The sequence below is a fragment of the Phaenicophaeus curvirostris genome, chromosome 14 (assembly GCF_032191515.1).
Source record: "Phaenicophaeus curvirostris isolate KB17595 chromosome 14, BPBGC_Pcur_1.0, whole genome shotgun sequence".
Taxonomy (NCBI): Eukaryota; Metazoa; Chordata; class Aves; order Cuculiformes; family Cuculidae; genus Phaenicophaeus; species Phaenicophaeus curvirostris.
The window spans coordinates 18562261-18702731 of NC_091405.1; the positions used below are offsets into that span (position 1 = coordinate 18562261).

At 44.1% G+C, this 140471-nt stretch overlaps 2 protein-coding genes across 2 annotated transcripts; both read left to right on the forward strand.

The window, feature by feature from the left end:
- The first annotated feature begins 1106 nt into the window (after nt 1-1106).
- On the forward strand, nt 1107-17255 carry UBA2 (ubiquitin like modifier activating enzyme 2). Its single transcript, XM_069868219.1, has 17 exons — nt 1107-1331; nt 5771-5854; nt 6100-6170; nt 7293-7357; nt 7821-7921; nt 8082-8203; nt 8841-8908; nt 9344-9465; nt 9858-9957; nt 10430-10590; nt 11518-11611; nt 11710-11822; nt 12253-12408; nt 12932-13028; nt 13633-13738; nt 14498-14634; nt 16169-17255. The coding sequence occupies exons 1-17, from the start codon at nt 1182-1184 to the stop codon at nt 16348-16350; spliced, it is 1929 nt and encodes a 642-aa protein (XP_069724320.1). The 5' UTR covers nt 1107-1181; the 3' UTR covers nt 16351-17255.
- Nucleotides 17256-24498: 7243 nt separating this feature from the next.
- WTIP (WT1 interacting protein) lies at nt 24499-92813 on the forward strand. Its single transcript, XM_069868136.1, has 8 exons — nt 24499-25978; nt 50128-50229; nt 72484-72551; nt 83500-83562; nt 85978-86108; nt 87144-87195; nt 87787-87855; nt 88646-92813. The coding sequence occupies exons 1-8, from the start codon at nt 24625-24627 to the stop codon at nt 88796-88798; spliced, it is 1992 nt and encodes a 663-aa protein (XP_069724237.1). The 5' UTR covers nt 24499-24624; the 3' UTR covers nt 88799-92813.
- The last annotated feature ends 47658 nt before the right edge of the window (nt 92814-140471 follow it).

The following is a 140471-nucleotide window of genomic DNA, read 5'->3' on the forward strand; positions in this document are numbered from 1 at the left end:
AATTTAATGTAAACTTGATTTTCAAAACCAGATCCGCTTTGTTGTGAGTGCAGGCTGGAGACCCAGTGGGCAGTGGCTGAAAGGGCCTTGCTGCCCCTGCACTCTGCCTGGGATGAAGCTTTCCTGTGGCTTTCTGAGGAAGGATAAGTTCTGTTTGCAGGGTTAAATGAGCTCTGACAGTTGCGTTGCTTTGGATGGAGGAAAGGTGGAGGGTTTTGTTAGGGCTTTTGTTCTCAGAGTTGTAAGCGTGGGGGTGGCACGGCACCTGGCTTGTCCTTGAAGACTCATCCTGCTGCTTCAGTTGAAAACAGTCTGAATTCTCTGTGGAGTTCCCCAATGGTTTAGGCTAAATGGCAGTATTTTAATGGACTGAACAGAGGAGTGATTTAAGTGTCCTTAAAGCATTTTTGTATGGGTTTAATGCTGCAGTATGAATTAATGCATTGAAACTGGAGTTAAAAGGGGGAGGAGGGGAAGCTGAAATGACAGAATGTGTCTGCAAAAATGCTTTTTTTAAGGAAGATGTATAGCTAACTGCGTAAGCTCCTAGAGATGAGTCAATGACTCAGTTTTTCACAGAAAGGGTCGTCAGGCACTGGAACAAGCTGCCCAGGGAGGTGGTTGAGTCCCCATCCCTGGAGGTGTTTAAAAGAAGGGTAGATGAGGGGCTTGGGGACATGGTTTGGTGGCAGATAGGAATGGTTGGACTCGACAATCCAAGAGATCATAGAATAACCAGGTTGGAAGAGACCCACCGGATCATTGAGTCCAACCATTCTACTATTCTATGATTCAATTAATGTAGAGTAATTAAAAATCAGATTATATCGTAAATGCTGCCAGCACTCAGCGCTGGGCTTGTGCTTTACCCTTGATGTGGTTCCTGTCCCGCAGAGCCGTGGGGCCAGCAGGGGGGCGCGGGGCTCGAACCCGCGGCGAGCGCGGGGCCGCTCGGACCCACCGCAGCCTTTCCCGTGCGGCGCAGGGGGCGCCGCGGGCCCGGCTCCCTCCCCGGCGGCAGGGGGCGCTGCGGGCTGTGGCGGGGGCTCTGCGGGGCCGGCTCCCTCCCCGGCGGCAGGGGGCGCTGCGGGCGGTGGCGGCGCCGCTCTGTCCCGGCGCGGTGTCGGTGTCCGGAGCGCGGCCCGGGCTCGCAGCGCCGCGCGGAGCCGCCGCCGCCCGTCATGTCGGTGTCGGGGCCGGTGTCGGGGCCCCTGCGCAGCGAGCTGGCCGAGGCCGTGTCCCAGGCGCGGCTGCTGGTGGTGGGAGCCGGCGGGATCGGCTGCGAGCTCCTCAAGGACCTGGTGCTCACCGGCTTCAGCAACATCGACGTGGTGCGGGGCCGGGCGGGGCCGAGCGCGGGGCCGCGTTCTCCGCGGGGCGCGGGAGGGCGGGATCCCCGCTGCCCGGCGCGGGGGAGCCCGAGGGGGGAACCGGGCCCCGGGAAGGGACCTCGCGGCCCGCGCGGGGCCAACCCCGGCGTGGGACAGCGCGGTCTGGGCTGGAGGGGACCTCAAAGATCGTCCGGCTCCATCCCCCCTCCACGAGGGGATGGGATAGAGCGGGTTGGGTTGGGTTGGGAGGGACCTCGCAGCCCGTCCGGTTCCACTCCCTGGCGTGGGATGCAGAAGGATGGTTTGGGTTGGAAGGGATCGTAGAATTATAGAGTAGTTGGGGCTGGAAGGGATCTCAAAGATCATCCGGTTCCTCCCCCCCCCGCCATGGGACAGAATAGAGCGATTTGGGTTGGAAGGGATCATAGAATCGTTTGGGTTGGAAGGGGCCTCACAGCCCATCCAGCTCCACTCCCTGCCATGGAATGGAGTGGTTTGGGTTGGAATGGATCATAGAATCATAGAATAGTTTGGGTTGGAAGGGACCCTAAAGGCCACCCAGTTCCAACCCTCCTGCCATGGGCAGGGACGCCTTCCACTAGATCAGGTTGCTCCAAGCCCCATCCAGCCTGGCTCTGAACCCCTCCAGGGATGGGGCAGCCACCACTGCTCTGGGCAACCTGGGCCAGGGCCTCCCTGCCCTCATCATGAAGAAGTTTTGGTCCCCACTGCACAAAAAAAGATGCGGGCAGGCTGGAGGGTGTGCAGAGAAGGACACTGAGGTGATCAGAGGACTGGGAAAGCTACCGTGTGAAGTACGGCTGAGAGAGCTGAGCTTGTTCAGCCTTGACAGGAGAGGGCTTAGGGGAGCCCTTATCACCATGTACCAGTACATCGAGCATGTCAGCCAAGAGGATGGAGTCTCCCTTTTTACAAGGAGTCACATGGAGAAGACAAGGGGTAATGGGTATAAGTTGCCCCTGGGGAGATTCTGATTGGAATCCAGAAAGAAATTTTTCACCATGGAAACAGTTAAATGTTGGAATAATCCACCCAGGGAAGTGGTGGATTCCTCTATGCTGGACACTCTTAATGCTCAGCTTGACAGGGTGCTGGGCCATCTCATATAAACTATAGATCACCTAAAAGGGTTGAACCAGATGATTCCCGAGGTCCCTTCCAACGTGGCATTCTATGTTTCTATGTCCAAACTAAATCTTCCCCCTTCCAATTTCACAGCAGTGAAAAACAAAACATGTGGGAGGTGACCACCGTTTTGGATACCGAGTTGTAAAACTGTCAGTCTTGGGAGTTGAGTCCCAGTGGCTTCCAGGCTGTGCTTTTGCTTTTTCCTCCTGATACGGATTGCTGGATGTCTGTGGGAAGGGCAGAGTGGAGAGGGTGGTAATGGAAATGGGATAGAGAGAAACACAGTTGGCAAAACCCAGATTACCAGGTTCCCAGACCTTTATTAATTTCTTACTGTAGTTATGAAAAGTATGTGGTATTAAGAAATGCTGGGAGTACTAATCCAGCTGGGGCACAGGGCTGTTCCCTGGAACACGCCTTTCCTGGTGGGTGTCTGGCCAGCAGTCACACCTGAGAGTTTTGCAGGGAGCAAGGAGTTTGTTCTTACAGCCAGAATCATTGAGCAGAGCTGATTAGAAACAGCTTTTAGCTAAAACTGTATCAGCTCCTTGAGGAGTGCAGCTGCTGCTTTGCCTTCTTATTCATACAGCTCAGGCCTTCCTGAGATACTTTTCAAAACTCTTAGGCCGTGCTTACATGTGATTCCAAATGATCCCTTTTGTGTGAGTCTGCCGCTGCGAGCCTGTCCAATTTCAGCATTGTACTGGTGAAGTAAACGTGTGGAAGAATCAAAGCCTGCCTTTTCTGCACTGCATTTTCCCCTCTTATTTTACTTTCTATCTTACTGTGTGATTTGTATGCTCCTACAGTCCATTGTAACAGAAAGAGTTCAGTATCTCCTGATTTAAGGCACGGGTGGACGAGGTGCTAAGGGGCATGGTGTAGTGTTTGATAGGAATGGTTGGACTCGATGATCCAGTGGGTCTCTTCCAACCTGGTTATTTTATGATTCTGTGATTTGCCAGTCAGTCATTAGGCATAAATTTCATTGGGGCATGCTTATCACTACTGTAGTTTTGGGGTTTTGTGTGATCTTTCAAGGCCAGCTTGGTTGGACTCCATTAACTTCAGTGCATCTTGGATCAGGGCCATCTTCATTTAAAAATATCGTTGGCAGTGTTTTATGCAAGACATTAACGTTTTGATAACGTAGAGTAAGTAGGTAGAGGTGAGGGCAAAAAGAGAATCGTTACACAAAGAGGAAACTTGCTGTTAGGAGAGTACATGGTTTTCATCAACATTTGTGCTGTTGTTGAGGGTTTTCCTCTGTCATAAAACAAACTTGAACACCTGAAAATACTTTCTGTTTTTATAAATAAGTTGTGATATATTTTTTAAAACAAAATATTAATCCCAAAATAGTTCACAAATGTGTGATTTTAGCAAGTATACATTGTCAAAAGGCAGCGCCATCGTCCTCTTGAATGAAGAACAAGATCAAATCACTCAAAATCCAAGTCTGAATTAAGAACATGAATGTATATTCTTAGGAATATACATTCTTTCTCTTTAACTTGCTAAAATGGGACCAGTGTAAAAGTTACTTTAATAAGAGAACTGTTAAACTGTGATTATTCTTACCTAGATGGAAAGTTCTGTTGAAGCCTGGTGGTCTCGGGTACTCTGGAGGAAAACTTCCTTTACTGCTTCTGGTCTTGGCAGCACTGTTTTCAGTTGTAGCTTGTGTTGCTTGTTGCCGTCTCCAGGTAAAATGCTGAATGCTTTCTGGGTTGTGAAAGTTCTGATAGAATGATGCACTTAGTCGTGTTTGCTTGAGGTTCTCGAGCTGTTTGGCTTTGGATGAAGAAAGCTTCCTGAGTACGTCTGATGAGAAAGAAGAGGCGGAGGAGATGTGCTTTCACGCAAATGCTCTTTTCACGAAAAGGCACAAGACCCTGTGTAGTTACTGGTCCGCTATGGATAATGGAGATGAACAGTCTCTGCTTTGGAATACGTTTCTGTAATGTTGTCTATTTTCTCTTTGCTCTACACCTACAGGTGCTTTAATTTAACATTGAAATAGAACTCTTCAGCTATTACGGTTCTTAGGATATTAAAACTTAATCCTTAAATTAACAATAGTCCTTTCAGAAAATAGGAAGTTTAATCTTGGAGCTTAGTTCTCACATGCAGAGGATCCTTGATGAGATGTGTGTGACATGCTTTTCTTTGTTGCTCAAGTTTGGTTAATGAAATGAAGAGCATAGGAGAGCAACCTCGGTAGGTTGTGTTTAGGCTTCACACAGCACAGTTGGTCTGCCTGTGGGAACTAGGGAGAAACATCTCTGAGGGTCAGAAAAATGGTCTGGATTAAGGAAAGTTATGTACAGGAGAGGACTTCAAAAAAGAGGGGTTGATCAGAAAAATTGTGTCAATAAAGAAAAGTAGTGGCAACACCAGTGGGAATAACTTTTCTCAGAGTTGCAATTAAATCTTCTTAATTCTTGTGGTGGAGTAAAGACGTTTGCGATTCAGATGTTCGTGTGCATGTGATGATAAACAGAAACGCGGCTGTGAGGGGCACTGCAGGCACGGCATCCTTTGAGGTTGCACATCACGGTTCTGTGGGAGGTGGTTTTAAACGTCTCAATTGTGTGGCTGGATTTTTGTGTGTAAGTAGACCTCATAAATGTTTAATGAGGGCGTAAGCTGTTAGTCCTGGTGACCCAGAGTAAAAGCTTTTGCCCCTGCAGTGTGTGAATTAGGTGGCAATGGAGGCCTCGGTTTACTGATTCTGTTGCTTAAAGCCATGTTCAAATATAAAGCAGACGTACTAATTAGTTGGCTGAGTAGCCTTTTCTGGGCCTTGGGGAAGCACGGTGCAGAGCCAGCATCCAGCGTGGTGAGTCCTGGTAGAGCCTGGCTGGACCTGTCTAGGCTGATCTCTGCTGTGGCTCCTCTGAGGTCCCGCGCTGCGTTCCTGGTGAATTCTCACCAAAATCTTTAACCTGCAGTAAATCAAGCAGTCAACTACTGACTTCCAACTGAGTGCTGTGCTTACTTGTCTCCAAATTCACGTGTGTTTTCAGTTAGGGGCTCTTTCTTCAGACGGTTTGTTGTCATGTAGCCCTTAATTTTTGAGATACGGTTCTGTTGCTAGTAGCTATTTAAAGTGTATGCGTTCCTGAAGATCATTTGTGCCTCTACAGTTGCTGCAGTGCAGATGTAACACCTCTGCAGAGCTGAAAAATGATGCACTTTGGTCAATCGCGTTCGCTTCAAATTCTGTCAGTGATTTTGTTTCCATTGTTTCTGCAAAAGTGAAATGGCTCTCTCTTGTGTGTTTATAGATCGATTTGGATACTATTGATGTCAGCAATCTCAACAGGCAGTTTTTGTTTCAAAAGAAACATGTTGGAAGATCAAAATCACAGGTGAGGAAAAAGCCATCCTTCCGCAATGTTAAGTTATGTGTTAGAAACATGTTGCACTTGTCTGTGCTGTGAGGGGAAGGTGTTGGTTGGTTGATCGTTGCTATCCACAACATTTATTTTATTATAAAAGTATTTAAATCTCTTAAGGTAGCCAACTTACTCAATGTACAACTGGTATCGAGTCTGTCTTTAGAAGGAAGGACAAAATAATAAGTGTGGTTTTGTTTTTGTTTCTTTATTTCTAGGTTGCCAAGGAAAGCGTGTTACAGTTCTGTCCAGAAGCTAATATTATAGCTTACCACGATAGCATCATGAAGTATGTTTGTTTCTAAGCACTAATTACGCATTTTGATTTGCAAGTACTGCGTTATTTAAATGCTACAATGATGTGCTGCAAGATATTTTACAAAGCTACCGCAGTCAGAAGAAATAGCTGTAAATATGAGACTGCCACGTACCTGAGCAGGAGTGTGGATTTTGCATGAGTTGTTTTAAGCTTTGTAGTAAGCTGTAGTCATTTGCTCATGTCTATTTTCCATTTTATTAGCAATATTTACTATACAAGTTTCTCTGCTGTAAGGACGCCCTGATGTTTTGAGCAATAATTAGATTAAAATGTGAATGTTGCGTCTGTAATTAAAAAAATTAAGTCTTTTGTGTGTAGGTGACTGGGTATCATTTGTATATGCCTCCTACTGTTAAAAATTAGTCTTTATGATCCATAACCAATGAGTAGAGTACAAGATTATATATGTTTTTGTTAGCTATTTCCCATGCTTTAATTTATATTTGTCTGTTTTCTTAAAAATTGATATTCTGATATTAAGGTTTGGGCTCCGATGTTGCTGTTAGCCACTGAAACACTGATTCATTGCATCCTTCTTCTGAAACTGTGAAACCCTTAGTCCTGTTTCCTCTTTACTGTCTCTTCTTTAAACCAGAAAAATACGATATAAAGACACTTAAGTGTCACGATTTTAAAATCCTGTGTGCTGGCTCCTCAGGGTACGTAGGCACAATCAAAACCAATTGAGCTATCGCAGATTAATGAATTATCAACAGTCTGATGAGCTGTGGTAATTACAGCACGCACGTTTTAGCCTCAGCTGATGGTTTTTGAGGTCAGTTACCACAGCTCAGCCAATTTACTCATTAGGTCAGAGCAGTATAATCACTTTTTTGTTGTCTGCCTATTTTATTGGTCAAGTTAGTACTAATCGCAATAGTTTCCTTCCAGCAGCATAAAATTCATGCTTTCACCCAGCATTAGAATGGGCAGAAGACAAATGGGGCAGTTAAAGACTAGCAGTAAACTTATAATATGCGTAATTTATCACCTGAACATCAGCCTTCCCTTTGCATGCGTGTGGTTTCTGTTGTGGCACAATAACCATCAACGTTGATATGCCATTTTGAGTGTTGTTTTTCTTTCCTGTAGCCCTGACTATAACGTAGAGTTCTTCCGCCAGTTTACGTTGGTTATGAATGCTCTGGATAACAGAGGTGAAGTTTTCGCTATGATTTTGTATTGGAGATAAAAATACTGTTGTTTATTCATAGAAACAGAACTTTAATGTGTTCTGCTCCTAGTACATCAGCAGTGTCAGTTAAATAATGAGTATCCTCTTGTAGCTTGTTGTTCGACTAACACTCATGTGCTTCACTACAAACTTGAAAAGGTAGTTAGTGCTTTTACTGGTGTTTTGAAAGCAAACATTGAATGCTTTGTCCCTGCTTTTTGAGAACCGATAAGCCTTGTATTTACGTACTTCGGTTTGTGCTATTTAATATTGCCAATGTATTTTGTATTAATTGGAAAACTGACTGTGAAAAATCCATAGTGTCCTGTAATTAAATAAGACAGATTAAGGGTAAATTTTGCATAGGAGAATAGTTTGAATTTGGAGAAGTAAAACTTTTTTTTTCTGATTATTCAAATTTTTCTTTAAAACCTCTTGATTTGCAGCTGCCCGTAACCATGTGAACAGGATGTGTCTGGCTGCTGATGTTCCTCTTATAGAGAGTGGAACTGCAGGCTACCTTGGACAAGTGACAGTTATTAAAAAGGTCAGGCTGTGTATGTCTCTTGTTGCTGTAAGTTTAAATCATTGGCTATTTTAGACAGCAGGGAGCTGGGTGTTTGAGATATGGTTACATTTCATCTGGTGATAGCATTTACTATAGTCGCCTTCAGAGTGTGACAAGTAAATATTTCACTTTTCACCAGGGAGTGACAGAATGTTACGAATGTCATCCTAAACCAACTCAGAAGACTTTTCCAGGCTGCACAATCCGCAATACGCCATCAGAACCGATCCATTGCATTGTGTGGGCTAAGTATTTGTTCAAGTAAGTGATTTGTAAAAAAAGAAAATAGGTGCTGTGGCTCAGTCTTCTGATTTCTAAACCTACAGACAGAGAAATACAGGGGAGACACACTTTGTGGGGGTGGCGTCTTTTTTTTTTAAATGAATGTGTACGATAGTAAAAATCTCCAATTCTTTGACCTGGGTTTTTGAGGTGGTTTTTGGGATGTTTTTCAGTTTTTTAACATAAAGATAGAGGGTTGATTGTACTTCGGCCTTGCTCTAATGTCACGGAAGACTGCCAAAGTAGTTTGGCACCGCAGTGCAGGTTGAGGTTACTTTGTTCTTCACCTGTTTGTGAAGGTAACATGTTTTTCAGTTTAATGCATTTGTTAACATGTAAAGTTTGCTGAGATCTTGGAGGATTATAAGCAATGCATTCAATACTGCAATATGAGTCTGGGTGAACCATTGATGCATTGTACGTAACTGTTCGGCTAAATTCAGTTTTGTAAATTCAGCATTAAGTCCAGCATGATGAATCCCAACGATTCAAAAACCATTGTGTGACGTGGCGCCGATAGCAAGAATTCTAAAGTGGATATGTATCCATTAGCAAATATTTCAGTCTTTACCCAGATATGATGAAATTCTAGCGTTGTGTTTTTCTTATTATATAGTCAATTGTTTGGAGAAGAAGATGCTGATCAAGAAGTCTCTCCTGACAGAGCTGATCCTGAAGCTGCCTGTGAGTGTGATATAAGCTGCTACCAAAATGTTCTGTTTCAGAAATTTTGGCTTGATTCTATACATTTCTTAAGCTTAGAGAGTTCAGCTCTACTTTCTTTTAAGAGGTTTCTTTTTACTGTACCCTTGGACAGAAGTTTGGGGTGTGTTATTAGATTTGTGTGACCACAACGTTATGTGTAGAAAATCAACAGGAAACAAGTATTCACTGTTTCTGCCAATAAAGGAATTGGGTTACATCAAACTAAGTTAGTGAGTTGCAGTTGTAGAAGCAAAGAGGAGTTAGTGCTGGTGTGTCTAATTGAGCTTTTGCTGGGCACAATAGAGCCATTTTATGGTCCCTGCATAATTTTGGTTATTGACTCTAGGGGAAATACTTGGATGTGATTTTCCTCTTTCTTTTAATTCAAAAACTCGGTTAACACTTGATTCATAGGGGAGCCAGCAGAAGCAGAAGCCAGGGCACGAGCATCCAATGAAGATGGTGATATTAAACGTGTTTCGACTAAGGAGTGGGCTAAATCAACTGGATATGATCCAATTAAACTTTTTACTAAGGTACCATCTTTACCCCAATAAATGTCTTTATTTGAAGTGTATGAGGTGCTTTAAAGTTAAAAATGGCTGTAGTGATGGCTTCAGTAGGTGGATAGCCCACTGTTTTGGGCTACTGTTTCTTGATTTTCACTTTACTCCCTCCCAAATTAACCAGAGCTGTGTAAACTTTATGCTGTAAGTGTTAGAGAATGGGGAATAAGAAGTTTTTTGAACCTGTTTTCTTTCCCTGTGGATTCTGATTTTTATTTATGTAATTGAAAAAGTTTTCAAGAAGAAAAGCAAAACTTCATGAATCTAATGCTGATTTTTCAGTTTCTCAGCAGACATAAAGTATGTCTTTTTTTTCCCCCTTTCACTTTAATATTTGTTTTTTCTTTTAAAATGTTTCCTAGCTTTTTAAAGACGACATTAGATACCTGCTGACAATGGATAAGCTGTGGAGGAAAAGAAAGCCTCCAGTGCCACTGGACTGGGCTGAGGTACAGAATCAAGGTAATTGTCCCTCTTCCAGCTGTTAGTTAAGTATCTCTGTGATATGTACCGTTTTGCACTGTCACACCTACTACTGATAATGTACACGTTAATTCTTCACAATTCCAGAAGAATTCTAGTTTTTCTCTACATAGTAAACTTTTTTTTAATCCAATACTGTTTTGCCATTGTTTTAGATACTTAGTGTTGGCTGTCAAAAATTCGTATTCCACAGAATTATGTCAGCTACTTATCTCTGAAAGCTGAGTTTTGCTTATAGTTTACAGTTGCTGTAATTTGTGTGTATCTAGGTGATTGATAAGAGTATAACTGTAGTTGCAGTTTTAAATGCAGATTTGTTGTAAAATGTTTGGGCTGCTGTAGTTTAAGGATATTTAGTTTTACTGAAATTGGAAAATTCTTAGCTCTTTGAGAGAACTTCAGTAGGACTTGGAAGTATTCCTAATCTTATTATTTTTTTCTTTTCCCAAAGACAAAACCATATCTGACCAACAAAACGAATCCTCTGCGCTCCTGAAGGATCAGCAGGTTCTTGATGTCAAGAGCTACGCACACTTATTTTCAAAGAGTGTTGAAACCCTGAGACTTCACCTGGCTGAGAAGGGCGAGGGAGCTGAGCTTATATGGGATAAGGTTAGTTTACTCAGTACATAAGAACCATTGTACTTCACGTATGGAGCGCAAATAGTACTTGGATTCATTCACTTTCATTCCAAAATAGTACTACTTGGAACAAAAATGCCTGGCACCTCACTAAATGCGCTTCTCATATATAAGTAAATCTGTACTTTAAACATGCTGTATTGTGTAACTCATTGAGTGTGAGGAATAACTATTGAGATGTAAAATAACTTAATTCACCAATTTTAAAAGGCACAAATTCACAAGTATTTGCCATATTTTGATTTTTGAAAATATTTTAATAATGGAGCTTAATTTTTTCCTTTACTCTAGCTGTATCTAAAACATGTTCATATACAGTAGCTTGGAGCTAGAGCTCTGCTTAGTTGTACATTGTAGTTAGCTTTGATGATAGGTGTGTGATATTTTACATTTTGTGAAGATAAACAAGAAAAGAATTTTCTCTTTTAGCAGCAGACACCATGTAATTTTCCTGCAGTCAGTTGTCATTTGGCATAAGCTAAAAGCATAGTTTTAAATACAGTGGGGAGGAAGTAGTAAGTTAATATTACAACAGATAACAAAAATACTTCTTTCTGAAACACAGGTTTTGAAACTGAGCATAAGACGTTTTAAGATTTTTGGATTTGAGCGTTATTTTGAATATGCAAGGCATTTGATTTATACCAATTCTACTATACTACAATTCTATTACACTAATTCACAACAAAAATACCAAGGTGCAATTTCTGAACACATCTATTTGAAGTCTTAGTGCTCAAAGCAACCTGCTGCGAGAGGACGTAAATTGACTTTGAAATGGAAAATTGTACAGACTGTTTTTAAACTTTATGGGTTTAAGATTTTAGGAACCACGTGTGGCAAACTTTTTCTAATGAATAATCCAATTTCTAAATGCTTGCGTTAACTTTTTGCCAGGATGACCCTTCTGCAATGGATTTTGTCACTTCTGCTGCGAACCTCAGGATGCATGTTTTCAGTATGAATATGAAGAGCAGATTTGATATCAAGTGTAAGGATATGTTATAACATTGTTTTATTTAAATAATAATTTAAACTTCTCGTTTTCATGTACTGTTAAAAATCTGCATGTTTTTGCTTGTTTTGCAGCAATGGCAGGAAACATTATCCCAGCTATAGCTACTACTAATGCAGTAATAGCTGGTCTGATAGTGCTGGAGGGCTTGAAGATTTTATCAGGAAAAATAGATCAGTGTAGAACGGTAAGTGGAAATAAGATACTTATACTTTCTTGCTATTATTTGCTTAAAAGTCACATGTAACCTGCTACGACTATTGCGTAGTTTTACTGTCTGTCACTTGTCAGTAGATTCTGAATGTGTTGGGAACTTTCAGCCACAATGAAGAGAAGTGGGAGTCTCAAGGATTATTAAATTCCTCTGATTTAATGAAAAGTGGTGCTTGGATAGGAGAGAGAACCACACTGACATCACTTGAATAGTATTTGTTTCATGTGACAGATCTGTTTGGCAATATCAGGTCAGTCAGCAGAGGTGGCACTTCAGCTCAGGAGGCGTGTTTAGGATTAGGGAACAGGACAACCTGTGAGACTATGAGGATAAATCTGTAGGAAAATAGATTTTACAAGTGCTGTTACTTACAGAATAACTTTTTTTTTATTCTGTCCTCAAGATTTTTCTGAACAAGCAGCCAAATCCCAGAAAGAAGCTATTGGTTCCTTGTGCTTTGGATCCACCAAATCCGAACTGTTATGTATGTGCAAGTAAGCCAGAAGTGACTGTGAAACTTAACGTACACAAAGTTACTGTGTTAACACTCCAGGATAAGGTAAATCTTGAATACTATCTACAGCTTTCACTTTAATAAGGATAGGGGTTTGTTCAGTATGTTTAGATGGAACATCAGTTGTTTATATTTGCTGTATATTTTGCATTTCTCTAAGCTACAAGAGTTAGATTAGCAAATATGCTTCTTAGTCATGTCTGCTTGTATATCTTGTGAAAGAACATGTGTATTTTGTAACACTTTACTGTTTTTAAAGCCTATTCATACCTAGCAGCAAAAACCTAAATTTGTATTTCAGTTGAATAGTCCTGTAGCCACATTGCAACTGTGTAGTCACAACTGATTTGTAATTCTGTCATTTTATGAAGTTCATCAAAACCTGAAGGTTTCAGAAAGCAAAAATATGATTATTTTGTTCATGGTAGTAACAAAAAAAAAAAGCATAAGCTCTCAGCAGTTGCCTGGAAATAAACCAGGAAAAGAGAATCCACATAATTCAAGGTTCTTTGTTTTCGAAGTGGCTTTAAGTCAGATATTGATTAAAAAATTGTATTAATCTTTTCAGATAGTGAAAGAAAAGTTTGCTATGGTAGCACCAGATGTACAAATAGAAGATGGAAAGGGAACTATTCTTATATCTTCAGAAGAAGGAGAAACAGAAGGTAAGCACTGAAGCTTTGCAGATCAGAGTAGATAAAACTAGCAAGAAACCATGATATACAGAATGGAATTCCAGGAGGTGTTTTAGCATTCATTCTGTAGACTAATATTTGAAGAGAACTGGATTTGCAAGAATTCAAGTGGCTTGAGAATAGCTCGTGGCATTGTCTGCAAGCCTGCATGTCCAGTTTGGCTTTCCTACATAAAGTCCTTTTCACCTGGAGTGTCAGGATTCCTTTCAAGAGTCGGTATTCAGCTATGAAAGTGCACAGGTTGCTCTCCTCTGTTTGCAAGTCCTGTTCATTTCCTTGTTCTTAGATTGTGGCCTTTTTTATGATGCTTGTAGGCACTATCTCCAAAACATACTTAAATGTAATGATAGTGAAGTGCTTGAACATGATGTGTGAGGCTAAATAAGTCAAACATAAGTAGTTTTTACTCCTTGTACCCTTGAATATCAGCTTTTACTTTAAATATAGCTAATAACTGTTAATCTTTTGTTTCAACATAAAACTTCTGCAGTATTTGTTTCATCATATTTATTCAGTTGTAAGAGATCTTTACGTAAACAGCTGTATACACTGCCATGTTTCACTATTTTTCTAGCAAATAACCACAGGAAATTATCAGACTTTGGAATCCGAAACGGCACTCGACTACAGGCAGATGATTTCCTCCAGGACTACACGCTGTTAATCAATGTGCTTCACAGGTGAGGACTCTGAAATCATTGGTTTTGTGTGTATTTGTAGAACAGTTCCATGGGGAATTTCCAACTCAGAATTTTAAATTAATGAATAAAACTCAGACGTTAAGCTTCAGAAAGACAATACAGAAGTAAAAGAGGAATTTTTATTTTTCAGGAATATATAGAGGTTAGGTGGTTTTGGTAGATTGAGGGGTGTGGGTGGTTTGTTTTTTTCCAGTAAATGGACCTAGTTTATTTGAATAATTTGTCATTACACAGCATAAAAATACAGTGCAAAACCAAATCTACTTTGGGGGCAGCCAACAGTGAGAAACTACTATTTAAAAAATACAAAATCCCAAAATTTCAAAAGACAAAACCCACCCTGCGTGCTGGAGTAGTGGGTCCTCTGCTTGACTACCTGTGTTTGGACACAGCAACAGAAATAGAAGTCACTTTGAAAAAATTGGTTTCTGTATTTAACCCTGGATAAGTAATATACAGCTTATATACCACAAATTAACATGCTGCACTTTCAGTGAGACTGGGAATGTGACATAGAGGAAGAAGAGAGAGCTCCAGTAATGATTTTTCTCATTCCTAAGCATTTTAAGTCACAGCACTGGGTGGAACAGTGTTTCTGAACAGATTTTCCTCTTTTTTTTAACGTTTTTCTCATTTTGCCATACCTGCAGGGTGCTCTGATAGTTGAATGATGTGCTTTGTGAAAAAGACAGGGTTTTTTTTACCTGGTTGTTTAAAAGCATATGCGTTTTTCTGCAGTGAAGACCTAGAAAAAGATGTAGAATTTGAAGTTGTTGGTGATACCCCTGAAAAAGTTGGCCCTAAACCATCAGAACCAACATCCAAGAACATCACCAATGGCAGCGATGATGGAGCGCAACCCTCAACATCAAGAGGTAAATAACTGTCATTAATAGTAAATATAACAGAAGAGTCTTTTGGTAGTGCTGCCCAATTAAGACAGTTGTCTGTGGGTTTACAATTTAACTTTGCCAACGTGAAACAGAAGGCTTTTAGGTTGCCTCTGTGTATAAATATGGTACTAAATAGGAAAACACACCTCTTAAATGTGTACTTTGTAACAATTTTAAATTGTTAGAAAGGTTTACAGTAAATAAGCCTGGAAATGGATACTACGTAATATACAAGGGCTTGGTGGGATGTCAGCTTAAGTGCATCATTTGCACTGTGACTGAAGTGAAGTTGTACCCATTCTATCTGACAGTCACACTACTGCTTGACAAAAGAATCAACCAAATTTATTACTTTCATCTTATGGATTTAAAAATTACTTTGTGGATGTCTTTCATCATGTTTTATTTTGTTAATTTAAGATGATGTCTTTATTATCTGCTTACAAAGTAATTATTTCTCACAGTCAAGCAAAGCATGGCAAGAAAATAGTACTTGCCAGGCAGGAAGAAGTGCTATCACCTGCCCAATGTGAGGTGTTTCTTCGAACATACTCAGACTAGTTAAACTCCAGTGAATATTGAGATGCTTAATCACTGAATGTTGAGGTACTGGAAACATCAGACTGTTTTATAGGGATAGCGTATGAGCCAGAACACTTGTTGTGACATGTAAGTTCTGTCTTACACTTTTGGATGATGTTCATTTGTTTGTCAGGTGGTGCTGTTTAAGATAAGTGCACCAGTACATAGTCACTTCCACTCACCTCTTGTTTCAGGGGAGATTAAACGTTAGGGTTGTTGCTACAATTGATTTCGAACTATATAGAAAATCTAGCATAAAATTCATTTTTACAGGGAAGTTGTACTTCAAAACAAACCAAATTCACTAGATGCCTTGAAGGTTCATGTTTGGGTCTATTTTCCCTTTATACCATCCATTGTTGTCCTTTAGATCTTCAAGTCTGCCCACCCTTCCACTCTTCCCTTTCTTTGCACGTTCTCCCTCTGGTGAAGTGTGGCATCTGCTGGGAGTTCTATTGAATGCACTGGTTCAAGAGAGGCTAGAAAACAGCTCAAGGACTGCTGTAGATATTACAATTTTTTTTGCACGTACAAAAGAGAAGAATCACATCCTAACTAGTACATTTCCCTTATTTTTGGGTTATCGCATTATTTTCCATACCTCTGGTGAAAGGGGAGTAACCATGTGGAAAGGCTATGTCATACAAATTTCAGAGAAATTCAAAACATGGAGGTGTTTAAAAGATGGGTGGATGAGGTGCTGAGGAGCATGGTTTAGTGATTGATAGGAATGGTTGGACTCAATGATCCAGTGGGTCTTTTCCAACCTAGTGATTCTGTGGTTCTTGCAGCTGAACGGCAAAGAATATTGATAAAGAATGCTCCAAGATGTATTAGTTGTATTAGAGATGTTCTTGGTTTTATGTATGAAGCTTGGTTTGAGAGCAGACTATCTTTACAGTGCCCATTTGAATTAAACACGCGTCTTTTTCAGCTCCAGATGAAGACGATCTATTGATTGTCGATTCTGAAGATGAAGGTACTTCGAGCAACGTTGACGACGATATGGAAAACAAAAGCCGCAAGAGAAAACTAGAAGATAAAGAGTGCGTCGGTACAAAGAGAGTGCGTACTGAGCAGACAGATGAGCAAGATGAAATCATAGCGTTAGACTGAGCACGCAAATGCCCCTTGACAACACAAGTTCAATAATGTAATACAGTAACAGCATATTATGTTGGGGTGTGAAAAGTGCCTAGAACTAGACTAATTTTAAGGCCTTGTTCCAAGTGATACCAAACCACTGGCTTAAGTAATTTGTGTGTTTCTCTTGATGATAAAACTCTCATCTCAATAGAGTCTTTCAAAAGTTTTGCCATATTAATTCCATTATTAAATGTAGTAGGAACATAGTTGATAAATACTTACGGATAAGTATTTGCTTAAACAGTCATGAAAAAAAGCATGTTATTTTTGTGTATATACCTTTTAGGTATGATTCAATAGGACAAAAAAATAAACTACTCTCGTTTAGTAAAGGGTCATCATCCGATGCCCACGTTTTAAGTGACTACATTTCTATTTTTTTGCTTGAAGAAAAATACTTTTAGCCTAGTCCAAAACATTTTTCACACCCCGAACAAGTAAAGAAGAAAATTCAATAATGCAGATTAGTGCCGTGTTTTACCAGTATTCTTGAACTTCAGCCGGCACTATGTACATTACTGTAAAACTGTTAATTTACTCAAGTTTTTCAGCTCGTACTGCCTGGTATGTCAATGTAAGAATCAAATTTTTGTGTATTGTTACAGTTTCAGGTTATTTATATTTGATGTTTTGTAAACTCAGATACTACTACTATACTGTACATCTGATGGACCAAATAAATGACATCTGAAATACTTGCTATATTTGCTTGCATAGTCTGGGTCTATGCTGACCGATGGGATTTTACATTGTATAGCCTTCAAAAGTTACTGTATTATTTTCATTTTTCTAAACATAACCGAGTAGTACAGAATTTAAGCTTCACTTGTTTGAGGTGAAAGGGGAATTTTTTTAATAAAACTTTTGTGAATGTTTTTTTTTTCTTGGACAATCAATTATTGGCCTCTTCAGCTGGAGCATTTGCATCACCCCACGCGTGCTTTTACCCCCTCATGCCTGCAGAAAGAGGTGAGCACTGGTCTCTTACATATTACATGTTGCCTTCTTAGGTTTTGGTTCCTGCATCTGGTTCTGTCCAGTGCAAAGACCAGCTCTTCATCAGTGTTAAACTGCCAGGGCCGTGCACAATGATGCAATTATTGTTTTATCTCTTCTTCTAGGTAGTAATAGTCCTATGCAATGGCTTGTTTGGAGGCGTAATACTTCCCTGTGAAATTAAATGCTGTTGAGTTAGTTGCTTCTTGGCCAGCAGAGTGAAGACTGAGGTAAAGATGTAACTAAGGTGTTACAGAAAGCATTTCCAGTGCAATGGTTCTTACAGTTCTTGCCATAAAGAGTGGAAGCGCTAAATGTAATATGTCTGATTACATCTTCCAGAAGTTAAGGCTGACACTTTCTTCTTAAACTTTACTAAAAATAAAATTATTGGTTTATTAAGTTAGTTGTTAAATAGCCTGTTCTCTGGGAAATAAGATGTGCTCCTGGTGATGTGACAAATCTTTAAGCTGATCTCACTCTGCCTGAGAAACTTCCCTGCTTGCACGGGTCGGTATTCAGGAATACAGCTTTCTAACTTGATTATTTTAACTGTGGAGGCTGTAATTCTTCTGACTTTATTGCAGGAATTCTACTGAAGTTGAGAGTGTTGATGACTTAGAAATTGAGTGGTGTATTAGCTGAATCAAAATAACACTCAACACAGATTTTGGGTGAAAAGGGTAAGCGGGGGGGCTATTCAGTCTCACTGCTTCCTGCTCTTCATTATTGCTGTTAATAGTGTGAGGTGACAGTATTCAAATGATTTCTTATGACCAAGAAGGTACACACAGCAGCTTCTCGGGGCCGTGGACAACTGTCAGTAAGTTGTTCAGAGTTAACCAGGCTACAGAAGCTGCTTTTATTGAACGTAGTGTCAGCTGTTCTATCGAGTTCTTGTTACGTCTGGCAATACTGAGTGAACCACTAAAAATGCAAACTGCTGTGCTAAATGAAAACCTGCTTTTCAGAAAGCAGGTTTCATGTGTGTCCTTAACTGGCTACTAATCACCAACACTGCATTAACGCTGCATTTTCCAACTTAAACTCTCTTTTGCCCTTGAGACAAAATTATAAATTGAAGCATTTATTAAGCTTTCAAGTATTTTAAAAAAGAGATGAGTCCCTTTTCAGCTGACAATTCATTCAAGTACTAATAGCAGCAATATTGATATGAAAGTAAGCACAGTTGAAAGGCTGTTAAAATAGAGGACAAATTCTTCCCAGTGCCTTAGCTTGGCAACCCTGACGTAGGCTCTGTCTTCACTAACAATTTTGGAGCCAGGCTCATTAAATCAATCTACAAATTGCTGTTTGCAGCGATACAAATGGGCTTTTCTGTCACCCAGCATTCTCTATTTGTTTGTACTGGTGCAAATTTCTGTAACGCAGATAAGCTTTTCTGTCAGCTTTTTATAGTAACAATTCATTCTCAATGCTTATATGTTTTTGTTTAGTTAGTGAATTTGAGTACCATATATGACAAAGACAAAAATAACACAGTATTTTAGTGTAGCTGAATGCAGCCAAGAGTGTATGTCTGTGTACGCTGCTAGTCCAGTGTCCCTTTTCTGCAGCAGAAGATGGGAAGGAATATTGACCACAACTGACGTAAGAGTTAACTAGATGTTTGTTAAACTCTTCAGACTTACAGTGAGGAAATTTGTAACAAGTCTGTTGCTTTAAAAAAATAAAGGCAGAAGTGCAACCCAAAATACTCAGAGAATTACCATTTGGGGGCAACTGAGAACCATTCAGTAGAAAGACCTTGGGGTGGTGATGGCAGAGTGCCACATACCAGCCCATTTCCTACAGAGCAACACCAGCATGTAGATAAGCATTACATGTCTGTAGTAGTTCTATGTGATGTTTAATTTTATTCTGTGAACCGATTTCATTGCTGATCCACAGAAGGAGACGCACGCTTCCCTGGCTGTTGGCTCCGACAGCTGGCAAGGAGATCAATGTTCCATTTCAAGTTCTGACCTTTACGACAAAGACCCCTTGCTAACCATTTATTAGATCTCAGAAGAATAAACCAGGCTTGTGTACGGTTCGTATACACTATCAGTATTACCTTCAAGCCTTATCTCTGCTGCCCCAAAATTGTAAACTTGGATTAGAAGAATTAACAAATAAAGAATTAAGGAAAATAAATTTGTTTTTTCCCTGTGTTCTGTATCTGTGCCTATAGGTAGAGATACTTTCTTTCTTCACTATTCATCTATAAGGACAAGAAGCCTTCGGTTTTGTGCATCTAAAATACTGAACGTGCAAGAAAGCAGAAGCTAGGATTAAAGTCATACAAGGAATCTCACACAGGTCAGTCTTCTGCTTTTGCTTGCCTGAGATTATTTTTGTTCTAGTGTCTAAGCAGAATGATTACAGAGAGCACACGCCTACAGACGTCTTTTCTGGCGTGTGGTTTGCAGTATTATAATCAGGACTTCTTATCACATCAAGATAAATCTTAGCTCTGTAGAGTCCCAAGTTTGTTTTCGCATTCCCAAGTCTCCAAAATAAGAAGCTACGTAACCTAAGATATCCTTCAAAGTACTAAGTAGGTTCACTGCTCACTGAGCTGGCCAATTCAGTCATGTACTTAAGCAAAAATAGTGGTTGCTACTAAACTAACTGATTGTGTTTGAATATACAGCGATTCTGTCCTGGGGTTGCAAGGAGGTATGAGTATGGCCGTGTGCAGCCTCCAAAGTGTGAGCCAGTAAATTGCTTTAGCCAGAAATGTTATCTGAAATATGTAAGAGAAGTGGAAGATGAAACTATAAAAGAAATAAGATACATAAATCGTGTATTGGTCGTAAGTGCTTGGACGTACGTTGTCTGTCTAACACAGCACATTCACAAAGTGCCTGTTGTTACTGCAATTTTCCAGGGTCTGTCCCAAGCTGTATTTGTGCAGCACGCTCATTAGCTGCATTTGCAATGAATAAGAAGAATGTAAAAAATGTTAAATAGTGTTTTATTGCAGATTTAGAATGAGAAATTACCGGTAAGCCTGCAGAGCAGTGTTGGTCAAAAATACTTCACATAGTTGTGCCTGGCAGAGGCAGCCGTTCAGGCAGTGTGTTCTGTCTACCAGAAGATGGTGCCCTAAAACACAGCCAATAACTGCAATTTTTAAAAGCTGTGATCAGCTGCAAGTGAGTATTTTAAAAACATGTCAGAGCAAAGTGATCTGCAAACAAATCACCCGAGTCCAAGTACGTATCATTATCCAAACTTTATATTCCGGGAAGCTTGCTTACACTTCAGGTTATCACGATGCACATTAAACAGACAGGACCCCAAAAAGCAAAACAAAGCCATGTAAACCACAATACAGCTACCGCTTCAAAGAAAACAAAAACTTCAGTCCCTGATCCAGAAGAAAAACATTCGTCAGCATAGTTTTTGTATCATTTTCACAAGTTTTGGGTTTGTTTTTTTTAAACAGACCAGAGGAAGGAAAAAGAATAATTATTACAGTTCTGACCAAGAAACTGATCAGTTTTAAAGCTGGAAATCAGAACTGGAATTCCCTGAGTGCTAACAAGCCTTATTTACCTTGTAGATGTCAAGGTATGATTTTATTGTTTTCTTAATGTTGGAGACAAGGAGGGAAGTTGCAAATAATCAGGTAGCATGCAGTTCAATACGTAAATCTGTGGAGCAGCTTAAAATTGTTAAACTGATGGAGCAAGACAGAGAACTCCCTCCTGCATTGTGTCAGTAAACCCATGTCTGATAGAACTTCTACCACAACACCAGTCAGTGGGATTTTTGCCATTGTATTCAACAGGGCTAAAGTTTCACCAGTGAATTTCTTATATTTACAGATGCTCTGCTTTGTTGGTAATAAATTGTTTGTGTTTTAAGGGAGGTGAAATCTCCATCAGGTCTCCCTGCCTGGTGGCTTGAGCAGCGTTCCCTTGAAGGCTCTGGCAATTAGGAGAAACAGGAGCACACTGCCTGTGAGGCCCAGCCAGCTGATATTAACAGATCAATAACTCCACCTGGCCTTTTTGCTCCCTTTAAGTCTCAGACAAAGGAGTTTATTTAACAGCAGCAGCTGGCTTTCCTTACTATCTGATTTACTGATACAACTTAAAATCAGGTGTGAGGATTACCACACCAAATTAAGAAATTAAGCTCAGCTTTTATAATACTCTACGACGGCTCTTGTGCTCTTCATTGCACAAGTGTGAGTCTTTTTGCAATATACACCGTTTACTGTTGGTTATTACAATTAAGCAAATATATTTAAAATAAAGTGGGGAGAAAAATGTTTTAGGATTGTCAAGCTGTAATTGCCTGGTTTTTTGGCTTTTCTTGTATGTACCAGGAAGGAGAATGATGGGGGCACTCGTTACAGCAACAGCAGCTTTAACTCCGCTTTTATTGTTTGCGCAGCCCGGCACATATGGTCCTCTTTGAGAAACGCAGTGGTGGCTCGAGTGTGCTATGTACCACTGCAAACATATTTATTCCATCCATGTGGGCTACATCTGTGGCTGTAGCATGGATAAACGTTATGTTCATTATGTGTATGACAGAAGCACAATTTGCTGGTGAAGAGCAGGTCTGTGGTATCGCCCCTGCAGCAGGGCTGGGATCGCTGTGCAGGGATGCTCTGGCCAAGGGCTGCAGACGGCTGGGATGGGCCTGGATTTGAGGATCTACTTATGGAGCATAAGCTTTCAACAGTAAGTGATTTTTATAATTTGATCCATATTGTTTACTAAAGAGGGCTGTTTCCTTACATTCCCCGGATTCACTCAGTCCCTGGTATGTTTTTCCCATGAGCTCATACTCAACAAAGCCCGTGCTTTATCGGCTCGCGTACCAAGAGGCTGACTGAGAAACCTGCTACCTGCTGGCAGCAGAGGCCGTAAGGAACTGTGCTGCCTCGAAAGGTGAAACAAGGGCAGATTTTGTGGCTTGGAGGACAGAGCTACAGGACAACACACTCCTGCTGTAGCTTACACTCCTGACTTCACACAGCATCAGCTCTCCCGTTCCCACTGTAAGGGAGCTGCTCAAAATGCTTCCTTGTGTGAGCACACAGGCAGGGCCCCCAGGCACGTTCTACCCACTCTGCTAGATTACCAGTAAAGTTCTCTGATGCTGTGAAATTGTGAGGGTTTTTAGATAAAATAGAGTAAATTATTTTTTCTTTATATGTGTTCTTGACAGATGAAGTTCCCAGGTTGTCCGTGAGCCTCTCCCAGTTTCTCAGGAAGACAGACTTAAAAAAACTGGTAGTATGTAGCTCAAAGTCAGTGACTGGACAGACCACGCTAGGATGGCCCCCAGGAATGATTGAAGATGGAGCTCTGCACCTGTACCTTTGTACACCACTGTTCTGCAAGACCTAGGCTGCAGATGCATGCGGTAAGAGCTTATTTAGGGGGTCGGCAAGACACGTGGTGGGAGATGTGAACACATCATGGAAAAGAGCTCTTGGCTCCCAAGGCTGGTTGTGTTTGCACTGACAGAGGACCCTCTCTCCGTGTCCAGCACTGACCGAGGACCACCTCTCCTTGCCCAGCAGGTTGGTTTTCCAGGTTTTGCTCTACACATTAATGTAGTCTGCTGTTTTGGTTTTTTTTTTTTTTTGCTGGCTGCTCCTGTACCTGCAAACAAACCGATTGCCAATCAATTGCCCTCCACAGCTGGGGACATTTTTGAGTACACAGTTGCTTTTAATGTTTAATTAGGTATGATAACATGTTCTTGGCAGGGCAGGGTGCCTGCAACTCAAACTTGCTGCCTGTTTCTCCCCTCAGAGGATGCCCAGCCCGGGCACCGCTCAGGCGTCCCAAGGCTTTGTTAGCCTTTCTGCCATCGAGGCAAGCGCCCGGCAGGGAAATTGTGTTAAAAATTACCTCTAGGCTGGAGTTGGGAGGGGGAGGCTGCAGTTTGGGGCCGTTGGGGCAGGGTTTTCCCTCAGCCTAGCCCCGTGGAAGCAGCGCTGGGCGGGTAGAGCCCTTTCCCGTGCTCCTGTCAGCCCGTGAGTCGCTCCAGGCCACAGCGTGTCTCTCAGCTGCGTTAGCGCGGCTTTTTTTGTTTTAATTAAAAGACTAAATGAGTGGCGCTAACACCCGGGGGCCGCGCCGGGGCCACCCTGCCCAGTGACAGCGGAGCCGCCAGCCCGGGGAAGGGCTGAGGGAGAGGAGGGGAAGGAGGAGAAGCGTAAGGGCTCGGGGAAGAGGGGAGACAGCCAGCCCCCTGTGAGGGCTGCGGGAGGAGGAGAGCCGAGGGGGAGCCGCCGGTCCCGGGGAGCCGAGGGGGAGGTGGCAGCGCCGGGTAAGGGCTACGGGGTGCAGAGGGGGAGCCGCCGGGTGAGGGCTCGGGGAGCCGAGGGGGAGCCTGTAGCGGCGGGTGAGGGCTCGGGGAGCCGAGGGGGAGCCTGCAGCGCCGGCTGAGGGCTCGGGGAGCCGAGGGGGAGCCTGCAGCGCCGGCTGAGGGCTCGGGGAGCCGAGGGGGAGCCTGCAGCGCCGGCTGAGGGCTCGGGGAGCCGAGGGGGAGCCTGCAGCGCCGGCTGAGGGCTCGGGGAGCCGAGGGGGAGCCTGCAGCGCCGGCTGAGGGCTCGGGGAGCCGAGGGGGAGCCTGCAGCGCCGGCTGAGGGCTCGGGGAGCCGAGGGGGAGCCTGCAGCGCCGGCTGAGGGCTCGGGGAGCCGAGGGGGAGCCTGCAGCGCCGGCTGAGGGCTCGGGGAGCCGAGGGGGAGCCTGCAGCGCCGGCTGAGGGCTCGGGGAGCCGAGGGGGAGCCGTCGGTCCCGGCCAGGGCTCGGGGAGGCGATCGAGCGGCGCGGGGGAAGCCGCCGAGCCGTCCTCTCCCAGCCTGACTCGGTGCGAATCATTGTTTGGCTCCGGCATTAACTACATTCCAGCGGGACGCAGCGCCCAGTCTCCTTCCTCGCATTCCTGCCCCACACAAAGGAGTCCGCGCCTCGCCCCGCGCAGCACGCGCCGGGCGGGGGGCGCGGATCCCTCCGCGCGGCCGTTCACCGCGCCCGGAGCCCTATTTAAGGCGGCGAGTGACGCGCGGCCGGAGCCGCCGCGATGCCGCCGGGGTGACCGCTGCTGCCGGAGCCGCTGCCCCGCCGGGACCGGGCTCGCGTGAGGGGGTTTTAGGCCGATTTTTTGGTTTTGCCGTTATTTTTACTTTATTTTTTTTCTTTCGTATTTTTTTTTTGGCTTTCCCCGCCGCGGGCTGCGCGGAGTTCGCCTTCCCTCACCCGCCGGCCATGGAGAAGTACGAGGAGGACCTGGCGCTCAAGGCCACTAAGTTGATGGAGGACCTGTCGCTCTACGAGCCCTGCCCGGAGGGTCCGTACGGCCGGGGCGGCCGCCGGGACCCGCTCCCGGACCCCGAGGAGCCCAAGCGGGGCGTCCCGGGGCCGCGGCGGCTGAACGGCAGCGCCGAGCCGTGCGGCAGAGCCTGCTGCGAGGAGGGGCTCTGCACCCGCTCCGAGGTGGCCCTGCCCTGCTACAGCGGCTTCCCCGACAAGGGCAAGCGCTACCCGGCCGAGGGCTACCGCTACGCCGCGGGCAGCGCCTACGAGGGCGGCGGCTACGTGGCCAAAGGCGGCGGCGGGCGGGCTCCCGGCGGCGGGGACGGTAAACTGGGCGCCGCCAGCCCTCGCTCCAGCCTGGCCGCCGCCTGTCCCGGCCCCGCCGGCGAGCACGGCAAGTTCTCCGGCCTGGCCGCCTCCTCTCCCGGCCCCTCCGGGGAGCACGGCAAGTTCTCCAGCCCCCGCTCCAGCCTGGCCGCCTCCTCTCCCGGCCCCTCCGGCGAGCACGGCAAGTTCTCCAGCCCCCGCTCCAGCCTGGGCGGCGCGGCCGCCTTGCCCTACGAGAAGTTCTCCAGCCCCCGCTCCAGCCTGGTGGTGCCCGGGCAGGACAAATTCGGCAGCCCCCGCGCCAGCCTGGTGCAGTACGACGGCTCGGCCCTGAGCCCCCGCTCCAGCTACGCCAGCACGGCCAGCGACACCAGCAAGCACTCCAGCCCCCGCGCCAGCCTCACCGGCTACGACGGCAGCAAACCCAGCAGCAACCGCACCAGCGGCATCAGCATGGGCTACGACCAGCGCCACGCCAGCCCCCGCTCCAGCACCGCCAGCCAGTACTCGTGCACCACCAGCCCCCGCTCCAGCTACTCGGGCGGCGCGGAGCCCGAGGGCGGCTGCGCGGGCGCGGGGCTCGCCCTGGCCAGTCCCCGCTCCAGCCTGGGCGCCGCCCTGGTCAGCCCCCGCTCCAGCATCTCCAGCCAGAGCTCGCGCAGCTCCCGCGGCTCGGCCGGCGCCTACCCCGAGCTGCAGCTGCCCTCGCCGCGCTGCTCGCTGCAGGAGGACGGCGGCCTCCCCGAGCTGGGGGACGCCCACCCCAAGCCGCGGGCGCAGTCCCCGCCGCAGCCCCCCGAGCCGCCGCCCTTCGCCTACAGCCCCACCAAGGGCTCCGCGCCGGGACACAAGTTCAAGCTGCCCTACCAGGTGACGCCGTGCCGGGACAGCGGCCCCAGCCAGGCCGAGAGGCGGCTGGAGGCGCTGACGCTGGAGCTGGAGAAGGAGCTGGAGATGCACATGAAGAAGGAATACTTCGGTGAGTGAGCGAGTCCTTCCACCGCCCGTCCTGGGAGCTGACCCCCGGCAGCTGCTCCTGATGCCGAGTGCCGGGGCGCCCGCGGGAAAGCGGGAGAGGGGCGCGTTTAGCCTCGATAAAAGGAAGAATTTCCTCACCGTGAGGGTGGGGAGGCCCTGGCCCAGGTTGCCCCATCCCTGGAGGTGTTCAAGGCCAGGTTGGATGGGGCTTGGACGGCCTGGGCTAGCAGGAGGTGCCCCTGCCCCATCGCAGGGGGTCAGAACTGGATGATCTTTAAGATCCGGTGGGTCACTTCCAACCTGGTTATTCTATGATCCCTTCCACCCCAAACCCAGAACTCACAGCATCATAGAATAGTGATTCTATGACTCTTTGCGTGGCGCTTCCCCTTCCACGTGCGGATGGGAGGCAGGCTGAGGGCTTAGTAGAGAGGCTGTTTGTGCTGTTGGGCTGACAGCAATTATCTTTGCTTCCCTCTCTCTTGCTGGAACTTCACCGATAACCCCCAGCGTCCCTGAGGCTTCAGATCGTGCTCTCGGGCTGGCTATGATAACTTTTTTACAGGTGACATGTGTGGCTGGTGGAGCGATTCTTAGTACCTCGTTCAATAAAATGTTTGTGGTAGTTGGGGTGCCCGTGGGAGCCTGGCACCGTGTCTGCCCTCAAGGCCTTGCAGGGTCTGTTCTGCACGCAGGTTCCCGCACAGGTTGGTGTTGTCCCTGGGATGGGACAGAGGGGAGGTTTGGGCTGAGGAGAGCCCTGTGTCCTTGCCGAGGCTCCTGTTGGTCATCCTCTGAGTTTTTATTGCCTCTTCATAGAACAAAAGTAACTTGTTGAAAGCAGTGAGCACATTTTGTGGTTATGCTGAGCAGGATTTAAGCTTTCCTGGTTTTCTTACTTGGTACTGGGTGGAAGAGGACAAAATACCTTTGAAAGGTGATCCTAGAGTGGGCAGAAACTGGCTGGTTTCCTCTGTGCTGGGGACGGTGGGTGAGCTGGGAGGCTGCTGGACCTGTCCCCTGGTTGAATGAGGGTTGAGGGCAGGACTTTTGGGGGCTCCTTGCAAATGTCTGCGAGATGCCTGTAGTGAGACAGACCTGGGCTGGTCAGTAGAGGTAGCTGAGAGCCTCTCTTCTGAACTGCAGTGGCATAGTTTCCACAAGCTCTTGTGCCCACGCAAAAGCAGCTGAACGCAGTGCTTACTGCCTCCCTCCATCCCAGGTGGGGCTGATAAAGCTAAGGGTCATCAATCCCATCTTTTGTGGGTGTGGCACCTGGTGTGCCTCATCACCTGAGTGGCCACAGCTGAGGACGGTAACGGTTCACCTCAGAGTGGGCAGAAGATGGATGGGAGGGCGTGTTAACACACTGCAAGAAAAGTTGCCTTCAAAATTCCTGCTGTATACTGTGAGAGATGGAGAAATAAGATGTATTCAGAGTAAGAAATAAGTTACAGCTGTCCTGAGCCTTTGGGAGAGGTTTTCAGTGGCTGGGGAAGCTGGTGTGTGAGCAGAGACTCCAGGAGCAGCACTGTGGAATCTGTTGGGAGCAGGTTTCTCCTATAAAAATTTGCCTGTTGAGAGCGTCACTACTTGCAGGTATGTTCTGTAGCGACATGTCGTAGCATGACCTGAACCTTGGTGGATCTGTCCTCTGCAGGATAGGCAGTAAGCTTCGCCTTTGTGCCTAGTAAGCCTATGTAGTGGCTGCTTTGTGGGTATTCCTTGTAGCAGCACAAAGAGCTGCTGTGGCGTGTGCCCTGGAAGCAGAAGAAACCCAGAAAAGTGGGGTGCTTTAAAAGAGAAAGCAGATTTCTGTGAGTTGTTGAGGTTTTGATAAGTCCTGGTGGGATTGATCCCACATCTCAGGTTGCCATCACCTGTGGAGGTGAGCTTTGAGCAAACACATGAGGGATTGGCAGGAGTGACCGCAGGGTAAGAGATGAGGAGAGTGAGAATGGGATGTCTGCTATTTAGTTTGACTTGACCTGAGAGGGTCTTAAGCAATGTTAATGAAGGGAAGCAAGGAGAATTGCCTTTATTTCTATAGCAGCTCACACACGTTACAGCTGAAGTTTTTGCTTAAATGTTTGCTCCCTTAGCACTGGTGTCTGGCACACTGCAGAGACAGCCATGGGGTGTTCTTTGATGCCAAACCTGAACAGAAGTGTTGAGCCAATAATCTAACACAGGTAAAGGGAAGAGAGGAGGTGGTTTAATGCTCCTTAATTAGATGAGTTCAATTGTCTAATGACTAAATGCTTGTGTGAAGACGCTGGTAATTTTACTGTTTTATGCTCCACCCCCCAAAAAAAGAAAAATTTGAAAAATCAAGCAGTGTGTTGGTTTGAGACTGAGTCCTGATTGGAGGAGAAACAGCTCAACCCTGCTTTCCTTCTGTTCGTGGGTCAGTTTGAGTGTTCCACCAGCTATGATTCTGCTGTCAGTCCCTCCCTGCTCTCCTGCACCTCGCTGCTCCGCTTCAGGAGGAACCTGTAGTCTGGGGCCGATGAGTGCATGATGAGACATGTGCAGGGGCTGAGCATCGGAGAGGCTCTGGGGAGCCAAGCAGTGTGCAGCCTGGCAGGTCTACGGCACAGCCGTTCGCCCACCCTGCTGTGAGCGGCTGTGAGCAGTGCTGTGCTGGGAGCTTTGCTCTACTGCCTCACCTTCGCCATCGTCCCCTTTCTTCCAGCAGGCTTCAGTGCATCTCTGGAGAGAAAGAAAATGCCCTTCCGCAGTTGGTTTAATCTGACTGAAGACGACAGCGCTGCAAAAGGAGCGTTCTGCATCTGCCCTACCCACAGCTGTGCAGCTGAGAGGTAGCACTCCCTACTTCCAAGTGCTCCCAGCAGCGCGTTGCAGCCACGTGCGCTCACTGATCTGACGAGAAACAAAGTCTGCAGAGAAGAAAGAGGAGAGGGAGGCTTGCTTTGGGCTAGATAGACAAGCTGCTCCAGTGCATCTGTCGATGAGGTGGCTGGAGCTGACTCAAGGGAGAAAGTGTGGACAGAGGGCTCTGGGAGGCTGAGAGGGTTCCTTTGGCCACAGCTTGCAGCTGAATTGGGTAAAGCTGTGATGCTTCATACCCTTGTAGCTACTTCCAGCACAATCCCTGCCTAAACTGCTTCATCCTCAGCCCCCTGAGAACCCCTGTCTGTCCCATGTCTAAAGGCTCATTTTCTGTTTTATGATTTCCTGGAGCTTTCTCGGTGAAATGTTAGTTTTTTCCTGTTTACATCAAAATGGAGGTAGTGGCTGAAATATCATGCTGGTTTTTGAGAATAAGCAGAGATTTATTGTCGGGGAATTACTTTCTGGGATTTATCTTCCACCAGATTTTGTGTCTTTAGTAGGTAAATCACTGAACAGAATTAAACTTAACATGGTGTGATCTCCTGAAGCGCTCGAACAGCTCGTGTACTTCAGAAGCTGGTTTTGCTGATCTCCTTATTACTCTTGGAAAATAGATTGTTGAAGCGGATTTGAATTGTAGGCCTTTTTTAGCTGAAGTGCAAGAAAGGCCTCGAAAATGAGGTCAGAAGGTGTGTGTTTGCTGGGGAAGGTGCAAGAAGAGCTGCAGTGGGAGGTGCTGGGTTACTTGTGAGTTGGCAGGTATCCTGGTGGCTCCAGGAGCTCCTGTCCCTGTTCCTTTGCTGAGACCGCAGACAGTGCAGAGGGACTGTGCAGTGAATGGTGCTGCTGTGTGTGTGGGAGTAGAGGAGAGGGGAGGAGTGACCGAGTGGAGAAAATAATGATAAATAGTATAGGGAAAACCTGGAGCTGGAGGGTTGTCCGAAGGGAGGAGGAGTAGGAATGTGGAGGGAGAGAATGAAGGAGCATATCAAGACAATGAAGAGGATGCAAAAAGTAAATGTGATCACACAAGTTAACAGAGATGGGTGATGTCTTTTTTTTTTTTAATCTCTTTTTTGTCTGTGGTATGCAGTGCCCTGTGAGGTATGTGGGAGGGGTCTGAGATAGCCCCTTGCGGTCCCTGCTAGCCCTGCACATGTTTGTGAGGATCCCGGGAGTTGGAGAGTAATAAACCGTGTCACGTGTAATAACAGGAGAGGAGAGATGGGGAATATAAATGTGTTTATTTTTAAGTACTCGATGCATGCAACATGTGTGATTAATGTGAGTGATGTTGGTGCCTCTTGGTGTAAAATTTCCCTGAAGTGGTATTGCTTTGACATTTAAAATATGTAAAGGATCGAACTTTGTGTGCTCCCGCTGATGGCTTGGTGACAGCAGCAGAGATCTGATTTTTTATGCCCATCCTGGACTAAGTGCCTCCTCCCTGACAGGGCTGGGAATGTTTTATATAAAGCAAAAAGGAGGAAATGCAGGAGCGTGCATGGTGTCTGAGTTCTATTATGAGCTCAAAAAGGCTTGTTTTGGAGGGCTGCGCTCAACTGCATGAAAGGTTCAAGTCCTGACAGGACAGACGTCCCTGGGGCTGTGATGTGGCATAGCTTGGAGGTGCTCCAGGGGTGTGAAGGCTCCTGAGGGTGGCAGCAGGATTCCTGTTGGCTTATTTGAGAGTGGGACCAGCCTTCAGCTCTAGCCGGATGTACTAATGATCAACTGGTAAATGTCAGTGTTTGGCTGGATTTTCATTTGATTTTTCACTGTGCCTGTTTGGATACCATCTCTGGAAGTGTATTTTGTCCTTTTTCTCTACATTGGAGCAGATATTTCTGTTGTGTGGTATGTGTTATCGCTTTCTGTTAACCTCACTGTGCTGTTTTAACTTACTATCAGCATAGCTTTGTTTGTGACTGTGCTGTGAGACAGAGGAGCACAAGAAAATGGCCAAGCAAGTCATACTCTTGCAGCTGGAGTATTTCACATCGTCTGAAACTTCATTCCTTGCTTTTGGAGCAGTTTTACTAAGTCTCTAATGTCACATTTATGTGTTCCAGCAAACATAAGAAAAGACCTATGACTCATTAAGGAAAAAAACCCCAGCACCATGGAGCACAAACACTCGTTTAATGCTTTGCTGATAACTACTGTGCATATAAAACATGTTCAGGCTTACACAGGGGGACTCAGCTGGTGTCAGGATTTATTGCTAGTGACACCTATTTCCAAATTTCAGATGCTGGAAATGTTCCTCTTGGCAGGGTTTGCACAGAAACCCATGGGCAGTTGGATTTAAACGACTGTGTTCTCACATGGAGAAGGGGGCGCAACAAGAGCAGCTAGAGTGTGATTTGAAGAAGGGGCTTGTTGGGCTGATTCAGTTGTTGCCCATCACAGGGTTGGGCTGGTGTGGGGTCTGCCGATGGGTGCTGTGTGCTTCGGGTATGCTTGGTGTTTTCCCTGTGCTGAGTTTTTGTGAGCTGAGGTACCTGACAGAGCATCGAGTTCCTCTAAGTGCCAGGGATGAGAAGTCAAGTGACTTTGAAGAGGGATGTGATTGGATTGAAATAACAACATGAATATTTAGGGCTATATGTGGGGGAGATGGTCGATTCTGAAGTCTTTAATTGCAGGTGGCAGCACTGGAATGTGTCTGGCTCGCTATGGGGGTTAATGCTTGTATTTGTGGGTATCAGGAAAGGTGCAGAGGCAGTGTGCAACAATGCAGAATATTAATACCACATATTGTCATGAAGTAGCCAGGGAGTGGATCAAATGGACAACAAAGAGGCATTTAGTATGTTACAGAAGGTCGTGTCCAGCTACGTACCATTGCTCTCTTAAGAATCTGGCTGAACAAGGCTCACTTTGCTTCAGAACGTGTTTATAGCTTTTGGGAAAAGTAGATGGCTGTTGTGGAATAACTGCTGGGGACTCTCAAATGTTTTCCTGGCCATCCAAACATTTATTTAATTGGTGAACTGTTTCACTCTGTGACACCACAGAACTTCTGGAAAGTGAAAACAAGATGTTTTTTCCCTTTTCATGTGGCCGCTTGAAAAAATTACAGAATTTCAAAGTTGAAATGAAGAGAAACTAAAAGCCCTTCCTAAATGCAGTTTGACAGTTGTGTGTATTTAGATGCTCCAGCTCACTTAGATCGTATTTCCTGTGGTTCATGGAGATCCTGTGGCCTCTCCCAGGCATGGGAAATATCCTTTTGTTCAGGTGCTCATTGCATAAAACTTTCTCCTGTGCTACAAGCTCATCCTCGAGCACATGTGGTGCAGGAACTGGGATTCCACAAGTAAAGCTCTTGAGCTGGAGGTTGGGTAGTTCTGCTGTGCTTTCTCCATCTCCTTGAATGTTCCCTCCGTGCTGGCAGTCCCAGCTGCTGGGTTTCGGGGGGCATTGGGCACGGCCAGTCCTGAACGTGGGCCCCCTGGTTGGGTCAGCGAGGTGTGTTATTGGACTTTGGCACATAAGGCCAGGCAGAATGCTTGTTTGTCCCAAATTTAAATATGAGTAGTTGGAGGTTCATTTTTGTGCGTGGGCTTTGCGTGTGCAAAACTGCAGCGTGCATGCAGGGTGTAGTTGATTGAAAACCTTTGTTAGAACAGGATTTCTAGCGAGGTGGGGAGAAGTATGATTGTTTGTTACTGTAATAAATCAAGTGCTGACCTGACTGAATTGAGACAGCTGTGGTTTCTGCTGTGGCTCATTCTGTTTTCCCAGCCTTGTGAATATCACCTTCGGTAGTGTCAGAGTAGGATCTTGAATTTGTGTTCTGTCTTTGTCCCTGCTAGGGAATTCCTACTAAATCCATTTGTTTAAGCCAGATGCTGAATGATTGGGAAAGAATCACTTGGGAATGGTTGTGAGCAAGAGGATAGCGAATAGACTTTGCCACTTATCCTTTGTTTCCTCTGCTTGAAAGTGTGCGAACCTGGCCGTGCGCTGCTGTCAGCTGCCCTGCCTGTTCTTGTCATCAGCATGAAATGCACCTGGATGAGACCCATGGTCTCCATGGACTCTCTCATCTCTCGCTCTTCTTTCCATCTCTCCATAACTAAGTTAGTTTGAAGAAAATGTTGATTTTTGGTTTTGTTCAAAAAAAAAAAATTGAGAAGGTAGTAGAAGCCAAAGATACTGGAGCCCAGCATTGGCTGAGACAAAACAACTGTTTATACCAGGCAGTGGGAAGAGCTGTAGTTGGTAAAATGTTGGCACTTCTGATGTTTCTCTCTGTTGTTGCAGTTGCCATGCTATTAGCCTTGAGCATCCTGGTTCTCAGGTGTAGATGGGGGAAATGGGTAATTCCTCAGGGGATAAGGCAGCAGTTTTGATGAATGGCTACTGCTCTTCTTTTGCCAAGCAGTTATGTGAAAATTCCCTGCAGTTGGTGGGCTGCCCATTTTTAATCAAAGCCATGCTTCCCAGATCTAAACACTCAACAGAAAACAGAGCTGCACAACAATCAAGTGTGTTGGAGTCCAGATTTTGAGCTGGTTTGAAAAATAAGCATGTAATTTTCTGAAGTGTAGGTCAGTAGCTGGTCTTCTTGGAAAGTGTGTTGGCTTGTTGTACCTGTTCCTGGCTGGAGCAGGCTGAGCCGCTCGCTGTGCTGCAGCCCTGTGGGGTAGCAGTGGTTCACAGCAAGCGATGCACTTGCTCTGCTGGAAAACCCCTGCAGCTCCAGTGCAGACCTTAGTGGCTTTACTTGGAAAAAAAACCCCAAACTGAAGACATCTTAAAATCCATACAAGATAAATTCAATTTTTATTTAGAAAATGAGACCCTTAGTGATAAATCCAGACCTCCCTCATTTATGACAGTTGTGTTTAGGTCACAGGGGCGTGTTTCACTTGTTTCTGACAGCTTGGCATCATCTCTTATTTTTATTACACCACAGAGACCAGGGAATAATAAATTTGCATCAGTGTTCTACCCTTGCTGTGTTTCTCTGCTTGGCCTGCCCAGCTGCCTCTGTGCTTCTCGGAGTCTGTTATGGAGCTGTCGGGTATATGGCTGCTTTGTGCTTTGGTGTAAAGCGATGTGTGCTTTGCACAGGGGCTTGGTATCTTGACAGACAGACACCAATTTCCTGCAAATTATGATGTTAGTAACAAAGAGCAGGTGCAGTTCGTGGTGTGAAAGAGCTTTAATGCACTACTGAGATCCTGCTGACCAATTTCCGCTTGTACAAAGCCTTCTATCGGTGCACAGTTTCAAAGTCGCTCTGCTCACTTGCAGGAAATGGGTTTATGCACGTGAATCCTAGGAAAGCTCCTCATTGTGGAAGATGGGATCTCTCCGCCTTGGGACACTGAAGTGTCAGTGTGGAAGAGACTGAATCTGACTTTCCTGACATGTAGTTTCAGCTGAATAGGGTAGAGGTTGTGTCCAGAAGTGGAGCTCTGTATCCTTTACTTTTCTTCTTCTTGTCATCTTCTGCCCAGAGCAGATGTCACTTAAAGGTATTGAGACCTAAACCTGGAGAGGGCGTGCGGAGCAGAGGAACAGGCCTGGGTGATGCACGTGGCACCTGTTGCCTCTGATCTGTAGTTGGTTATAGAGCGCCCTGATGCCGTGCAAGCAGTGAATGATGTGCTGGGAGCAATGGGTATTGCTGCCACTTTTTTCCTTAGATTGCCTTTTTTTATTCTGCAAAATAACAGGTTCTATTTATTGGTGCTTAAGGGTTTTTTTTTTCCTGAAATGTTGGTGGCCATCAGTTGTCTCAGATGCTTTTTACAGAAAACTAGAAAGCAAGCTTGCCATCTCCCAGTCTTATTTCTTATGTTAGTTTCAAGGGAGATGTTCCTGTGCAAGGTTGGCGCGAGTGGCTGTGCCAGGAGGTGCTGTCTGGTCTTGGAGAGCTGTGCAGGGCTTCCTGGCAGCTGCACAAGCAAAGCAGGTCACTGCCCAATTCCGAGAGAGGAAGAAAAGTCAAATCCACGGCAGGTTTGGACCTGGAGCTTTGAACGTGGCACAGAGTAGGCGCAAGGCTTGCTCCTTGCTGTAGTTCCTGGCAGAGTGGAGGTGTGGCAGTTCATCAAATGCCACACTGCCCTACGGCTTCAGAGAGCCCTTTTGCCAGGGGGTGGAAGGATTTGAGAGCCAACCGCGGTCTGTTAAAAAAAAAAAAAAACAACAACAAAAAACCTTCCTGACCTATAGGAAAAGGGGAAAAGAGAAGGGGTAGCTTGGGTTGAGTTGAAACAGCCTTGTACGCTGTGTAAGAGCAAACAGAGGAATTTGGGCGGGTGGAGAACCAGCCCAGAAGGAGGTGATCCCTAGAGGCTGCTGTGCATTTATTTGCAAAGAAAACACTTTGAAGGTGCTCCAAGTGCAGACTTGCAAATCAGCTGCCTGATGTGCCAAGCTTGTGAAGCTCTGCCTTTCCCTGCTCCCCACCTTGCAAGGACTTTGCGGGGCTTCCCGAGGGGAGTGGGGAGCAGCACAGACCCGTTGGCCTGGCTCTGCCTTAGCAGCTCATCTCACTTGTGTCCGTCTCATTCATTTCTGAATCATAAGAGGAAAAACAACACAAAACACAACACGCTAGCTCCTGAGCTTATGGCCAAATCTTGGATTGCTTTGTGGACAGAACTTCCTTTGAAATTACAGGGTATTTGGCTTGGTTAAAGATTGGCACACTGGGAAAGCCAGTGTTGGATTATTGTAAGGTCAGAGAAGGGGTGCATAGCGAGGTCTAGGGGATGTACTTCCTTTTTGACAGATTACCATGTGAATAACGAGTATTGACTTAGAGCTTTCTCATTTCCACATAGGTTAGTCCGCACAGTGTGGCTGCCCAGGGAATTTCTAGCCCTACTCCACAGATGGGAGGACAAGCAGAGGGACTAGTGAAGGCTGCGGCACCTGGGTCAGAGCGGAGCAAGGCCTCTTGGCTGCCCAGTCCCCCAGTGGTGCTGTGTGTCGTGCCTGAGGGCTTTCAGCATGGAGCCGAATCCCACCCGTGGGAACAGAGTTCAGTGCAGCAGTGCTGGGGAGGTGAGGAGCGCTGAGGTGCAGCTGAGAGCACACGGTTTTGCACTGACATCAGCTGGACTTCATGCCACAGATGCTGGGATAACGAGGAACAGAAGAATTCTTCCCCTTTCAGCTATTACATCCAAGTGTCTCTTCCTCCAGCTCTCCCATCCTGTGTGGTTGAGTGAGGATGATTTGCACCAGCTGATCCCTGTAGGCTGAGTTCCTCTACTCTGATCTTTTGGGTGGGGGTTGTCCCTTCCTTAACTTACGTACGCTCTTAGCCCGCTAATATAGGAGGGCTTGTACAAAGACCATTGCGTCTGCAAGATGGTAGCTGCTCTGGCCTCTCATGGGTGCTGTGTTATTTAAAAGCGGAGAGGAAGAGGCGTGTGGTGGGGGAAAGGCTCTTCAGAGGGTGAGTCACTCTGGGAGCGCCCACCACAACTGGGCAGCTCACCAGCATCTCCCTTTGGGGAGCTTATAAATCCATGTTCTGAATCGATGTGTGAAATACACGAACTTTCATTCAAAAACCGATGGGGCTGCTGAGACCTCTGGCAAATATGTGGCAATATTTGTTTTTTTTTTTCAGAAACAGGTTATTTCACCTTTATTATGAAGCTTACACCTGTGCATCTGCTTCCTCCACACACCATTTTCTAGGCTTTTGCCTTATCAAGGCATTATTCGTTGGTCCAGAACTGCCATCACCGTGCCTTGAGTTCATAGTGGCTGTAAAATGACTTTGGTTTTATTTTGAGCACAGAACCAAATTATAGTGGCAGTGTGGGGAAATGTTAGGTCCAAAGTTTTATTTTGCTTATATGTATTTTAAATGGGATTAAAACTACAACCAAACAGCAGTGGGATCATGGGAGTCTTCCCTTCTCAAAGGACAAGAGCTACACAGCCAGGTGGTGATCACTTGTGAAAACATCTCTCTAAACAGCAGGCATTCCTTTTTGGAAAGAGGAGCAGGAGCCAGGATCTGGGCACGCTGCTGGGGCAGGCTCAGTTCTGCACACACCGTTCCCTCCTGTAACTCTGCTGTTCTGAAAAAAAAAAACCCAAAAAGCAGTTACCAGCTAGAAAAAGTACTTGATAAGCCTGCGAGCAAGCTCTTGTTGGAATTTTTTAGACTGTGCAGCTTGCAGTTTCTCACCGAGCAGTTGACTTAAGAGAACAGAGTAAGCGTTGTCTTGGGGTCTAAATTGGAGTAAGACTGACTCCAAGGTCAAGTGTGACCATTTCATAACAAATAGTCGCATGTTTGTTTTCATCCTGTGGCTCAGGGCCAGGGCACTAACTTTTAAGCCTGTGGGGGGGAAGGTAAGATAAGGTTGTTCTGTTCTGTGCATGTGATTGATCTTAAATAGGAATAAAATACTTCAAGTTTTCCTCTCTGAGAGCTCCAGGAATAGTAGCAAGCAGTGCACCTGGCAACTTAATACAGGGAAAGAAGAGATTGGAGTCTGGGGGACAATCCAGTATTTCAGGTTTGAGCTGAAAGTCCTTCTGCTGCAACCGATGCTTGAATGTTACCTCCTTCAGCAGAAGGACTGATGCCTGCCAGGATTTAAACCTAGAGCTGCAGAGGAACAGAGCACTTTTTTTCTAGGTAAGATATAGGTTGCTTGGCTAACTCTTACTTGATATCACACATTTTTACAGCATGTCTGTTGGTTCAGGGAAAGATAGGGAAAAGGATGCTTGCTCATCCTGTGTTCTCCTTGCCAGAGACTTACATGAGCCATTCCTGTCAGCCTGAGTCACCAACACCACTGCAAGATAAAAGCTGTGGTTCCCATCGGATGAAAACCAAAAAGGAACATTCTTTATATTGGTCACTTTGTCATTCTTGTGCTAGAAGAGACATCTCTCTCTGGCTGGGGTGGAAGGCAGCCAGAGAAGTCTTCTTGTGACTGGTACTAGGTTGGAACAGAATCCATTTCAACTGAGGAAAAACAATGATTCCTTCTCTAAAGTGGACAAATAGCTCCTCTCCAGAACTACTAAAACCCTTCATCTCTCAAAGGCACCAGTGGGAAAAGCAGGGGATGTGTAGACAGCAGCCTAGTACCAGTTCTGCACTTCACTCTGAACCTGACAGACAGCAAAATAGAGAGATTCTTCATAGATATAGTAAAAGCTACTAAATAGCACAAATAGATTTTTAACTCCCCCAATGAATACACTAATTATTTTAGCCAGTTTTCAAGGGAGAAGTTGCCTTTTTTTTTTTTTTAAAGGGAATGTTTGCAGACTTATTTCTTAGCAGATACAGTGAGAGGAGAGATTCCAAAGGGCTTTGCTGCAATTAAGGGAATGGTTGCATTAGGTTGTGCTGCAGTGATTTAGCGCGTGAGAAGGAAAATCCCAACTGAGTGGTTTACACACTGATCCTGAATGTTTTGATGAAAGGTCAGACTCAGCAATGCTTTTATTCTTATTTGGAAGTCTAAAGAGTCCACTGAGGCGTTATATCTCTTAAGTAGGGGTTGAATGTGTAAATATCCACAGGTAGCTCTTTACTTACCCCGTCATTTTGTTGTGAATTTAATTAGGGAAAGCTTTACTTGAAAGTTGGAAGTCCAATCTCTACTTGCAGTAGGAGGCAGCATTCCTGTAGTCTCTCCTGACTTAGGATATTGTGTATTTAAATTCTGTTCCTTACTGCCTTAAAGGACTTACAAAGTAGCTAGGAGGAAGACAATAAAGGCCTAGGAAAGCTGGTTGATTTTGCAAGGATTGCTGTCTCCAAGCTCAGGAGTGCTCCATCCTGATGTGCAGCAATTCAAGCAAGAGTGGCTGGATAAGCAAGGAGCTTCTAAGAAAGAAATGAAACATATAGTGTATAAGCGGTGGAAGGAGGGACATGTGACCTGGGAGAAATATCAAAACACTCTCTGAACATGCATTTTGGGGTCAGGAGAGCTAAGGCTTGCTTGGAGCTGAATCTGATGAGATGTGAAAGTCAAGAAGTGCTGCTGCAGCTGTATGAGCAAAAGGAAGACTAGGGAAAATGTGGAGCAGGGGTACTGGGGTGATGTTCTGTGATGAAAAACTTGATATCGGCTTTAGCAAAGCTTTTGGTACCGTTGCCCCTTAACATCCTTCTAGACAAGCTGATGAAGTACAGACTCAATAATGGGCTGTGAGGTGGACTGAAAAGTGATTAAGCTGCTAGACGTAGAGCTGTGAGCAGGATGAGGTCAATTTGGAGGCCAGTTGCTAGTGGTGAACCCCAGAAGTCAAAACTGGGGTCAGTACTGTTTAACATCTTCATTATGGCCTGGATGATTGAGCAGAGTCCACCTCAAGTAAGTTTGCGGATCGTACCACACTGAGCTGGGTGGGTGGCTGACAGGTGAGGTGGATGTGGTGTTGTTCAGCAAGACTTGACAGGAACCTCATGAAGATCAGCAAAGGGACATTGGAAGTCCTGCACCTGGAGAGCGGCAGCCTTGTACAGCGGTGTGAGCCGAGGGCCCACTGGCTGGAAAGCAGCTCTGCAGAAAGGTTGTCTGGGGTCCCGCTGGGCATGAGCCAGCAACGTGCCCCTGTGGCAAAGAAATCCAACAGCATCTTGAGCTGGTGATCAGACCTGACTGTCATGGGGATACCGGAGCAGAATGCACACCCTGGACATCTGCCTGGGAACTGGGAGACCGCACGCTCTGTCCATGTGTCTGGGCAGTTTGCTCACAAGAGCAATGTCTAAACAGGGAACTGCAGGGTCTGTGGAGGGTTTAGCTTCTGGTGTGGGTCGGTCTTGGGTGGGGGAGGCACCGGCTCCCACTCAGTGCCCAGGCGGAAGGTTCCACTGCTGTGTTGTGAGCCCTCCAGGCAGCTCAGGTCTCATCCGTTCTTCCTAATAGCAGCCCCTCTGGAGCCCGCTTCTCAAGTTGACCTTCTGAAACTTAGAAGCTTGTCACAAAACACCTACTGCATGTAGCATAATCAGATGCAAATTATCTTTTGTTACTTTTGTCATGATCCTGATCTGAAACACCCCTTTGTAGTAGGGGTGCATGTGGGGTTTCCACTGGGCTCTGTAGCACTGGATGAACAGACAGCTCAGCTGAGGTGGAAAGAGTTACTTCTCTTTATTGCTCCTCTGTGTTTTCCTGGGTATTTTAATTAAAACCAGATAGGGGAAAACTTTTCACACAGTTTCCAATCTTTAGTGATTTCACCTGCTGTTGAAATTTGCATCAAGAGGTAATGCTGAAGGGATGATGTAAAGAGGAATGAATGCTCCTTTTAGCCACTATGAATAGAGGCTTCTCATATCAGTTAAGTGTTGATTTTATAATTATGAGAAGATTACACATTTCTGTTATTTTTCAGCTGGTCCTCTTAAGACATAAATTAACTTAACATTTCACCACTTTGTGTAACGTTCCAAAATGGAGAAGGGAGGTTTGGCTGATAAATTCTATAAGATCATGTTTATTTGGATATGTTTACTATAAATAACAACGTGGAAAACTGCCTTCCTAACCCTTTGGTCTATTCTCTCTGCTCACCCTTTCCCTGATTTTGCAGTTCTTGAGTTTTCTTTTTGCTGCCTCTAGAAATACTTCTAACAAACAGTTGTTTTGGAGGTGTTTTCTCCACAACTCTTCTTGAGTTGTGTTTTTCATAAGTGTTGCTGAAAATCGAGCCACAGCTCCTTTGCTGCATGACTGTGGGTGGCGGAGGAGATGAGTTCCTCACTAAATAAGTGATGTCTGGGTGGTGCAGTGCTCCAGGGAGTGGTGAGGTGTCAGGACTGGGAGAAGAGGGGCATCTTGCCTCTTGTTCACCACTTCGACTTGAGTCCGTCATCCAGCTTCACAAGAAGTGGAATCCATCTTCCAACATTCCGCTTAAAAAGAGGATGCTTTCCCATCTTGGCATGTAGACGGTGAGTAGAGTGGGTGTAGGGAAGACACCAGTGCTGGTTCTGGGAACAGACTAGACCTCTGTGATGTGTGGTTGTGTCCTGCAGTGCTGGGGGCTGGCTGGCAGCTGCTGGCATCTGTTTTGTGAAGGCAAGACTCATTAGGCACTGGAGCACCAGTGGCAGTGCTGCCCACAGTGGTCATTTCAAAAGTTAAATCCTTTCTCCCCTCAAGCAAATGGCCTTCAACATTAGACACTGAGGCCAAAGTATATTTCAGTGTTTGCCTCTCAGTGCCAAGTGCTATCGCAGGACACGTGTTCTTTAATAGAAGTGGATTAGCGCTTCAGCTAAGTGGTTGCAGGTTTCTCAGTAGAGGTTGTGGGCCAAGTGTTGGGCTGCAGGTGCAGTGGACAGGTTGTGAAAAGAGCAGATGATGCCAAAACCCCATTGTAGCTGAGGTTTGCCTTTTTTCCAGGTCCTTTCTGAGATAACTCACTGGTCAGCATCTTGTACGTTTTTTCCTCTGCCCAGCCTTTGCAGAGGAGCCAGACACTTCTACCATGAGAGCATAAAACATGTGTGGTAAAAACCCAAGTGTTTCTAGGCACACAGTCTAACTCTGGATGACAGTTTATCACCAGCTGAGAAATAGTAACTGAGTGCATAAGCAGAGTCTACTACGTGTATAACCATGCCAGTTTCCCAGTGTTTTCATCTGAGAAAATTACCTCTAGTCTTTTTTTTTTTTTTTTTCTGGCCTTCTATACCTGCTTCACTCCCATCTTGTGTCAAGATGAGTGAGAGAGGGACAGTGCTGTGGGATATTTGTGCAATTCAGGATCATTCATCAATAGTAATTGGATGTGGATCAAGCGTATGTTCACGTTTCTGTCGAATTAGCCAGATGGATCACCAGCCCCAGAGTTCAAGCCAGCTGCTGGAGAGCAGACTGTTATCTGATTCAAAGCTGATGATACTCAATCCAGCAAAAAGTCAGAGCAGTCCAGATGGATGGTACCTGACCAGGCAGAAATCTTGCTAATATGGAGTTAACCACTGGTACTTTACATGGTGTGGCATCTTTTTATGCGATACTGAGGCTAATAACGCTGGATTTATTCAGTTGTTGGAACATGGCCTCGTGTGCTAGTGGTGGTGCCTGTCACAGTGGAAAGTTCACGATTGAGCAAAGAGAGATTTGCCTTCTCCTGTGAGTCTGGGCACTGGGCTGCCCTGGAGAGCAAGCCACTGAACGTGAAAATGGAGTTCTGGTCCTTTCGTGGTTACAAGACATTATCTATGCAAGAATCACTGCCCACAGGAATCTGACTACAGCCTGGAACAGTGTGTCTGCCATAGGTCTGGTCCTGCAGAGCAGCCAAACGCATCAAACTGCAGAGATTTGGAGAAGCTTCAGTTTGCTGTGGCACTTGACAGCGTGTTGACTTGGTTTTTACTTTTTTTTTTTTCCTTCCCCCAGTTGGATCCATAGGAAGGAAGTGAGCCTACATATATAGCTTGTAGTGTCAGTGCTTCCTGGAGGTGGAGGAGAGGCAAAATTAGAATATCCTGTTTACATGTCGTTAGTGCTGTATTTGACCAGCTGTCCCAAGGGCTTTTGGCTTGCTGGATCAGGACAGGCTTTTCTTATGGTCTGAGAGTCTTCCTGCCCTACTGGGTAGAGGAGTCTGGCTGTTTGCACTAGCACTGAGCACCTCCCTGCGCCGGGCTTGCCAGCTGCAGAGGAGACTGGGCTTTTTGCTGTAGCTGAGGCTGGGAAGGCGAGACCTGCCAGGACAGGTACTTCAGAGCTAAAAATCTTTCATGAGCTGAAGGTGGCAAATGACTTTCTGGAACAGTTGTTCCTGCAGGATGTCCTTGCAGGGAGGTATATTCCTACTCCCCGTGTTCTCAAAGCATCCTTGAGTCACATGCCTTGCTGGGACTGAAAAAAATAACTGGTTAAGAGGGTTGGTGAGAGAGGTTTTCAGTGATATCTGGCTTTTCTTAAGCAAATAATTCGGTCTGCGTGAGTAGCTTGGTATAATGCCTGTGTATATGCAAGCTTATGTTTAAGCAAACTAATTTGTGCTTCTGGAAATGCTGAAGAACCTCCATGTGACAGCGAGAACCAGTGAGCCGGTGTTGGTGGCACCTTTGTGGAGAGGGTGTTGGGAATGTAGGGCTGCTGTGGGCGCCCAGGGCTTGTGGAAGGAGCTGCGGAATGTATAACCCAATGTGATTACGTAATCCATGCCTTTTCCAAACTGTCATGCTCATTCTGGAAATAGACCGTTATCTAAGAAAATAGAACAGTGCACCTGGAAACTTTCAGACTAGTCTCCCTGTTTAATCATGAGCCCGTTTTATATACGTCAAGGAAGGCAGCTGTAATATATGACCTTTTTCTGCCGTATATTAGAGTGACTCATACGTAAATGTCAGGAGAGTGTAATGAAAGCTCTCTCCAACTTGATGTCTGTGCACACAATATTTTCAGGTCTGACGTGCTGTGGAGTTCAGGGTGTTTCAGCTGCGTTTTTGGTGCTTTTGGTATCACTGTTGTTACCTGGTTGCACAGATTTTTCTAAGCTGAAGGATTTAAGCAGATTCTGTTTCTTCAATGTCATCTTGGAAGGCTTTTCCTCTGAAGACCACGCAGGTGTCAATGGTTCCTACGTAAAAGAAAAGAGCTAAGACACAAAAACTAATTGGTTTGCTAAAGACAACTGATAAAGACAAAACTGGAGAAGGGGGCTGGTACAGTAGAGTTGCTGGCTGGTTCTGTACTGTGATCCCTGTCATTTATACAGGGAAATCTGCAATGTGTGGATAGACGGATTATTATCAATATGTGGTATCAGTAAGCACAAAGGAAAGGTGATGAAAACATGATCTTTATTTTCTTTTATTGTTTATTTACTGTAGTAAAACTGTCTCGATGTCTGTAAACCTGCTACTGGAAACAGCTTAAATAAAGCTTAGCAGGTCCACGTTCTGCCTTGTTGTTACGCCAGAGCAAGTCTAAAGTAATGGCATGGGGAAACATCTCATCCCAGAGCTCAGATGGTGCAACCAGCTAAATGAACTTGTAGAAGTTAAAGCACTGGTAGTAATTGCAGTATCCATGTTAAAAACCAAGTGTTCATGTGAGTGTCTTGACAACCTGAAGGAATGCCCATTATATGCGGCGTGAAGGTCTCTCTTCCTGAATCTGTGTGAGTGTACAGCTGAGCTGGATGCCCCATGTGCTCTACACCAGCTTCTGAACATGAAATATGCCCAGGAGTACTGGGGAGCTTTGGATATTGGTATTGGATCTTTCTGTACTGAAATGTGGACCTGCAGGAGCATCTCTCTTGCTGTCTGTGTGCCTGTGTGTGTCTCTGAGCTTGCCTGGTGACTCTGGATGTGGTGGTGTGTCCTCCTTTGCCAGCAGTTGTACCAGCTCACAGTTTTGCTGGCCCTAGCCTGTCTTCACCCAATGGCCGCTCCTGCTGTGCTAGAAATTTTGCACTCCTCGGGCTGAATTGGACATGTAGTCACACTTGCTGTGTTGCAGGCCAAGTAAGTGTGGTTTGAGCTGAAATGCCTTGTTGACCTGGTCTCTTCGGGCTCTAAGAGGATGCGTGTCCACAATGAGACATGGGGATGCTCAGCAGAAGTGGGGCAGTAGGACAGTGAAGGGGCTTTACAGACATGCTTTTCCCCTCATGCATTCCCAGTGGTGCTCTTCTTACACCCCTAGCTGTGTCTCTTTGCCAAGTCCAGTAATCGCGAGGTACTTTTAGAAGCAGGATTTTCTTCCATCTTTTATTTGTCAATAATTAGGCTGCTGAAGTTATTTGCAAGTCTCCTTGTGGTGTGGTTGTCAACCTGAGCATGAAGCCTGAGCGCTCAGCTGAGCTCTGAATCATAGACAAAGCAACCCAACGCGGCACAGACGACAGAGCAGCCACGAGAACTGCTCAGTCTTCCAGTTCATTGCCTCAGTAGCAAAAGATCTTTCTATAAATGACAAGAGAGAAGTATAAATCATCCTGGAGCTGCCACGCACTAAATCAAGAAGCAGAGAGATGAATGAATGTTTGTAAACCAAGTGTCAGTGTAACTAAAACACTGCACAGAACAATAGGCTTGTGATATGCCTTGTGCTGTCGGGAGGCTCTGGGCAGAGCTGAACATCCACACAAAGGGAAGTTTCGCGGAGGCACAGCAGCTGCAGCCGGGCAGGATGAACTCTGTGCAGATAGCATCAGTACCTTTGTGACTGAGAGCGGTAATTTCTCATACTGTATGAAGCAATAAGCATCTGCTGTGCTAGCTTTAGGTTTTCACTGCGTGACTGGGTGTATCTACTTTACAGTAACAAAAGCTTTCCACTTTCCAGCGGCTGCTAATCGGAGCTGATACCAGCTCCCATGACGTTCCCACTCCACAGTGCTGACCTGGAGTTGCCGTGGTTTAATTCAGCAGCACAGACTTGCCCTAGGCTCAGAGCTGCTAAAATATGGAGTTGGGGAGGGTGGTGTTTGAGAGCTGTTTCTACAGCCCTCTGTGTTCCCAGCCTCTCGCCCATCACCTCACCCTACCTCTGAAACTCTGGAAAGTTTCCGACAAAAACAAACAGCCTGTGTATTTACTGAAGCACGAAGTAATAGGCTGAGCCCTGCTGACAGTGCCAATCACTCAAGCAGGTAAAATTCAGCTCTATGTCCTTATCAGCACTGTCGTTCCTGGTCCCAGCACCTCCCTTGATGGCCATGACTTCTCCCAGCAGCTTTGTCCTACATGAGCCACAGCCTCATTGAGCCATAAGCAGAGTCGGGGTAATGAAAATTATTCCTGGAGCTGGAGAGAACCTGTAGCTTGCTTCTACAAAACTTCCCATGAGTGTGAACTTCACTGCGTTTGTAATCAAATCATAAATTAATCTCAAACTTCTATTTCTCTAAGTTCTAGATGTGTGTCCCTCCTGCCCTGAGTCTGTATATTAGTTAAGTTTCCTATAGGAGGCAGGCACTGAAGTGATGGAGATGGTTTTAAGTCAGCAGGTGTATATCTCAAAGGCTTAAGTAGTTTATTGGTGAAGTTTTCTACCCTCTTTCTTAGGGAGGAATGGAAGGTTGGGGTAGTCTCAGTGAGGTTGAACAGTGACAGTAAAATTCCCTGGTTCGTGGACTTTTTTTCTTGCTTTGCTTAAGCTGTGGTTTGTGTAAGGTGGTGTGGCCCATCTTCCTCTGTTTTGACCTTTTCCAGCCTCCAGCATGGTTGCTGCAGGGGTGCTTGGGTGCCAGAGTTGTGTTCCAGGATGGGGTTGGGTCCCTCTTGGTCATGGGGTGTTGTGTGCCGAGTGTGGATGGGCTGTAGCTTGGGAGGGGAACTTCAAAATGTTTACCTGAGCATTTCCCACTTGTTCTAGTCTGTCATTTTCAATCTTAATTCAAGTTGTGGTGACTTCTGATCTTCCTCTGGGGGAGAGGGCAGTGCTGGTAGCTTATCCAGAGAGTCTCTCCATGTCCATCACAAGACAACTTAGGCCAGGTCTTTCTGCAACTGTGTGATTACTGCGGAGCCTGTCCGGGATAAGTTATTTTACTTGTGCATACCAGACTTCATTTTATGTTGAGTTTTGAAGCCTTGGTACATTTGCCAGGTATCTGCTAGGTGGCAAATCAAAGCCCTCCAGCGAGAGCTACCTGTGGTATCGAGGGCTGGGGGGAATGTCCCAGGCTGCTTCCCTTGCTCCTGCCTGGCTGCTGGGAAGAGGCGCTGCCCCTGTGCCCTGTGTGGATGCCTTGTTTCTTCTGTCTGCCTCTGACTGGGAGATGACGTGTGCATCGGAAGATCCCTCCTCCTGTGGTGGTTGGAAGGAACGGAGCATTTTTCTTGCCTGAAGTCACCTCTCGGCATCTGAGCTGCCGCAGCCCAGGACGTCTGCACAGTAGCTGCTGTCAGCTTGGGCAGGTACTGCTGCAGCAGTGGCACGGCTGCCAGGCCTTGGGGCAGCTCTGGTGCTTCACTGTTTACCCAGCTCCTTGCCAGAGTATTGCTTTAAAGGTAGCAGCAACACCCTGTGTAAAACCTGCCCGGGCGTGAGATCAGTGGCTGCAGGCACGGCAGCCCGTGTGGGAGCACCTCCTGTGGCCAGGGACACGGGCCAGTGTCTGATGCAGCCCCTCCATGCTCCTCTCGCAGCTGGCTCCTGTTGTTGCAGTTTGATTTCTTGAGCTGTTAAGTCTTTCCTCCTCCTTTGTTCTTCCTGCCTCATGGCTGTAGGTTTTCATTCCTGTGCCCCTGCACCTTGGCTGGGCCACGAGTATGGAGAAGCTTACTGAGGACTTCTGTACAGATGTGTTTTTCCTGCCCGAGAGAAGAAAAGGGGATTTTGCAGTAGCCCAGTGTGATGTTCACCCACCCTTTTCCCAGCACTGCAGCCTGAACAGAACTGCAGAGGCAAGCAGGGAGTCATCTGTGCCATGTGTTAGTTGTTAATTTTAGCTTTACCATAACTCCTGACGACAGGGCTTGGCTGTTTCCTACTGTAGGCAGCGTGTAGCAGTTTATCCTGGAGATACGGTGTGGCTGTAAGGCAGTAAAGCTGCAGCTCATCCCTGGGCTGTGCTGTGCTGTAAAGAATGCTGTAGCCAGATTCCCCTCCTGACTCAGAGTCATATGGCCATATGGTACCATTTTTCTTGCATTTGTGCTAAACCCTTGACTTCAGGTTAAGTGAGGATGGCATTAGGCACAGGCTGTGTTCCACACGTGTCTGAGGACAAACCCTGCCCAAAAGGTGGTTATGTATCTGCTATTAGAAGTACTCTGTTTTGCCTTTGCCTACTGCGCTCTTCCCAGCTGGGTGCTGTATAGCTTCAATATCTTCTTTAGGTTGTTGCCGATACCTTTGCTTGTTCCGATGCAGTGCATTCAGTCTCTTGAGTCTGGAGCAAAAGAGTTGACTACATAAGGAAATACCTGTCTTATTTTCCATTGGTGCTGATATTAGCATTTTGCTAATGCATGAATTACCCAGAGGTTAAAGGTGTGGGAAGCACTGGCAGTGTGCTGTAGCTTACTCTAGCAGGGAGTCTCTAGAGTTCCTTCTGTTCCTAGTGTGGTTTTTTTTTTTCCTTGGTTGTCTTTTGCTGTGGTCCCTCAGAGTGTGTTATATTCTGTCTCTGCTCTCGTGCTTGGTGAAATGCCATGTGAGGATGCAAACATCTCTGTCATGCTGTGCTACCACTCAGCCAACTTTTATGCACACCTTGAGTATATGCAGTGTCTTAGAGCATCTCTTTTTGTGGCTAAAGAGAACACCAGATTTGTGGGAGAGCTGATGACCTGGGTGGAAATGCAGCAGCTGATGTGCTTAGGAGCTGGAGGCACGGTTGGGTGCTTAGAATGGAGGTGTTAGGAGGGGCAAGGAATTGTATAAAGGCTGAAACAGTTGATCCGAAGTCATGTTAAGTGAATTGAGAAGTGAAGAAGAAACAAGACGTGCTTGTTCTGTAACAGAACATTCTTCATAGGCGGTTTAACAAGCTTTAGTATTAAACCTGGAAAAAAAGTGATGTAGCTGTTATATCAAGGCTTTCACAAGCTTGCAGCCTGGGCTGTGACTGGTGGAAAACAGCCATGTAATCAGTGCTTTTCCTAGGAGCCATGAGCTCACACTATTCTCGCACCACAGCTGCATATATGTTTTCCAAAATATACTTTTGGAATTATACGTGTGCTTTTTTAGTATGCTGATCGTCTCTGTGGTCATTCATTCCTGGAGTTAATGACTAGTCTCAGAGAAAATGAGTTAACAAACTGACAGCTGCTCATAACAGATCACTTGCTGGAGAGGCCAATGTGAATTTAACATCCGCAATAAATCCTCCTTTTGCTTCTGATGGTTCAGTGGAGCAATGGCAAAGCAATGAGGCAATAGCTTCATTTATCAAAGCAGCTCATGGCTGCAGTAGATTTGTGCATGAGAGCTCATAGACAGAAATGCCAGAGAGTTACAGACTGTGGATTTATGCTCCTTTGAGTAATATTAAGTGTAAATAGGAAAAAGTAGATCTCTCAGTGTATAGACAGGCCATCAATAGCTGCCAGTGCCGGGTACATGGTTGGCATGAAAAGATGGGCAAGAAGGCTGCAGATGACTGGAAAGCTCGGAAAGGGCTCTTTTCTCACTCTGCTGCTGAGAGAACTGAAATATCACACCTAGACATGATATGGAGCAAAAGACTGCTCATTTTGGTGTGAGCCCATCACCTCTTCTGTGCATTAGCCTCCTGCCCTGGGACTGAAGTTATTGCAAGGCTTGTGGAATGTGAGGAGGCGGACAGCAGGTTTGTGGATGCTCTGCTGCTGGGAGTAATTCCTGATGGGATGCCTTTTCTGATCACACTGTCCACAGTAATCAATAACAGTCTTTCATCAGCGGTTAACCATTAACTCATGGCAAATAGCATATCTTTTCCATAGCCTTTGATTTCAAATAAATAAATAGATGTAATAGCCTTGGATAAGGCAACAAATATTCTGAAATTCCTGTCTCCTGTGCTGGACCTGAGATAGTCTAAGGGCCAGCATTTTCTTAACATTTGTTTGCAATCACCTGATGGATCTAGCTGGCAGCTAGTTTATGTTTACAGGTTTAGCTGAGGATATGGGTATCTGACAATATTAAAAGTATAGTTCACTGAAATGCTGACATCAGGTTTAAGATTTTTTTAGAAAAGATTATTATTAATAGATTTATTGGGTTTTAAAATTTCCACTTGACAAATCTGCTCATGGTCCCAAAGGGCAGCATTGCACCAGGGTGTTGAGCTAGTTGAATGAAAGCTTAATCTCTCTTTGTGATTGGAAATCAGGGAGTTAAATTTATAAGCACAAAGAAACCTGTGGTCTTTCCATTTCAGTTTTGAATTAGTAGCGTAGGAAGATTGTTTTCTTTGAATATATATGGGGTTTTTTTAACTTGACAGGATCCCATTTAAACCAATAGCAGTACACAGCCCGTACAGGCCACTGTCTTAATGCAATGTGGTGGAGCACCGAGTTGTGAAGGTCTTGCTAAATTATTCCCTGGGCAAACGGAGTTATTTCCAGGGGTTGTGCAGTTTTTCTGTTCTCTCTCCTTTCACCAGCATCCTTTGGATTTCTGTCTCTAGCCAGTCTCGGTCTCCATACATTGAAACACCAGCAGAAGCTTCCCCTCACCTTCTGTTTTGGTTTGATTCCCATGTATTTGTTTCACTAAAGCCACCCGTTGTTGCCTTGGGTACTTGAATCTATTCAGGGTGAGGAACTCACTGATTTAGGGCCTGGTGGGGCTAGTTTTAGGAGCTGTGGGCAATTCTAACTTTCATTCTCTTTCTGCTTTGTAGGTATTTGTATAAAATGTGGAAAAGGTGTGTATGGAGCGAGCCAAGCTTGCCAAGCAATGGGTAACCTCTATCATACCAACTGCTTCACGTGCTGCTCTTGTGGTAAGTCAGACCTACCGTAGCCTTATTAAGTTGTTTCCTTCTGTTATGTTTATTCCTTTATCAACCGGCATACAGAGTGAAACCTCACCTTGCCTGCTTCCTGAGGCAAAATTCCCATGCAAGGCTCCAGCTTTAAAAGTTGTTTTTTATTTGCCATCTGTAAGTGTTCGATGGTGCGTTCTTAAGCAACAGCCCAGAAAAGCAGTACTTGGTTGTTTTAGAGGCTGCATGTACAGAATGGCTTCAACCTAGCAGTTTAAAGGGCTGTCTACTTTAAATCACTTGTATTTATGGAACTGTAATGTGCATTTATCATTGTTACAGAAAAACTTGTGCAGACAAAACCCTGTTTTACCTCACTTTCAGGTTGCAAATGCAGCTCCGGTGGCGCATGTTTATTTGTTATTTCTGTATATACGTAATGCTCAGAAATTGTTTTTTTATGCTCAAATGTGATAAGAACAAATAGAAACTGCGTGCTGAAACACCTTGACCTATTATGCTAGTTTATTTGTGTAGAGGAAAGCTTGCAGGTAAATCACTGTCTACTCCTTGCTGTTCTCCGGACGTTTTAGGGGTGTGTCTTTATCTGAAAGTGATACCTTGTGTGTGTGATCTGGGGAGATGGGACTTGGGAAATTCAGGGCAGCACTTTAGGAAGGGTTTGCCTTAAGTCAAACATTGTGAGCTTAAGTTGGAAACTTTGTCACTGTCTTGTCTGTAACTGCTGAGAGCTCACAAATTGCCACAGAGCTCAAGGGAAGTACGAGAGCTCAATTTTCAGGAATCAGGTAATTTTTCTTGATATACCCACACATCTATTTATGTTCCTAATATGTGAAAACATTTGCCTGGATGTTGAAGATCTTGTTACGATACATATATGCAGCAAAATATTTACTCTGAGCGTAATATGCCTAGCGTAAATTGTTTATAAAAAGGATTAATTAAGGATTAGAAAAAGAGTAAAAGGTTATTGGCGCTGAACCAAAGAAGTCAATAATGAAAAGACCTTTGTAAAGTTCACTTGTGAAAGGAGAAGTGTTGTCTTTTCTCCTGAGATGTGTACAGATAAATATTGGTTTAAAGAAACATACAACCCAAACGTAGAATTTGGTGACCTTTATAAATGACTCTGAGCCACAACCAGGAATAAACTCATCTCAGACCTTCAGGGATCACTCTCGACTTTGCTTGTCTGACAGTGAATGAGTAGCTATTTTGTTGGCTCCCAATGTGAACAGCATCCTGCTTAGCAGAGGATTACAAAATATGTTATCGGATAATATCTATCCACTCATCGCCAACATTAACCTAACCTAATTGCATGGGTGAGTTCCAGCTTCCTCTCTGGGGCAGGCGTGGGGGTTTTTTTAAGTAGTCAGGATGCATGTTTGTTACCACGGGGATCTGTACACGGGTCACTCCGTTCCTCAGAAGAATGTATAAGGGCTGAGGAATGTATTTTAACAGCAAAATACAAACACAGCTTAATTATTCAAAGACACAACAAGCTGTTCTCACTGTCCTAGTGAGGTGTGTGTGGCCAGTGTACGTCTACGATAGGGCAATTTGAGACATGTCTGTTTGAAGCGTGGTTTTGCCCTACCCTGCAGTGCCGGTGGAATTTTGTGATTCACGCAGCTTTCAGTGAGTCACGCACACGCACGAGGAAGCAGTGCTCCAGGTTATCTTCTGAGCTTCTTGCTGTGCTGCTCATGGGCTGGAGGTACTTATCCACCAGGTTGTTTTGCAGGCACGAAGGGCTTGGATTTCCTTCTATCTGCAACCTCTGATACAAGCCCATCAAAAGAGCAATGTCTGGTGACTTTGTTATTGTAGAATCGCGGAATGGTTTGGGTTGGAAGTATCTCTTAAAGCCCATCCAGTCAAATCCCTCGCACTAAGCAGCGACAGTTTCAACCAGACCAGGTTGCTCAGACCCCTGTCCAACCCTACCTTGAACATTTCCAGGGATGAGGTTCTACAATCTTTCAGATATCCATATCCCACCTATAGGAATTGCATCCTGGTGTGTGCTGCTGAAAAGCCTGACGGGACCTTGTACAAGCAACCAGACACAAACTTCTCATAGTACTGCAGTTTATGAACAGGGAGTTCATTTTATCATCAGTGTGTGATGTTGAGGGGGACCCAGGTGAGAATTCTGTGTCCTGGTTTGGTGCACACCATTAAAGAGATATAGAAAAAGTGGAGAGGGTCCAAAAGGATTTACATAGACAGTTAAAGGCTGGAGAAAAGCTAATCATGAGAGCCCACTGTATTTTGGGTATCAGAAATGATGGAGAGGACATGTGACTGGAGCTCATAAATACTTCTATAAAATAGCATTAGAAAATGGTCTCATATTTACTAGAGAAAAAAACAAGAGATCTGTTTTGGAGGGTGAAACTGCATGATTCAAGTAGGAAATCAAAAGACAGTTTTCATACAATTAGGAAGATGAATGGCTAGAATGAAATAGCAAGACAAGTTTTGTTTTCCCTTCCATTGAGTTGGCTTCATTCCCTTGCTGAGAACCAAGTAACTTTCAGATTTGCGATTAGGTATGAGGTTTCATAAGGTTAATATCTGGTATTTCTGTTCCCAAAATCTTTGTGCTATTGGTTTGTTTGACCAAATTGGTTTGTTTTATCTATAAAGAAGTGGTGTAAACATCGTCAAAGGAATGTGAAGGCCTGATTCTCTACCTGCTCAAAAAGAAGGAATGCCAAGGGAATGGCAGAAAGATGCTCCTGGAGAGGGTTAGGTTGGACATTGGGAAGCGGCTCTTCACCCAGGGGCTAGAGGAGCACTGGAGAAGCTCCCCAGGGAAGCAGTGACTGTGCCAAGCCTGACAATATCCAATAACCATTGGGACAGTGCGCTCGGACACATGGTGTGAATGTTGGGATTGTCCTGTGCACTGACAGGAGTTGCACTCGATGATCCTTGTGGGTCCCTTCCAGCTTGGGACATTTTCTTATTCTGTGAAATCCCTTCTCAGCCCTAACACAAGTGAAAATTCTTTTAGGCCTTGGTTCAGCAAAACATTGAGATGTGCTTAAATATGGTATATTATTCATATGTAAGCATGCTTTGCTGAATCTTAAATAATGGAGATGAATTCAGGCAACAGCACACACTGTCCCTTCTGTTCAGTGTAAAATTTTAGTTTTGGCAGGAGTTCAGCTGCAAATTTTGCTCATGGAAGACAAGAGATGAAAAATGTCTGCCTGAAAAGTTCATCATCTGATTCCTCTTGGTAATATTTCAGAGCATGACACGATTTCTTGAAGAATAATTGCAATAATGTCAGATTGCTTGTGTGCTGTAAGTGCAGGAATTAATGGGTTCTGTTTGATAGTTGTTGCAGAAGACAACTCATCAGGTGCCTCCAGTTTACAGATCGTAATGCCATCTGCATCATCTTTTCAGCATGGAAGTTTTAATCCAATGGCAACAAATGTAGAAACTGTAGTAAGATAAATCTTTACAATGAGGAATACTGGTTTGTTATTTGTTACTCTGAGGGTATAGGAGATGGGCAGGGAATGCTCTTGGCAGAGCTAAGGGCTTGAAGGCTCAGTGCTCTCAAAGCTGAGACATACTTCACGGTAAAAACCAGGAACACATTCTGCTCTCCTACATGAAGGCAAATGTTTGAGCATGTCTTTAATTTGCACTTTTGCCACTGGTTTTAAGGCACGGGAAATCACCACGAGATCAATCAGAAGCCTAGAGCAAACTGTATAATCCCATAGGTATGCAGCTCATTTCTTACCTGGTGACTATTGATCAGGCTGGAGCACTCACGGGGTTTTCATACAGCAGTTTAAGGGACAGCTGGTAAAAAGGTGTCACAGATGAGTTGGCCTCTTACAGAAGGATCACAGCGACAGCTGGCAGCACTGCTGTTTTAAAAGGCCCATGTGGGGCAACCATAGCAGAAGGTATCATTGCCCTGAAGATATAAAGAGCAGTTCTCAATTAGCCTGTGCCCTCTAGCTGCTGGGAAAGGGGAATTGGTTCATGGTTGTGGACGCCACCTGCCTTTTCACTTGTATTAGGTCTTGGAGACAGCAGCTTCATTCTGACCAAGGCTGCTCAGCGTTACTGTATGTAGAAGTCTATTCATAGGAGGTTCCTTGTGTCTTGGCTTGAAGGGAGAAGTTCCTTGTGACACTGAAAAATATTTTTTTTTTGCATGTTTGCTGCCCCAGGTTGAATATTTGTTTGCTCTTGGTGGTAGTAAGGCATAGGGGAGTTGTGTCCCATCAGTGTATGTTCATCAGCAGTTGGTGAGGTTTGAAAATACCCAAATTCCCAGTGGAAGTTTCATTTTTCAATTCATATTTGTTCATTCCCCACAGCATATTTGTAAGTTTGGCATGAGTCACTGCATCCAAATTACACGCGGCCAGTACTGGCTTTGTAGCCTTAAATTAAATTCTCTATGAATGTGATTTTCACATAGAATAAAACAAAATTTAGCGAGAAATCTGTGAGCTCCACACTGTGTGTTCACCAGTGTTAGAGGTGGTCATCGCAGTGATACAGATACGTGTGTGTCTCAGTGGTGTTTAACTCTTCAGAGCCTTGTTGCTGACTTTTAGGTGACTCGGGTGCAGGTAAAGCATCTTATTCATCTGACTGCCACCGCTTCATGCAACCATTCCAAGCACCAAGGGAGCACAGTGAGAACATTTAAGGGAGGGGAGCTAATGAGTATTGCTGCGAGGGGAACATTGTGCAGTGAAAGTCTGCTGGCAGCTAATGTCCTTGCATACTTTTCCCTGCCATACTCTGGCCACATACTGTTGGACCAGAGCAGACTGGAATATTGGGATTTTTGGTCTGTAATCTTGCCAGAGCCATTGGCTAATACCTGGTGCTCAGGGGAAGACGAGCCGGCGGGTGATTCAGTGCTGTGCATGTGGGAACATTCCTCCTCGACCCCCAAGGCCTGGCGTGTGAGAGCTGGGTGCCCTCAACTTGCATAACTGTGATTGTTACTCATCCCTGACTCAGACCCTGTGTTTGGATTGAGTTCACGGGCACCTGCATGCTTGGTGGTTTCTAAGCCATAACCGGATCCAGCAGTAGGTCCTGGTGCACTGCATATGGGGCAGTTACTTTGAGGTGTGATTCACAGGAAAAAGCCAAGCACTTTGGGGAGGTGTGTGAGTTTGGTTAGGAAACAGACTGAAGGATTTGCTGTACGTGCTGCTAAGACTGCGGTTTGCGTGGATGTGAAATTGAGATAACTCTCAGGGCTGCTGCGGGAGTGCAGAATTTGCCTGAGTCATTCCATGCCTCTGGGATAAGTTACAGCCTGTGCTTAGCCCTGCGCTTTCCATTTTAACACCTAGCAAGACAGATACTTAAAAGCTATTTCAGGTATGTCTGCAGCTGCAGTCCCAGACGAAGCCATTAATGCAAAGCTCACGGAAAGGGAGGTGCTTGCTTTAAAAAGAGGCAGTTGGGTGGTAGAGATATGACAGCTGGCTTCAGACAGTTCGGGTTCACCTTGCGCAAGACTCCAAACCATGAATGAGTCTCAGCAAAGGAATGTAATCTTGTCTTCTGGTAATTAAATGTCAAACTTGGATACTAGCCCACGTAAAAACCCAAGTACCTTCAGGTACCAATTGGTAGAAATATGTTCTTTTATCTTGATCCGTCATTAGTCTGATAATATTCCAGGCTTCAAAAAAAAGATAGGCTGGGAAAAGGTTAATCAGAAGTGTTTGAGATGGGATGGACACAGGAAACTCTCCTGTCTTTAGAATGTATTTAGTCGGCTTTATACTTTAGGAGGCATTTAGTAGTTTCTCTGTGTTGCTCTGTTCCCCAAGCAGGGAGCTGATCTGCATGCTTGATTTCAGATAAACAGGCCAGTCCATTGATTGTGTCCTTTGTACAGACGACACAACTAGATGCTATGTGGTGAAAGGGTTTAAGTTCTGTGACTGTTTTAAGTCAAGGTGGCTCAACTCTATGAGAAAACCTGTTGTTTAAGGGTGGCTGATCTGTTTGACCCAGTCCCTGGGCCTTTCTTCCAAGGGCACATCTGAGATGCTTGAAGATGCGTGTGCCTAAGTGGCTTTCTTTTTGATTGAGGGGGTATTAATACAGAGTGTTGCTCTTCTCTGAGGGCTGCTTTAGCAGCTAACGTTGTAGATTTGGAGGCTGACCCCGAGGGAGGGTGGTGTTGATCGGTGGCTTACCAATGGAGAAAGAGAAAATGTTTCCATTCCCCATTTCTGATTATCGGAGGGCATGCAATCAATAGTTGGCTAGTAGTTTCTTGGTCTCCTTGTAAGGTAGTAATTGCATTCTGCTATTAATTATTCCAGCATGAAATGCATGGCTTTGGATGGTTATTTTAATTGGTGGGTGTTGCCTGGCAACTAATGATGGAAACTTCTCTGTGTTGACTGACTGACCGTAGATCTATTCCTCCCACAATATTTTTGTATTCATAATGTGGAACCAATCACTGACAGCACCTGTGACCCTTTCAGGGGTTGGAAAACACAAAGTACAAAAAAAATATACTCTAATTAACAAGATTTCTGCCTCTTTTTGTCTGTAAAAACCGCAGAGAACCTAATCGCTTCCTCGCATAGTTTTGCGTGTTTGTAATGCCACCTATTGTTTAGTGGAACAAGATTTGCTCAAATTTCCCTGTCTCCTTATCAGCATCTTTTATCTGCAGGTCTTGATTGTCTTAGTCTGAAACACACCTCTCTTGTGCATGTTTTTTTAAGCTTTCCCTTCTACTCTTTTTCTTCTCTTTTTCCCCCTCTGCCTGTTTAAAATGTTTTCTTGGAATGCATCTCACTTACTCCCTCCAAGAGAAAAGATTCCCTTGGGCTGCTGTTGAGTTCATCTCTCAAAGGGGAAGAAATCCAGATAATCCAGAGCAGAGCGCCGGCAAAGTCACTGACATTATCAACAGATGTTTCTGTTTCCTATTTCCAGTTTTGTAATTAAGTATTACCTAAAAACAAAGGGAAAAACAGCTGGAAGGAAAAAAAGTGATGATAATGATGAATGAAAGGAGATACAGTTGGCTTCCTGCAATTTTAATGATGTAAGTTTCTCTTAGCAAAATATAGAGCAACAAATTGTAAGCGCTTAGTCAATGCTTTGGTGATGTCCTTGATCCTTCATTTGTCTGAAAACTATACTCCAGAATGAAACTGAAAGAGCACTCTGAAAGAATTTCTGATTTAATGTAGATCATCACTTCTTCAACAATAAATCTCCACATGCGCTTGTTAATTAGTTCTGTCCTTTATCACTTCAGCACTCAGTAAATCAGTTCTTCCTCCCACAACCGATGACTTCTTTTCCAGTGCCTGTCTCGGTGAATTTGGTCCTTGTGCACAAACATGTCCATGCTCTTGGGTTTAGCCTCCACTCTAATAATGTGCCGCCTGGACATACTCCTGTCCTTTGACAGACTCTTTTTCCTTTGTCCTACCTTTGGATGCATCCATCTCACCTTCATTGCTCTGGAGTGACCCAAACCATGGTCTGTGGGCCACCATGACCTGAGGGTTTTCCTGGTGTGTTGAAGGACTGAACTTCATTTTTTTGTCTCTGCATTTTCTGTGAAGGGAGAAAGCCAGTTTTCTATCTCCCCCAGTTTTCTTTTCTCGCATATTCCTGCCTATGTTTGTTCTGGCCTGTTCTACTGCTGAGGGATTCAGACTTTATTTCTGTGGGGGGCATCTTTTATTCTTAATTTCAAATGAGTACAATGGGTTTCTTTAGTCAAGATTTTAACTACATTTTCAGTACCTCCAGAAAATAGTGAGCTTAGCACTGTTTGAAATCATACTGTACCCTGTTCATCTTCTGGTTTGACTTGTAGGTATCTTAGGCTTTTCCTGGATCCCTGAGTTCCCAGGCTTTAAAGACTTCTAAGGCAGAAGTACTGGAGAAGCGGGAAGTTCAGTAAATTATTAAATAATTATTGTTATAGCACAAATAGATGCGTTTGTTGGAGGAAGCACTTGCAGATCTGGCAGCTGAGCTGTACAGCTGCTGCAGCCTGCTACTGACGATAATAACTTGCTCAAATAATGCATATTCACAGTTTATAGAGGACCATTCTGAGGATTATATGTCGTGAAACACACGGGCTAATGTAAGACTGTAAAAAGACTACTTTCCCAGCCCCGCTCCCCAGAGCCCTGAGTGCCTGGGCCACGTGAATAACGTTCCCATTCCTCTGTCCAACCCCAGTGTTGTGTTTTTAATTTATTTTAAGTATCCAAGGAATGCTGTCTCCAGTATTCAGAGGACTCTAAATCGGATGTGAGACACAAATGCACCAGAAAAGCTTATCACAGAAACAGGCTTGGCAGGAAGCCTTCATAAACAGCCATAAATTTTTCCTCATTTAACTGGCAGGACTGGAGAGGACTGGCTGGTTATAGTGGCTGTCCTTGGGCACCAAGGAGAGTGCTTGGGTGACCCCTGATATTTGACATCAGCTGAATGTTTTGCTTCCTTGTAAACTTACTGTTACAGAAAGAGCAGCTTAGTTCTGGTAAATGGACTTCTACAGGTCACTTTCTGGAGTTATTTACCACCAGTGAGTGTTTTTCTCCTATCCTTGGACTTCTCAGGAAATTGTAGCTTTGTTTTAACCCAGATAGGGAAGAGTTTTTGTTCCCAGCCACTCTTTTCTGCCTTTCTCCCTCAAAGAACAGCACAGGAAGAAACTCGGTAAATTTGATCTTGGCCAGAAAGCATTTTTTCCCTTCTTCCAATAAATATCTCATTTCCTGAAAATCCTGCCTTTGACCAGAACTTTTGCTGGGACTTCTTAGATTTATCATTGCTCATGGCCAAATCCCGTTTCAGTTAGTGTCAAAAGTATTCTTGACTTCATGGTAAGTGGCACGAGCTCTTAGCTCAGTGGCAGGAGTGTGCTCCCGTCACACCCATGTTAACGGTGGGGTTGTCTTAGGTGAGCCTGTTCCTTGAACTTGTATAAAAAGCAGGTAATTTTGCAATATACCATTAGCTGAGAACACCGTGACAGCAATAGTAAGGAATTGTTTTGTGGTTTTACTGTGTTTTGCCAGTGTGAAACCTATATGTATGTGCCCTCCATTGAACTAACAAAAATAGGAAATCTTCGTGCTTGCATATTTGATCTCACAGTCTTGATTTGGGTACAGTAAATGCTTTTCAAAAACAAACCTGCAGTAAAACCCCCACCGTGGCCTCCCTGATGGCCAACGTCCAGTCTGTGTTCCGTGCTCCTCCATTTATAGGATTATTGACTCCACTTGGCAATTCGCAGGACCGGTATCTGATTGAGCACAGGCAGGGAGCTTTGGCAGCCAGCAGAGAGAATGTGATACGCTGGAGTGCCGGTGCGTGTCTGCAAATCGATGCTGGTCTGTGGAGGGTGAAAGCAGTCTGGCTGAGCTCGTACCAGGTATGTGGACACCCTGTGCTGCCCCTTCAACAGTCGCTTTCTCTTGGTGATACACCTTCTCATTAGAGCTCACCAGCTCTCCTGGCTTAATGTGCAAATTAATGAGAATTGTATTCTTAAAGTGGTGGAGAAAGCAGGATTGTAATAACTTTGGATGTAGTTCTGTGTTCCTTGTCTACCCCAAGCGTCTCTGCAGGCTCAGGGTGTGAAAGGAATGAGGAGGAGTTCCTTGGGGAACGGCCTTGAGTGTTCGCTGGACGCTTGGTCCTCTCACTCTTCTCCTCATGGAAATTTAGTACTTGAAGAACGGGTCCATGTCCTGTGGTCCTGGGCCAGAATAAATTCCTACCATTGTTTTGGGGCAGTGGAGGCTCAGGTGCTTTGGCGTTTCACCCACACCACTGCTGTTCCTGGGTGATGCGACCACCACCCTGCAAGCTGAAATGGCAAAGAACATTTCATTCTCTGTGCCACATCCTGCAAAGCCAAGTGACAGGTAAATATGTAGCTCACGTGTTTACATTTGGGTTTTAATTTGTGTGATGTGACTAGAGAGACATGAAAGTCTCCTGGAAGCAGTTTGTGCTGACACTCTCAAAGCGTCTTTTGCTGAGAGATTTTCCAAGTGTTTCTGTGCAGTTTGGGAGGCGTGTTTTGGGACAGGAGGGTGCAGGACAGGCTGTCGACAGTTGTGGCCTCTGAGATGGAGTTCAAACCCAATGGTAAAGTCAGTTCTTCGTGAGGTTACCAGGGCCTTGTGAAGTCATTGCCAAAGTGCCCTGTGAGTGTTTGCTGCTTCGTGGTGTTAGGGGCAGGCTTGTTAGGTTTCAGGTCCTACAGTACAGCTAATACCTGCCAGCTCTTTTAACTGTACACATGCAGAGTGAAAGGTGTCCAATTTAATGCATAGTTAAAAGCAGGAATGGATTTGGGAATCACTTTTGGTTACTGACTGCTGTGTCTGAGTGGTTGTCTATCAGTGTGTTTAAAAGATAAGTGTGGGATGTCCTAATGTTAAATTGGATACAGTCATGGAACCTCAGATGCTTAACTCAGCTGGCTGCCTGGGCACTCCTCGCTGTTGCTTTTCCAACTGTGTTCCCTGTAAAATTTTTCCTGGAACTAATAACTTCATTGAGTGAGTCAGTGGATTACCAACCTTAGGAACCACAGCGTGTAAATTCAGACCTATGGAAACAATTTGCTGAATCAGTATTAACAATCCAGCAGTCTCCAAAGTGAGGTGCATGCACCATAGAGAGTGCTCAGGATGATCTGTTGGGATGTAGGGAGAAAAAGCTTCAGTAGGAGATACATGTAGCTTATTAAAAAAATGAATATGTGTACATGTATTGGGGTTGCGTGCCTAAACGTTCTTTACTGATAGAGGAGCACGATCAAAAATGCTTGGAGACCACTGTTCTAGAGGAAGAAATCTTGAAGAACAACAGCCACCAGGATTTGTTTGGCTGCTTCCACGAGTTATTTAACAAAGGAGAATGTATATGCTTGGGGAAATGAGGGTGGAAATCATCCACTTAAACTCTTCAGAAGGCACGTAGGTGAGAGCCAGAGTTCGTGTTTTCTAAGCTGTGGTTTTGAACAGATGTTATTTTTTATTATCCTGGTTAAATTGTAGTAGCAAATCATCCCCGTTGTTATGACTGTACTTTTTCAGGCAGTTCCGCATGAGGTTTGTTCAAGTAAAGGGGCCAGTGGCTAATATCTCCCACTACTATGGTGTTTAGATGATGATGGTTGTTGTTACACGCAGAGGAGGCACAGCACGGTTGCTGGCAGGTGCAGACAATACAGCACCTGCACGCTGAAACTTCGGGAAGGTTCTAGTTATATATGTGCAAAGGGGAAAGCCATCCTTTATTGGTGAAGTTCTGCAGCTGATTTTGTACAGTTTAGAATGAGTAACTTTGGGGTGTATGGTGCATCTAGGGGGTTGTGGTTTGCCGTATAGCTGCGTTTCCACCCAGCCCAAACGTTGGGCTAGTGAGCAGCGTGTGTGAGAACAGAGGATCAGGGAGAATCAAAAGAAGAAATAACCAACCGTGGTATGAGCATGGCTAGATGCAGAGGTTTTCATTGTCTTAGTCGCCACTGGCTGTAGTGGCGAGCTGATGTTTCATGCTGGGTAAGGGAAGAGAGGAAGGAAGCGGATTTAGTAGTGGAAAATTGATTGCATCTACTTGGGCTTTTTCCAGCTGAATCCTGAGTTAAGTAGATTCATCCTGAACTAATCGTTGAGGAGAATTGGCTGAAATCTCACATACTTCTTAAAAGGAAACCTAAGCATTAAAGGAACAATATCCTTATTGTACCTGAGTGCCAAAAGAAGCAAGTGTACTTATCGGGAGGCCTACCTATTCAGCTCTCCATCCTGGAAGCTGCTTGTGGTTTTAGCTCTGCTGTGACCTGGTGCAGGAAGCTGTGGTCAGTCCACCACAAAACATCAAAGACAATGTCTTGGAGGGCTGGTTTGTGATTCTATTTCAAACTGGTTGAGGAAGCCCCAGTTCCTTTCAGTAATTCAGTACAACGATAATTTTCAATTTTATTTACAGCAGAGTACACTGGAATATTGTCTAAAACACATACCTATGGTCCTAGCAAGGTTTTTTTTCAAAGTTACACAGTATAAATCTGAAGTAACATTATTAACATTAGTATGATTGTTCACAAGTGTAAAAGAGTTTTGTCTTTGTGCAGTTCTTCCAAACATACTGCTAAATGATCTAAACTCAAAGACCATGCTTCAAAACTGACAGATTGTTTTAATACTTTACCATCCTGAGGATATTTAGATTTTTTTTCCCCCCTACTACGTACTAACCTTTTTAAGCTTTCTTAGCACTTCTGGTCCCAAGGATCGTTCCCCAGTACATTCTTCCATTATCACATGAAGGAAAAAGGTATAGCTGTTGCTGAAGATGCCATCTCTAGGCACTGTGGATCTCAATAATCTCAGTTTATTGTAAAGATTCATCTCAAGATAATAAGAATTGAGCACTGTGAACTTGATTTCACAAACACATGGATGCCGTTGGTGCTGGCTGCTAAATGCTTCCAGGATGTGACTCAAAGCAAGCATTACTGGTGGGTTCAGGTTCATCAGCAGTGCCCTTCGATGCTGCTCACACTGACACATACGATGCTACTGGGAGGAAGAAAGTAAACTATTCCTGTGCAAATCCATTCTTGTTTTTCTGAGACAATGCAGAAGATGGTGGAGGGAAATTGCTCATCTCCCTCGAGGCTTTCTTGCATGTTACCGCAGGATTGGGCCGTGTCCACTCCTTTGTTCAATATATGTTTATATATAAAGTATTAGAAGGTGATGCTGCAGCTCACTCCATGCAGAGATGGCGTTCAGTAACCTGACTTGCTGGTACAGCTCTGTAGTGTCTGTAGGGACCAAACATTCTGGTCTTATAGTTGCTCATTAACTTCGGGCAGTGCGGGACTTGGTAGCTCGGTCATGTCTCATGCACAAAGTGTGAACTTTGAGTTGGGGGCGTTGAGTGCCCACTTGTGTTGTACAAGGACCCGAGCTCAGAAAGTTGCTGGATAAAAATGCCAGTTGTGCCTGTGGTCTGCATCCCTTTCCAGGTGCAGTTCAAGACTGAAGTTTCAGGCTTTGGCTTACAAAGCTCTTCTCTGGTGATGGTGACCGTAGAGGCTGCTTCATTCTTTGATGCAACAGAAGCTGGAGATCAGCAGAGATTTAAAACAAACAGAAGGGAACACTTCATAGAATGCATAATGAAATTGTGGAGCTTGCTGCCATAGGGACAGCACGGAGGCCAAAAGTATAAATGATCTCATAGAGGAATTAGACAAATTAAAGAAGGGTTGGTCCAGCGAGGCTATTAGACATAATAGTTATGATGCAACCCGCGGTGCAGGAAGGCTTAAGCACTGGCTGCTGGAAGCGGAGAGGTTATTCTTGGGAGCGCATCAGCCTGTGTGAGCCTTGTTTCTGATGCCCTTTCTCATTGCACTTCTGTTCTTGGCCAGAGCTGGAGACAGGATACGGCGCTAGATGGGTCCTTGTCGCTGCCATTGGGGTGGATCTTACTGGAGCTTGAATGAGAACCACCCACCGCGTGGCACGGGTAGCAGCCGGCAAGGCTTGGGAAGGTTGCATCCCCCAGAGCCGGCGAGACTTGGGCTGGAATAGGTGTTGGATTTATTTTACCATAGAATGGACTTGGCACTAGGACCCTGGGATAGGGTGATAAGACAAGTACTCTTTTAAATCCTGGCTTACAGGCAGTGGCTGGAAATGTGGAGTTTTTTTTGCTGATAACAAGAGGGGTCAGTGATGGAACCACGAAAGCTTCCCACAGCGCAAGCTGCCTTGGGGGAAAAGCCATACCCCTTTCCCCCCCAGCCTCCCGAGTGGTAGGGAGGCCTCTCATGATTTTGCCTACTGGTCTGTTTTGCTTCGCCCTTGTTTTTCACCTTTGCATTTGAAAACCTACCCCTGAAAAAAATTATCTTAATTGAAGTACATTTGGAGTTTGATTTTTTTATATTTCCCTGTTTGTGTGTCTGCTTGCTAGCTTATTAAGAAATATATTTTAAGATATCTGTTAATATATAGGCCTAAAATAGCTATTAGGCCAATGGAGGCTGCTGTATTTCTGTTTTTAAATACATGCTTGTGCTTTTACAGACCCCTTTACAACGTAAGTTCTGTTGAAGCTCCATGGAAATAATTTATGCCTTACCCCTGAAAATGATAGGTGGTATGGGATAGAGTAAATACCTAAGTGGGAGAGAAAGGAAACATCTGCCAATTTTAACTTCTCCAAATTATATGGAAGCCTGAAAGTATGGGCTAAGTTTATAATACAGTCTGCTCAGGAACGCTTTGCCCCAGTACCAGAGGTCAGAGATCTCCTTGTCCCTGCAGCATTAAGTAACCTTTTGGTTAAATAACCTGGTGGAAGAGTAGGAGGAGAGAGAAAGGAAGAGAGAATTCCACACTAGAGTAAACATGGCACGGAGATTATGGATGCCCTGCCAAGAAAGGTGGGGTTTTCCAGCAAGGTAACAAAAGATATTAGCTATCTATCTGCATAATCCTGCTGGAGACTGACAGCTGGAGCCGGGCAGCCCGGCTGGGCAGGAACGTACCCTCCGTGTCCTCTCCCCAGCGCTGCGCTTGCTGCCTTGGGTGGAGGCGAGTGCTGCGTTACCTGCCCCAGCACAGAGACGCGAGGGGCTTTGGCAGCGGAGGCGCGTGCTTGCTGGGTGGAAAGGTGCTTCCTCCGGTGCGGTGGCTGCCACAAGGCAAAAGCCTAGGGAGGATAATGAAGTTTTTCATTTTGACATCACGACGGGTTAAGGTGAACTGCAGAGGAGAGTCTAGGGTTACAAACATGTCAAAATGATAAACCGCCTTGTTTTCATCTGGGTTTTACCACACGGTAATGAGCGCGTAGCAAAGAGGCTTTTCTGGTGAAGATAGTACCTTGGGACAGGTCTACAGCTCCTATAAACCACAGTGAATTCAGTGATGCTGTCCCCATTTACAGCAGCTGAAACCCAGCTCAGCGCAGTCCTGGGTGATGGGAGCTGTGCGGCACCGCCACGGCCGCGGGCAGGAGGTGGCACGGAGCTCGCAGAGCCTGGATCGCAGCCCAGGGGTGGACGGGATGGCCGTATCGTGCAGCCAGCGTGCTTCTGTGAGAGCCCAAGGAAGAGCTGAGCAGCAGTATAGCTGCCGTCTGCCTCTCCGCGACAGGTCGACTTGAGGTGGGGAATGAGAGTAAATGCTGACTTCGCAGCCACAGTGAATTTGCGCTGAAAAGCTCTTTTTTTAGTGTACAAATATGAGTTAGTGTTGGACCTTAAACTATGGAGGAATTTTCAATTAAGAGTTAAAAAAATAATTTATTTTACATGATAATTGAAATTGCATTTTTAAACCATTTTTGTGCTTTCCCTACATCGATGTTTCTAAAAAGCAAATCCCAGCTTCTTAAAAGCGTTTGGTTCGTATCTCGGTGCGTCTGCCTACCTGATGATAATATTTGGATTAGAATCTGTTCACAGACTCTGAATGCTCTTCCCTGAAAGAATCCAAGTAAAGGGAGAAAACAATGCACATCCTGTACTCCACCTTCATAGGCCTCAAGCATACGATGCCACCTTTTGTTTGCAAGAGTTTAAATTTCAAATAAAATCCCAGCATTCTTTTGAAAAAAAGGAAAGGGCCTCTCCCCTGCTTAGATTGTCAAATCCCAGACTAGCCCGGAATTGAATAGGCCAAGTCAGTGACCTCAGGCAGAAAGAATGTTGGTTATTTACGTAGGGCTTCTGCTATTTTAGCAGCAAACCTTTTCTTCTGAAAGGACAATGTATACTGTTTTGTGTTTATGGCCGAGGGAAAAGCTTGTACATTTGAGATTTGCATCGTAATAGCCTCGTAACTCAATATACAGCATCCTCAAAAATAGCAGGGCAAGGCGCTGTTTTGTCTTAGCCGTGCAGGTCTCTAGAGGCTTTGACAAAAACCATCTGAAAGATTCAGCTGCTTTATATGTTTGCTTTGGTCCCCCCCCCCCCGCCCCGGAATTTCGCTTTTTTCCCCAAAACTAAAATTGCTGGGTTTATTTATGAGCTATCAGGCCAGTGCTCAAAATATTTTGATGCATCTCAAGCTAAGCTGTGCCTGCAGCTTGGATCCGGGGAAAATGCGTGTGTAATTCACACACCAAGGGCTTTCCTGAAATAATGGGAGATCTTTGCAGGCATTCTGGCCCGGTGGATGAGCCTGCAATTCCAAATGGTTTTTAAAGTGTGCCTTTCTCAATAGATCGTAACCATGAGGAGCTATTGTGTGAGGGAAGCACACATTTAGGATCCAATCCTGCATTCCTTAAAGTCAATGGGAGTCTGAGCGTGAAAGGAATGCAGGATTGGGTCCTGAAACAGGGGAGCAAAACTGTGTGCCAGATTGCTTTGAAAAGAAGAATACAGCACATCCACAGTAGCCACTTTTTTTAGTGTTTCGGATTTCAAACGGCTGGAGGCTGTGAACAGTGGCTTCTGCCAACAGGCAGTATCTGCTATTCAGAGGCATTTGGCATCGGTTGGGTTTTTTCTATCTTAACCCCCCTGAAAGCCCTAGAAGTGCCCCCTCCTTTCTCCACCGAGCGCTGGGGGATGGAGGCTTCGGCAAGGGCTGCAGTGCGGGGTCCCCTCCGTCACCCCTTCCTGCAGCCAAGGCAGGATCCCTCGGGAAGGGGCTGTGCTCGCCCGGCCTGGGGGAGAAGAAATGATGAAGAGTTACCCAGGGGCTGGGGCAGCCGCAGAAGCCCCGCGTGAAGAACATCTCTAAGGCAGAGGGAGGGATGGGGAACAGCGGGCCCAAGCTCATGAGTGAGGAAAGAAGCAGAAACAAATAAAGAACAAGTACTGGAAGCTTTTGTGTTCTTTTGGCACATCTTTAATTCCTGGGCAGGCGCACCTCCTCTACCAAGCAAAAGAAAACGGATCTCCTGGGTGAAACTCTGCGTCGGCTTTCTCTTGAGGCAGATGGGTAGAGGGGGTAGCAGAGTGCATTGTTATTACTTAATATTTTCAATTATTTATTCCGTGTTTGTGAAACTGGGCATAACTCTTGAAGTTTCAGCTCTGGGAATCATCTGGCAACTTAAACTTTTAGCTCCCAGTTTTCAGAAATCATAGTTGTCCAACCTGGGGGGTTTGAAGAAAACAGCTTGGATTCTGAATGCTTCATTTGCCCTTCAGCCTTTGAGTTATTTTGATCCTGGTTTAACACATCGAAACACCAGTACGCGTTAAAATGTGTGTTTAGAGAGCACAGAGGGCAGGTTGCACCTTGCAGGGCCAGGAAAGCTGCGGTGTCTCTGCCAGAGCTTAGTTTAAGGCTGGGGATAATGGACGTTATTAGTCATCTTGCATGTCGCTCCCTCTAACGCTAAAACTTTCCTGCGTGAAGTTACGAGAGGAGACACGTCTGTCACGAGAAAGGAGCTGCTGATGCTGAGGAGGCACGCTGGTGTATTTTTTACAGCAGTCCTGGACGCACCAGGCGTTCTCTGGGAGGCGAGGCTGGGGCTGCAGCATTCCCATTATGTCAGAGGGGAGCTGCAAGGTTTTAAGTAGCGTCAGGCACTGAGACAATGCAGGCTTCTCACATGAACTTGCTTGCACTACAATACTAGTAAATCATGATTGTTACCCAATGGTTGCATGTTTTTAATCATCAAAGTACTTAAAATATTATAATGATGCTTGGCACTTTTCAACTTCAAAGCACGTTGCAAACAGTAATTAGGTCTAATAACCATGCTGTGACAGCGAGACATCGCTATCTCTTGTCTCACAAAGGCGATGGGGGGTGGCCCCTGACACGGTTGCATCATCCCGTGTGAGGCTGCAGATCTACCACTGCAATTTGATAAACTTGCTCCCCTATAGGCAAATAGCCCCTCGCCAGCAGCAGCAGGGAGGGCTGTGAAAATGCTTTCTGTGTGAGTGGGGAGGGACAGGACGTTTTCAGTGCTCTTTGAGAGACCGTAAAACCTGGCCTGATTCACGTTTTGTTCCATGAGAGCCAAGAGCAACCTTTGAAACAGCATTGGGAAAAGTGTTACCCCATCTTGGCTCTCTGGCTGGTGTTTTCACCACGCCGGGAAGTGGTGCGGAGACGGGAGAATAGCTGCGGACAGCCTGTGTCAACCTCGGGTCCTTTTTCCTTTTGCAAGCCAGATCTTTGGGTCCTTTGCTAAAGCAACAGCTCTCCTGATCTTTCCTTTTAGTTTGCAGCACATAGCAGAGAATTATTGCGCAGGAAGTAATTGCTAGAGACTCATAAACTATTTGAATGTGAAAACTGGTGTTAAAAACCTAGGGCTGATACTGATTTTATATATTTTTATAAAGTTCTAAAAGCATGTTTTCTTTTGGACGTTTGTCATGGTGGCTGCAAACACCAGTTGCAATCGTTCCTTGGGACAGAGTAATTTCTAGCTTGCATTTCATTAACTGCTTGATTATCTGCGTGAAGCTTGGCACTCTCTGCTGGAGCACTTGGAGGTCTTTGCCTTCCACCTGAGATGGTGGAACCCCCTTATCCTGGTGCTTGCTACCCCTCGCGTGTGTGAGTGTCAGTCAAATGTAAGTTATTTGCAACAAGCATTTGTTGTCACCATAGGAGCATGAGCTTCTTTTTTTACAGTACAATAAGGTGCTGGAGAGCACTCAGAGCTTCCCTACAAGGGCTGGTGTTCCGTGCCTGCACGTGAGCTGCAGGCTGGGCACCTTCTGCCCTGTCCCGCGCTCCTCCCGACTTGCGGCTCTGCTGGTGTGAAAAAAGAGCCTCTTCCTCGCTGCGGCTGAGAACTGGTCTGACGGGGCGGATGTGCCAAGGTGGGGATCCAGCAGGAGGAGGAAAGTGAAACCCTGTACTTGTGAACTCTGTGCTAGGCTGCTCATTAGAACTGCTTGTTATTATTGTAACGAGCTATCAGCAAGTTACATCATGTTTTGTCAGAAGCTCTTGACTTTTTTTGTTTCAAGATTCTGAAAGCAAATAGTGACCCGGCTGGGCTGTAGTGGGTCACTCAGAGGGGAGTCGAGCAGCAGGTTGTGTGCGCGGGGGGCAGGATGGTGTTACCCCGGCAGGCTGGCCGGGTGCTTGGCTCGGCTGGATGCAGCAACGTTAGGGGCTTCCAACTTGTAATCTCTGCCTGATTGACGGTGATCGCTCATGGCTGCACAGAACGGGCTGCGGCCGTGCAGGCCCCCGAGTTCCATCAGGACCTTGAGAGGTCAAACCACCTCACCCTGTACCTCAGGCTCAGAGCAGGCACTTGGACCTCAGGGTGATGCACTCTGGGCTGGGAGAGACCAGCACCGCGTCTCCTCGGGCTCTGCCTCTCCCCGGCTGCGAGTCCCAGCATTTTCCTCCTCGCTGCAGCTCTCCCGTCATGCCCAAGTACTCGCAGAGTTCGGTGTTTGATGGTGCTCGGTGCCATCGTTTAGCAAACAGCTCTGGAGGGCGACTGGAACGCGGTTTTGCAGTCATGACTGTTTGTGTGATAACTTGCTGTTTCTTGTTTATGAGATAATTATTTACTATATGATCCCCAAATGAAGTTCTTCTAAGGTAGAAGACCTTTCAATCTTATTAAATATTTCTAATAATACTAATTATTATGTGAGCAAGCTGCTTCCCTGCTTTATGAGTTTAGGCAAGTCAGTTCCCTGGTAGGCGGCTTGGTTTTTTTCAGCTGTAGAGTGGGGAAGAGGCTGTTACATCTTCGTGAAAGGTGCACCCTGCGAGTGCTGTGTAAAGCAGAGCCGCGCGTACCACATCAGCTCTGTGTCAGGGGAGGTGGCCGTCTGCGTTTGGCAGAGGGGGGTGCAGTGAGCAGGTGCTCCCAAGTTGTGAGGGGGCCGAGTTGGAGACTCGCGGCTTCGCTGCGTTGGGGCGTGGTCAGTGGTTTCATAGCACAGAGCAATCGGCTGCCAAACACACCCGATAACGTAAGCATCTTTGAGAACCATTCCAAAACATCAGATTTGTCTTGTTTGATTTGGGTCATAGGCTTCCCACTCCTGCTCAGTCTGAGAAAGCTCTGATCTCATTGGCTTCTGCCAGGGCGGCTCTACTAGGGGAACAACAGGAGCAGAATCTGGGGTTTTTCTGTCAACCTGAGCACTGCCAGGCTGCACACACTGGGGTACAAGCAGTTTGTACAGGTCCTTGTGTGTCTCCTGCAGTACCTCCAGAGATGCTGATGCCTCCTGAATTCCTTTCCTGCAGAGATTCTTACAGCAACAGAGTTCAGGATTTGTCCCTAATTATCTCAGCTCCTTCTGACCATAATGGACGTGTGGTGAGGGTGGTGGCCAGCACTTCTCCACCTGAAACGGGTGCCCTGACTCTGCACCCTTGGTGCATGTGAGCAAGTAGAAGTGATGCAGGTCCCTGCTCTGGGTGCAGCCACTTCATTTCCACCACCTGAAGACCAAGGTATCAAGGCTGGGTCTGGTAGAGCCAACGTGTCCTTTAAAAAGCCGTTCTGGACTCTTTCCTTTTCTCTCCCTTCCATTCACCTTTCCTTTACCTTTCACTAGAAGAGGTTTAAAACGGCTTGGATAAGCAGGAAGGAAGATCTAAAGATGGTTGCTTCTGTACCAGTCAAGAGAGGCCCCTTGACTGCTGTCCCAGCCCTGAGCGTTGTTCATGTGATGTGTAGGATAGACTGGTTTTAGCTAAGAGTCTTGGAAACGATGGGACAGTCTCAGTGCGTTGCCCACACCACGAGGCTTCTGGTCCCCACCAGAGCTACCAGGCAGCTGGAAAGACAAACAAGAGCTGACTCCACCTCCCAGCAGTATGGAGACAGCAGCCCGTGAGATCGACAGCCCAAGAATGTGCACACAAAGAAGCATTTCCCTCAGCCACGACAGTAAAACCGCCAGACAACCACATGCAGCATGTGATTTCCCAAAAGCATCAGTCCAGATCCCAACTACTTTGTGCCACACAGGGTTTCCCAGGATCGGATCACAGTGGCAACGTGTAAAAGGCACTTTCAAACACTGAAAATTAATCATATTTTCCTCAATGTTGTTTATGGAAACCGTGGAGAGCACTCCTGCCCCTCTGTGCTTGGCTAACCGGCTCAGTTTGGAGTCAAATTCTCCACAAAGATCGGTGATGTTTATGGTGAAGCTGCTCTGCCCTGGTAGGAGACATCCAGGCTTATTCTGTGGAGTAAGAGCTTCGGCACGGGTCAGTTGTTGAGCAGTAAATGCAGAGCCTCTTGCCCTTGTCCCTGCTCTGTGTCAGTGCTGATGGCAGCTGGTAGGCACCGTGCCGCCTGCTCGCCGGGGCTGCAGCCGCCTCGTGAGAGCACCCAAACCTTTGGGAGCTTTGGCCAGGGGGACCCTGCACGGAGCAGAAATGAGGTGGGTCAGGATGAGCTCGCTTCCCTTCTCCCTTGCTGGTTTTATGCTGATACTGTGGCGTTGCTTTCAGTGGAGCAGCTCTGATCCTCTGTATCCGAAAACTGATAGGGCTCAGTGGTTTGTGAATTCCTGGTTTTAATTGTTTTCGGAGACTCTGGAGTCTGTTGTGCGTTTCCGAGCTGTGAAGGGAGCCGTCGGTTAACGATGATCACAGGCTTTGTCCGTAGAGTTCTGCAAGAGCTAATGAAATAGCAAACGTTCAAACCGGAAAAGGAAATGTCTCGTTTTCAGTGTGATTTTCTGTCCTTTCCTCTGTCGCGTATGTCTTGTACTGCTTTAATGTCTCAGGGAGCTGTGGGTGACAGTGCTGTGGTGTGTATTAATGTTTTTAAAGGTGATAGGGACTATGCAGTATCCCTTGTTTGGTCTTCTGGAGACATACGCATCCCTGATGTGGGTTGCAGTGGATGTACGCCTGCTGGGATTTCATCTGCTAAGGCAATTGCCTCCATTTACAATGAGCCTTTCCCCTAGAACAATCATTTTTGGGGCTAGATTCAAATTTTCCAGGAACATGTATCTGCTGGGTTCCATAACCTGCCCTTAGAAGTAACATACAGTCAATAAGGAATTTGTTAAGGTGGGATGAAGCTGAGCCCCTGACGCTCCCCTGTGGCTCCGGATGGACCCTCCAGGGAGGAGCGGGGCCGGGGGCTGATCGCGCAGATGGGAGCAGCAGGGGGGGCTTTGCACTTTGTACCCTGAACGAGGGGCCTGGGGACAGGGCACACAATTCTGACAGTACCGTATTTTAACAGGGAGAAGACTACGAGGGAAAGCGTTCTACAATGTCAATGGCAAGGTGTACTGCGAAGAAGACTTCCTAGTAAGTAAGATTTCAGGCATTTTTGTTTTATTGTTTTCAAACCAAATTGTTCTTTTATATTGGCTTGTTTGCTCTGAGAGGTGTTTTAGTCATCTGGGGCCTCCTGCCAGTGCTGGAATTGGGAAGCATTTATCCCTGACTCCATAAAGGCAGGATCAGGGCCTGGGTTTGAAGTGGTGGCTATGAGACCAAGTACATAACTGTCCATAAGCCATCACAAAGCGTAAATTATGAGAATAAACACTGGAGCTGCTTGAGCCTGGGACTTGAATTGCAGCCACAAAGCCTCGCCTGCCAAGCTGGAGCTTAAAGTCAAACATCTGGGGAATACCAATCATAACAAGAGGGGAGACGTTTTTGACTGGAGCACGTCATCGCCGTGTACAATGTCGCTTTGTTGCAGGCACAGTTTAATCGCTGCCCTGCTCGAAAGTGATGTGGGGCTGTATTGTGATCAGCTAGAAACTGTTAGCCACGGAGGAGCAACTAGTTTGCTCTCCATGTGCCCAGAGCTTTTATAAATGCTTTACTTTAATAGAGACTGAGTCATGAAAAGAAAAATTATGCTTGTTGCTGAGCTGTGTTGTACTAAAAATAAAATATTTGTGCAATTAGTGGTGAGGATTGTGCAGTACAGGGAATTATTTGATAAGTGGCAGATCATTTATAATGAAGATTAAAAGAACGGCATGGCTGGGGTTTAAAATTAGAGAGGAATGATATATTTTAGCTTAGAGGATGATGAATTGGAGAATCGGTATGTTGAATGTATGCCGCCTTGATTTATTGAAACATCATTGAGAAGCTTGGGTCTTTCAGAACAACTTTCCATTTCTTATGAGTACACGGCCATGCCTTTTGCAAAGGAATTATTCAAAGTATATTCCACAACAAAAATGTTACTGGCAGTTCAGAGCGTACAAATGCATTTCTCATCAATGCAATCCATAAAAACCATGGAAATTCCTAACATATAAGCCATCTTTGCCTTCGTGTGTTACACCTTTACTCTCAGCCTTCCACAGCTGGAGCCTGTGGAAAAGAACAAATTGTGTTTTGTGCAGAAAATAACTTTCTTGTTGTAATTGAAACATGTTACCGTTTTGCTTGCACTTTGGGGAGAAAATTATTTTTTTCTCCCTTGCTTTTTTCAGCTCTTTCTTCCCTGTGTTTCACGGAAGAGGGAGCACAGGGAGAGGGAGAAAAGGTGGAGTGTGAGATGGAGGGGCTCAGACCTTTGAGATTTTTGTTTTGAACTGTGTTGGAATGTACTTTCCCCATGATCAAAACCTTTCATCCAGGCTTAATGACAGGACTGTTGTTATTAGCTTGTAATTTCAGCCTAAACATGAGAACTTGAAATCTAAAAATCTCAATCTTTTGGAGAACGTTCAGTTTTCAAGGGGTGGGGGGAAGCCTCTTTTGTTCTTGGCCATGTTCTGTAGCTGGCTGCTAAAGGAGATCCTTGCAGTGATTTTCACAAGAAAACTGAGGCTAAGAACCTGAGAGGAATAAACTTTCTGCAAGTTAGGGAACTGTTGAGACACCTAAGGCACCAGTTTAAAACCCCAAACCTCCCCAGGGTGTGTCTTGGCAGATTCCCAGTAGCACAGAGGGGTGGGAGAGAAGCAGAGCAAGGGACTCAAGGCTGGATAAGTCAGCAAAAGGAATTGAATTCCGAGAGTGTCCCTGTTGAGGCTGAGCACAGCGCTGGTGCCAGCCACCCCAGGAGTGCCTCACCACCCCAGCACCAGTCGCACTTTTACAGTGAAATGCTGTGGGTGCTGTTTTTTAAGAGTCCTTGGTTGTCACTTAAAGCATAGCAAGTGCCAGAAAGCTGTGGCTACTGAGTTGTTTCAAAAAAATTGGTCTGTAAAAGCGTGACATGAGGAACTGCTGGCATCAAAGATTCAAAATCTGGCCCTTTCTTTGAAAAGTGCTGTTGATTTCTGGACAAAAGGTGTTAGAGAAAGGTAGATGTTATCATTCATGATGAGCAATTTCCACTGCGCAGCCATAAAGCTATCCAGAGCGCAGATACACCCAGCCAGACCTTTGGCAATAGCCGCAAGGTACATTCTTCTAGCAAATAGTTTTCCCACATGTTTGCTTTTACTGAGGGCACTGATTATCTTTCTCTGAATCAGGTGGCTTATTTTGCCCATTCTTTCCAGGGAAGAAGCACTAGAAGTTTTTAGACCCATTTGTGGAGTTGTAGGTGAGGAGGGGATGCTGCATGCTGCATTCTCATGAGAACAGGGGCAGCTTTCTGTGTGGGGCTGCAGATCAATGGTGAGGGCCCACCTGGAGGGCTTGGAGGTACCTCTTCCATCTTTATCTTTGTCAGCCTCCCATGTCCAGCCCTGATTAGCTGCAAACACTCTCAGTGCTTAAACTCAAGTCCAAGGTAGTGAGTGAATCAGATTTTAAAAAATCCATGGATAATTTCACTTCTGTGTTAGAATCATAGAATGATTTGGATTCGAAGGGATCTTAAAGCCTGGCCAGTTCCAACCCCCTACTGTGAACAATGATACCTCACTGGACCAGGGGCTGCAAGCCCCATCCAACCTGGCCACGAACACCTCCAGTGATGGGGCAGCCACCACTGCTCTGGGCAACCTGCGCCAGGGCCTCCCCGCCCTCATAGTAACAAATTTCTTCTTAATCTCCTCTATATCTCTCCCCTCTTTCAGCTTAAAACCATTCTATCTCATCCTATCCCTGTGCTCCCTGATCAAGAGCCCCTCCCCAGCTTTCCTGGAGCCCCTTTCAGTACTAGAAGCTGCTCTAAGGTCTCCCTGGAGACTTCTCCAGGCTGAACAACCCCAGCTCTCTCAAGCGTGATGCAGAGATTGCCTCACCTATGCAATTGCCTGTAAGGGGTGAAAAGAACAAAACCAACCCCCCAAGCTTTTCCCTGCTTTGCTGTAGCTCCAGGGAGGATCCAGGGACTTCTTCACGCCACCATAAAGTAGCCAGTCCAGCAATGTCCAGTTCTTGCCCCAGCCCTGATAGTTGTTTCATGAAATAAAGCAAATGATAGTTGAATCCCTCCGTGCAAGCTCTCAGGGTGCAGACGGCTGACTGGCCCTAACAGGAAGGCTGCTCCTGGTGAAGTGAACGAAAAGCAAATGCCTCACTATATAATAAATAACCCCAGTCTGCTGTTCTTGTTCTATGTTGTTGATAAATTGCTGCATAATCATGGGTGAAGGAAAAATGGCTCAATAATTTTAATTTGTCTTTTCTTTTCAATGCTTAAACATCACATACAGAAATTTAAAAGAAATCACTGTTTTTCTTGGCAAAAAAAGACTTTAAAAATGTCACCAAAGGAGCCTGAATCTTAGATCTATTACAGTGCTCTATTCTTTCTTTCTTTCTTTTTGATGGGCTTTTCCTTTTTCTCTTGAGGTGATGAACATTATTGAGCGGGGGTCCAGTGGAGGGTAAGAAACGAGAGAATTTCCCTCCAGGGAGGAGATGAGAGGGAAAATGAACCCTGTGACAGATGTTACTTACATTGCTTAATGCACTACTGGAAGACACTCAGATGCTGGGGAAATAACCTATTACAGACACCGCAAGCTGCAGTGCATAGCATTAAGGTCATCCAAAACTTCCCCTTTTAAGATTATCTCTTTCACTGTCTTATAACTTTGCCAAATTTAATCATTTAGGCTGAACTTCTTCACTCCAGGTTTTTGCCTCTGGCTAACCTTGCTGTCATTTGTTGTTGAAAGTTTCATCTAAAGCTGTTCATCCATTTCAGTGAGTGAGACTGGAGGCAGATCTGTCACTTTGCCCATAAATCCTCAAAGAGAAAGGCTCGAAAAACTTCATTTCGCACATGCCAGACTTAGAGAGACTTGGTGTGTTGCAAGCCTGAAGGAAGCCTTTGGGTGTTCTTTTCTGCCCCTCCCAGCCCTGTGGTGGCTGCGGCTTGTGCCTCTGCGGCTCCTTGTCCCCTCCTGCCAGGGAGAGCCAAGGACTGAGGCTGTGGCCAGAGCACCAGCAGCCCACAGCCCCTCAGGCTGCCTCTCACGTCTTCCTTCTCCACCTGTCCAGTGTGCTGGGGTTTCTGATCCTTCTCTTGCTCACACCAGTGGTGGGTACTTGCTTGGGATGCTCTCCTTCTTGCTCCAGCTGTAGCCTCCTTGCTCCCCAGCTGGCCACTGCAACGCAAACGGGCACAGAGAACACATAGGGCTTCATCTTATACGCACAACAGGAGAACTCACAATGATTTTAAAAATGCAAGAGGATCAGGGTGTGCAAGGCTGGGAGGGAGGTGGCAAGTGGAAATGACCAGACTTCCATGGGGAAAGGGATAGGACATCAAGAGAGGACTAGCTGGGTGATGGGCAGTTCGTGAGAGCAGGGCTTGCAGCTCCCTCTCCTGTAGCACCAAACACAAGACCTGCACCCTAACTGAGGCTCCTCGACGTGGCTGCAAGGTAGATGTTAACACTAACAAGTCTGCTCTTCCCAGTTTGCACGTATGCTGTTTTCTAGACCTGGCAGTGTGGGAAATGGCCCGTCCTGCTTGCTGGGGCCCTCGGAAGATAGGGGTGTTTTTTTAGTGAAAGGGAAGCTGGTGTCAGCTGGAGTCAGAGTTTTGATTTTCTGTCTTGGTGAGTATTAACGTTAGGAGATCCCCCATGGGAGGTGAGCGCTGGGACTAGTGCATTCGTCAGAGAGCCTGTTGCTGCTAAGCAAAACTCCCTTAGGAAAAGCAGACTCAGTTGAAAAGATAAGTGGGTAAAGTTGCAGCTTGATTCCCATTAGACATGAAAGAGACACACAGCAAATGGACCTTGAGGTAACTGTGAGGACGTTGCATTTAGGAGATTTACTATTAAAGCGTGCACTGATAGAGCAGACAGGCACGAATGGTTATTGAGGTGTTTAACCACATGATGGAATCAAAGCTTGGAAAGGGATTTGCTACCATATTCCCAACGCACGGTGTCTGTGAGCATTTTCAAGGTGCTGACATCTCACATTGGGTCAGGAGGTGCTTCCAAGTTCCAGAGGCATCCTGAACGCTGAGCGTTGCTCCCAAATACTGTCACTGAAAACAAAGGCAAACTGATTATAGCATGTTACTGTGCTCGGTGCATGAGGGAGTGAATTCATGTTGTTACTTGTGTGTGTCTTGCTCCAACCCCTCCCTGCCAAAAGGATTTGAATACTTTCCTTCCTTAGTTTTTCATAAGTTTGTAGCATGCCAGTGGGCCTGGTTTTATTTTATAAATTAATTTGTCGGTATGATTATTCGGGGTATTCTGAATTAACCGTTGCATCAAACCTACAGGTGGGCTTAAAATTCAAATATCAAAATATTTAGGGGTAGTCAAATATTGGTTGGCCTCTGCACGTTGGATTTGAATGTGAATCAGCATTAAGAGTGCATAGAGCTCTGTGAAAGTGCTGAGGCCCTGGCCCAGGTTGCCCAGAGCAGGGGTGGCTGCCCCATCCCTGGAGGGGTTCAAGGCCAGGCTGGATGGGGCTTGGAGCCCCTGATCCAGTGGGAGGGGTCCCTGCCCAGGGCAGGGAGGTGGAACTGGCCAGGCTTTAAGATCCTCAAACCCAAACCATTCTACAATAACTGTTTTGAATAAAAAGCAGATTTTTTTTTTTCCAGGAAGCTATGTTTTAAAGTAGACAGTTTCTTTAGCACTGTACTTAATAGATGGTGGCAGTGATGATTAATAACCTACAGCAAGGGCATAGCGCTCTGCAATATGAGGTGCTGTACAATGGGAGCCAAGTTAATGGATTTTGGGCTTTGTGATAGATATGATGCGGAGTTAAAGTTGTTGCTTCAGGCTTTTGTCTTGATCATTGCCACTGCAAAGCTTCCACAGGACTTTGTTTAAGGGCTACCTAGGTAAGAAAATCATTATTGTCTCTTAATTAATCAGACAGAAAGTAGCTGCGGTGAGTGCTGCACACAGGTCTCTGTAGGAGGTAAATGGCTATTCCCTTCTGGAAGGTTATGAAATGCCCGACTGCGAAGCTGAATTCCTGATTTCTGGCAGTTTGTGCGTGGCCAGCCCAACTGTGACATCTGTGCAGAATGTCAAGTCCCCCTGTGCCCTGCCCACATCCTTCAAACATAACAAAGGGCAAATGGAAGCAAGAAGGTAGCAGCCGTGGCAGTTTCCTCGCTGGCAGCAAGACAGGGTGAAGCAACAGGATACCCGAAAGGGTTTCAGCGAGATGAAGAGTAAAGTTCTGGACTGTTTTCCTTCAGTTTAATCTCTGCCACCTGCCATGAGGCTCCCCTGTCTTTGAGCCTGGGAAGGCCCCATTTTGTTCAGTTCAATTTAATCACTGCATTTAAATTTGTGTGTAAAAACCAACAACAACAAAACCCCATCTGCATGAAACCAAATTTGATATTCTCTCCCTCTCTTAGCGTGATCCCATGAATTTCTTGCATTGTTGTGTCCCATGTACTAAGGGTCCCATGCAGAGAGCAAACAATAAAGCAGCGAGAAGACAGATGCTCTGCTAATGGGAAACCAAGGAGAAGAGAGTCTGTGAGGGATTACAGGCAGCCTGGGGTTGGAATACATTATTAGCATAGCACCCAATTCAGAAATTAGTTTTCAGAATTAAATGCCTGAAGCATTTTGGCAAAAACTCCTGATCGTCCTGCTCAAAAGCCCTTAAAGCATAAAAGAGTAGGAATCTCGAGTTGGGGCTGAGCAGTCACGTTCGGTGACTTTGCAGTGCTCTGTGAACTGTAGTTTTTTTTACGGCTTCGTACCATTACCGGGGCAGCAACTGCCCCACCTGCTGAAATGTCACCCACTTGATCTGCTTGCACAAACCTTTAGCAGGTTTTGAACATCCTCATCAAAGAAGCAAATGGGCCTGAATGAGATTCCAGGGTCTGTTTCCAGGAGGAAGGTTTTGTTTAGTTGAGTGCCTAACAGCAGGGAAGGGCCTCAGCTTCTCCTTGGGCACGGTTAGGCATGCGAAGGAGAAGCAGCAACATGTCTTCTCAGAGATCTGACGCTGCCTAAGGTAGAGACTTTGGGTCCTGAAGCCTTTTTCAGGCATGCTATTTTCTGAGTGTTTTTGCTTTTGAAAGCATCGATGAGAACGTCAAACTGTAAAAGACCCTGGGTAGACAACCAAGGTCGGATACAGGACTGAGGGCAGACAGGAGAAATTGTTTCTCATAGTACTTGGTGGGATTATCCTCCATGCATAATTGTTCATTATATGCTCAAAATTCATTGTTAATTTCTTTTGGATATATTGCACATTAGACAGAAGAGTTATAAACCCCAAGATTATCACAGGAGGACACTAACAGGCCTAAATATTCAGGACAGAAGGGGACTTGTTTTCCTCTCACATTGAAACAAAGACTCTTGGACAGAATCATTAGAGACTTTTTTGCCTGTTTGATAATCAAAGTATGGTGGAGAGCAAACAAAAGAAAAGTTCAGCCAGCCAAGCCTTCTACTTTATTTTTACTCTTCTCTTCTAACTTAATTAACATATTTCTTGAGGTTTATTTAGTTTCCCAGAGTCTTATTTTAATAAGTATCATTGAAGAGGTTGATTACAAAGTCTTGATTCATGCACATAAAGTGAGATTTTTATTCTCCTGGGAGAGAAGTCAAGGACAAGGTAAATATGGGAGAAAACAGTTGGGACCAAACTAAGAAATTGGGAAAAATAATATAGCAGCTCTTCAACGTGCACTTGTTTTCTTCGCATCCTGGTAAGCAGCATCTTATTTCTCAGTCACAGAAATGAGAGTAAAGGGTAACACTTCATTTTCAGCTTTGAATTTCAGAGCTGTTCTTTTCCAAACAACCTCTTTCAATGTTTTTATGAGTGCTTAGCAAGCATCTGAATGAATGAATATTTGGGAAAGTTCATAATTATGCTTGTATTTGGCCTGGGTACGGACTGTAGACTTGTGAACATTACAGACCAATCTCAAACTAGGCAGTAGTTATTTACATTGTCTTACTGGTCTGCCAAGAGAATATTTATAACAAACCAAACTGGCACATAAGAAGCCCTTTTAGAGAAAGGCTCGAATTGCACCTAGTTGTGCTCCCATCCCAAATGAAACTGTGTTTACAAAGCACAATGTGTGCAGGAAGCAGAGCTCTGATTTAGCTTCTCCACCAAGGGCTTTCGTATCAGCCTGTGCTAATTCACTGTTTCACCTCAAGTCGGTTTTTCATGTCTCCAGATTGTGAGTGAGAAGCTGGTGTGGGGAAAAGCTCTTTCCCTTCCCAGCTATGCAAGTAATAAAAGAGTCTGCAAGTCTGTAGAGCTTGCAGACTCTCCTCTCGTGCAGTTTCCCAGATCACAAGCTGTGTTGGACCAGTGCTGCTTCCACCCAGCCACGCTGGGAACCCACCGTTGGGGGAGGCTCTTGGGTGTGCTGAGAGATAACAGAGGCCGTTCTGCCTTGTCTGCAGCCTGGAGCAAGTCACAACTCCTCCCTTGTTGCACACACCATATTTGTGAAGGTTAATAATAATCAAGTGCTTCAAAGACAGAGGTTGCCAGTTTTAATTAGTATTTTAAGGCTTCATTTGTAAGCTCTGCTTGTAAACTTGAACCCTTGGCACAACAGCCCTGCTAAGAACTAACACTGCAAAGCAGGAGCTGCCAGGTGGGCTACAAAAATGCAGAGAAAATCATTTATTGCTCACCTTTAAACAGCAACGTCCACAGCATGACCGTCACATCAAGAGCAATGCTGCTGGGTTCTGAGCCTGTTATTCTTTTCTGGTCCAAATAGATTTAAAGCACAAGCAGAGCTGAATCCAGAACTTCAGTCTCACTGAATCTGGTCTCCAGTTCATCTGGGTTCAATGCTGTGATCAGAATAGAGCGTGGTGGTGAAGGACAGCGTCTGGATCTGTCTGACAAATAACAATTCTTCTGTTATAAACAAATCATGTTTTTAATTTACTAGGGTTTGTCATATAAAGAGTGATTTTGTGTCAGCAAAACCTTTCTTTCTGACAGTGTAATTGATTACAATCTAGTTAGCAATAAACAACACTCATCTGACCACTCTGCCGTTCTGTTCCTGGGGGGTACTGTTCCCTCTTAATCAATAGCTGGGTAAATACTCCTTTGCATTCCTTATCAAATGACAGCCAGATGGTATTGGTAAATTCATTCCAGCAGGATTTTAGAATTAGATGGGTTTGTACTATTGTTAATCCTCGGCTGTCTGAGCCGCCAGGACCTACCCACCTGTTTCCAGTAGCCCTGGAGTTCGCAACCTTGGGTAACAGTTGAGCCAGATGGTTACTCAGCTGTACTGTAGCCAAGAAGCTCCCCCAGCAGTGAGGCCTTTTTTCTGCATCAGTAAGAAGAAGAAAAAAAGAAAAAAACAATATCTTGCAGAAATAGCCAGGTGGAACTGCCCGCCTGTGTATTTGTTCCTCAGCACCCTGGTCTCTTTTGATGACATTGCAAAGTTTCTTAAGATTGCCTGAGCTGTGTTCCTAACTGTGTAGTAAATTTGGAGCTGTGACAGCTGCTGTACCATCATTTACCAACTTTCTGGGGCCATCAAAGTCTCTGTGAGACTTTTTCCTTCATAATCACTTTGTTGCGTAGCAACAGTAATTTTTTCTCCAACCTGTTGATCTGAAATAACATGTAATCCCCTCACACCAATAAAAAGGAAAACATATGGCAGCTCTAGGCTAGGAACTACTGGCTTTTGAAGTGAGGGGACAGTTAATCCCCACTAATTCAAGGGGGGAAATGGAGCAAGCTGAGAGCTGAGGCTCTGAGGATGCCTTAGATGCCAGAGCCAATTAACCTGCACTCTGGGAGAAGAGTCCAGTTTACAGTCATCCTCCTTGTTCACCATCTTTTATTTTGTGCAACTGAAGTGCATTTCAGGTGAGCTTTTCTGCAACCTTGGTTGCTGCAATAAGCATCACTATGCAATGCCACACGAATACCTGGGCACCCCTTGCCTCTGGCAGGAGAGTGCACACGACTGCAGTGGTCAAGGGTAAAGTTCAGCCACTGCAAATACCAGTTTCAAAATTGGGTGGCTGGAGTCCTTCAGGCAAATACCTCTTGCCTGTAACGTTGTTGTTCGGTAGGTCAGGTGCCTGGCCTGATAAACTTGCTATTTTTTTTTATACCTCTAAACATGGGGCTACAGGCAGACTTTGGCATCTGAAACAGGATCTGCTTTAAGGGACACAAGTACAAAAAGTTATGGTCAAAAACACTCAGGCAGGAAGCACCGAGCTTTGGTCCCAAGTGGGCAAAGCATCTCCCTGCTGCCGTGCCTCCAGCACCAAACCCAAGGAGGCTCCAGGCCTCCCCGCCTTCTCATTTCCCCTGCAGGCAGTCTGCGCTGGTGCCATCTCTCTGAGGTACTTACTGTCGCCCACACTGTGCAAAGAGCCCAGGCTCCTACAACTGGGCTTGCAGATTCTTCCCTGGATAAATAGCTTGGTACCCAGGAGACAGTTAAATCCTTCTTGGGCCTTAGAGCACTGTGTGAAATTAGGTGCAAAATCTGAGGTTAATATGCATCTGATCACTAATTTGAGCAGGAGGTAAGTCTGATTTTATTTACTTCCCCAGCAACAACAACCAAAAGAGTAAATTCAAGCTAGTTCCAGCACACCAAGTGCAAACTTGCCAAATAGGCTTCAAATATAAAAATCAAGTTTGAAATAATATTGTTACATTAGAAACCTCAATGGAAATCGTATGGTGGATCAGAAGGCCAAGCTGGTATTTGAGCTTGCTGTAAGAGTGGAGTGAAGGCTCCTGAGTCAGTCTCCCAAACCAATTTATGGTTTGCTGCCATGTACAGCATAGGCTGGAAAGTAGGGCGGCATTCACTTAGAAGATATTTCTGCTGCTAGAGGAGTGGCTGCTAACAATCCTTTCTTTTCTGTCATTTGAACAGTATTCAGGTTTTCAGCAAACGGCGGACAAGTGCTTTGTTTGTGGACACCTCATAATGGAAATGGTAAGAGACCTAAATTCCTAACCACAGGGTAGCTTGCTTTGCCTGGGCTTTGGGTAGCACCCTGTGAGGCGTTGTGCTTTTCCCTAGTCACACTGTCATTGTGTCTTCCTTGCAGTCTAGGTAATTTCTGAAACTGAGACAAACAAAAATACCTTAACGTTCTATCACTATTAAGTGTAATAAGTTGGGCTTCTTTTCTACGTGAGACCACAAGATGTTTTTCTGCCACATGCCAGTTTAAAAATAAAAAGAGAAATAAAATTTTAATAATAAAGGGGAAAGTACAGCACAGTTTTGTGTGAGAATGTGGTAAAGGAAAACAGAGACATTGCTCGGTAGGACGGTAGAGTAGCAAGAGCTCTGTCAAAGGGGTGGAATCTGGGCCCGAGAAGAGGGATATTATCAGTAGCCCTGAGGTTTGTTGCCTGCTCTGTGACTTGCTTTATTTACCTTCTGCCACTTGTTCCACATCAGTTAAAATGCATTATTGCCACTGGGATTTGTAGGGAGCCAGTAGTCAGAGTTCCTTTCGTAATAAAAACATGAAAGGGCTGTGGATGGGGCCAGAAACTGCTGGCATTATTTCAGTGGGTGAAAGTAGGAAGAATTTTGTCTGTTCTTCATAAGCAGAAATTCCCAAACAAAATGAAGCAGCGTGCACTTTAAAGAAGTGCAGATCATGTAGCATATCTATTTTCCTCTTGCTTTAAAATGTATACAAACCTCAGGATGCCTAACAGAAGTAGCTGTTGCGAACACAGAGGTTCAGTAGGAGCTGGAACAGACTTCACTGATGAGAATCCTGGCTCGTATCCTGGCACCACTGGTTGGACGAGGATATTGTTCAGTTTAGCCCAAGAGCAAATTTCTAGAGTTGTGTCATGCTGGGAGGGGGAAGGAAGATCCCGACTTGCATGCTTCGAGCTGGCCCTTAGTTGCAGAATCCCCGGTATCTTGTTGGTAGAGCTCGGTAGCTAGAAGCTTGGCAGGTGCTTGTCTGCCTTTCTCCCTTCAGCAAGCGTGCTCTAACAAAAGGAAACATCTCTGGGAGCTCTAGGAATGAAGCACTCTCGTTTGGCTCATGCCCTGGTGTTCCTCCTACTCCACGAAGGCGCCTGCCCAGCAGCAGGGCCGTTGGCAGCTACGCAGCAGAGGAGCTGCAGCCCCACAGGCCTGGGCACGACTGAGGCTGTTTGAGGCTGGAGATGCAGCTGAATTAGGAGTCGCTCTGCAAAGCGGTGGCTGCACAACAATGTTGGGCTAACAGCCCGTGTTACGTGGCGGCCTAGGTAGAAGCACATGCACAGAGATGAGTTGTTTCTGGCTAGGGACGGGCTTGCAAACCAAATGGAGTCTGCTGCTGCTCACTGAGTGAAGAGCTATAGGGCTTCATTAGAGGGGGAAAAAGGTTAAATTAACTAGACTGCACATTTTTCCCATGCACTGTTTCTTATTTCATGTTGATTTGATCTTTGTACAGGGTGCTGAGAGCTTGGCTTCTGGAGATATTTCATCTCCAGTTTATTAGCAGCTCCAAGCTTGAGCACTGCTGCTAGCAGATAGTTTTTGCATTTACTTTCCAAAGGTATTTCTTATACTTGAAATGTATGCAATTGGTGCTAAAACCTGTTGAGAGCTGCCTGGAGATGATGCCGCATCTCACTCTTCCCAGGGGCCTGTTCGTGGGCTTTGTGCATCCTCTGTGATGTCCCAGTGCCACACTGAGTATTACATACAAAGATGCTGGGTGGGAGGGGGCCTGTTCTGTATTAGTGTAGCTGAGGCTGCATCAGGACTTTCCTTGGAACTTTTAAAATGCAATAGGGAAGGTCAGCATTGGAAAAGCCAGAGCACGTGGCCAGAACTGTATCTAAACACATGGGTACAGATGGAATTGTAACCGAAGACAATGGGCCCCTGTGACTGAGCAATAACTGGTCAGTAACTTGTGGTGGATTAGGTTCCTTAATTAATAAGGGGGCACCTCTTTACTTGCTTGTTTTGTCATTTTACTTTTTAAGTTTGAGTAATGGCTGGTTTGGATTCTGTCTGTCGCAGCCTGTTAAGTTTTGTGAATTAAATCTGCATCCCACTAACTTGAATTTGGCTGCAACACATTTTCCAAGAAGTGGTCTCTGTGGCCGTTTTTAATTTCTGTTGGCAGTGTTGGCCCTGCAGAGCTCAGGCTCATGGGCGTTAGCCTGATTTTCACAGTTCTCTCTCTTTATTGGGAGCCTACTGAAACCCACTGAAATAAGCAAGTTGATTGTTTTAAAAGGCCCCTTGCTGACAGATCTGCAGAGTGGTAATTTCATCTTGAAGTGCTTTTCTCCATGCCAGAATTGTACACAGCAGTATATGAGGGGGAATCTCCTGTAATCATGCATCCATTTCTTTTGCTGTTTGCCCATTAAGATCTTGCAGGCCCTTGGAAAGTCGTACCATCCTGGCTGTTTCCGCTGCGTGGTGTGTAATGAGTGTTTGGATGGAGTCCCCTTCACTGTAGATGTGGAGAACAATATTTACTGTGTCAAAGACTACCATACGTAAGTATGCGAATCCATTGCATGCTTGAATAAATCATAGTAGATAAGTTATTGGTATAGTTATATGCTTTGTAGTAGATAAAAAAGGTCATTTCTGTTTGCTCAGAAGTCCCTCAAGTGCTGCTTTCGCATGTTGTTGCATTTGTAAAGTATTTTAAGGTTATTAACTGTCACTGCATAGGCCCAGCATGGCACAGTGAGGCTGAAAGTCAAGTATTGTCAGAGGATTTACTTCTCTGGTGGCCGTTTCTCTACTTCTTTCAGGACTTTCAATACTAATTACATCAGGCCAATCCTACAATTGGTGCTGGGTTTTCATCAAGGGTCAAGGTTTGGGTAGTGCATGCTGTTGGCAAATCTAAGTTAGGTTAACCTAGACTGGACAGTAGACTTGTAATTAGCAGCTACTGTTGGAACAAGTTTAGCCTCACCTGACAAAAAGTTTCATGGTTTAAGTGATTGTTTTTGAACTCCTTTCTGCTCCCGCTCAAAGGCAACTCGGTTTATGCAGAAAGAGTAAATCACTCTGAACTCAACCCTATTGGCACCAAATTGACTGCATTAAAGGACAGAGTGAATGTTGGCCCAGTAATTGTCATAAAATGCAGCCATGGGCAGTAAGACCAGTTGATGTATTTGGTTTAAGTAGATCCTAGCCATGATCAGCCTCTCTCCTGTTTAGCATGATTATGTCTTCCTGACATCAAGTGGTGACAGTTCCCATGACAGGGGCTCCTTTGCAGTCAAAGCAGGAATTCTCAAAGAATTTGTATGGCTTTAGGAGTCAAGGAAGGCATGAAAAAGTATATATGTGGGAAGAGGGAGGGATTCACTGTGCCTAGAGGTCAGGAAGATCTAAGTAATAAAGCTGGAGGAGATCAGCCTCTCCCAAATCTCCTTTTTTCTTAATATTTCAAGTCCTGTGGAAATAACATTTTGCAAAAAAAAAACAAGGCATGGTTAGAATAGCTGTATTGGTTTTACTTTTTTAAGAGGGCTTAAATGTGACTTGAACACTTTGTTCTTGCACCCTAGGGTTTTTGCACCAAAATGTGCGTCTTGTAACCAGCCGATCCTACCAGCACAGGTACGTGTTAACATGCACTGACTCTTTAGAGAAAACAGCTGTTGTCATATGAACATATTCTAAAAACACTTTAGATGCTTTTCCTCCCACTACGTCAGATACTAAATTAAATACAGTCAAGGAATAATGTCAGGCCCGAACATTCCCAGAGGTTGTAATAGTCATAATACTTGTGCAGCAGAGCACTTTGTATCTTTAGGGTGCTTTCCAGCTCTTAATTATACTGTTATAAATCTTATTTAATTGAAAGCCCTGACTGGGGCTCCAAGAACAACTCAAGTAGTAAAGCCCTGTTTATTTTTAGAATCTCGCATTAGTTCAAGTAGCAATTTTCCTTGTCTGCAAAAAGCTGGCTAAAAGGGGAGCCAGGTGACTGACCTGCTTGTAGCCTCAGCCTGTCCTGACAGTGTAATTAGTGTGATAGGACTTCTTCATCAAGACATCCTTTTTCTGCCTGCCTGTAATGGTGCAGCCTCACACTCTGGTGAGAGCAGGACTCTCAGAGTTCCAATTGCTGAGGTCACTGACCAACTTATTTGTAAGCAAGGGCTTCCAACACTTACTCTTACCTTCCCTCTGCTTCCCCAACAGGGCTCCGAGGAGACTATTCGGGTGGTGTCAATGGACAAAGACTACCATGTGGAGTGTTATCACTGCGAGGTAGGCACCACAAGGCTTTGCTAATAACTAGCAGCCTCTTGGCTGGTGCCCAACTTACACCCCAGGGTGCATTTGCTGGCTCTTGCTCTCCAGGGCAGGTAGGGCTCTGCCCCACAGCTCCTGGGGTTGAGTGCTAGCTGGGCTGTAGGTGGTGCTGCCATCTCCAGTACCAAATCCATTTCCTTTTTTTCTCATTGGGTTTGGTTGTTTGGGTTGAATTTTCTCAATACTTGGAGATGGGGAGATCTCTGTTCCTCCACTGTTGTTCTCACATGTCATCCCTGTAGTTATGTGCCCATCCCAGCGCTATTAAGGTGTTTGTTTCCACTAAAGATGGACCATTGGCCTTGAAGTCTGTACTTTTTATTAATTCCAAATTAGAGAAAGCATAGCCCTGTTTCATAAGTAGAACATCACATCTCCCCCTCTTCCCCACTCCTCTCATTCTGATTGATGCGCCCCCATTTCCTCCTCACTGTCTTGTTGCAGAATTAGCTCCTTCTGTTGTTCTAACTTCATCCAGGTTGTGTGTGCCAGAGTAAGTCCTTGGCCTGCTTCTGTCTGATTTGTATTTGTTAGGTGAAGAAAAGACCAGAATGGGGGCGGGGGAAGACTGTCCTGTTTGATTTGATCTCAGTATGTCATTTTGCATAGTATGAGATAGTACCAAGAAGTCTTGAGGCTGCTGGAAGCGTGGGAGGGAGCTCTCAGGTATATGCAGAATAGATCAGCATTGGTATGACCTACCTACCTGAATCACTCACTAATTTGGCACGTATGTTTCTTCTAGGATTGTGGCTTGCAGCTCAATGACGAGGAAGGCCATCGTTGTTACCCGTTAGAAGGCCACTTGCTCTGCCACAGCTGTCATATCAGGCGCCTTAATATTAAACTGCCATCGCATCCACCTCCGAGCTATCCGATGCACGTCACAGAACTCTGAAAGACATTTCCATTTCCAATAAGCCGTTTAGAAGAGAAGACAAAAATCTAAAAATGACTTTTCTGTTCCTTCAGAGACAAGATTCCAGTTAATAATGATCTAAACCAGCTATTTATTTTTTAAATCAGAGGTGAGGGGTCCTTTCCTGATCTTGTACATATGCATTCTTTTATCTAGGCATTTTCTGGGATACCGTCTACTTGAAAAATAATTCACCCCTAAACTGTAAATGGCAGCATTTCTAAACACAATGGTACAAAGGGCTGCTCTGCACTCCCTACTCACTCTCCTTCAGTGGAGATTTCACCCAAGTAAGGAGTGTAGAATTGATTTCCAAGTTAGCACCTTATCATACTGCAGCAAGCATGATAAGATAAACGCTAGCATTTTAGCTAGTTTTGTTGAATTCTGCTCTTAAGAATACAGTCTGACATTTTTTTTAAACTTAGACTCCCAGAAATAGTGAATAGGAAGCAAACAAGTGTGATTAGCAATTACAGTTTTCAGCATGGGTTCAAAATAACATCTGAAGAAAAGTCAAGCCAGCTTTCCATCCTACCACGGTTCCACAGCCATCCAAAGACTATTTACCTTGTTAAAGAAACATGGCAGAGACCTAAAAGCCACATTACAGAGGAATCTATCCAAAAGATTGACATGTGCAGGGTCGTTAACAGTTGACAAAGTTGCAGACCTCTGTAATTGCTTGTCACGTACAAGCGTAGACAGTTTCAAAATGCATTCATACCAACTCGATGATTTGGCACTTAATAAACAGTTTGTCCTTTAAACCTGTACTTTGTTTAATAGGGTTAGCAGCCCCTTTCTATGCAAAGGTACACCTGTCTTTCTACTACTTGTTTTACACAAGACATCATTTGTTACCAACTGCTTTATGATTGTATGCTGATACATTATTAAAAACAAGAGGGGGACTGTTTTTTGCATTCTCTTTTCAGCTTTGTGTTCTTTTGTAGATGTACTTTCAAACTGATTACGGTGATTGTCTTAATTGGAAAACAAAGTACAGTTTAGCAGAAATAATAATTAAGAGAGTTGGACCATTGAAGCTCTGATATTTTATAACAAGTATTAGATGTACAGAGAATGTACACACTTTCATATTTTGCATAAGCTTTTACAGTAACCTCAGAGCTCTGGGGAAATATATGTCTTCCATATAGGAAGTTAGATGAATCTTTTTTATGGTTTGTTTTCTACCATGTGTTGATGATTTAAATGCAAATCACACATCTGTATGTTTAAAAAAAATTCCTTGCATTCTCATGAGAATTGATGCAGCCTTCCTGAATTTATATTTTAAATAAATCCATCACTGCTGTCTTTAACTGTATCCAAAATCACAATAAAATAAAATTCTTCTGCTCCAGAGGAAGTGGAAATACCAGACCAGATTCTCTGCATGTGTAAACTGGGATGTTTCCATGCCAGTTCTCAAGATGCTGAGAATCTGACCAGTCCATTCAGAAATGATGCCATGTTAAAATCAGCATGGAAGCTGATGAAATGACTTATGTGGCAACACCATTGCAGTTTAGTTTCTTATGCTCCATTGAGTTTTTGAAAGCCATTTGTGGTGCTCTTGAAAAGTACAAAGAGCATCCAATGGACACTAATTCCTCAGTCGAATAATTAACTCCCTTAACAGAACTTTTTGGTAGTCTGGTATTTCCCTGTGTGGGGAGGGGAGAGGGGCAGGCAGAATTCCTGTGAGTTTTTTTTTTCTGTTAGTAAGGAACAAAAGGTATGGTTCCTGAACTTTTGCCAAACTTCCCTTGGCCTAGATTAACCTGTCCTACTGAATGCTCCTTGGCAAATCAGGTGCTCCTTTAAAATGTCATTTGCTAACTAATGCATGTCAGCTTATAGTTAACATATTTAAGGCAATAGCCTCGGTTTGAAGGAATTACAGTGCGACCGATGCCCGTTTCTGCAGTGGGACCGAAGAGGCCTGGCCCGCAGGAGAAAGGGCACTGGGTGCACACACACTTCTGCATTTGCAAACATTACCTCTGTGTCCATAGTCACCAGCCCAGCCTCAGAAGGAAGCAGCAAGACCTGTGCTTCTTGCCCAAAGGCCAAATGCTAGAACAGAGAAAAAAATGTCTTAAATTGGGTTGTATGAGTAGATCAATTTCTTAAGGTCATTACAACCATGATAAGGTTGTAAAAAGGATAAACTTTTAGCATCAGCTGCAATGAAATACTTCTGCCATTTAAGGAAGTTGCTTTGGACCACAGTTAGCCTTGAGGCATTTTTACTTGTTTGTCATTACAATATATGAACTAAAGGAATTCAAATTAAGAAAGCAGTCACTAAAATACACAGAGGAGGCTTGGGTCTGTTCCTGTGAGCAAGTTATCCCATAAGAGTAGTTGCTGTACTGGAAAAATGCTTTGCTATACCAGTACAGAAGCAGAACCTTCAATATCCTGGAGATGGCGGTGACTTGCTCTGGCTCTCAGCCTCCTGCCAGTGCCTTCCTTAGCACTTTGCCTCCTTCAGGGGCAAGGTGAAGTTTCCACATCAACATCATTCTTGAGGGCCAGCATGCTACATCCAACATGTACATACCATACCTTTTCTTCTTTCGTGAAACCGATCATACCTGTAGAACAGGATATTTAATTGCATTTCACATGGTAATTTGTCAGTCTCTTGTAGTTCTACTCAGCTCCAATGTGTTAAGTATCATCATGGTAATATTATCAAAAGGTAATATTCAATATAGAATACGCAATTTGCTTAAAACCAGAAAGCAGCAGTTGTTCCAGTATTTTCTAGGGGCAGGTGCATTCTATTACTGTCTAATGAAGTGCAGCTTTGCTTTTCCAGCATTTGGTATAAAAACTGGAACTTGGGTGAAATTTTCCAGTTTTTTTCAATCAAAGAGAAAAAGCAAAATCTAAACTAAAGATGTGCTGTGCTCCTTAATGCTGGTGACACTTTCTGCACATTTTACCTCCTGTCTGGGAAATTATGTAAATGAGAAAGCTTCCTAGAACGATTTTCTTAAGGATTATTCTTATGTTAAATCAGTTCAACACAGCTGTACACTTTCTAGCGTTGATGTTATGATGTGATTGTTAGTCAGTAGCCTTTGCCGTACTTCTTCCATAAAGTTAACCCAATAACGAGTTGTTCTCGTTTGCATCAGGACTACAACTTTCCATTTTGGTAAGGAATTGTACAGAGCCCCTACAGCCCAAAGCTGTGGTCGGCAACTCAGAGTCCCTCGTGCGCTGGAGAACACGTTCCAAAGAAAGGACCAAAATAAGAATTTGAAAACAAACCAAAAGAACACGCTTAGATAATTGAGCTTTCAAAAAGGGGTTGTTTGGGTTTCTTTCCTTTTCCTTTCACTTGTGTGCACGTGCGTGTGTATATATTTTGTAAGGTGGAGCTTCAAAAGGAAAACATGGTTAGAGGAGCTCTTTAAGACCAGAAATTCCAGAGTAGTTAAGTAAACCAAAGCTCTAAAGGAGACAAAAGCTGCTTTCTTGTGTTTCAAGAAAAGTTTAAAAGTTTGTGATTCATCCTGTAACTAATGCCGTAACTAGAGTATATAATTTGACTTAAATTAAGTTTTCATTTGAGAAATATTTTCATTTTCTTTAAAAGAATATAGTTTTCTTCCAAGAACTTGGACCAACTTTGATTTTTATTTTGTAGGAAATATATAAATTCCCAGTTTGTATATCATGTAACTAGTTTACATGCTGAAAATATACATTAGGTTAACTATTTTTGTACATATATCCTTGTAAAACCTTTCAATGTGCTTCTGTCTTTTAGTCTTTAGAATTACTTGTGGTTTTGTGTTTCAGTGTTTGATTCCCTTGATTGTTGAAGAAAAAATTGGGAAATGTAGATTTATTTATCTAAAGAAGAAGCTACTTGCTATCATCCTAAGTTATTTAATATTAAAAGTCAGAAAGTTTCATTTAACCTTAGATGCTATAATCTGCTTTTTTCAATAAAGACGTTTTGTAGTTATCTTTGATTTTGTAGTGTGTTGCATAGAAGTATTTTATCTTTTTTTCATGTAGGTGGGCACTAAAACAATTTTCAGGAGACCCTTGTATTGCTTATAGCAATGCCTAACATATGAATCGATTGCAGCCGCATTCATGAAAGATTTTGGTCCTTCAGTGCAAGTGTTACTAATTAAAGTCTAAAGTATGACCACAGCTAACGTTTTGCAGCTGCACTTAGAAAAGAATGTAGCCACTCTGGCAATGTTTAATTAAGCTTTAACCAGTCTGGCTAGTTATGTAGGACAGTCAGTATTGAGGAACACTTCCTTTTCCAGACTGCCATTATTTTTTGGAGTGCTGCAGAAGAGAAGTACTCACCTGGGCTATGAAATGTCATGGCTTTAAGCATTTGGACTTGGTTTGGGGAATTTTCTGAGTTTTCTTGTTAAGTCAAGTCAGTCATTCAGAAACTGTGGCCAGAGCTCTGATAGGATCAAGAAATTTTTTATATATTTTTTTAATATATTTTACCTTTTTGAAGTTCTTTGCCGCTTTCTTGTCTCCAGTTTCATGGCATAGATGGGAGCTTGGTCACATTTATCTTCGGCACACAGTGGTTCTGAAAGAGCAGCTGCGTCTCTCAGGCAAAAGGTGCATCAGCACTGGTGTCTTGTCTGCAGTGATGGCCACAAGTAGACACCTGGGGAAAGAGTACAAAAACCAGTTTCTTCCTGGTTTCCTCATATTCCATGGGTTTCCATTAAGCTGGTCAGGCTACCATCCTTGTAGATGCTAGAGTGACTCACAGAAGGCAATATTCACAAGCTGCTCCTTCGGCATGATGCCAGCCTCCCCTCCAAGGAGGAGCACTGCAGCTCTGCCCCCCCGGCTTTGCAAAGTACAAATCTGGAACTGAGACTTGCTGATAGTTTTCACACAATGGCTATTTTGGCATTTTTTTTTCTTTTGCACAGTCAGAACAGAAAGAGTTACAAATGCCACAGTGGTTTTAGGGATGCAGTCTGTGCTTCTGTGCTTCAAAACAGATGTACCACTCTTCCATAGGGCCTTCACATGCATGCTATTTTCTCACTTATAATTTTTTTAAATTCACTCAAAATGAGCAATTCTCACCCTCCTTGAAGGGGAGAAAAAAGCACAAACACTGGGAAACACAAAGCTCAAGTCCCTCACCACGTGGGTGACACAAACGTAGTCAATAAAATCTAGGACAAATTCTTAATGTAGCAAGAATTTATACTAAGCCATAACTACCCTGGATGAAAAGAACAGAGTACTTCAAAATATTAACCGCCCCTTGTAGGCCTCCTTGCAGGAAACACATACTGGAAAACAAACATACATTCACTGGTGGAAGGGTGTGAGAGGACCCGGCTCCCACAGGGGAGCACTGCAGAAGCTGGCAGTGTCGTGGGACTCCCTGGCACAGCATCAGCCACAGAACAGTGTGGAGCTGGAAGCTGATGCATGAGGCACGGTTGCTCCATCTGGGATGCAAATTATTCAGGATGGCTTTATTAGCCCTGCTCCTCACCTTACCAGGGTCTTACCTTGCAGCTATTGAGTAGAACAAGAATTTTTCCAAGTCATTCCAGGGCTGAACCACAGACACTTGGCTAGTGCTGGGAACCATCAGGAATACATGAACTGGGCTGGTGAGACTGCCTTGAGGTCACATCTGTGTTATCCAGCCTATAATCCCACTAATTCATAGACTCATGGAGTGATGTTGGACAATACTTCAAGAGGTGCCACACGCCACCACCAGCATCTCCCCTGCTCCCCACTCGAAGTAAACTGTATATGTGTATGGAGGGAGATAGAAAGAGAGTGAGCGTGCGCATGTGCACGCACCTTACCTATATGTAATACCTTAGATATTCCCTTGGGTGTGTCGTTGGCGAAGCTGGAATTGCAGTCTCATTCCTACTGCTACAGCATTTCCTAATTGGCACAGTCTGGCAGGTCGTAACAAAGCTGCTCAGTGTTCACGTTTGGCATTGCAGGTTTCTTTCATAGACCCCAGCTGGCTGGATCCCTGATGCCCATGCCTTCAGCTTCACACCAGCTAAGAGAACAAAATGGTGGCAAAGACAAGCAAATGAAGAAAGGCAAAGAACCAGGGCCCTGCCCAAAACAATGCAGACAACTTTAGATCAAGCATGAGCGCTGCAATTTGCAAGCATTTGTGGCTGGCACGATTTTTTGCAAAGGCAACAGCTGTGATATTTTTCTTTTCCTAAAACACCCTCATTTCAATCACCGATTTATTTACATTGAACATTGGAACATAGCACCAGACACCTTTACTTGTGAAATCTATTTACAGGCAAAGGACTGTAGTCTGCAATTACAGCCACTTTCTCACATCCAAGAACTCAGACCTCATTTCTCTGAATGCAGTCTGAGGCAACAACAACCTGCAAACTTCTTTCCTGCTTGCTGCCCCACTTACAAGCCTATGATTTCATGCAGCCTCAAAAAGCCCTGAATTTAGGTGAACTTGCTAGACATCGTATGATGCCTGTTGGTGCTACTACCTCATGCATGGTGTTCACTTACATGTAAGAAGCTTTGGAGGAGGAACTACTAAGCAAGGTCTGGAAGTAGAGAGCAAGAACTGGTGAACATTAAGCAGAACACATCAGTCTTCTCTGGATGCCTAAACTGGACATAAAAGCATCACCCATTCAGCAGAGGGCTCCAATTTCTGGAATGAATTGCAGGTCATCCCTCCGTCACGTATTTTAAAAGCTATGGAGTTAACCATGATTTTTAGTGAAGCTCTAGAAGACCAAAAATGTTTTTTTCCTGTTCAAAATTCACTTAAGATCCTGTCCTAGTGCTCAATGCTGTTCTCACCATCACCTCACTTAACAATGAGACAGCAAAAAATAAGTTGCCATTTTGTTTATTGAGCACACATAAGAATCAGTGCATTTCTACTGTACCTGCATCTTCCCTGTGCTCTCAGTTCCTGTCCTTAGGCAACATAAATGCCTGTGATCACACACAGAGCACAGAAGTACAAACTGAAAACTGCACAAAAAGTGAGAAACCACGTGGAAAGCTGGTTTGCCAGAAAGAAGAAAATAAGCATGTGTCCAGCAACACATTTAAGAACAAATTCTTAAAGGTTTGTGTCACGGCTGAAAAAAAAATCTGCAAACCTCCACATTTGTATGTACACGTCTGGGAAGTCATCGCCTGGAAGAACAAGTACTGCAGTGGGTAGTTACTGTCATTCAAGTGGTTAAATGAACTATCAAAAAAACCCTGCTCGTTAAAAATTTGGCACATTTAAACTATTGCAGGAATGTTAAAGCCAACTGATCGGTTAATTACTGGCTGCTCTGGTGAGGCAAATGAAAGCCAGAGGCACCCCTCAGTGCTTCCAGGCACAGTAACGAAGCAGTGACATGCGCAGTTCCCAGCTTGTGTGAACGGATCTTGCACTGCTAAAACTGAGGAAGCTCTGCTGGTTCACGCTAAATCAGTGTGTCTCTGTGAGACAGAACGTTTGGACAGTAAAGAAAAATTACTGTATCAAGCTGTGTCTTTTACCACCTAAATCCTGCACCCAAAAGCTTCAGGAGTTAAATGCAACAGGCTTACCAGAGAGGAAAAGAAGCAGCAATGCATTCTGCTCCGCAAAGGTCAGTTATTGCATGGCTCTGGTCTCACCTAAAGCACCTTTACCTGAAGTTTGCAAAGGTCACACACTGCATGTAAGGATGGATGCAGCAATGGAGTAGAGAAGAAAATAAAAATGGCATGCATGGCAGGGTGCAATGCTGGGGAGAGAGCAACCAGACTTATCTGTGACACCTGCAAGCCATGTGTTTAACCACACTTACCTCTACCAGTGGACATGGCTCTCAGAAATTATTTTCCACAGAGCTTCTTTAAAGCTGTGAGGAAGAAAAGGGTATTGGTGTTGTGCAGCTGGAACTGCTGACTGTCTCCCAACAGGATGGTGGTGGTACTCCTCTGCGCTCAGCTGTGCTCAGGCTCACCTGGGAGTTGATCCTTTTCCTCGCTTCTCCTTCCTGTGTCAGGAAAATAACAGAAAAGAAAATGAAAAACTTTCTGCATCATTTACATTTCCATTCCTTCTCAGGTCATTTCCCAGCAAGACAGAAGAGGAGGACGGCACCCTGCAGGCACAGGGCCGGGGAACCTCAGCGCAGGCTGTTCACCGGCAGTCACTGTCACACATGAAGCACTTCTATCAAAACAGCAAGTCCTGGCCCAGCAATCATTATTTTAAACACATCCCATTACTTCTAGCTATTTCTTATTTGGAATAGATCAGTTGCTACCTACATTCCCAACCCATAAAAGCTATACCGACAGTTTATTTGGCTCGTTGCTCTTTTATCAACCCAATATACCACACTTTATAGTATAAGTCACAAATATTCAGCTCTTCTAAGATCTGCCTTCTGTTGGCCATAAATATTATTTCATTCTTTATTTTAAAAAATGTTTGTAATCTTTTTTTAAAATAATTTACTTTCGTTATCATCAGCTGCTAGCAGCTCTCTTCTCACTGTGTAGTTTCTGAGGTCTGGATCAAATCCATATTTTTTTAATAACCATAGAAAGTTACTTTATAAAATAATAAGTTTGCTGCTAGTTAATATGTAATTGGCCAATTATTTTCCAGAAGTCCCTGCTAGAATGGGAAAAAAAGTAATAAAAATGTCTATATGGAAGAGCCCACAAATGCCTCTGAAATGGAGCAGAAATCCTTACGGAATGTGCTGTTGCATCTTCCAAACTGAATCAAAAAAGAAGGAAGGTGGAACAAAAAGAAGTTTTCTTTCAATATATCTTATTTTATCCTGCAACAGACAGCATAAAATCTGCTAGATCGGTGGCTCTGGCAGCCATCAGACAATGCTTTGATAAAGCATCCTGGATTTCATGATATAATTTAACTTTGACTTTTTTTCCATTAGTCATATCTTCAAAGCTGAAGTCTTTTCCTTTGTTGATGAGCCAAAAGATAACACAAATGTCGGCACCTACTGCACTGCTGTCAGTAATTTCCATAGTACCTTTCCCCAAAAAATTGTGGCTTTGTTGTTTGCACCCCAGGTTTGAGAATCTCCTGCAGCAGAAATTCACTTGCAGGCTCAGCAGGCGCAGTCAGGGAGTGCAAAGCAGGAGAAACCAAAGACTGCTGTTTTCTTTGAGCTGGATCTTCAATTGCAGCCTTCTATAGAAAAGCACAGTCTCAAAGAAAGCAGCAACACAGAGAGCATGATGCAGAGACTCAGCAACGCTTCCATACTAAACAGGAGTGAGGAGGTGAGCAGGACTGAACCCAACATGCCCACTGCCATCCCCAGTTGCCCAGGAACAGCAAAGCGAGCTGTTAGCTCTGGCTGTGGTGCAAGAGCAGCCACTTGACGCTTCATCCAAACTCTCTGCAGTGCTGCTACCTCTGGATGTGGTCCTTTGTATCCTCTCATGGAAGTAGCAAAGGCTTTGTTTGTCCTAACAGCACCTCCCGCCTCAAAAATCCCTGCCTACTTTATATAATATATTTATACATATATGATATCCACATTATATTCACATATATTTTTATGTTCACATATATTTTAATGTTCACATATATTTTAATGACTCTACATGTGGAGGTGTAAGTGGGCTGAAGGGCCGTTTTGTGCACAGATCATGTTTTACAGGGAACGGGACCACACGAGATTCACTGGGAAAGGGTTACAGAGCTTTTCAAACAGATCCAATATTATTCTTTGGAGGCAGGTGATAACACCACTTGCATGTACATAAGCACATTTTCTCACGCTATCTGGCAGCGCACATTATTCCTTACTCCCTCTCCAGCCAAAGTTTACTAAATATCCTATTTTACCAGGGAGGGAGTTCTCCCTCTCCCAGTTGCAGATATGTGCTCAAGGCCAGGCGGTGGAGGTGGCAGGACAGCACCTCTGAGCTCTGCCCGCTGCCGCCGTGGCCGGGCACGGGATGGGGCCAGGCTGGGGTAGAAGGCAGCTGCCAAAGGCCTGTGCACCTCTGGGTGACTCTTTCTGGATGTCACCCTGCAGCCTGCCATGGCAAAGCATGGGCTCATGAGCACAGCAAGAAGCACCCACCTGAGTTTTGTTGTGTTTGGGTCACGGATGAAAAAGTTGCAGTATGTTGAACTAAAATAAGGCCAAAAGGTGGGACAGCCGGAGGTGAACCACCCAGTTATTTGAGGAGCAGCCAGCCACCGCTGACAACCGTGCCCGCTTTGAAGGACATGGGAATGTCATCAGAGGACCTTTTCCAGTGGAAACATCAACTTTATTTCAAAACGGATACCCCTAAGGAGCATACTGTGTCCCGCCAGCGCCTTCCGGAGTGCACAGCAGAGCCAGCTACCAAGCATTAGAAACACAAGAGCAGCAGCACCAATCCCCTTCCTTCCTCCTCTTCCAAAACGGCTGTTTGGAGCTGGGAGCTGGCACAAAACCTTATTAAACCTGCTATTCTGTGCAACCCCAAGAGGCCTAACAACACCTCTGCCTGGAGGTCATCACCAATTATTATCTGGGAGGCTGTGGAGGAGACCCTCCTCTCATCCCTGCTGCTGTGATTGCAGTGAACCCCCCACAAGTTCCACCAAGTCCAGGTTCCACTGTGCAACTATCTCAACATATCCTTTTTTGTGGTAGAAACTTCTGGAATTCACTAAAAATAAGTTTGTTTGGGTTTTTAAACCTTCCAAACACATTTGTGCCGTCTTTCAAGATGGCACTTCCCCCTTGTCCCTACTTGACAACAGATTTTTCAGTCATTAAGAATGCTCTGCATGCACAGAAATATCTCGGGTTATTTTTCCCATAATCAAAAGAAAACAAATCCCAGAGCAGCCCTGGCAGCCGCTTCCGGCCCGTGCACTGCCCCCAGAGACCCGTCAGGCTTGGCTGCTGCCTCAGAGGGCAAACAGGAAAGTTTGCTTTTAATATAAAATTAGACACTGAACAAACTGACTTTTTTTCCCCCAAAAGCCCCTCAAACTCTTGCCTAACTTCTTTGCCATTAAACATTTTCCAAGACAGTAATTCAGATGTATATGAGTGGCTTGGATTGTACAAGCCAGTGTTTACGTTGTCTCCTGTCTTGCTGTCAGGGCCGTTTGATGAACTCCTGGCCAGTGCTGGCAGCTCACATCCCACTGCAGCCACTTTGCAAGCATTTATGATACAGCTCCAGCCACACTATCAGCTACCAGGATGCCCTCTGCTACTGTCTCCTTGCTTTCACGCACTTTCTCCTACAAGTCCCTTCCTGATTGCAGAGGATCAGCATTTAGAAAGAACTGCAGAGTTATTTACCTCATTATACTCCTTTAAATCCCTCCTTAATACTCTCATCTGCTGCAATAACTAAATTAATTTTGCCAATTAGAGCTGGTAAGACACTGTTGCCACCACCTGTATCCATCTTAAATTTGCCCAATAATTTTCTGAGGGCAAGAAGATATTTTTTAATTACAACAATGACATTCTTTCAACTTTAAAGCTACAAGTTTACAAATAGAGACCAACAAATCTTTCAATGTCGCCAAAATTTTCTTGGCCTAATGTAATTGCGGTTTTGCTACAGGAAGTGTTCCTATATTCTAGCGCTGAGAACTATCCTTACTAAAGAAAAATTTAAAATCTATCACAGCCACCCTCAGCAGAACCACTCCTGCAGTGAGTTTACGTTGCAATGTAGAAACTAGAAGAGGTTTCAGAAGAATTTAACCAATTAGTCCTTTGCTTTCCCTGCCTGTTATAAATAATATGGGGGAGAAAATTACTGGCCACTATCTGGAATTGTTGATGAAAACTTCTGAAATGCTTTGCATTCCTGTGACGGGGACCTCAGCAAGAGCCCGCTGTCGGCACGCTTAGCTTTGGGTCTGCAAGGTCAGATGAGTCACTGCAGCGTCTCCCTTTCACATCTGATCAAGTGTGCAAAAACCTGGGGACAAACAGTCCTGCACATTACTCTTATGTCCTGGGGATCCTCATTCAAGAGCACTCAGAGAAGGCAAGCCTGAAACAAGGCTGCAAAGTGACATCATTAAAAAAACGCAGCAGAGTTACAAAAAACATCTTGTGCTACCCACATACAGTACCCAGCACAACAGACATTATATATTATTGAGCCCCTGGACTTTCTGGTTTAATAAATATTTTCGTTTAGTGGATTCATTTGATGTGCAAACTTTTGCATTTAGAACACCCCAAGATCATCTAGGCTTCTTCCCTTAAAAACTCTATAGCATCATAATGGATGTGATGCCATGAGAATGCAAAAAAAAACGTTTGGCGTCGTTGCATTTTTCAGTATGGAGTTGTATGATCTACACTCCAGAGACCTCAGGAAAAGAGGAAAACTACAGTAGCTGTGATCACTATAAAATATTCAGAAGGTGAAGCTCAAACACAAAAAGGATCTCAGTTGCAAAATGTTCTTTTGCTGCTACTGACTGCAAAGAAATAACTGGAGGCACCACTGAGCATCACCAGACCCCTGCTGCACTGGGCTACATACGTGTAGGATTGTACAAGCCTCTATGGTAACATTTTCTATTCCCTTTTAAGCTGAAACTCTGTTCTTATTCTCATTCTTTGCTAATGAAAGGGATGTCCTGGGGAGGGAAATGCACAGCTGAGAGATGAGCAAGGAGAGAAGACAGTACTGCAATTAGGGAGGAAAAAAAACTACCTTTCCTTCATTTGGAGACAAATTGCTTCTAGGGGCTGGGCTTCATTAAAAAAAACCCAACAGCTAAGCATGGCTCCTAAGGAGCTTCATTGGCTTTGGCAAAGCCACTTGGCACAGTGGGAGGCACAGCCAGGTCTTAGGATAATTTAATCCTCTCCAACCTTGGTCCATCAGCAAGTCCTTCAGCAAAGCTTAGCTCCACATCCATCAGGGAACTTGAGAATCATCAGAAATCTGTAATCTCCCAACTGCCCTGTGTTCCCTGGTGGTGTGGACACCCTCCATCTAACCACTGTCATGTCCCATGTGGAGCACAAGTAGCCTCCAAGTGGCATGAGCATTTGGAAAGGTCAGGAGCAGATATGACACATAGACTCTCCCTTCAATGCTCAAATACAAGTCTCTAAGGAAAAAGCATTCCACTACCAGCAGCCGACTGCAGCAGATATAGTGCAGTCACCAGAGTCAGTTCTCTGGTGGGCTCTGTACGCACCTGGGCTCCACAGAAATTAAGCAGGCTGCAGCCAGTGAAAATCTTATAAAAATAAACTGTCTTTATTCTTTGATTTTCTAGCTTTTTTAAAAAAACCTCATACTGAAGAACAGGTATGAATAGGCAGAAACTTTTCCATTTCAGAATGGCCCATTCCCCAACTTTTTAAATATTTGTGCATAGGATTCTGTAGAACTCCATACAGCCACCTAGTGCTGGAAAAAAATCACTTCTCACTTCTGTGACTGTCCTCTGCAGTCCCATAAGTGTATTTGAGACTAAATGTCTGGCAAGGAGGACCATAAGCCAAGTCTCTGCAAAAGTCAAGACCATGCACTTTGAGTTACAGGCAGCAGCAAGGCTGAGAACAAAACGGCCGATGAACTGTGCACACAGGAAATGCACTTTCATCCCGATAAAGAAAAAAAGAAAGGCATGGCTACTAACTGTAGATTCTCCACTAAATCTGTGGCATCCCTCCTCTGTGCCGCTGGGCTGAGTAGCAAGATCTACTTATTTTTAAAGGTACCCAAGCTGCCCACCCCACTGCCAGCTCTCCAATCTCAACACATTGCTCTCTTCTTTTCCTAACAGGGAACTACCAAGATTTGGTTCAGCCAAATCGTCCTTATTTCTCAGCAACTCCTTGCCATCACAGAATGGAGGCTGCCTGTCCCCATACCTAATCATGGCTGTAAAATGAAAGCATTGTATAGTCCTTCCAAGTCACTTGCCCTACATTCACACTGCCTCCTCCCGTGTGGGGCACAGGCAATTGTGCAGTGGAGCAGATCAAGGAACCACACTGGGATAAAATTAATGAACAAAGAAAGAAAAAGAAGTTTGCATCCAGCCAGATCAGTTACCAGGTTCCCATTCACCGCATCGGTGACCAGCTGCTTGTGCCAGCAGGAGACAGGGCAGAGCACCAGCACAAGGTGGTGGCCTGATCCATTCAGCAAACTGCAGCCCAAGTCATCATCTCTGCCCACGCTACGGCCAGGAACAGCCAACAGGAGACTGCAACATACCCTGCAATGCCTTCATTAGGGCTTAACCTGGATTAAAAACAGGTGAGTTGCTCAATACCTTTCTTTAAAGTCATTATTTTCCCATAGCTTTTAGACCGGTTGCCTGGAAGGCGGCAGAGCTAACCCCTCTCAGGAAACACGCTGCTTGGATGCCAGCTTGGAACATCCAACTTTATTGGCTTTTCCCCACTAGAATTCAAAAATATTTTGCCATGCAGCTAGCTAGCCAGGTCTTAGAGGGACATAGTTTCTTGTTCTCTTGCTTATAAGGGAAACTTGAAACAAATTAAAATTATTCTGGCCTTATACTAAAGGTCAGCGTTGTGGGGAAAGATGACTTGTTTGGAATTCAGTCAGGAAGTTTAACACAAATAATCCAGCTTGAAGTTCTGTGAGAACAAGTCCCAGCCAAAAAAAAAAAAAAAAAGTGTGCTGATAGAACTAATTTAAGTACTAAATCTCTCATTTCCAAGCATTTTTTCCACTGATAAACCCAGAGGCTTTTAAAGCTGCCACATGAACAACTATTTAGCTGAGGTGTAAATGAAATGCTCTAGGTACCTTCTCAGATAAAACCAGGCTTTTATCAGGAGGCTTAAGCAGGAATGAGCAGGGGAAGGAACAAAAGGTATTGTTGTGATTCCTGTGAAGATGCACTGTACAGCAGCTCATCATCACTTGTTGTAAACCATTAGGCTGCCTCAAACTTTTCTAGCAAAATCTTGATGCCATAAAAAAGGGAGAACAGCTGATAAAATCCTACTTGCAAATAAATAACATTCTTTGTTAGTAAAGAAATGCCTTACAGGTGTACTTCTGTATCTGTAAAGCAAGATTTGCCGCTCTGAAGCTACATCATGAATTACATTTGGAAGCATTCATGACTTAGAGGAGTTCCTAAAAGAATTTCAGCGCATTTCCAGAGCTCCTGAGCTGGAATAATAAGTAATTTACTTTGAAAATCCACCAGTTAGCTGTAAATTCAGTATCTATACCTGAACCTAACAGGACAACATGCCAACAAATATTTGTCATAAAAAAGCCTTCGTGTTTCATGGACAAACATTTTGACAATTTTGATGGAACAGCTGCCGCAGTCTACGTACCACCAGCAAACATCTGCTTTGTGAATATTGGTGCAGTGGTTTTAGCACAATTCAACACTCAAGCCTTTCCAAGGAGGTTTCTGCTGTTACCTGCACATCCAGTTTCATCCCATCCGATCCTGCACAATCACGACTCACTGCTGCCCTCTTTATTCCAGTATTGGCTCAGATGCACGATAAATAGAGCAGAGCCAGGAATCCTTCTCCCACTCGGTGACTCAGTCTCCATTACTTGAGTATTTGTCCTCTTCTTAGCAAAAATAACATGGAGAAAGTTACAATTCATTCAGAAAAAAATACCCTTCTAGTCTGAGGGGAGAAACAACAAAAAGCACAACTGACTCACCCAGTGCTCACTTCTGACAAACAATGGGATGTTTTGCCACCCAAGGTGTTGTAATCAGACCATTAAAATGTGGCTGTTTCCTTTCAGCTCTAATGAAGCATCAGCAAATGGATAACACATCTATAGCCTCTCCCTTTCCATCTGTCTCTGGGAGGCAGGTGCAGCCTCAACTACGGTTCACAAAATGGATTCAGATGTGACCGATTTGTAAATTCCCAGGCAACTATCTGGAGAAAGCTTGCTGCTGCCAAAAATGTGCACTTTGGAACATCACTGAATGTCTTCTGTGCTTATAGTAATGGTTTCGCTTCATTCAGTTCCTTAAGATAAAGGATCAGAACAACATCAAAGAAATATTAAATGTTACAGTGTTTAAACGAAAATGCCAGCACCATTGCTCTTGCTCCAGCTGGTTAGCAGGGAGAGACACCCGCAAGTGCGCTAACAGGGCAACGACAGCATTTTCCTAATGCATGCTAAACAGTTATTTCAAGAGGAAAAACCCCAAATCTTAATTTCCTCTATAAGGTTACGTAATAAATCCTAACCAAGAGCAATCCAGCCCTGCCTGGAATAGGAGAGACACTTTAAAAACAGCTTGAGCGAGGTTAGTTCTCCTGTACCACATGAAGCGTCAGCTTTGTATTAGTAATATGGAAATACGAATTTGATTCATGGTAGACTTATTTTTTTGCCAGTAGACTTGTTTGGGATGTGTTTTTCAATTTGTCTGGTTTCTCAAACCAGCAAAAATGAAAGGATTCACTGAAGTGTCATTTTTAATGCTGAACATCAAAGACAACTGTTCCTCTTGGCCAAACGCAAAAAAGTTCTAACAACTCTGCCATTCACTTGTAATAAAGAGTCAGTCTGTTATTTATTCTGTTTCAGGATTTGGTCTACACAATGTGCTGAAAAATAAGAAACAGCAATGCTAACCCAAAGAGTAAAATTCATCCCACATCTGTTTGCACACGTAACACCAGCAAAGCCCTGTGACATGGCTGTAGCACAGCAGCAACCCCATTTTTGTACTCTGAAGAAAGAACATTTCTCCAACAAACCTGCTAAACTTCAGCCCAACTTACTAATAAGAGTACCTGTATGCTTTCTTGTTCTGTGTGTATGATAGTCACAAAGCAGAGAAATGTGTTATCAGAGATGTCTTAAACGGCACCTTCACAATGACAGTGAATCAGATGCAGTAGAGTATTGAGGGTTCCCCCCCCAAACCCTCTTATTCCAAAAAAGGTATCAGGCACAGTCATAAATGATCAGCTTAACTTTAAGGCTATAGATCATAGAATGGTTTGTGTTGGAAGGGACCTTAAAGCCCATCGAGTTTTCAACCCCTACCTTCCACTGCACCAGGTTGCTCCAAGCCCCATTCAACCTGGCCTTGAACACCTCCAGGGGTGGGGCAGCCACAGCTCCTCTGGGCAACCTGGGCCAGTGTTTCACCACCCTCACAGGAAAAAACATCTTCCTAATGTCTCAATCTCCCCTCTCTCATCTGAAAGCCATTCCTCCTCATCCTGTCCCCGCACTGCCTGGTGAAGAGTCCCTCCCCAGCCTTCCTGTAGGATCCTGTTCAATAACCTTGCCATAAGCAATCAGAATCATCACCATGTCTGACTGTCACCCTTTGAGCAGCAGAGAGGTTGGAAAGGTGATGGTGTTCAGAACAGCAAACAGTCAAGAGGCTTGGAGTTTTCCATTTTTAAGACAGTCCCGCAGCAGAGTACAGTAATGTGAAACAAGCAGAGTCCTGAATTAATGCATTAATACTTTGATCCCTGATTCCCTTTGCATTTGTCAAACTCTCCTTATTCACCAAACAAGGATGAAGCTCCCCGTACAACCAGCAGAGAACGGTTCTGTGCAGCATGGTCTCCCTCCTGTTACTGCTGCCTCCAGTTAAACAACAATGTGACAGCAGTGACGCAGAACAGCTGCCTCAAGCAAGTTTACTTTCCTGGGCCCATGAAAGCCTACCATCCGCGACTCCCTGCACAATGTCACATCTACCTTTCATGCTGCCTGGGGCTTTTAAAAACCTCCAGAGCAGCAGTGGTGGCATGCAAGGGGGAAACAGTAAACCTCCTACCTCCAGACTACTTTTGCAGTTTTAAGGGTGTAATTTTTGCCATCTTGAAGGAAGAAAATAGATCAGAAGGCCTTTTTGTGCTGTCCCCCCTCAATTATTAACAAAGTCTTTTTGTGGCTGTCAATGCTTCATAGAATTAATGAGGAACAGTAAATAAATAAACAAAGCCTAAAAAACACTCCCCCTTCACATTTCTTTTCTGTAGCCTCAAGCTCTGAAATAATTCAAAGAATAGAAAACGAATTCAAATGTATACAGAGGTCTATCTAGCTACAGCATAAATACTTGAAAATGCAATCCATAAGGACGCTCACTGCATGCTCAAGAAGCCAGTTGCATGCAAAAATATTCCAGTTTCTAAGTCAGACTCTAGATAAGGGTTTATGAGCCTCAGGAATTTGTGCTCAGGTGCCTGTCTACTTCATTTTCTAGGTATTCTGTTCATTACCAATTTGCCACAGACACTCGAGCCAAATCAAACAGCCTTGCACTAGCTGTAGATGCAGGACAAGATGACCTGTGATGGATGCCTATTGCAAAGGAAGCTTGCTTGTGCCCCTCCTAGCACATCTGACCATCCTCAGAAGGAGCTCACTCCTCTAACCACACCTGTGGCAGCAACGTACCACACTGGTGCCAAATACTGACAGTCAGAACAGCCAGCTGCTTGAACACCTGCCTTTTCCTGAAGCTGCCTGTTGACAATTGTCACCATCTGCTCCTATACAGGGATCCCCCACAATCCCAGTCTTTCTCTTCCCTTAGGATATTTGCATGTTGTCCCTCCTGCAGGTAATCAGGGAGGGCCACAGAAAGGTCAGTAATGATGAACCTTGTCTCCATCCAGCAGAGCCTCTCTATCCATACACAAACTTTTGCTGACCTGAACTATGTATTTACTGTTTTCTTGCTTTGTTTGAAGGACAATATGATAATATTGCCAAAACAGCGAATAGCTTATATCCTCTACTGTACTTTATGGAAGTGGGACATTTCTGGCAAAGCATCAGAATACTCTAGTTACATCCTGGGAAAAAAAAAAGGTCTTGGACGTCTCCTGCCTGGTTGTCTCTAAAGGGGCAGGTGCAAACTCTACGAGTACCTTCACGGTTTACTGGGTGCTAATCATTGGTGCACCCCTATCACAAGATGACTCAACACCCCATGACTAAGTAGAAAAGCCTGGAGGGAAAATGGAAAGGTACAATCATTAAAATCCAAATACACATCCCCATATTGTTTTTTGTTTGTTTCTGCATGCTTGACCTTCTGAAGTCTAACTCAAGAAACTGAAACTAGCGCAGATGTTTATATGAAGGGAAAAACAAAAGACGACTGTAAAAGAGAAGAGTCCAGGAGAAGTCACAAAGATATCCTGTTCACACACCAAAACATCACTTGGCAAGTAACTGAAAGTGGGTAAATAACTTCTGAGCAGAAGCATAGCTGCTAATTTCAACTACTTCTTGCAGAAGCTAAGCCTTTACATTTCCCACTGTAAAAACAAAGACTCGCTGGAACCCAGGCAGCAAAAAAGCTGTTGTGTCTATAGACTTATCCAGGTAACATTAAACACAGACCTCTCACAAACCAACCCAAACACAGCTAACTAGTGCTGTCATCAGAGAGAACCAACTCTCGCTGATACAGCATCATTTGTAATTACACTAGCATTCATCATAAGAAGCTGAACAGGCAAACAGCCTACAACCATGACCACAGTTACACCCAGAAAGTATGGGCAGCAGTTACACACAGAACCCAAAAAGCACTGCAGAACCACAACTAAGCATATAAAATTGATAATCTAAAAGAAATGAAATGGATGAAGTAGCTTCATTCCTAAGAATTGCTGATAAGTACTCTATGAAGCAACATCATCTCTCTCAGGGAAAAAGCACACACAATGTTACAGGACGCATTGCCAAGGCCTGCACACATACTGAAGGGAGTTCTCTGCGATCTTATTATGGCTGCATACAAACCAACACCAAACCTCAGAGCTGAAAAGTCAACAAAGTGACAAAAAAAGATGAGAACCACATTTTGCAACTTGAGCCTCTCTCTAATTCTGTGCAGAACAAGTTTCCAAAGTTGAGATTTCCAAAACAAGTAAGGCTCAAAGTGCAAAGAGGCATTTGTTTCCAAGTCTTTTTGTGGATACCATGGATGTCTGGCCTGCTGACATAGTTTAAAGTTTTGAAGGGAGACAGTGTCGTGCACAAGAGCGGATTCCTGCCAGTGGAATGGAAAGCTCATTTCTGCAGTGCTGCCTGAAAAGCGGGTGCAAGAACAATACTTAACACTTCTGCTCCTGCCTTCCCTCACTGTCTGCCTTTGAGCAATTTGCTTAATCCTCAGTAACCCATCCACAAAACTCAAATAGCAGTATCTATCTCCCAGCGGTATCACAAGAAATAATTTGTTGACGTCTGTAAGCTGTTTTGACTCTGCAATGATAGACACCAGAGAAAGATTTAGAAACAGATGTCTGTGGCGAGGGGAAAAAAAAATACTGTGAATGTGTAAACATATAATATTTAGTACTTATATAAATCCAACTCTGTCTAACAGAGACCTTCTACTTAGTAAACATAACTAAAGGATGGTTTCTGAATGAATTGAACTACAACACAAGGTCTGTGTGGTTCTTCCTTGCAGAAACCAAACACAAGGACTCTACTCTCTATGACAGTATCCCCAGCAATGCTTGCAAGATAACCGAGGCAATGTTTTGAACTGAACAATTCCTCCCTCTTAACATCTTCTGTGTTCTTAGGAGGAGAGAGCCAGTCGAGTTGACATAAGGACAGTACTTCAGCAAGCAAACTGTGTGTGAAGATTAACCAAGGTCAAGATCTTCTTCCCCGTTAGCAAAGACCCTCACGTACCATGTGTGAGAATCACACAGTTGATACTTACGGAAAAAGGATTTCTGATATAAATCAATACAGTTAGAATATTATCAGCAAGTGTTAGATGTGAGACCCACAAGAAGGTTCCCTGTGCAACAAAGCCTTGATCTAGGTTGCCACAGGACTGCTGGCGTTCAACACCAGTGTGTTCCTGCCGCTCCGGTCCTAAACCTCGGGATTCAGGGAGTGGGGCCTTGCTGAAGTCAAATGTCACCACAATAACCTGCAAGCTGGCTCTTCAACACCAGCAAAAAAATAATGTTACCCCACGTAAAGCTTAATCAAGACCTGAAAACTGGCTGGATGAGGTGCATTTACTGCAGCTCCCAAAGAAGGTACAATTTAAAGCATTACAAGTCATTCATCTCACTGAACCAAAAACTAAGCAAATATTAAAAGAGCGCCCGAGGCAAGCACTTCTGAGTTGCTTATCTGGGACAGGTTTTAGTTATGGTTAGTCATTAGTACATTCTTGTTATCATCCCACATCACTTTTTGCCTCGATGAAGGGCAGCTGACGATGTCTTGCAAGGCTTAGCTAAGACAAATCACCAAGTTTTGCACAGTACAAAATTTGTTGCTATTATTTCACATCTATTTTTCCTTACTGTTTTTCTTACATTAATTCTTGCCCCTTTCACAGCTTCAGGTCCACTCTTTGGGAAATCGGTCTGCTTGGAAACCAGTCAATCCCAATCTCACTCATTTCCCCAAACATGACAGCAAAAAGGAACAAAATCTCTTCCTTGATGTTCGCAGTGGTGGAGACAGGAAGGAACACAAGGCTTACAGGAGAGAAACGCACCTACACAGAGAGGGATGACCAAGGTGACTCCAACCAGAAGCTCCCAAAGAGCAGCTGAGCACTGTTCACTCCCACAGAAATCATGCTCAAAGAACATAATCAGCTCAAGATCTAATGAGTATAGTTTGACTCAATCCTAACCAGAACAGATCAAGGTCAACAAGTCTTTTCTGTGGCAACTATAAAGATCTGTATCTTGTACTCCTTCTGTATGTTTCTCTGATGCTGCGCAGCACAAGGAACACAGGTCCTACAAAGGGCAGTATTTTGACACAACTCCTCTCAACAAGTATGAATGGTCACTGAAACACACAAAAGAGTAGATGCGGTTTTCACTGGGTTGTGGGATCTTCCTCACATTAAAGATTCATCTTGCCAGACTCCAATGATCTGGAGCAAAAACCTGCTTTTTCTCATATACAGCAGGTACTTGTTTTCTCATGCCCGAGTACAAACAATCTTTCTTCTCCCAGTGCTTCCTCCCATCTCACTTGTCCCAGAGATGTTCCAGTAAAGCGGTACATTTTTGATTACATTTCATTCAGCACAAAATAGTCTGACAATCTCTAATCTTAGCATTTATCTTCTCTCCCTATTCCCTGTGGTCACATCTCTTCGAATTGTCCTGTATGAAAAGTTATTGTCTTGCATACAAAAGCCCAGAGCAGAATATTTATAACGCTTAGGAGACTAGCAAATTCATGAGTTGCTTAACATGGAGAATCACTAGATAAAATCCACATGCACAAGCCAAACTGGGGCAAAAAAAATCTTAGTTTTATGGACAGGAAGATCTTTTACCACGGATATCGAAATGATCTAGAGGTAACCTTTGGGTCAGTGCATTCCTTGCACGAGGGACACTGCCTAACACAGACCCACCATGCATATATAGTAAAAGAGTTTTATTCATTTAAAAAAGTACATTGTGCTTAAAAAACTGGTAAATACATCCCCTTCGTATTTTCCTAAAAAATACCTTTTTAAGATTACATGATTATCTTGCATCAAAAATAGGTGACACTAAGACTTCTATGCAAATTTCACATTCGGGAGGCCATTTCTCAGGTATTGATATGACTGAGCCAAAACACTGAAATCACCAGAACAGAAATATTACTAACTATTTCACATTTGGCAAACAGAAACATAAATTGTTACATTTACTTCAGGAGTGTTTGAATACAAGTTTTCCAAACAACAAAACATGAAAAATCTTGCATTCAAAATGCAGCTGTTCTGCTATTAAGTAAGAAATACATTTTTTAAACTAAAATCCTGTTAAACATGTAGGGAAAGTTTTGGCAAGACAGATTGTTTTCCATTATTAAATGAAATTTTGAAAGCTGTTTCCTAGCAGTACATTTCATTGCAAATATTTTGGACACATTTTCATCTGATTTTAAAGTCAACTGAGATCTGTGCTTGCATCTCTTATGGTTACAAGATAAATAGCAGATTTATGAAGATAAAAATAGCTTTCCTTTCCAAGGCAAAACCAGGTTCTCAAAGGGAAAAATGCTAAAATATTTCACAGGGCTAGATGCATCTTTTTATTTTCTATTAAAGAAATAAATACTTCACATTAAATCACTATGCAACTATAACAATGTCCAAGATCTCATTTAAATTAAAACCTAACTTCTAGAACATTAAGAGGGCCCACTGTCTATATGTTTAAGTGTCTGTTGGATGTGCAAGGTCCACTGACCAATTTAATTTCTACGAACCCGCGGTTAGGATTTCATTATCCTTGAATACCCAAAGAAATGCAGCACATTCCCTTCCCTGGGGACATACTGACGGTTCACAAAAAGCAGAGGATGTAACACGGTTATACTGAAATATAATTTATTTTCATACACTGGTGTGTTTCTTGCACAGCATTTGGGATGACTGCAGAGAAATCCTCTCTGCCCTTTAGAATCTGACCTCTCAGAAATGAGATTCACCTCCAAGCTGAGAGTATGCTACTCGCTGCAGACTGCTTTGATAAATGAGAAATCGAGAGCAGGCAATTGTAATGAAGGGCTCTGTCATCTCCATTGGAAACAAACAAACCAACCAAACCACCCACCCAAAACCCACTCAAACATGTTGTATTCGTATGACCTCAAGGCATGAGGCAAATACGCTCCCAGGATGGGAACCCCCATTTGCAAGGGGGAAAGCAGCAGCTATTTACTTGCTGACATTCAGGGTGCAACACAGGATTGTCCTCCCAGTCATGGGCTTTAACCACAAAAATCCACCTGAGTAACTTCAAAGCGAAAAACAGACTTAAAGCTTTCTGCAAAGCATTAGGGAATTGTCAAAAACATGAAATATATTGCTTGGTCAGAGCAATGAGAATATAGTCATCTTTCCAAAAACTTGACTAAATTTTCCAAAGACTTTCCTAGGATCACAGATAAATGCATGTTCAAATCTGAGATTTCCCTTGGAACTGTCTTTTCTACTAGTTATGCCCCATTCTAAAGTTAGGGGGAAGAAAGGTGATAAAAACTAGGCTGATCCAGAGAAAACAAAAAATAGGAAGAAAAAATCCAGCAATCATTTTATTCCTCTCATGTCTTAGAGTGCTTTTACCAGCCTTTCTAGTACAGATCTTGGAGAGTTTTGTTTCAGATCTCAGACACGCAATGTCACCGCTGCACTCTCTAAGCAAGAGCTGTGCTCAAATTACTGGGAGATCTCAGACAGTGACATTTTCTTGGTGTTTTGGGGAATGGGCAGCTCAGTCTCTCACTTTGGGAGAGAATACCCACATCTGGAACAATACCACTGGTAGCTGGAAGGCTTTCCAAGTGGCACATCAGAAAAGATAATACAAAAAACGCACATCGGAATAGTTCACAGACTGTTTGCTGGATTCAGCTGTACTGGATATTCCCAAAGTGCCCCAGGACATTCAGCTGGATTGTGAAGGGTGGCAAGGTTCAATCTAAGACTTCATAGGAAACAGGTGATGTGCCAGATGCCTCCAGCCAGGGGATGTGCCAAGGTGAGCGGAGCGGGATGCTTTGCCCAGAACGTGGATGAGATGAGGAAGGCGAAAAAGACAAGGAACTGGAGATGATGCTCTGTATGACACTGGGGGATCACATCACTGTGGATTTAGATAGCATAGTATCACAGCCTGCCCTCTCTCAAAGGTAAGCACCGGGGCCAGTTTTCAAACAAGATCATGTCTTTCGGGCCTCCCTCAGCAAAAGACCTTCTCATCCAGAAAATTAAACAGGGGAAGACTTTAGAGTTCTCTCTAAAGATCAGACTAAGAAGCGCATCACAGCCCAAATCATGCCTTTGAGAAGCACCCCAAGGTTATTCCAGCTTTTGTAGACATTACAGGGCCATGTGCTGCCAAATCAATGGAGCAGAGGAGCCTTTTTCCTGGTCTACATGACTCAGGCTGCTGAGAACGGCACACCACACCCCATGCTCTGCTGGCTGTGAAATGCATCTACTCAGACAGCAAGAGACGTTTCCACGACACCTCATCCTCCTGGCATGCTGCACATGGAATTAACAACAACAACAGAGGAGTGGGACATTTCTTTGTGGTCTACAAAACAAACAGGGAAAAATACCCCGCAGAAATCTATGACTAATATGATGTAGTGAAAAAGAAAAATCACACAAACATCTCTGTTTCCATGACAAGTTTTATATATGGCAAGACAGTAAATAAGAAGAGCTGCTGCTTTCAAAGTGGATCACACTGACTGTGGAAAGGCAGCTTTAATTTACAGTATCCTGATAAAAATGAAACCTGGTTTTAGCAATATAGAAGCATTATTGACAATCTCCATTGAATATTTTTCTCCATCTGTATCTCTAGGAGGCTAATTCAAGCCAAAAAGCATATGATATCCAGTATTCACCTTTATAATCACTGAAGGTGCTGAAGGGTTTTGAATTCCAAGAGTTCTTGGGATCAAAGTCACTTGAAGGAGATGGGAGAGAAACATCAGAGCACCCCCTGTCTTTTCCTCTACATGTGCTTTTCCAGATACCAGAGCTAATAATCACTGGAAAACAGATTTTAAGGCTCATATATTAGTGGTCACAACACTATGTGTGGCCACGGAGGACCTATTGGAGCCTAACAGGAATTGGGTCTAATTGTATGGTTTTGCTAATACTTGTGCTTATTCTAAACTACAACTCAAAGTGTAGAATTGCAGTCACAAGTTTGGGAGGTTCATGGGAAGACAATGATGGCACCATTCCCACTTGGTACTAGATGTGACTTCAGCATTCAAAATTGAAAATGTGTCCAGTGAAACAAACAAACAAAATACTCACTTAAACCCCACCACAAACACAGCGATGTTAGTCACTACCTCCTAATGCACTGAAAAAGGCCCCAAACATCAGCCATAACCACCTAAAAAAACTCCAACGCAACAATCCAGGAAAAAAGAAAGCACATTGATTAAAGTATTTGCTATCAATTATCCATGGTGGAAATATGATATAAAAAGATTACTCTCAACCCACTAGGTAACATAACTCATGTGCGCACAACTGTAACAAAAAGAAAGATAACCTTATTTGCAAGCTATTTGTAGATATATCAAAGATTTTCCAGGAAACCAACATAACCGTTTCCATAACTCAGTTAACATGTAGGTTTTGGGAGGCGGGAGAGCTTGGAGGGTGAGAAGAAAAAGACAAAGAGATCATGTTCCTTTCCAGCTATAGCTGGGTAGCCACACACTACTTCAAACAGTAATGAAGAAAAGGAGACTTACATGCACCTTGCAGTATTTATGGACAGCTGGGTCCAAATATGCTGCTTTATGCAAACTTGAGTATGTAGACCAGCACTTAAACAAACAGATCTCCATGTGTACAAACATTTCCCCACGAAAACTGCTCATTTCTTAAGCCAAATCTGCTCCCATTCAAAGCTGTGGCACAATTTCTTCTGACTGGAGAGGAAACGAGACTAGAAACTCAAGCTTTGCAAAAACATCCTCAAGGTTGTTGGGGTTCATTTTGTTTTAAAATCAGATGCACATATGGGACTGCCCGTCAGCTTGGAGACCATTCAGCAATCAGAATGGATTTATGGAAAGTTATTTCTACAACCTTTTCTCAGCCCAAGGTCAGTAAAACTTTTGCAAGTGGTTATTTCCTGTAGGCTGCAGACTTGCATTGCTGATGCACCCAAAGGCCCTAGGAGTTTTCCCTACAGATTCCAAAACCAGAGTCCTTTTCATTGAGATGCATTCACACTTTCTTTCTAGAGAACAGACTGTTATCTTTCACAGGAAGAAACATCAGATATTCAACTTCTATAAGGAGTCTGACAGAATTCTACTGTGCCAAACATCCTAGTGCCCAAGATGATAAAACCTCTGTATTATATCACAGCTGGCTTTGGTTCAGATCTGGACACTGAGAGCAACTTGATTCGTCATTTCTTTTCTTACCATTTTTCTTTACTATTTCAATCAACCAACATGGTTTTAATGGTGACTAAAAAGCATCCAGGAAAACTGATCCATAAAACACAACATTGCAGTGTGTTTCCCATGGCTGCTCAAGCTATTAAAAGGTTAGTTCAAGTCTGTAGGCAGTGAAATCATACCACCATTATCATTGCCTTGTGGGAGCAATAATTCTGGGTGGTCTGTAACACTACAACGCCTGGCCTCCAGATAGTATGACGATGTTGTCAAGAAGAGCCTATCTAGGAGTGTAACTAGGCTGAGGCTTTTTGACCTCATAGATAAATAGGTTTTGTTGAAAGCCGCTCTATTATTTTTCAGATTAGCTTGGACTTGGCATTTGCTTCATTCTCTGCCGTGGGGGTGGGGAAAGAGAGAGGCCTTGAGATATCCAATAAATGTTTATCCAGCTGCGGTAGCTTGATTCTTAAAGTGTAACTGTCAACATCTCCGCTCCCTCATGCAAATCTAAATTTGTAAACAATCCTAATAATTCCTCCTCGCTGTTGTTCGTTTTAGTCTTACATTCCTGACCAACCAGCTACAGCACTTGAGGCAGGGAGAGCAGTGCTGGTCAACCCAATGCTGACTGCGGTGGAAAAAAAAATGTACTAAACCCATGGGCTCCCAGAACAGACTGTTCAATGCTAATTTTAAATCTTAAAAAACAGTGCCACTGACATCAGAGAGGGTATTTTTTTTGTATTTTTAAAATAATCAAGAACAACTGTTTTGCTTTTTTTTTAACATTTGATTCAGCTCCCATTCCCCTGTGTAAATACCCCTAGAACATTTATCAATTTTTTTAAAACTATATAAACACAATGGCACTTTGCAGGCATTTTCCTACCACCATAATTCATAAAATAAAATTTCTTGATCTAATATTTCCAGAGTTTGTTTTCCCCAGCCATACTGTGCTGGAGCAGAGGGCCAGTAAGTCTTCTCACAGAAGGTATCCGCTCAGTTCTCTGTGTCACAAGCAAGCTGAATGTTACAGTTTTCTCCTTTTTAATTTAAAAAAAAACCAATAATCCTGGAAAACATGATACACGGTCACTGAAGATGTTTCATTCCAGCCACAGTAAAGAGCTCTTTTGAGCATTTATGTAGTTTCAGAAAAGGCCTGGTCTTGCAAGTATTTATGCACAGGCTTAATGGAGAATAACTTTAAAGAAATTAATGAACCTAACGATCTGCCAAGACTAGTCTCGCCCATAAAAACTGGTAGCACATGGGACTAAGAGCCTTAAAATTATAGAGGCAATTCTCTTTAAACGTAGCTTTTTAAAGATCTTGTTAAGACAAATAGTTCTTTCAGCAACAAAATAAAGTACTATTTCTCATACATTTTATGTCTCAAGATTGAGCTCCTCAGAGGATTCTCTACTGAATACAGCTTTTCCCCTCAGACAAAGTCAAAGTTTCTTTCCACTTTCTCCCCAACTATTTTCACATCTCTTTAAGAACAACCAAATTTGGTTAGATGTTGGCCCAAAACTCAGAAGTTATAAGGGGACTGATAAAGTAAACACATGAACCCTGTGTCTGGCATGATTTCTTTAGCAAAAGCCTTAATAATGCCATGGGAATCTAAAAATATCCACCTAATACCTGTGCTATACTTTGTCAAACCCACAGATGTAAAAAAGGTGTCTGGTGCATATATATTGAAATGGCAGATTATATACTGAAATGAACATACAAGCCCAGGGAGTCAATCCAAATTTAATTCTGTGTTTCCTATCTACAGTTTTAGCTCTCAGCCTGGACACAAGCCTTTCTATTGCTTCCTAAATGCAAAGGCTGAACTGTGCATTTCTTCAGCCTTGTTCAGCTTGCCAGCAACTGAAATTAATGCCACACACAACCCCCAGCTTTGATATTATTCCACATTTCATGTGGAGCCTGCATTCAAACAGGCATTTGAATGAAGAGTTCTGCTGCACGTCAGGCTACCTTCAGTTTCTGGACATAAGTAGATGCCTGAAACAAAGATCTGTATCATTTCCCCCACCATTTCTTTCTCTTTTCTGGGATGTGTCAATGAGGCAGTTTTATTAATTTAACTTCCTCCTTTTATCATCACAGCTTAAAGTCTTCAACTTTCTCTGGAGAAAACACACATTTTGGTTGGATCAGCTGCCAACCACCTCTAGAGCCCTGGAGGTCCCACACCTTCATGTGGTTTCTCATACCTCATCCCTTAACAGACTCAATGACATCTTACAGCCACAATGTTTTCTACGTATTGGTATTCCCTAAATTTGCCATCTGACTAAAACTGCACAATCTTAACAGTGTTCACAAAGATGCCAGAGTTAGCGTACATCACTACCGAGGCCAGCATCTCTTTCCCTTGTAAATGACTAAGAAGCTATTGTGCACCAGGCACAGAAACTCAGTCCGGATCCTCTAGATGTGTGGAGATAAGGTATTAGAAATAAATCTTTTGGGAAACAGAGGAAGGGTGTTCCTCCTGGACTCTATGGGCATGTCTACATGCATGTCTGAGGGTCAGTTTGAGCACAGAGATGTTGCCCTTGTTATCTCACCCCTTTGTCTTTGCAGAACGTGAAGCCCCACAGAGCAGCTGCTGAAGGACTGGCTCCACTGGAGAAGAAGGGATGGAGTTAGAGAGATCATAGCTTCAGCCAATTCCAAGTCTTTCAGAAAAGAGCCTGATCTGTCTATTCACACATACAAACCTGGACCATGCATTCTGCTAAGAAGTATTTTAATCTCTCATCCTTGCCCCTGAATTTCCAATATAAACATGAAAAGGAATTTAAATGAGTTCTACTGTGTGAAGCTTTCAAAAGGCTATGGCCTGTTGTATCTTCATACTCTGTTGCTCGGGTCTGTATCTGTCCCTGTTAATCTGACAAAACTCACTCATTGCACACCATTTAAGTCATTTTTACAAAACCTCATCAGTGACGCCGCACCGTCGGTCTTTGGCCGCACTTCGTAAATGCAAGGGAGCACATACAGATTAATAAAAACAGATAAAAAAAGGCAGAGTCTTGAAACACAAATTAAGCACATTATTTTCAGACCCACTTTGGCAAGCATTAGGTGCCGTCTTTATAGCTTGTCCCTCACATCTCCTGAGCAGTAATATCTTCAAAGAATTCCATCAAGGCAGTGAGCCGTGACCTCCACTTCCTGACGCCGTGTCAGCCTGCTGTAATCAAGCTGGGCTTTTCTGAGTAGTCTTCCATTTGATCTCAGAAAAAATGAAGTCTAGGACTTTCCAGCCAACAGATGTCAATCGTGGTGGGCTGGTGCACACAGGAGCTTCCCTGGGTGTGTCGACACACTCAAGGCTGCATGCAGCTGCTCCAAACTGAACCACTGTAGCAAAAACCTTTTTGAAGATGCCTCCATCCCCTCCTTGCTCTTGGGCAGGAGTGGATGTTTCCCAAATACTGAGAGGGAGGAAGAGCTCAGCCCCTGCTTAGAGCGTGTGCCTGGTACCCAGCAGGGTTAATTAAATGAGTGGGGAACAGCAGCAACCTAATAAATCTTCATGAGCTTGAATGTGCATCCTGCTCTGCATCCCATTAGTGACTGCGCTGCTTATTAAAAATAAATAAATAACTCAAAATAACATATCTCAGTGACACCTGGACACCAGCCAGCTCTCATTTTCTACTCCAAAAGGCTGATCCCTTAGTCAAAAAATTTTCACGTATGAAAGGTAAAGCCAAAATAAGGGTTGTAGATCTCAAGGAAAACTCATTCTAGTTTCCAAAAGTAATTCTTAGAATGGTAAGAGTGGTTTGGGGTGGAAAGGACCTTTAAAGCCCATCCAGTCCAATCCCTGCAGCGAGCAGGAACAGCTTTAACCAGACCAGCTTGCTCAGAGCGCCATCCAACCTAGCCCTGAACATTTCCAGGGATGGGGCTCCTACCACTTCTCTGGGCAACCTGTACGAGGTTGCACGTATTACATTACAGTAGTTTAATTATTTTTTAGGTACTGATGTTGGGCTTGTTGCTATTTTGTGAAATACTCCTGAGTCTTTAGCAGTTTAATAATTTCTATGCAAAAAAATGTAAACATTAACTCTCATTCAGGTATGCTTGGGAGTAATTTTGATTTGTTTACATTCATACTAATTTTTATTTAAAATAGATGTGTGAAGTCTTGCGTTGGGAGAGAATTCGATAGGGCACATTGCTACATATTCTTCTGAAGGAATGGTGTAGAAACATATTCTATAACAAGAAAAAAAGATCTTTAAAACTGAGATATTTTGAGCAATAATTAGTGTTATTTCAGAAGAAAATATCTTTAGAAAGAGAAATACTTCCAGAGAAAATAAGTAATAATGTTTAAGCTCATTTATAGGGTGGAAATTCTATTTAGAAATTATTACTACATTCAAGATTTCTGAAAATGGTCTTCTATTTAGGAATTGGTAAGTCAGCTAAGTCTTATCTGCAAAGAAAATTTGTAGTGCCAGAGATAGACAAAGGTTCTTTAGCATCAGTGAGAATACATGATCTGTTTGTAGATGAATCCAACATCTTCAATTTTTCTCCTAGTTCCAATGACTTTTGAAAGCCTTTAAGCCACTTGGTTGGCCTTCCCCACTCTGCATCATTAGGAGGCCATGTCAGGGCCGTACATTACCGTCACCCTTCGTAACAGCCTTCGGAGACAAAGGTCCAGCCTTAGCCAACATGGCTGTGTACAATGACACAATTAAACTCATAACATTTTCTGCAGTAAATGGAGAACCAGTGGGGCTGGTTTCAGCTCCAGTTGCTCCCAACTCCTTGGGCAACCAGGCACCCTTCCACCAAATTAATCAAGGAGGGTGGATTCAAGTTACTCCAGAGCAAATTTCTAATGACTCTTATCCACAGCAAGGGCACTGACCTACTCCTGCCTCCCATTTCTGCCCCAGGAGGGTGCAATGCATGAGCTCTGGTTAACTTGAAAACATGCCAGGCAGCAGCTGTTAGCCCAATCATGGAATGCAGTAGATCACAGGCAAACTGGAACATCTATTTATTGAATTAAGCTGTGAAACAGAGATTTGGTTCACTTGCTTAACATGAAGTTTCGAACTGGCCTCAAGTTTGACCTATTTAGAAGACAGTTCCCTGGATTTCAAATAAAAATTCAGATGAGGACATTCATACAGAGGGATAGAAACCATGTAGACGCCATTACCTCTTTTCCCTCCACCAGTCTGCTCACAGAGAATTCAATAAGGGGAATAAAGGGATGAAGAAGACAGGAAGAGTTAGGGCACAGTTCCACTATAGACTTTTTTTTTCCCCAAGTTCTTACCAAACAACTCCACTGCAACCCTCCTGTTACACAGAACGAATGTACTTGCCAAGAAGCATAGAAAAGCTGCATGGCTGTGTGGCCCTGGAAAAAAAAAAAGCAACACTTCCCTTGCCCAACAAATTTTTGCCCTTATACCTTCTCTTGCCTTTATTTTCATTATAATCTTTGTCTCCCTGCAATGTCTGAGATTTCTTTTAAATCTCTCAATTACTCCCCAATATCCATTGTCCCAACTCTCTACGCTTCTCCTGCTTTACATGCAACCCATGTCCTGCAAGCATGTGAGGAGGCCAAATACCAAGCATCTTGGCACAAGCTGGTACTTTACACCTATTCACAAAGAGAAAACATTCCTCTTTTCTGAGGCGAAAAGAAAAAAATAAAAAGAAGGGGGAGCAGAGCTCCACCGAGTGCTCATAGCAAAGATATGAAGTAATGTTTACACTCACCCTTTCTAAAACATGTCTGGTCCTTTAATAATGACCTGTCAAAGCAGAAAATTAAGAGCAGTCTCCTATACAGTGAATGTATTATTAATTATTATGCATACTGTATTTATTCCCTTAGGCCCTGTAACTGTCTCCATCATGCTAGCTGCTTTTAATCCACAGAACAAGCGGAATCCTGCAGGCAAGGTACAGGCTGGTGTGGGACAAGGGCAGCACCCAGGCTGGCATAATGTCCGCAGCCAGAAGTGTGGTACAGCAGCACCTGAGAGGCTCTCAAAGTCCTCCAGAAGTTTAGTCCCAGACCCAAACTGCCAGAGCTGCCAGGGAAAGAGCAGAGTAGTCAGCAGAGAACACCGAAGCAGCCTTGGAGAAAGGGTCTTCAAAAGGGAAGGTCAGATAGGCAAGAGTGGCTCTGGGCCACCTGGGAGGGGGTGATGCCAAGCACAGAGCAGGAGCAGTGTTTGTCTCGAGTAAGTCTCAACTAATAAATGAGGTTGGGGCCCTCCACCCTGGATTGTGGCTGTTAAGCCCAGACGTCCTCCTTGAGTCACTGACCATAACATGGTACCCTGTGCAGAAGAAAACCACCACAGGTCTCCTGCCACTCTCACTAGCGGGCAGCTCTCCACAAGTCGCAAGCCAGAGTCACAGTAGAGGAAGAGTTTTGAAACAAAGTGCGAGGTTTTCACATCAAAGTACATTTTTATTTCAGAATTGCTTCTTATTAAAGAATTAGTTACCTGTTATCAAATCATGAGCTGTATTTAGTGTAAGCACTACGCTATTCTTCAAAATTTAGCAGATTATTTTTGAACTTACACCAAACCCTCATTATCATATTAATTACCTCATTACCAGGGAGGGGGTTGAGTCACTTAAACACCTTCCCTGGAGGTGTTTAAGGCACAGGTGGATAAGGGGCATGGTTTAGTGTTTGATAGGAATGGTTGGACTCGATGATCCGGTGGGTCTCTTCCAACCTGGTTATTCTATGATTCTATGATATTTTAGCATGCTCTCTAAAACCAGGCACTTTGCACTCATGAGCCTGGTTAAGGCCTCCCACAGGCACGGGCAGCACTAGCTCATTGGCTTGCACAGCTGAGAATGATGTGGTCTAGGCATGATGCAAAGCAACCTATTAAGTGCAAAACTTCTCATTTAGGAAACTTGCAGTAGAAATATTTATCAGTGCCTATTTGTCCTTTTTCAAGCCACTAAGTCAACAAAAATGATAATAGATTATATAGCCTCCTTCTCTTAGATCACAAGACAGATCCAGCCTCATGTCCAAATAATTTACAGTATAACCATTTATTACATACCTTGGGGTTTTTTTAATACCACCAAAACACACAACAGTTACTGCTTTGACATAAAGCACCATCCACAAACACAGAACAGTACAATTTATTTTTTATGATCAAATCAATACCCCATCAGAAAAACTCCCATATATTTCCACAAGTTCATCTTCCCAACAAAACTTGACCATTCTCATGGACACTCGGACCAACAGGACAGGAATTTATTCTCAAGAAAGGGAAAAAAAGAAGAAAAAAACAAGCACGTACCTGGGAGCAGAAAGGTCTCTGCCAGAGAGGCGAGCTGGGAGGCAGGGGCAAAGCAAGGCAGTCCCACAGTCTCTGAGCAAGCTGAGCAGGTCCAGTGGCATTATCCAGGGTCAGCCATAGCCTCGCACTCACCAGACAAGTTTGCAGCAAAGAAGCAGGTCCAAGGTCAAGCCAGGAAGCCAAGGGGAGGTCAGGGTCAGCAAGACACTCAGCCAGGTACAGGCACACACAGAGAGTGGCTCAGGCAGGGAACTGAGCTTAAACACAACTCCTGAACAAAGGAAGAAAGCCCCCAACAAGCCTAATCACAGTTTTCTTCCACACCAGCCTGATTCAAGGTTACACAGCTGCCCAAAATCAGCACTGCCTTGTCCATAGCCGGGGGTGGGGGAAAGGGTTGCAGACTCTGCTGAAACGCTCAACACCTGACATCCACCTCCTGGAGCACAGGAGCAAGCCCACAGTTGCACAGCCTTCTCTCCTGCTCCCATCATCACTACAGCTGTGCTTCTCAAATGACCTTTTTCTGTATTGCATGGACTTTCAATACGAAAACTCATTAAGCAGGATAGCTTTTGCATTTATATTGCATACCTGACTGATGTTTTGAAAGTGGTGTGACTGGTGCCATAAATATGGCTGTGAGTTTATTAATCACACTGGAAGAACTGCACTGAAGGTTTCCTATCTGTACACTTTAAATTAGGCATATGCTCATGTTAATGGCATATTTGCGAAAGCAAGAATTAGCACAACTGACATTCATAGGTATTGTGGGCAAATATAAATAGGATTAGCCACGCATTGAAAAAAGGAAGATAGCATTAATATTTCAATATGAAAGACACGTTCTTAATATCAGCCTAATTTGAAAACAAAGTCTAATACCCTAGTTCACGTATGCAAAATTCAACTGTTCTCCTGTGTAACAGCTCTTTGCAAGGGCCTATGCTCCACAAATACATTGCAGTATCAGACTTACCTTGACTTATGAAAAGCACAACAATATATCTACTAGAAGAAAAGCAACACTGAGAACAAGCTAGGTTTCATTATAGGGTTAGGCTGGTGTGTCCCCAGCACAGTCCCCAGGCTGGCACTGGCTGAGCAGAGAGAGCCAGGCACTGCTCAGGTGATGCAAACCAGCCAAAACGAGGGCACTGGCTGGCATCTCAACTTGTCCTTGGCAGCAAACTGAAATTTGAAACACGCTGCTTGGAAGAGAATTTCTGCCCACTCCTGTTTTGTAGTATTGAAGGAGTTTTTTTGTTCAAAGAGCATGGACTTTGTTCAAACCTGACATTTCTGCAAAGCTGTACATTGTTGTGGTCTTGAGAAGAAATAGTTTAAAAGGTTAAAAGAAGGGACTCCTTGCCAATTTGTATTTATTATGTGTTTTTTACAAATATTCCCTAAAAGTCTGCTGATAGGCTTGCGGCTATGAGAACTGAGTAGTTACTATAAATGATACAAATGACCATATACAGAGTGCAGTGCTCCAGGACAGATAGCAGTTTTGCACAGCCAGACAGACGTCTGTAGACCTATTTCAAATTATCATTAAAGTTTTTGTAGGGCCGCTCCCTCCTTAACGGCTTGGTGTTATTAAACTGAAAGTCAGTTGAGCACAAGAAAGCAGTGAATTTAAAATAAGTAGTGGATGTCATGTGTCACAGTCACAATATCTTATTAACTGACAGTCAAAAACCTCTCCTGGCTAAGCCTCTCCTCAGGATAAACTGGGGAGTCTTAAATACCCTAGGGCTACATCTTGCAGTTGGGAGCTTTCCTGCGAGTGGAGCAGAGGATGAGAGACCAGCATGAACAGCTGTGCTGACCCTTCTCCCCTGAACCCACCACTCAGATCCCTGTATCCTCCTCCTCCTGCCTGGATGACCATACCTGGATGACCTCTGTTCCAAGCTGTTCAACATTGGCCTCAGTCATTGCCCTACTTGCAACACATATTTTATGATGTTTAATTACAGCCTCTTTCCCTAAAAGCTCCGCGGGTTTTGATCACGCATGCAAACTAAAAAGTCCACCAAGATTTGAAGGACAATACGTATTGAGTTACCTAAGACAATTTCAGCAGACTTCAAGCAGTGGTGACATAAGTTTTCTCTCAACTAAGCTTTTATGATTATAGCTACCAGATAAGGATCACAGAGAAAGCCTTTCTGCTGTTTCTGCCCTGGGAGGTATCAGGTCCAACTCAGCTCTGGAGCTGGCACTGTGCTGGTACACTGTGCTGCAACTTCCAAGCAAGCCCCTCTGAAATACCTCCTCCCAAAAGAAGACCCATTCCTGCAGCATGTATATATAATGGACAAAATGTCTAAGAATACAGGCAGTTTATCAGAGATAAAAATTACTGTTTGTTTTTAAAGCAACCTACCTCATATTGGTTTACAAGCAAAACAGTCTCTACTAGCAAGTGTTTTTGTTAATACAGTTATGCCTGCACTTTGACCTTCGCTTGCATAGAGTCAGATGTGAAGAGAACAATAAAAGCCTCCTACAATCACTGTTGTGGGGGAAGAACTCAAATTCAGTCAAACAGTAAGGAAGTTTGCATTCTTTAAATCATATGATCCCCTACACAAAGCAGACCATACTTTAAAATGTTGCAGAATTGTACAGGCCAAAAATAGAAAGTTAAAGTGGTCACATCTGAAATTCTTCCTGTTGATGTATGGTCACCTTCCAGCTGCCAAACATTTACTGTCCATGTCTGCTGCATCAAGAGCTGGCAGACTGAAAAAAAAACCTTCAAAAAACCAGAAAACAAGCATCACACCAGCCCAGAGGTGAAGACTGACAACAACAAGAATTTGGTATACAGTCTTTGTTTGCCATTTCACTCCTAAGAAAGATTTCAAGTGCGGACAAGTCAGCAGGATGTACCGATTGCTGCACTACGTTATATTGAAGAGTACTTGTCAGAGGGGGGAAGGAGCAGGGGGATTTAATTTTTTATTATTTTAGAAAAAGAGAAATTTCATTTCACTACAACAGTCTCTGAAAGATAATGAATGTGTGATTGCTAATAAAAAGCCTCGGTTCAAGGAACACAGCAAAGATGATCTTATGAAAACCAAGGTACACCAAGCCCAGGAACAGCCCCCTGCTGCTTCTAGACGTGAATGCTGTAGGAGGGCTGGGTGGCACATCGTCTTTTTCAAATCTATTTCCCTCTGTGTTTGGGGAAAGATATCCATTGGAAAATGCATTAATAACACAGCCAAACACATATTTGCATTGTAACAGTAAAACAACTATTTTAAGAAATGTTATGCTTTTTTTCCTGACAAAAATGTATATCAAAATGATTTTTGGAAGAACTTGGTCTTGTGCTTCCAGGTACTGCACAAACAAATACAGTTAAAAAATGCATAGATCCCTGCCAGATATCAAATACATATTGTCAACAGATGGTTTTGATGAAGCCAGACCCAGTCTCTATGCACAGCACTTACATGCTCAGCACCTGTCTGGCACCTAATACTTTTTTGCCTTTAAAGTAAGAAAGCTCTTTGATACACATTGTATACCCAGGGAAGAGGACAGCTAAATAAGACATTCAGCATCATTGTCACCATGGTTTATTGTAACTAGTCCACTTGTCACTACCAGCCTCACAGGGCATGATTTCTAACCAGTGTGAATTAACCTTTCCATTAAAGTTGAAGGTGCAGCACCCACTCATATAGACCATTCTGATATATAAGCTGTGCTGTAAATCATCTTCAGTGAGACCACCTGCCCCCCTGGTACCACAGCGATACCAGGAGCTGGGTGCCCAGGCATCCTCAGAGAAGAGGTTCTGTAAAATGAGTTTTCCAGAGTGATTCCCATCAGGCAAGACAAAGCTACCGATCAAATGCCTCTATACAGCAATCAGTGAAAACTCGCTTGTGGTAAAGAAATCAATGCTGGCTTCACTTTGTAACACGAATGTGTGCATGTAAACCTATCATAAGGGGCTTACATGCCTTGATGTTGCTGCTTTCCCAGGCACTTTTGAAGCTGCAGTCTGTTTCTCTTTGGATGGAAAGATAAGTTTCTTTAGAGCTCCCTCTATTGTAAAACAGAAGGAAAAAAAATTAATTCTCTGAGCAATTTACCCAAGGATTCATCATTTTTCTACAGCAAAGGAAAGCAAATTGTAAGAAATTTAAAAGTAAGAGTTAAATTAAATTCTCTCAGGAGTTAGTAACAACAAGGGAATATGTAATTTTTGTGTTTTAAAAAAAGGGAGAGATTTTCAAGCAACCTGATCCAGTAGGAGGTGTCCCTGCCCATGGCAGGGGGGTTGGAACTGGATGATTTTTAATGTCCCTTCCAACCCAAACTATTCCATGATTCTACAATTTTAAGCTCTGGGCATTCGTTTGTTGGGGGTTTAATTTTAAATTTAGAAAGTTGCAGTAGGGAAGTCAGAGGCACTTCAACACCTACCAGAAAACTGTGGGAAAAGCACAGTTCAAAAAACCCTAATCACAGTGGCAGAATCTGAACATACTGGGACCAGCTCAGCTTTGGTATTCCTTTCATCTTTTGTGGGTTGCAGTACGGGAGAACATGACCCCACATTTGATGTAGACGGCTACGTCAGAACAATAATTTGAGTGAAATGTTAGCAAAGACTTGAGAACACTACAAGTATGAGCAGTAAGTGTATCGAGGTGGACCAGAACAACATGACAAAGCTTGAGTTGTGTTCGTAACGGTAGGCTGTTCTGCAAGCATGTAAGAAAACTCAGTTCAACCATGCTCAGTCCTTGTTTCTCCCCCAGCTCATCAGGAAGGCTTCCCTATACGCAGGCTTGCACATACTCCATCCCAAATACTGGCTTCCACCCATTTTCTCTCCAGAAAAATAGAACACTAAGAATATCACTACCTTGCCTATGAGTGGGACATGGGACAGACACAGTTTCAATTTACGGTTGTTAAATTAGAAGCTTCTACATCATATCTCTTCTTCCCTGGAGAAAAAAAAAAGCTTTTTCTTCATCCAAAAAGAAAAAGCAAAGTCAAACTAGCTGTAGTTTCTATTTCTTCAAAAAGGATGACTTGGGAGGTTACAGTGGTGGCCTGCAAGGCTGGGAGTGCCCCTCTCAGCAGAAGTGCACCACTACTGCCACCCCACAGGCCAGGAAGAGCAGAAACCCTCATTGTCCCCATGGGGCCAAATCTGACTGGAAAAGCAGCATTAACATTTTGTGTATCCCCAGGGTAATGCAAGCATGTTTTTAACAGGAAAATAATTAGCACATCAGAGCGCACAGTGCAAATCTGCATTCAGGTGTGGCTTGGATTCAAACAGGAATCCAATAACATCACATAGCAAGAGTTGTATCTCCAAAATCCACCCCACTTCATTACGTTATACGGATATTTGCAAGGGCGTAAAGCAAGCCAGCCAAACCTTTACTACAAAAGCAGCTCATGCTTCAGGTTCTACCACTACCATGAAGACATGAGGCTGCTGCACCACCACAGCACCTCTATAAACTTAGGTGAAATGCACAGGAAACAACATGAATGCAAACACTGGAGAGGACTGAGATTTTTTCTCTTTGCCTTGGAAGAGAGAGAAGTAGCTGAGGGCTGGAGGTCACTGGAGCCCACCAGCAAGTCTTTGTAATAACAGACAGCAATCGCTAGGTCTGCAGGTGATAAGCTATCGTTTTTCAGAAATATCTTGTGTACCTCCCGCTGAGCAACCGAGGGACAGATCAATATTTGGTATTTTCACTGTGCGTGAGGTGCTATTGTTCTTTGTCTCTGAAAACAAAGTAACAGTTCAGATGTTTATAAAGGTAGCCAGGGCAGCCTCAGAAGGAATGCAAGACAGAAAGAAATTAAAATATATTAAAACAAGTGAAAAAAAAATATCTTCAAAATCAAGTTAGTCCATTCTACCAAATTAAAGAAACAACATAACAATTCTAGGTGAGCATCCAGAACAACTCCCAGTTAGAAGCCACTGCTTCCCTTAGTGTAATTATAAATTAAAGAACAAGTATATTAGAAAGGCTTACAGATTTCCCATTATATAGCTAATGGGTTTTAGGATCTTCTCTCACTTCTGAATGAAGGAAGGCTAAGGCATGTTCCATACCTGAGTGCATGAGGAGTCTTTAGGTGGAGTAAAGATAAGCACGAGCCATGGTTATCTGAAACCAGAAAAATCAAGAATATCCAAGCAGCAGCAAAACCAAGACAAGCAAGGGGTTCTGCACATCCTAGGCCAGTCATCAAACTATACTGGACTATATAGGCCTTGCAGACAAAAAGGATTAACTGGGTTATCACAGGCTGCGGCAGAGCAGTAACCCAGTCTGGTCACACCAGTCCGCTAAAGGCTGGGCTCTCTAGGGCTTCCTGTCCTTGACCCTGCACCCAACGTCACAGCTGCTCTTCTCTACAGCAACTCGGTGCATTCTCCAGAATAAGCCCCCATCAGTTACAGAGCATAGATCTGCATTATGTGGCATGGGCCCTTCTGAAAGAAACGAGTACTCATTCTCTAAAGTTCTCTTGCACGTTGAAGGCAATCAGCAAGTAGACATACAGCATAGGCTGGTCTGCTTAGTTTGTTCTTGTCTGACTCTAATGTGCTGTTTGAATCTTACGGAGATTGTGCTCATTTACCATATTTATGCTGTACCCTTGTTGTCCAAAACAGGCTAGGAAAGTGTGTATCTTGCTCCCTTTTGCATATTACTTAACTTTTTACCACTTAAGGTGAGTGAGGAAAAAATGGATAACTTTTCCCTGAAGGGGCAAACAGTAGGTATAATCAGAGTATTCATGTTCTTTATAGTATTAAACAACTTTGATGCACAGGAAAATCAAGAATGCTTTTCATTGAGATCAGATTGTTAAGGAACATGACAATAATTGTTTTGTCTTCTTGTGTACTGCAGTGCATAGTTTGCTTTCCAGGTAATCCAAGAATGTCACTTAACAAGTTCCATGTTAATGCAAGGATATAAGAGCAGAAGGAAGCTCTTACTCGCTCCAGATCTCTTCTAGTGGGATTTGGCAGTTTGCAGCTTTTGATCTTATTACATAAGACTAATAGATTTAAGTTTGTGATAAGGGTGTGTTTTGCAGCTTGCAGTTCGTAGAAGCTTTTGGAGTGGGTGTTGTGAAGACCATTCTGGACTTTCCATACTATGACAGAGTAGGAGCAGGCAAGGCTCAATGAAAAGGTGATACCTTTAATCTTATAGTCCTACCTACATGAGCAGAACAGAACTGTGATGTTCACAGTGACAGCAAGTCTTCTGGAGGATTTGAGCAAGATAGTTCTGCCTCTATTGTTTCTGCAGCCAGTCAGGACAGGAGAAAATAGAGCTCCTTTACTCCACCACAGACAGTGGGATCAGCTAATGCTGGTAAAGCTCTTCAAGATGGTATACGTTGGGTAATGAAGATACAGGCAAATAATTTGATTCTCATAAAGGGAGTTCCTTTTGCAGCACTGTGAGAAACACAAAGAAATCCTGTTTTGACTAGTTAATTGAGCAAACATTCCATCCTGCCCTAAAATATGCTTGCTATGCTTTTTCAGATTTTTTTTTTGGAAGCATATCACCCCTTAGCACGTTCATGTCTCCACTGGCCTGAGGAGCAACTGTTCCAAGCCCTAGGGCTCACCTGCTGCTCCCCCACTCCTGTCAGGTTGGATTTCTTTACAAAGCACGTCGGTTGCAGCAAATCATTTAATGCACTAGCAAAGGGAAGACTTTTATATTTACTACCAGATTGGTTGTGCTGTCTACTCCCCCACCAAGATCCTGCCTCCCTTGACTGTTCTCTGTAGTGCCGTTCATCGCATGCTGTCAGCTCTGCCTTTGCTTGCCTGCCTCTCCCAGAAATGCTGGCCGAGCGCTTTTCGAGTGAGTGCTACCCTCAGCCGTCTCAGACTACCCTCCTTCCCTCCTCCATGCATACCCCAAGTCTCTCCCATCACTGGCAAAATGCCTTAGAAGTCTTCCTCTGTCTTTCCAATGCTCTGATTTCTCCCTCTCTCCTTGCTGTGCTTTTCCATTATACACAAGCCCCCTCTCCCTGGCCCAGGCGCTCAGCCTGCTGTCCCCATGCCGTGCCACCCCATTCCTGGCACCCTCCCCACAGCACTATATCCCAATAAACATGCCAGGCCTGGACCACGGTGCAAGGCTCCATTTTCTGTACTGTACTCTTGACATGTTTTCACCCTGATGCAAAGCTCATTCAACCAGCAGAAAGCGCTGCTTTGACTTTAATGGATTTCAAATGAAGACTTTAGACGATGCCTCCACAGCAGCACAGAATAACAAGTGTTGTGTAGAGATAACCAAGCCAGCTTTAAACTAATTAGGTTGGATCCCAGTAACCATCTAATCACAGAAACAGGGAGCTCAATACAGGGTAATTTACCCTAATGAGACTGTAAGCTTGTCAAAGGAGAAAGCCTGTGTTTTCCTTAGTACAGTTCCAATTTAACTTTGTGTGCTCATTGCCTTAAAATCAAACCAGCACATGAAAGTAATATAGTAACACAGCTTTGCAGAGCAACTGCCTAAAACATCCACTGTCTTCTGGTCAGTTTTACCCCCCTCTCATCTGCCCTTTTGCACATTAAAGATATGTTACGTGTACCTACCCCTGTAGATTCTCAGATCCAAAGCTTCTCACTAATTAGCATTCAGGATCTCCTTCCAGCAGAAGGGAGCAGGGAAGGCCCCACAGCGAGCAGAAGGATTTAGCAACCAGCATTACCACCTAGCGGCACAGGCTGCTCCGCTCCAGTCCTCTCCACACACGCAGGATAACCTACCTTTTCCCTCCCTTTGCTGATTTATTAATCAACACGTAAACCACTCTGTCAGTGTCTGAATCATAATTATTTGTTCTTAATATGCTACCGCTGCAGCCCCACACCCAAGTGAACCACAAAAAGACCCATTGAGGAATTAACGTGGGACAAATCAAGTCTCTCAAAGTTACTGGGTCTCCGCTTCATGCTCCTTGTCATTTTTCAACCTTTTCTCAATGCTCTCTACTTTAAATTAAAACACTTCAGAACTTTGAAAAATCCCAAGCTATCCTTCAAGATGCTTCATTTTACAAGCATATTAAGGATATTATTAACGTGCTTTGGTTCAAGAGGAAATGAATGCCCTGTTAGATTCAAAATCACATGAAACCCAAAGGGAAGAGAAATGTCCGAAGTAAAGCATCTGGGACTAGGCTGCAGAGCTATTTAGAGACCAGGCTCCTGCTGATTTAGGAACCAACATACCTAGCAGACTAAAAGCTGATTTATGATTCCCTCAGGGAATTCTGCATTTCATCACTGAATTTTCTGTTACTATAACACTTAGCCAACATCCTCATTTCCCCTTTTGCACCTCTTCCTGAATTGTTAATCTTCATTCGGCAAAGTCCATTAAAGGTCTCTTTCTTCCATCTTCCTTTCATACTGTTTGACTGCTCTCCGTATCTTGAATTTCTGCTACATTCCAGTCCTATCAGACTCCTGCCATGCCTGCAGGTTTACGGTGTTGTATATATTAAAAGATTACACAAATTGAAATCAATTTAGAGCTCCAGATTTTCCTGGTTTGGATGTGGCCTATTTTTTCCTGCACTTCTATAATCCAGGAACCTCTGTCCAGCTGGACTCATTGATATCCCTTACAACTTCAGCAGGATTTAGACATTTCTAACCATTATTGAGATCCTATTTTTCTCCTACTTGATCACTACTCATTTTCCCAAACAGCATCTGACTTTCTGGAATGACTCTACTTTATGCAGAAGAACAGCAATGTCTAAAATCTAGGGGAAAATACAGTGTTTTAATGAGACAGATAAATCTCAAGAAGAATGACCTGCCACTTCTAAATATGAAAGCTTAGAGAAGTGTGTCAGGGCATATTTCCCAACTGAAGTCAAGTCTAGCAAGGGAGTCAGCAGGAACCAAGTTGCTGCAGAGCTGGACATGGCCCTGCAGAAGCACCGAGTTATTTTGAGGAGCCTTCAGTCTTTTTTTCATATGAATGCTGCATATTTGTGACCTAGAAATCATTTTAATTAGAACCTATCAGTCATGAAACGTAACAGACTGGCAGCCCAGGAGGCTCCATTGAATGTGACCAAATACAGAAAAAGAGAACGTTCAAAATCATATCAGGTTATCTTCTTCCCATGTGCCATTCTCAACTGCTGGCTTAATAGCACTGCACCCCCAGGGTCAGCTTGACTGAAACTGAATCCTGACTGCATCCAGAACAGCAGCCCTTCATGCAAGCTGCCATGCACTTTTCACCAGGAATCCTAGATAATGTAGAGGTACAAACAGCAAAGGACAGTGCCGTGTGGGAAATTTTGGCCTATATCCATGCACACCAGGAGAGAACAGCTCTGCTCAGCCACAGCATGGGCAGTAAGAAGGAATGCTTTTTCCCACAAGCACATATTCATCACATCCAGGCCCGTTTCCAACATCCCTTTGAGGCTCACAAACATTCCTCAGTTTCCTAAATGCAAACTAATCTTATCTTCCCAACACGTTTAGGTGACTATTTTACTGAATGCTTTCATTTGGTCTGGTAGAGTAATTGCTCACTTACATAACTCACTGCAAGGCAAAGATAACAGAATACAATAAAAATAAATTTCTCTAATGAAGACTGATCATTACCTGTATTTTAGTAACAAGCAAGGGCTGAGCACAGCTTTCTGTAAAGGCCGTAAGAAAACCTACTATTTCGATCTGACTGCATGAAAAGAAGGCAGTTATTCTTGCACTGTGTCCTGTAACTTATCTAACCATCAGAGTGCCATTCTGCATCAGCACAGAGGCAGCCCCCAGTGCTGAAGGAAGAACTGCACGTGCCCTTGTGTAGAGCAGAAAGCTAATGCTCCTAGCCCCTTTGTTTGCAGAACAAAACAAGTAGTGCTTCTTTGGGCCCGATCCTGCACCTTTGCCTGGCAAATTTCAGGCACACAAGGTTTCCTGCTAATGGAGACAGACACACAAACCTCTCAAGTATTTATTTGTTTTCTTCACCTGTGAAGATACATGGGGAGATCAAGCTCTTTGCAACTACAGAATCACCTATCATATCATAAAGAAATCAGCTTGTTTTCCTGCAGCTCCCTTCAAATTAGCTTCTAGTTACATCATGCAGAAGGGATATTTATTATTAGAAGAAAGAGGTATTCTGTAAAGCACCTTGTGATATACATATGCCAGCGTGCCAGAGACTACCACGCATCCACCAGCACCTAAGCGATGAAGACTGCAAGGAGGCCAGGGAGCCCATTCCAGTTAGCGCTGCCATCTCATCTCCCAGAGGAATAAACTCCATCCAGTTAGCGGCTTTACGCCAATAAAACTGCACCAAATCTGAAGGAGATGCATTAATTTCACTGTACTGGTTTAATTACAGAAGTACAACCTGTGAGCACACAAGGCTCCAGTACACAAAGAGAATGTTGCCTCTTAAGGCACTGGGGTAAGATTTAATTCCCTTAAAGTCACTGAAATGACACTGGGGATGACTGAGGCCCAGTGCCGCTGATAACAAATATTCCTGTAGCTGAATCCCCTTGCAGACCAATTAATTACCTCCGTACCCTGCTGGCGTGTTACAAATTTAATTTTTATTTCAAAACCCAAAGCTAAATAACTAGAAAAATCATGTGGCAAAACCAAACTGTGACTTTATAGGTTTTAATTTTTGAGATTAAAGCAAAGTACAAAGACACACCCAGTCAGCAAAGTCTGGAGACAATAAGATGTAAAGCAATCCTCCTCCTGACCCCACATTAACACAGAAATCACCCTACAGCATGCAAGTGTCAGCCAACAACGACACCTACTTATTTCCTGTCAGCTTGTCCCTTTGATCTAACCTGATCCTTCTTCACTTTATTAAAAACGTTCTAATCTTTTGTCTTTGATCTCCCTGTAGGATTCTTCAAAGAGCTTCAAATTAGCAAACATGCAAACAACAGAAAAATGTACTCGGTATCTGCAAGCAACAATGATGTGGTGAGCCGTTTCCTTCCTCAACACACAAGTTTAACGAGGGGCAGCATTTTAAAGCCAAAAGATGCCACAGTTATCTGTTGTTTATTGGCATTAGGGTGGATGACAGAGTCCCAGTTTTTTTACTGGGGGGTGGTTTGCTCTGAAGGTGTAACAAGGCAGCCCAGCAGGGGTAGCAAAAAAGCCATGTGCATACTTCATTCAGCACACCAGATGAAAGGATTATGTCACATTCAAGAGCAACAAAGAGCTCTGTTTAAGTTTGTACCAGGCTGGAACTGTGGGGCAGCCGTTAAAGACCACCAAGGTTTTAAATAAAACCGGACACTTTTAAGTTTCCTCTAGCTTTCCTTGTGGTAAATCCACCCAATATGAAGGGAATGTCAGCATCTCCCAGGAGGAAGATCTGAGGCTTTAAAGATGAAAACAAGTTTAATCTAGTTTTAAATACGCAAACCCCATATGTATATTTTAAATATATATCTACATATGCATATAGAATTTTTACTTACTAAAAGTTACTGTCAAATTTCAGGATATCATTGTATTAATTTTGCTCCAGCCTGGACTTATTCAACAGCAAAAAGTTGTTAGCAAGGAAGCACATTGCTCTAGGACCTACACCATGTCAAATAGCTAGCATCATTCCTCTCCTAGAACTTTAATTCAGCCTTAAAGGTACACATATGCCAAATAAAATTGGCGCTTTTTATTGTCGAACATTGCTCACTTCTGAAAAGTTATCAAGCCAGGTTAGAAAGGTTCTATAGACTACAGTGTAAGTTCCTGGCATGCGTGCCTGCCCCTTAGTGGTGCAACTTGTTTTTAATTTTTCACTCCATGGAGGAGTCTACCTGCAGCCAGGCTGAAATAGCCCAAAATAATCCCCTCACAATTGCAGTTAATAATCCAAAGCCCAGAGCAAAGTCTATTGAAGTCAATAAGACATTCACAGTGATCCATGAGATCCTAGTTATAAACTGTGAGATGACAGCTCTTCCCAGTAAAAGCTCAACACCGTGGAAATAAAACCAAGCAGGACTTGACCCCAGCTGGTACACACGTACCTCGGCCAACAGTCCTCATACCAGGCTCCACACTTCTAAGATTAGAATGGATGAAATCCCCATACCCTTTCCTTTTTCACTTTTGTCATCTTAAAATCTACTATCGTTACAGGTAGCAGGTGTGTATCTTGAGAATTAAACATGACTTAAACAGATCATGATAACTTTTTCAGCTCATTATGATGTAATTTATGTTACAAGGCTATCGAGAATCGCCACTGATACAATTATTTATGGATACTCAGACGATGTCATCTTGTAATACTGGTTTTCTTAAGTGGTTCAGGAAACACCGCTGCTAGAACACAGACTATCCAGCCACAAAGCTATACCAACAGCCCCTTTGTTGTTTATGTTGTCTATAAGAGATTTGGGAAAATAAAACAACCATTTAAAAGACCTATTAGATAATGCACCCAGAGCAAAAAAAAGCAAAACCGCACAGAGATTTGTCTGTACAGTCAAAAAAGGTATAAAAAATTTGAAATCTTTACAGAAAAAAGTCATACTCAAGGTTTGAACTTGTCAAACTCAAAACTTACCCACTCCACTGACTTAAAGGCAAAAGTAGTGTTTTTAATTAGTCCAAAACCACACAGGAATATTCAACAACAATCCGTCAGAATAGTTAATTTTTTTTTTTCACTAGCACTCAAAACTTCCCCAGCAACAAACGATACGCTATGCTTTTATCCTGTGTGAGCGAGAGGGATCTTTCCACCAGATATTGTCCCTTGTGGCTGTTGTTAATGGTGAAAGGCAGAGCTCAGCCTTTCTAGGAATTGCCGCATACTTGAGATTGCTCCAGGCGCATGGTCCCGGGCCAGCTTCTTAGCAGGCTTCTTGACATTTAGCTGTTACCTCATCTGAATCCTCTGTGCAGCCCACTTCCAGACTCAGCAAGTATTATCCACTCCCCAGCTCCTTTTATTTCTCACAGCCTGGGATGGCCCCATTCAGCAGGGACTGATGGGACAGCCACTCGAGATGTCTCCTCCACACAGGACTCACTGGTCCCACAAGTCTGGATTCCAAATATTTCTTTAGAGGAAGCATTACATAAAACCTCAAAAAACATAGTTTAGATAAATACTGAAAAATGTGTTTACTTGTGAAACCATCAAGTAAAATCCAGATACCATGACCCTGCTCACCCAACTACAAACACGTTTGAGAGCACACTTGCTCGAATTCCAAGTACATTCAGCAGGTTTGGAAACTCTTGTTTTGTTGTATAAGAACCTCAGAATTTTCTCATTTTATTCTTTCAGAAAACCCCAAATAAGAAAGAACATTGAAAGGAAAAATTGAGGGCACAATAAAGTCATTACGTTACGAGCCCTCTGGAAATGTTTAGCTCTAGTATTATTTATCTGATCCATTTTGAGAATTTCCACGTACCACAGAACTAAAAAAAACTGAAAAAGCCTCTCCAAGGTAGAGCAATACAGTTACCAGCATCTGAGTTTGACTGAAACAGCAGCCAAAAAGCTTGCTCTTCTCTGCTGAATTCTTAGTAATAATCCAAGTTGCTTAATACTTACCTCTGAAAGTCAAACTGCTTTCCGTTTGTCACACCTTACAGCCCCCAAAATACCGTTACTACAGTGTTCTCTATCGTACGTTATCCTTACCTACTTTCAAAAATCCCATTCCTTTTAACAGGAAAAAAAAACCAAAACCCAAAGCAACGGGAATTGTCAAAGGACAATATAATTCCCTTAATTAGTCCAAGCTCAAACCATTCCCATCATTGAGTCAGGGGGAACTCCACATGTAGCGCTGGATAGCCTGGAAACTGGAACAACCCCATCAAATCCCTGTGAACTGCGCCAAAGGGGATCACTTGGTGATTATTCCTGCCAAATTCTCTTTAAATAAAAACTTGTGGTGAAGACACTTTCTATTGCAATTCAGAGACAGTCTTTTTAGATAAATTACAGTACAAATATATTCCTCCTTCAATCTCATACCGACATGGTTCTATATTAAGTGTATGCCCAGTGGGACTACAGTATGATTTTCGCATAATTTCCTTTAAAAATATCAGAATTTTTCATTCAATACAGCAATTACCTTCTCAAGAACTCTTAAAATGCTTTCATAAACGAATTATGACTTTGAAAAACTATGATTGTGTAACAAACCTAGAACTACAAGTGTAAAAAAAATGGTATTTTATATACCTATCTCATTGGCTTTACTTACACTGGTGGAAGCATCCCACGCAGAATTTCCTCAGAAGCCTTCAAAAGAACCACGTCTTGTGGCTAACGCTGGGTCAAGGATCTGAGATCTTGTTTCAGCTCGTGGATCTGACAAGTTGTCTCTTACTTCGGGCACAGCCCTGTTGTATTTTACCAGTTAAAAAATCACTAGGTGGGACCTTCTGGTTACTGAGGCACGATTTGGGAAAGAAGCCATTTTGTTCTCACAGGAAGGGGTAGCTTGATATTATAGAGAAAGATTTAAACTGGGGCTCAAGTACCAAAAATGGTGAAAAAGTGTTTTTTATTCACGAGGAGACGTGTCACAGCAGAAGGCAGGAGCCGCAGCCCACAGACCGAGCGATGGAGCGATGGCTGGGCAGATACGCTCTCATTTTCCTGGCTTTAGCCTCCAGCTCCTGTCGCCAAAAGGGACTTCCTGAGCCACACGAGTTGTTCGTGCCCCTTCCCCTTCAGAAATGTAACCACAGAGCCTTCCCTTGCCTGCTATTTGTGACCTCTCCAACTGCTACAAGGTGAAAAAAAGAAAATCTCCTTTTAAAGCTTCTTCCCCGTTTTGACCCTGTGAGGCCGCCGCCATTATCCCTCTTTCACACTCCATAAACGCCCAGGTAATGGTTCTGGCGCCCAGGCTGATGAACCAGCAAACTGCTGCGGAGGGGACTTCACTTTCCCTGGCAATTTCGCCCTCAATTAGCAAACGCAGATGCTGAGAGCTCTTCCACAGGCAAGGGCTGAGGGGAGAAGAGAGGATCCTTCCCTCCCCAGCCCCGAGGCCCCTCAGGGGCAGCCCCAGCGCTCACCCTCGTCCCTCAGAAGCCCTGAGGAGGGGACGAGCCCAGAGCCCAGCTCCACACCGCCTCACAGCCCCCTGCGGCAAAGCCACCGCCCAGGGCTGGGGGAGCGTGCCAGAAGGTCAATTAAACACCTGGGCTCATTAATATCCCAGAGAGCAAACAGCCCCGCCGCGGCCGCTTTGCTCTTCTCCCCCTTGAAATCATTCAATGCTTTCAAAATACGCGGGTTTGATTATTATTTAAGCCCCGCTGGAGCAGCACTGCTTCAGAAACAAGGGCTTGATCGTTGCGGTGCTGTCCTGCTTTTTGTTTTGAGTTAAAGGAGGGCAGCAAAAACATCCGATGTGTTACTAGCAGGTATGTTGTGGCTTACATCAAAAAGTTCTTGGAAAAAATACCAAAATGTAGAGTTCAAAAATACATATTGCTGCCTTTTTTCTCTCCAAGAGAAGTTGCTTGGGTCCCATTTACAGGAGGGGAACGAACAGAAGGTGAAATAATGGCAATCAGACAAAACAATGGGGTCTTCCACAGCCTCAGGCTTCAAACCATCATAGGCACCTCCCTAAGAACATCTCACTTGACACCTGCCCCGAGAGAGGATGAAGCTGTGCTTCAGCACATGCTTTTATACAACTGGAGGAAAGGTTTAAAATCTGCTACGGAAACATTATGCCTCCCTCGAGTGGGTTCTCTTTCTGACCGTGTTTTATACTGAGAAATTGCTTTACGAAGCTGATGGAAAGCGAAGCATCCAAGCATTATATACAGGCTTGGTCCAACCAAGTCCATGCAGCCACATTGTCAAGCGCTGTGGAGCTGTTCCTGTGCCACACCAGCCAGTTAAAGCTTCCGCTCCCGCCAACGCAACTATGCAAGCGTGCGTTAAGTTACCAGCTCAGACTGCAGCCACAGTAGCATTTGTCAGGAACAGCTCAGGGTATGAGAATCACAGAGTTCACATCTTGCCTTTCAATGCTCGTGTCTTACCTTTATTAAAGGTGTTACAGAAAAACAGCCACAGCATGCTAGTCTGCGAGCAGAGAGTTAACAGTGGAAGAGAATGAAAGCAGATAAGCAATTTGTCTACAAATGGTTAAGTTCTCAATTTCTTTTTCCTGTTGGAACAGTGATACCAATTTAAAACTGAGACCTCTGGAAGACA

Excerpts from the sequence above, each read along its gene's own strand:
- UBA2 (XM_069868219.1), top strand. The coding sequence starts at position 1,182 with ATGTCGGTGTCGGGGCCGGTGTCGGGGCCCCTGCGCAGCGAGCTGGCC. Across the intron at positions 6,171-7,292 it reads TACCACGATAGCATCATGAA|CCCTGACTATAACGTAGAGT; the intron begins GTATGTTTGTTT and ends TCTTTCCTGTAG. Across the intron at positions 10,591-11,517 it reads CTGAGCTTATATGGGATAAG|GATGACCCTTCTGCAATGGA; the intron begins GTTAGTTTACTC and ends ACTTTTTGCCAG.
- WTIP (XM_069868136.1), top strand. The coding sequence starts at position 24,625 with ATGGAGAAGTACGAGGAGGACCTGGCGCTCAAGGCCACTAAGTTGATG. Across the intron at positions 72,552-83,499 it reads ACTGCGAAGAAGACTTCCTA|TATTCAGGTTTTCAGCAAAC; the intron begins GTAAGTAAGATT and ends TCATTTGAACAG. Across the intron at positions 87,196-87,786 it reads AGCCGATCCTACCAGCACAG|GGCTCCGAGGAGACTATTCG; the intron begins GTACGTGTTAAC and ends CTTCCCCAACAG.